This window comes from Artibeus jamaicensis, unplaced genomic scaffold (assembly GCF_021234435.1).
Source record: "Artibeus jamaicensis isolate MK-2021 breed Jamaican fruit bat unplaced genomic scaffold, CSHL_Jam_final contig_1015, whole genome shotgun sequence".
Classification (NCBI taxonomy): domain Eukaryota; kingdom Metazoa; phylum Chordata; class Mammalia; order Chiroptera; family Phyllostomidae; genus Artibeus; species Artibeus jamaicensis.
In genome coordinates this window covers 10324534-10468247 of record NW_026521194.1, presented here as the reverse complement: position 1 = coordinate 10468247, position 143714 = coordinate 10324534, and the positions used below count along the sequence as shown (strand labels likewise).

At 45.4% G+C, this 143714-nt stretch overlaps 3 protein-coding genes across 3 annotated transcripts in view; 2 read left to right on the top strand and 1 right to left on the bottom strand.

The window, feature by feature from the left end:
* MARCHF4 (membrane associated ring-CH-type finger 4) overlaps positions 1 to 46580 on the bottom strand; it is an 87614-nt gene extending 41034 nt beyond the window's left edge. Inside the window, exon 1 of the mRNA XM_053662457.1 lies at positions 46039 to 46580. Coding sequence (XP_053518432.1) covers positions 46039 to 46560 — 522 coding nt within the window. The 5' untranslated portion in view covers positions 46561 to 46580. The remainder of the gene's footprint in view (positions 1 to 46038) is intronic.
* A 31024-nt stretch (positions 46581 to 77604) lies between these two features.
* On the top strand, positions 77605 to 128405 carry SMARCAL1 (SWI/SNF related, matrix associated, actin dependent regulator of chromatin, subfamily a like 1). Its single transcript, XM_037132279.2, has 18 exons — positions 77605 to 77901; positions 78935 to 78971; positions 79587 to 80470; positions 81222 to 81272; positions 84172 to 84378; positions 86609 to 86659; positions 91260 to 91446; positions 94843 to 94993; positions 96623 to 96781; positions 99810 to 99875; positions 107513 to 107653; positions 112030 to 112248; positions 117282 to 117352; positions 120609 to 120711; positions 122183 to 122365; positions 123526 to 123626; positions 124484 to 124580; positions 127165 to 128405. The coding sequence occupies exons 3-18, from the start codon at positions 79645 to 79647 to the stop codon at positions 127402 to 127404; spliced, it is 2853 nt and encodes a 950-aa protein (XP_036988174.2). The 5' UTR covers positions 77605 to 77901; positions 78935 to 78971; positions 79587 to 79644; the 3' UTR covers positions 127405 to 128405.
* Positions 128406 to 131688: 3283 nt separating this feature from the next.
* On the top strand, positions 131689 to 134280 carry RPL37A (ribosomal protein L37a). Its single transcript, XM_037132298.2, has 4 exons — positions 131689 to 131740; positions 132131 to 132259; positions 132819 to 132901; positions 134154 to 134280. Exons 1-4 carry the CDS (start codon positions 131738 to 131740, stop codon positions 134215 to 134217), a joined length of 279 nt encoding a protein of 92 aa, XP_036988193.1. The 5' UTR covers positions 131689 to 131737; the 3' UTR covers positions 134218 to 134280.
* Positions 134281 to 143714: the final 9434 nt, after the last annotated feature.

Here is a 143714-nt window from a genome sequence, read left to right as displayed (position 1 = left end):
GGCCTCCTTAGGTTCACATCCATGTGCATCTCCCAAGTTCCAGTGGAAATGTGAGTGAAGTAGCTGTGTGAGTGTGTGTATGTGTGGACGGGAGGGTGTGAACAAGTGGGCCCCACCCAGGGTAGGGTTGCAGGCTGCTCCCCAAGAGGCAGTCCTCTCAGCCCAGCCATTCACAGTGACTCATGGGGGGCTTATCCTCCGGGGCAGGGGGATACATAAGTGTGTTGTTTTATTCAGCCAGGATGAAAACGTCTATTCAGTGGAACACAGCCAAGCAATTTCCTTTTTTTTTTACAACAAATTACAGGGGAATAGGAAGGAAAGGAAATGGAGGGAGGGGGAGAGAGACTTCTATGTTTAAACCTTGCCAGGCATTAGTTCTGTGGAAGTTTCTGTGAGAAAGGAAGCAGGGAGGATAAGATAGGAAGGAACAAGGGTAGCTAACAGAGGGGCAAGTCTAGGATAGTGGTTCTCAAACATACTGTTCTTTTTTTAAGTAGCTGGAACCTTTTCTTCAAATGTATACTATGAAGAATGCCAGTATTTAAAACAAAAGGGGAGCTGTGTTCACTGACACGAAAATGGGACAGTCCAGATTCCCACCCTCTTGGCCTTGCCCTGTGCACACAGTGGTCCTCTGAGAGCTCTGTTAAAAACAGGCTTATATCATGTGTCCAACAAGGTGTGGGAAGAGCATATTTCCATGTATTTATTCATTCACTCATTCATGAAATACTTGTTGAGCCATATTATGTGACAAGTCCCATGCAAGATGCTGGGGGACATTGTGGCACATGAAACAGCCCCTGGTCCCTGCTTATGGTCTAGTAGGGTAGACAGACATTTATGAAATAATCACACAAACAAATGTAAAACTGTGGCTTTGAAAAGTGTTATGAAAAAGAAGACATGGTGGCCCAACAGGAGGCTGCCCTGTGGGAGCCATGGATGGGCTGAGGGCTGAAAGACAGGCACTAACTAGACAGAAGAGAGGATGACGTTCTGAAAAGGGAGGATGGCAAACTCTGAGGTCCTGTGCCCAGAGAGAGCATGCAAACATTGGAGTTATTGATTTCTGCCTAGCAACCCATCCGAAACTCATTGACTTAAAACAACCACCACTTTTACTACTCTCACAATTTTGTGGGTCAGGAGTGTGGTCAGTGCTTGTCTGGGCACTCCTTCTGCTCCATGTGGCATTGACTGGCCACTGGGTGGTGTGTGATTGGCAGATTGGCTGGTCTGGAAGGTCCAAAATGGCTTCACTTGCATGTCTGGGGCCTTAGTGAGGATGACTGGAAGTTAGACTCAGCTGAGACTGTAGTCTTGCACACAGTGTTTGTGTGTCTCCAAAATTCTAACCCCCAATGCGATGGTATTTGGATGCGGGGCCTTTAGAAGGTGATTAGGCCATGAGGGTGAAGCTCTCATTGATAGGATTAGTTGTGCCCTTATAAAAGGGACCCCAGAGAGCACCTTTGCTCCTTCCACTGTGTGGGGACGCAGCAAGTAGACAGTCATCTATGAACTAAGAAGTGAGTTCTCATAGACACTGAATCTGTCAGCTTCTTAACCTTGGACTTCCCAGCCCCTAGAAATGAATTAATGTTTGTTGTTTATAAGCCAGGCAGTCTATGGTATTCTGTTATAGCAGCCCTGGTGGACTAAGGCAGAAGCTAGATATACTGCCAGAGGTCACATTTGCTCCAGTTTAAAACTAGGCATGCCTCTCTGCCCATCTATGCTCACCCCAGGCACTCTGGGCAAAGGGCTTGTCTTGTCTGAACCTCCCTATTTGGCCAATGACAAAGGCATTCTACTGTGTCTACTCTGCTGTGTCCCTCCAGCACCCGGGCCTTCCTTATCTGTCCCAATTTGTCTATCGGACAGGCCCTTTCTCACCTACTCCTGATTCCATACTGACTCTCTGAACCTCACAAGATTCTGCCTGCCAGTCTTCCCTGTCAGGCTTGATGATTGCTTTAATTCTTCCTGATGAACTTGTTTCTCTCCTGGGTTCAGAATGGCTTAGCTTTGACCCGATGCACTATTGACCAAGCCATGAAGCCTTGCCCACACTCCACCCCAGCCCTTCACAGGGACTTAGCAGGACTCGGTTACTAATGGGATTGAATTGTAACATACAGCAGTCATTTGAACTTTCTCATTTGTCATAGACTGTTGCTCTGTATGAATGTATCATAATGTATTATCCACAGAACTGTTGATGACTATTCCTATGCACAAGCAGTTCTTGTACATGTCTCGATAAGAATGGCCACTTCAGGAACAGGGACCAAAGGAAGCAAAGTCTTCCTCACTGGCTTGATGACAAAGTCCCCCAGCAGCCACCCTCTCAGTTCAGCTGCCACTCCTCCTCCAGAAGCCCCTCCATGTCCCACAAATTGTCCTTTCCAAGTTCCTTCAGGCTTGACCAAAGTCAAATTACTTCCAAATGTGGCCACAATTTTAATGATTAACTGTAGTTCTGAACCTTGTAAGAGTTTTAAGAGTTGAGACTGACCAAAGAGGGGATTACAGCCCCTTCAAAATAGGACCCATCAGGGTTTTTCCTTCTTCTCTTGCCTTAGGAATTTACTGGAACAAATATATCTGGTAACTAGGGTTACCATGCTTTGTCTTCTTATCAACTATTACTCATCTTGACTTCATATTTATCTCCGGACTTTAACCCTTGGGCATACCTGCTTTTTCTTGGCAGCTCCTGTTGTGTTGATCTACCCCTGACTCCGAACAGTGGAAAAGAACCCACTTTTATTGCATAGAGCAAGTTTGGGCCTCTTGTCCATATTATCCTGCAACCCCTTGTAATGAAGACTAGGTGATCCGAAACACAATACCCAACACATCTGAACCTTTCATTTCTCTTGTCTGCACATTGGAGCCAGTAACTAACCCCTGTCCAACTTTAGCACCATCATTAACAGCCTGATTACTGGACTCCCTGGGTTTAAATTCAAGCTCCACCCCTTACTAGCTGTCTGAGTCCATCTGGGCTGTGATAACAGAATGCCATAGACTGAATGGTTCATAAACAACAAACATCTACTTCTCATAAGAGAAATCCAAGTAGGCTGGCAAATGGCAGATCAAGTCATCAGCAGATTTAGTGTCTGGTGAAGGCCTGCTCCCTGGTTGATAGATAGCCATCTTCCTACTGTGTCCTCACATGGGAGAAGCAACAAGGGAGCTCCCAGGGGTCTCTTTTATTTTTTATAAGGGCACCGATCCCATTTATGAGAGCTCCAGTCTCATGACCTAATCAATTGCCAAAGGCCAGACCTCCTGATACGATCACACTGGGGTTAGGCTTTCCACACATGAAATGGGGTGGGAGGGACACAAACAAGCAGTCTGTAGCACTAGCTGTGTGGTGTTCTTCTGTACAACTCCCCGAACCTCTCAGTTCCTCAGCGTCTTACATGCAAATGAATAGTACCTTCCTCACTGAGTCCTGAGGAGGACTGCGTGAGTTAATGTACAGAAAGCACTTGGCACATAGCAGGACACAGATAAGCATTAGCTAATATTACCAATACTTTGGCTTACACAATATTAGCAGGATGAAAGGAGATGACTATGGCAGTGAGTCTTTGATACTGTGTGGCCTAGGCAGTGTTTCTGGAAGTCCTAAGACAGTAAGGGAATCTAAGACCTTCAGGATGGGAGTACGTAATCTTTGAAGTCTAAAGGAATTGGTTTGGATTCCACTCTTCTGCAGCAAGATGACCTTGAACAAAGTACCCAAGTGAGGATTTGTTATCTGCCTAGTAGAACTGATTGTGAAGATTAAAAGAGAAGTAGGTGGCCTGGCTGGCACACAGGAGGAACTGGGTTCATGTCAGTTTTCTGTCTTACCACATGGCCCTGCTCTGATGTAAGCAATGCCTGAGCCTGTCGTCACAGGGAGTGCTATTCATTAAGAGTGAAGTCTGGTGGTTTGCAGACAAGGCGGGGCTATAGGAACCTTCAGTCTCCAGCTTAGGATGTGAAACATGCAGGTGCAAGTGACATGCTGAGAGGGTCCCAGCTGGGGCTGCTCTGTCAAAGACTTCATGGCTGCCTCATTAGGTAACCCGTCAGTGTCTGTCTCTGAGTATAAGGCATTCAGCGTGGTTTCCAGGAAAGATGTTTGTAAGCTGTTAATAATGATTACTAATGAACTAAGTAAATCATCATTGGGGTCCAAAGATATTAGCACTCCTTGCAAAAATGGGCCAGGAATGAGAAAGAGTTGATAAATCATGGCATGACTCTGTGAGCAGATGCAAACAGGGAAACTGGGGCAACCCTGGGAGGTCCCCACCATCACAGCATCTGGGCCTGTCTTCAGTGTTTCGACCTGGCCCCTCAGAGCCTGAGGGGTCTGCAGGGTGGCCAAGGCCCCTGGGTACTCTATCTGAATCTAGACTTCATGCAATGTAGCTCTATTTTAATCTGCTTAAAATATTTGGGTTCCATGAATTTTGTTTCAAAATTAAGTTCTGCTGATAAAAAAAGTTTGAGAACTATTCAATTAGTTAAATTCAGGAATTAGGTTTTTGTTAGATGCTAATTTCATTTTTAACTCCTACTTTGGGTTTATCCACTACATAAGAGGATGATTTAAAAGTAGGCAAATGCAGAAAATAATAATGATGCTTGCCTATGTTTTCCTTTCATATTCCACTTTATACTGGGCCATTGATCTCACCTTTCGTTTAATTCTTACAATAGCCCAGTAGGCTCTTCATGGCAGGGCTTATTCCTCATTTGTAGATGAGGATAATGGGGGCTCCGGAGGTTTTCCAGGGAGAGGAAAACCTGTTTGGGAAGAGGATCTATCACGCTTTGGACGGTGATGTCCATGATGCTGCTGATCGCAGAGCAAACAGTTTTTTAATGCTTATTTTGGTCAGGTCCTGTGCTAAGAACTTTAGACAGTATGTTTCTTGGCTCTCACAATGACCATATGAGGTATGTAATATTATCAGTAAACTCAGGTTCTGCATCACTGAGTAACTTGCTAAAGGTTACACAGCTAAGAATTCACGCCCTGAACTTGATTCAAATCATGAGGAAGTGATCAGACAAATGCCAACTGAGGGACAGTCTTCAAAAACAGCTGGGCTGGAGCCCTGGCTGGCATAGCTCAGTGGATTGAGCACAGGCCTGTGAACCACACAATCGCGGTTCGATTCCCAGTCAGGGCACATGCCTGGGTTGCAGGCCGGTTCCCTGCAGGCCAGTTCCCACCAGGGGATGCATGAAAGGCAACCACACATTGATGTTTCTCTCCTCCTCTCCTTCCCTTCCTCTCTCAAAGATAAATAAAATCTTAAAAAAAAAATTAGAAAAAAAAAAACAGCTGGGCTGGACTCTTCACTCTTCACTCTTCAAAAATGTCAATGCCCTAAATGACAGAGCTAAAGAGAAAAACATCTGCTTAAAGGTGGCATGAGTGCAATAGGGGATATTTGAATATAGATTGTATATAAGCTTTTAGCATTGTATGAATATGAATTTCTGGGGGGCGATAATTATATTGTGCTTATATAGGAGAATATGCTGTTCTGAGGAGGGACATAAAAAAGTATTTAAGAGTAAAGTATTATGAAGTCTACAACTTACTTTCAAAAGCTCTAGGGGAAAATCTTTGATATCTATCCATATATACATATATATGAATGAATATATACATATACATAATATATACACACATGTGTACATATGTATAGATAAATTCTGTATAGATATTTACCTATAAATGTATAGATGATAGAGGGATAGTATACTATGTGTCAAGGTAATAAGTCTGTGTAAAAATATAGGGTATTTATTGTACTTTTCTTTTAATGTTTGAATGTTTTTTAAAATAAAACTTGGGGAAAATATTTTTAATGGAAAAGAAGTCAGGCACATGGAGCTGCTGTCCTTAACTCTAGGCCTTGCTGTCCATCAGCACAACAGACATGGAAGCCGTTTCCTGAGGGCTGGCGATGGAACCCTGGTGGCAGACTGGACAGGACAGCCCCACGGTGTGCTGGTCCTGCCTCAGGTGTGGCATGTGAGCCAGGGCTGCACCTCACTTCCTAAACCCTGTGTTCAACCCTCCCACTCAGCATTGTGCTTCCCACCATTTGTCCCCAAGAGTCCCCAGAAAGAGAGCTTGCAGGTTGACAGAGGAGCCCAGACGTTGACGTTTGCCTCCTGTCCAGACAGTTATGTATCATTCATAGCTCATTACCCCGAACTAAAAAAGGAAAGCCACTCAACAGAGCCAGCCGCTAATCTCCCTCTGGGCACTGACCCTGGTTTGGTTCAAATTACGCAATCCACTGTGGGACCCTGTTCCCAACTTCTACTCCATTCAGAGAAGGGTGTGGGCAGCCAAACCCATCCGGGTTGTGCTTCATTTTTGCTTCTCGTGAATGGCAGAGGCACAGTATTGGGAGATGTAAGAGAATAGTTAACATGGCCAAAATGAAGGCCTGGCTTTCTGATTCTTCTTCACACTCGTCTCCCATAAACACAAAAAATGAAGAGCTGATTCTAATGGCAACATAACTTTACAAAGCATCTGGTTCAGAAGATCCCATGGCACTTTACAGATGGTTTCTGGAAAACCTAATTAATCCTCACAGTGTGTCTGTGAGGGAAGAGGTTTTGATCTAAATCTACTCTGAAGATGGAACAGAGCAAGAAGGGTGGAAATTATGCAGGAGGAATTTAAGCTAGAAGAGAGGCAGAATTACCAGATGGTATGGATGTGAAATAGATTTCTATGACAGCTGGTACACCTCTTTTTCCAAAATATTTTTTTAAATAGGAGAGAACTCCTGCCCTGACCAATGTGGCTCAGTTGGTTGGGCGTCATCCCGGAAAGTGAAGTGGCCGGTTCGATTCCCTGACAAGGCACATGCCTGGGTTGTGGGTTTGGTCCCCAGTCAGAGCACATACAAGAGGCAGCCGATTGATGTTTCTCATATCATGTTTCTCTTCCTCCCTTTCTCTCTTGCTAAAAATAAATAAATAAAAAGTGAACTCCCTATAATGGGCATAAGACACTTTCCTTTCTATATGCTGTTCAACCCAGAAGGTCCATACACAGCTAACTTGCCTCCATTACACCCAGGCTTCAGGTGTGTACATATAACCCAGCCCAGCCGATCAGTGGATAACTACCCTGGGACACAGGCACTGTGATTGGTTTACGAATGGGTCACATGACACAAACCATCTAAGGCAGTCTTCCCGAAGATTCTGAGTGTCAGAGGAAGACACTGTTTTAGTCTGAGTTCGTGAGCTGTTAAGTACAACGCAAACTCAAGACTCAAAGACCATCTTGCTTCCACACAAAGAGGCTTCAGTCATGCAGCCAGACTCAGCTACATGGATCAAGGGATGGAATCTAAAATCTGAGTCTCCTGCCGTTTAAATGACTTGAAGGAACCCATAGATACAAATTGGAATTGGAAACAGGCCTTAGGTTTTGACGATTAATTGAAATATAAATTGTTGGAGATAAGCACCATTGAATCCAGCCACATTGTACCTAGTCCCATTCCCTTTGGCTTCCATGTTTCTTGGTTTAATGAACTTTCTGTTTTACTTGATACGGTTTCAGTTGGCCTTCTGTCACTTACAACCAAAACTGACACAGCCCCATTCCCATGATCTCCAAACCGCATCCCATCCCATTCACAAACACACACCACCTGTCTCAAATGGCTGTGGTCCTTTTCCGCTTGGAACTGAGAAACTAGCCAAGAGGGGGAAATGACTAAGTGATATTTCCAGGACTCTCCTCCCCATTTTAGGGGCAAAGCATAAAATCATTGGCTTCTATGACACATTGGAGGGCACCTAAGCAATACAACCACTCAAGTGAGGCCAGACCCCTCTCAATTTTGTCACCAGGTTGTCACCTAGCCATGCCCCAGCAATGAGTGTTCCTCCTCACTGAAGCTGCCCTTCCCTCTGGGGCAGGTTCAGTCATTAGACAGCATTTCCTTACAGTGAATCCAGATCTAGCTGTCTGTCATTTGCTGCTGTTGGTCTTGCTTTCTGGGTGACACAGAATAGTTTGCTCGTTTTGCTTCATAATGACCTCAGGTTACTATGCTAAGCTTCCCAATCCTGCCTATATATTCTAGCCATTTTTCACGTCCCACAGCTTCATGTCCCTTTATTATGTCATCCTCTTATTAACCCACTTCTGAAGGTGTATGCTCTTGCAGGGTTGTCCTCAGGCCACCTGCGGTCCAACATAAAATCATAAATTTACTTAAAATATTTTGAGATCCTTTTTGTTCTCATTAGTGTTTGTGTATTTAATGTGTGGCCCCAAACAACTCTTCTTCTTCCAGTGTGGCCCAAAGATGCCAAATGGTGGACACCCCTGTAGGCCTTCATCCTGCACCTGTCAGGTGTTTGGCTGGCAAGAGAGACATAAGAGGGCTCTTACTTCCCTTCTCTAGATTCCATATTTCAGTGAGTGTAGTCTAAGACCATATTAACACCACCATGGGGTGGGAATGGAGGAGAAAAGGCTCTTTTAAAGTAAAAAATAATGTATTGGAGTCTGGAGGATTTGGAAAACATTAAGAAGGAACCAAATATTATCTATAATCTTACCAGCTAGAGATAATCACTGTTAACACTCTATCCTCTCTTTTCTAATCTTTTTCCTATAAAAAAACTGAGTTTAAGAATGAAATTTGAAATCAGACTCTGTATTTTTATTTTTTAAGTTTATTTATTTTGTTTGTTTATTGTTATTCTATTACAGTTGTCCCAGTTTTTCCCTGTTTGCCCTCCTCCACCCACCCCACCCCCCGCTCCACAGTCCATCCCCACGCCGTTGTCCATGTCCATGGGTCACTCATACATGTTCTTTGTATTTCTAGATTCAGAAGCCTATCCCACCCATGTCATTAATTAATTCATGGAAACATTATTGGTAATAATTTTCTAATAGTCCATACTGTGGCTGGATCCTGAATTTTTTCATGTTCTTATTGTCAAACACCTAGGTTTTCTTACATTTTTACTTTAATGAACCATTGATGAGCCTTTTTAGTAGAAATTTCTGAAAGTAAGGTTATGAAGCATTATAGGATGGTCATTTGTCAGTTCCTTGCTTCTTCTCGGCAAATTTCATTCTAGAAATGTTGTATGCATTTATTCTCCCACCCATAATGAAGCATTTGTCTTATCACATGCTACTTAGCATTATGTATTATAATTTCTTATATTATAATGACTTTATTAGGAGTAAATGGTTTCTAATTGTGGTTTTTAATTGTATTATTGGTAAAGTGGAAATTCCTTTGGTTTAATAAAACAGTTTTTAAATGGAGTAACATTAGTTCCTCTTTTGTGATTTCTTCCATTTTTTAGAGGTAAATGGTATCTAATTGCTCCTTGAAGTTGCTTTCCCTTGATTATTAATAAATCTGAACATTTTTAGTTCATTATAATGGCTTTTAAATAGAGTAAAGTCAATTCTTTTGTGACTTCTTTCCATTATATTATGCATAGTGTATTACTTTCATAAGTTGGAAAAAAATTACTGGCATCAGATCTTAAAGACTCAAAGTTATGGTCTCCATGAGCCTGACTGTGAAGCTGCCACAGCTATTCTACTGGTGAGTTTTTTGGTTTTGTTTTTTAAAGATTTTATTTATTTTATTTTCTAGAGAGAGAGGAAGGGAAGGAGAAAGAGAGGGGAAAAAACATCAATGTGTGGTTGCCTACTGCACACCCCCAACTGGGGACCTGGCCAGGGCAATGCAGGCACGTGCCCTGACTGGGACTCAAATCTGGGACGCTTTGCTTTGTGGGCCTGTGCTCAATCCACTGAGCTATACCAGCCAGGGCTACTGGTGAGTTTTGAAGCATCAAATGGCATGTGGCATAAGGCAGCACTTGGAAACTTTAAAAGCACATGTGAGCAATCTTCTCTCCCTATTTCTGAATAACTTGCTATTTCGCTCGTCTTCATTCACAAGCATTAGATGTGGTCCCTAGATTTGGAACCATATCTAACAGTTGTGAAAGGTATAGAGAAATCCAGTTTCTGAGGGTTATAGAGGGTTATAATAGAGGGATTCTGAGGGTTATAGAGGGAGCAAAGATTTCTCACAGCTTCCAAAGGCTGCTGTGAATATTGTATGAAACACATCAAAGATATCTGATTTCCCTCCCATTTAAAAGGTTTGAACCAGCCAGTAAATACCATTAATTAAGGATCCACTCTGGGCTCAGCCCTGAAATAAGCATGGTGGGAAGCACTTAGTGCTGAAGCGATTATGAAGAAAGGGAAGTCCTGGTAGAGAAAGGAGCTGATGGGGCTGGAGAGCCATTGATTCTATGCCCCTCCTGCAACCCAGGTTCCACTTCTTTGTTCCCAGTGAAATGGAGATTATAAGAGAACTAGTCTGCATTATAGTTGTGTGTTGTAATCACAAGATATTATTTAAAAAACTTAAATTAGATCTGTAGTTAACACCTTATACCAACACAAATTCTGAAGGACTTTAGCATTCAACCACTTTTAGGAAACATCTTTTGTATATCTACTAAGTGCCCAGCACCAGGTTAGGGGCTAGAAATACAAAACAAATATGGTTTCTGCCCTCCACAGAGTTTATAGCCTAGTTGTGAATATTGAATAAGTAGGCAAGTAAAATGTGTAACTACAGTTCGTGATAAACCTTATGAAGGAGAAAAGTAAGGTGCTAAGAGAAAGACATCCAGGGCTGGGAGAACCTTTTTAGGTTCTATAACCAGAAAAGGCTTCTCCGGGGAGATGTCAGTGAAGCTTCGAGCTGAGGAATGCGAGAAAGCCCTTCTGTGCAGGAGGAAGAGCGTTCCCGACACAGGGCGCAGTGGTCAAAGACCGTGAGAGTTGAGAGAGATACAACACTCAAGAAGAAAATACAGATAAATATTTGTTTTCAACCATGGAATAGAGAAAGGCTTTCTAAGTGTGATTCCAAAAAAGCTGGAACCACAGAAATTAGACCATATCAGACCTTTTCATTCCTTCGTGGCCAAAACCACATCAAGACATGTAGCAAACTAGGCAAAATGCTTATAACTTGTATAACAATAAGTTATTCTCTTTACTGTCTAGAAACTACTTCTAACTAAATATCAGAAAGGTTAATGCCTCTAAAGGGGGGGGGGAGGGGAAGGCCCAGGCAATTCACAAGAAACAAATGGCCAATAAAGTAGGAAAAGCTCTTAAACTCCTCTAATAAAAAATGTACATAAAAACAATTGTAAAAACTATTTGTCACTCATAAAATTGGCAAAGATAGAAAATACTGTAATCCCCAGAGTCGAGAAGGGTAAACACAAGCAGGTACTCCAGGCCCTGGTGGCGGGAATGCACACTGTCACAGCTTTTCTAGAGGACAGAAAACAAAAGTCTTAAAAATGTGCACACCCTTCAACTCAGCAAACCCACTTCTCGGAATTTATCACAAGGGAATGCTCTCAGTTCTACAGCAGGATTAACTCTGAGATTGTTCATGCTAATATATTCTAGCATGACAAAAAGTCCGAGGCAACCAAGGGGTTCATTTATACAATGGACTACAGTTAAATCATTAAGAATGATTTCGTTACATTTATATTTTACTGACAAAGATGTATTCAAGATGTTAGGTGAGAGATGCAGGTTACAAAACAGTACTAATGACAGGACTGTATTTTGTTTTAAAATATTGTATACGTGCATAGAAATGTCCTTAAAATGTCAATAATATATATCTTTGAGTGATGGGCTTACATTTAATTTTTACTTTCTTCTCTGTGCCTGCATGTGCTGTATGACCTTTTCAGAAGAATGGGAAGGCATTAATTTTTAAAAAATCTTTTTTATAATCCTCACCTGGGGACATTTTTATTGCTTTTTAGAGAGAGAGAAAGAAAACAGTGATGTGAGAGAGAAGCACCAACTGGTTGCCTCCCTTATGTTGGAGATCGTATGTGCCAGGACCAGGGATCAACCCCTCAACCTTTCTGTTACTGGATGATGCTCCAACCAGCTCAGCCACACACACTGGCCAGCCCAAGAAGGCATTATTTTCTATACTGAGAAACCATAAAGCTGTGTTCATATCAAGGTGGGTAAAAAGCGAGTCATCACAGTCTCCTTGGGCCACAAGGGACTGGAAGATGGCCTTGTCTATATCATTTCCTCCAGCAGGTCTGTTTGATCAGCATCATCTAAGCCCTCAGGAACTAATTCTCCCAGGAAGTAATATCCTTCTCCAATCCCTTTCTATCCCCGGCTTAGACAGTCACGCCATCCACATAGGCCCTCTGCTCAATGTTTTTTCCCTTTTCCTGAGAAACAAAGCCCCTTGTCTGCTCTGATCCATCACCCGGTTGGGGGCCAAGTTGCTGGAGCCTCAGACACAGGTGTCTGGGTACCACAGCACAACACAACGCCTCCAGAGTAAGGGCGGCCCTTCTGCCTTCTGGGCTGTGAAATGCCAGGGGTGATTAGAAAGGTCACTTGTCCTGACAGCTGTCTGTGCTTCCCGGAGAGCAGCTTTCCTGCTGGGAACATTCTTAATTGTGCTTCCTGTTGAGGGGTCCCGCCTCTCACCCCCTTGTAATAAGGGCGGCCCTATCCTCTCCCCAGTTCTTCTTGAACATGCAAAAAAAATGCCAAGGAATGCAAAACCTTGCAAAACAGAGAGCTCTCTAATTCAAGAAAAAGATGAAGGGTGAATTTCTAGGAAAGGGTGTTACAGAGTAGACGAGAGAAACTGCATCCTTGCTGAAAAGAAACATGCAGCCCTGGGTAATGTGTGGGGCTAGGGCAGAGAGGTGTCAGAGCAACAGAGGAGGAACAAATAAACACCCTTCCCCAAGTCATAGCCTTAGGGCAATGAACTAAGAGCAGTGCAAGACACTGTAAAGCACACAGTCTCAAGACTAAGGCACAAGTTCTCACACATCTGTGTCTGAGAAATTCTGATTCTGGAAGTCAGGGGTGCTGCCAAGACATCTGCTTGCTAGAAGCAGCTGTTGTTATTCGGAGCAGGCTCTGTCCATGTACTCACCTTTGAGATTCCCAGCCTAAAGGGTAAGGATGGACATGTTTCAGGGACTGGTTGCTGGCGCATCAGAGGAATGCAAGGGGGTAGCAAGTGAAGGATGTGATGGGTAGCAGAGGAACATTGCTTGTAAGAAAGGGGAAGAGATGTGGCTACATAATCCTCTAGCTTCTTGAGCCCTAGCTAGCGCAGGGCTCAAGTAGTTGCAACGTTATTCACTATAGCCACGGTATGGAAACAACCTAATGTGTATGAATGTATAAAGAAAGTGTAGTCTTATACACAGAGTGGAATATTATCCAACCTTAAAAGAGAAGGAAATGCTGCCCTGGCTGGTGTGGCTCAGTGGATTGAGTGTTGGCCTGTAAAGCGAAAGGTCACTGGTTAGATTCCCAGTCAGGGCACATGCCTAGGTTGCCGGCCAGGTCCCCAGCTGAGGGCGTGCAAGAGGCAACTGATTGATCTACTTCTCTCACAATGTTTCTCACTTTCTCTTTCTCCCTCTCTTCCCCTCTCTCTAAAAATAAATAAATAAAATCTTAAAAAAAAAAAAAAAGAAGAAGAAGGAAATCCTGCCAGATGTGAGAACCTGGATGAACCTGGCAGACATTATGCTAGGTGAAATAAGCTATCCATAGAAGGGCAAATACTGCATGATCCTACTAATTTAAAATTCAGAACTATAGAAACTGAGTACATTGGTGGTTGTTGAGGGCCGGGAGGAGGGGGACATGGGGAATTGCCATTCATTGGGTGTAGTTTCAGTTATATAAAACTAATAGGTTCTAGAGCTCTGCTGTACAACATAGCACCTCTAGTTAACAATACTGCATTGAGCATTTAAAATTTAGGAAGGTAGATCTCATGTCTCATGTTCTAACTACAATGAAAAAAGTAAGAATGCCAGGAAAAAGAAGGGGTTCTGTCAAGCAAATGCAACAGGGCCTTCCCAGCTGACTTCAGAGGCAAGCTGTGGAAATGGTAGGGTGCTGCTCATCTGAGCATCTTCCCTTTGTGCAGCAGGAATCTCACTGCAAGTCACCCACTGAGTGCAGAGTGATCTCCACGTTTCTCATCTCCAGGCTCTGCAAGTTTACCTTTGAGGTTGCTCACCTACACACAGCTCATCCCTGAAAGAATGTTAATACCAATGGAGGCAGGCCACCTCCACTGAGCAAAATGTGAGGGGAAGGGGCGCCAAAGTAGAAGCATCAATCCAGGGTCAGGTGAATGTCTATCGGGCCAGCCACTGCTCTAGGGGCTGAGGATATAGCAGTGAACAGACCAGACACTACTCTGGCTCTTGGATGATTCAGTCCAATGAGAGGAGGAAGACCACAAACAAATACTAAATATGTATGTCATGGGGCTCACAGGTCCTGTGGAGTTAATGAAATCTGAATAAAGGAGTAGAGAGTGACAGCAGCTACTAGAGGGTGATCAAGGAAGGCCCTCTCTGGAGATAAGATCTGAGCAGCATGGGAATGAATCGAGGGAGTGAGCTGTGAGACCGTCAGGGGGAAGTCTGTTACGGGCAGGCGAGTGCAGTTCATAGGCCTTGGGGTGGGAACAGTGTGGTGGGTGCAAAGAACCACAGGAAGGCCACCATTAGCGTGGAGACCAGCAGCAGATAAAATCGGAGGAGCAGCCAGGGGTTTTATCACTCAGGGTCTTGGTGATCATGGGTGGGACTTTGGATTAGCTAATGGGAAGCATTTAGAGTTTAGGAGATTTTTTTCCCCCAAAACTTTAATGATGTGACTAAGGAAAATCATCAAAACTACTTGTTTCTAGATTGTAGAAAACAGAGATGTTAGAAAAAAGAACACAGAGAAATGAAAGTAAGTCTGTTAGGGAGATGGGATTATGGGATTTTTTTTTTCTGAAAAAATAGATTTGTGATTGCTGCAATGCTTCTAGAACATGCTTTCCTTAAGAGAAGCCTACCACCTCAGGGACAGGGTGGTACTACTTATTGTCTTTAGTACTTAGAGTTGCACCCAATGCATGTCAGACATTCATAGATGCTTGTGGACTCAGTGAGCCGAACCTCCTGACTTGGGTCACATATTCTCCCTGTAGCAGGAAAATAGGAAACTCTCCAGGCCCTATCTGAATCACATCAATATAATTCCAGCTTCTGTACTTCATCCTTGGAGTTTTGCAATTTTCTAAGTAGCCTTTCCTGTAGAGAGTATGATTTTTGAGCAAAGAAACTATAGACCTTCTGTTGGCCTTTTGGGAAATGCAAGCCAGCTGCCTGGTTGCCTCCTGACACAGCCAACCAGTCTGGAAGACCATATAAGTGTACAAGCTGACAATGGCTTGGTGAAGCTCTTCATTGCCCCAGTGTTCTAGGTGGTGGCAAAGTGTACATGAATGTTCTATTTAGAATCTTGGACCATTGTAAGACACAAAGGCAAGTTCAGAGAGCACAAAGGATTCAACATTAAACAACTCTTAAATTTTATCAGCCGTTCAGGTATTCTTCCTTTCGTATCTTCTAGGAAATAAATAAGGAAGGCAGATGTCACATGTTAACTCTTTGGGGTCCAGTTCCTGTGGGTACTTAATTCTCCACCCCTCTTAGCCTTCTCCACCCCTAAAAGCCTGAATGCTATTAAGAAAGCATTCAGCTTTCTTAACAAGTAAACGCCTACTGATTGAGCAACTGTAGGTCAGGTTCTCTGATAAACATTTCCTATAGCTAATTAACTTAGTCCTATGAGGAAGATATTATTATCCCCAGGTTATAGGTTAAAGTAACTGAAGCTAAGAGCCATTAAACAATTTGGTCAAAATCACACAGCCAGCACCTGGGGAACCCAGGTTTGAAACCTAGTTCCATCCGATTCCAAAGCCCATGTTTTAAAACTACCACACTAAATATCCTCTCAGGGCAGATAAGGATGCACAGTGTAGCTCTTTCCTTTAAGTAAGATTTTGAAAACTTTCTCTCAGGTTAGGTAAGACTGGAGAGGAAAGATTACATTGGAATACTAACACCATCATACACAGTTCAAACATAGAAGGTTGGGATAACGCAAAAGGGAGTATAGCCTAGGAAGCAGGCCTCCTGCCCATAAAGGGCTTTACTTCTTCATTCAAAACTAAGGCTTCCCATAAACTGGTCTAACTACCTCCTGTTGACTCATTCAAACAAATATTTAATTAAACACCTACCATGTTCCAAGCAATATGAATACAATGATAGATACTAACAGAATGGTTCCCATTCTCCTGAACCTTATGGCTTTCTGGGAGGTGTATATATTTAATAATATACATATTTAATTGTATATTATAATATTCAATAGTGTCCAAAATAAGTATTAAATTGCAGTGTTTGTAAGTCCAATGCAAGAGAGCTATGTGGAGCTGTAACAGTATGTAAGAGTGAATGCTTGAGTCAAGATATGAATGCTGGCTAGGAAGTAAGTGGGTAAAGAGGCAAAGGCAAATGCTGATGGAATTATCCAGCCCTTCCCATCCTCTCTCCCTCTCAACTTGCCATAGCAGAAACCTGAATCCTGTGAAATGGAGATGGGGCAGTACAGGAAATGTATCCTTCAGGTCCTATCCTTCTAAGAGAATGTAGCCCTGGGCACACTGAAAGTTTTATTCATTGAGGAGAAAGAAGAGATGGAGTGACTGGCAATACGAAACCAGGATAGGAACGTCGGTATTTTGTCCTCTGATACACGTCTTCTGGACTCCTTGGTGACCCTGCTAGTCAGGCTGGGCTGCCACAGTCCCATCTATTGCCCTGGTCTGGGCTAGAAAGGAGGCCGATTCTGCCAGGAAGATCCAGCCTTGGGCCAGGGCATCTGGCTTGAGAAGTGAAGCATGGACTAGATTTCCACCCCCAGTGACCAGGTCCCTCAACCCAAACCAGGTACTCTTGTCCAGTGACAACTGTCACGCCCAGACAGGGTGCACCTGTGAACAAACCTCTGTCATATAAGCCTCTGTAACTGAGGTAGCAGTGAAAAGAAAACTAGACTGATTCAAAGTGTTGTGCACAATGTCACATATTAAGGGGTGTATGTGCCCTGGTGAAAAATATGAATTACCAAAGGTGGCTAGAGAAGTCCAAAGGCAGTAACAGAGCCAGCCTCTCCTGGAATGTCTTTCCTTGGGCCACCTTACGAAGAAGCAAGCAGAAAGCAAGAGATGGATATGAAGTTACTAGGAGAGAAGACAACAAAAACCGTCTGATTGGTGATTGGTGATGAGATGCCAGGAAAAATCAGAGAACTTGCGGGCTGGCTTAGAGTCCCTAGAATCTGGCCCCTTCCTGGTTTAGACCAAAAATTTTTAATCCAGGGTCCATGAATAACCCCCTGAAATTGTGGTGGTATTTTGCACATGTGTATACATAAATACTTTTTCTATGGGGAGGGTTAACAACTAGATTTAAGCATCAGATGCTCAAATTACCAACTGCTGGTTTCAAGATACACCGATGATCTGTCTGGGTGGGTGGGTCAGAATGTAGTGTCTAAAGATAGAAACAGCTTGTCATGAGGTGTCCTTTCAGAAAACCAAGCTACTTATTATTAAGACCGAAAAAGTTGTAATTTTCCATGAGAAGGACCTCCCGTGACTTCAAAGTGCCCCTTCAGTCTTGTGTGGAACTTGACCACCCCGCCCACGAGAACCCCATGGGAACTCTGAGTGGCTTGAGTGTTCTGCATGAGTGCACCTAAAACTGCATAAGCAAAGTGTGTTTATCAGCAGATGTTTAAATTGGTACTCCAGTGTTACATTTACAGCACTTTTACCTACTCGGGCATATAATAATTAACTTTTCCCTTCTTTGCAATCATCTAGATGATGTTCTAATCATCTGGAGGAGAATCTTGGCCCTGGCAACCTGGACTTTAAGATTTAGATCTACCGAGTACCAGCTGGAGAAATTGGTGGGTTATGTCATCCCCCTGAGCTCCAGTTTCAGCACTTGGAAAAATGGAACAATACTATTACCTACTTTAGGAAGTATTGTGAGGATAAAAACCTCAATTAATCCATGTAAGGTACTTAGCACAGTGCATGTGCCTGATACAATTGTAATTTACCCCATGCCTCCCTGTTTAAGTTTTGTTTTTACTTTGTGCTTTTGGAAACTTCGGTGAGTTTTTACAAACACATGCATCTTTTTGATTAATAAAGGTGGTATACTTTTTCTGTTGTCTCTGTCCTGTAACTTCTTTCATTTTCCAAATGTTGAATTATATTGCAGTATATAACTTATCCGTGAAAAATCTCCACCCTTTTTTCCTCCAACATACGGATTCTCAGATAGCTCCTCCCCACCCCCAGCTCAGTTTAAAACCTGAAAGGAACTGAGTGCAGTCATTTTGCCCCTCCACTGCATCCAGGGGAGGCTGCCCCCAAACCTGTTTTATTTTCAGGTTTCCAGCGAAAGTGTTTCTACAACCTCCCTCATCACCTATTTCAGTGCTTAGCAACACTTCACACTAGAAATCTCTGTCCCTGTGTGTATCTGACTTTTAAATGACTAATAACAACTAATACTGATAAAATGCTTTAGCAAGGGCCACAGACCAAGAAGCAGTGGACAGGGATGTGTGAACTTGCCATGTGAGTGCAGGTGCATTGGTGTGGAACCGGGGAGGGTGTGACCCAGCTGAGACTGTGTACCAGCAGAGACTGAGAACTGCTCAGCCCCAGCCCATCAGCCACTGGGGTGAAGCCAGGTCTCCCGTTGCCAGATCTTTGGATTTTTTCCAGAGGGAAAGGCAGATATCTGTATTTTTATGTGAAATACGATTTTTTAAAGCATGGATTTGGTTGAAAAAAATAAGGAGGCACTTTATAGACCAAAAAAGAACAAATGCCCACTGCTTGCTTGCAGCCCATGGGTCAGTTTACAAACTCTGCTTTAGAATTTACAGTTTTCACATTTGCTGTCTCATTCCACCTTGATATACCTGTAAGACAGGTAAGGCAAGCAGCTATACAAGCTGGTTTTTAAGAGATGAAGAAACTGAGACTTGGGTTACAATCCCCAAGATAGGGAAGCTGCCCAAGTGTCCATCAATAGATGAGTGGATAAAACAACTATGGGACATTTTCACAATGGAATCCTACTCAGCCATTAAAAAAAAGAAGAAGAAAATTTTATACTTTGTGAGTATATGGATGGACCTGAAGAACATTATGTTAAGTGAAATAAGCCAGTCAGAGAAAGATAAATACCATAATTTCACTCATACACAGTATCTAATGAACAAACTGAACTAACAAGCAAAACAGAGACAGACTCATAGATGGAGAGCAGATGACAGCTTGATGGGGGGAGTTAGGGGTGGGAGGGATTGAGCAAAAAGGAAAAAGGACTCATGGACATGGACAACAGTGTGGTCATTGCTGGGGGAAAGGAGACATAAGGGGACTAATTGGTAATGGAAAAAATACAATACAGATTAAATTTGAAAAAAAAGAAACTGAGGCTCAGAAATATTGCCTGAGTTGTTTAAGCTACACCACTGGTAGAACCCAGACCTTATGGCTCTGTTTCACCGTTTCTCCTTGTGTGTCCCAGCTTTGGTTCCAGGGGACATTAGAACCTTGTTTACCTCTCAGTGGATGGGACTGTCACACATATCAGTTGTTTATGGAAAGTGCTGGAAGAAATGAGCAACAATTCAAACCAGAGAAATGTGGGTAAGTAAGACTGAATACTGACTGCACAAAACAGAAACCATGAAATTCATGGGGTTTTAAGTATTTATAGAATTTAAATTCATGATAAAAATAACAAAACATCCAGAAGTGGTTGCAATGGACTGAATGTTGATGTCCCCTCGCCCCCAAATTCATATGTTGCAATCCTAACTTCCAATGGGATGGCATTGGAGGTAATTAGGTCATGAGGGTGCAGCCCTCCTAAGTGGAATTAGTGTCCCAGAAGCTCTCTTGCACTCTTTCTGCCGAGGGAGGATACAAAGCGATGGCAGCATGCAGCCTGCGAAGGGGTTCTCACCGGAGCCTCACCATGCTGGCGCCCTCTCTCAGACTCTCAGCCTCCAGAATGGTGAGCAGTACGTTTCTGTCGTGTATAAGCTGCCTGGTCTGAGGGACTTTGTTACAGTCGCCGCAACTAAGATTGTGGTTAAGAGATTTAAACCTTCTAAGGTCTAACAAATGATGTTGTAACAGTGCCAAAGCAACCTTTGGGTCCCCTGTCTCACTATTCCAAATCTAGGCTTAAAATAAGCCTAGCCAAAGTGGTTTTTCCTCATAATCTTCACCTGAAGGGTTTTTAATTGATTTTTTTTATAGAGAGGAGAAGGATGAGAGAGAGAGAAAGACACATTGATGTGAGAGAGAAACATTGATGATTGCCTCTCATACGTACCCCAACTGGGATCAAACTCTCAACCTAGGTATGTGCCCTGACCAGGGATGGAACCCACAACCTTTCGGTGTGTCGCACAATGCTCCAACCAATTGAGCCACCCAGCCAGGGGGTGATTTTTTTAAACAATAGCTAATGTTGGCATGGTAGGCAGGATATGGCCCCTCCAAAGATATCCATATCCTAAACCACACAGCCTATGAACATATTATGCAACAAATGTAATCCAGGCCCTAGCCATTGTGGCTCAGTTGGTTGGAGCGTCATCGGATACACCAAAGGGTTTCAGGTTTGATCCTCAGTCAGGGCACATACCAAGGTTGCAGGTTCAATCCCTGGTCAGGGTGCATATAAGGGGCAACTGATCAATGTCTCCCTCTCACATCGATGTTTCTCTCTCTCCCTTCCTCTGTCTCTAAAAGCACTAGACATATTTTTCAGTGTCCTTAAGGTTCCTAATCAGCTGCTCTTGAATTAGAGAGATTATCCTATGTCATCCAGACGGGCCAAAACTAATCACATGAGCCCTTAAAAGTGGAAGAGGAAGGTAGAAGAGTGGATCAGATACAGTCAACCTGAGAAAGACTGGCCACTTGTTGCTGGCTTTGAAGATGAAGAAAGGGGTTAATTGTGGCAAGGAACATGGTGGCCTCTAGAAGCTGAGAAAGCCCTCAGTTTACAGCCAACAAGAAGACAAGGATGTCCCTCCTATAATCACAAGAAATTGACTTTTGCCAACAACCTGAAAGAATAGAAATGAATTCTCCCCTAAGGCTTCCAGAAAGGAGCACAATGTGCCAACATCTTGATTATAGCCCGGTGACCTGGTATTTACAAAACCGTAAGACAATTAGCCTGTGCTATTCCTAGCTACTATGTTTGTAGCAATTTGTTCCAGCAGCAATAGAAAACTAAGATAGCAGCAAGGATTGGAGGAGCTAGGGCTTTCACAAAGAAGCAGGCCGTTTTACGAGAAAAGGACCTGCCAAACAGTGGATTCACCAGAGAGCCAGTTAGTTCAATAAGTCAGCAAACTGACAAACTTTACTCTAAAAATAAGTTGTGGATTCTGAGTACTGTGAGGATTGGTTTGGAGATGGAAACTTTAGAACTATTCCCAGTGTTCAGATAGCTATGTGTTATTTCTAGTAATGATGTATGATTTATATGTTGGAAAAAATAAATAGTATCATCAACTTGGAAGCAATTTACAGAAAATTTATATAGTGTACGATTCAGGACAAAACTGGTCAAAACATAAGAGATATCAGACAGAGAAGAATTGCAAAGTCTACTATATCACATTAGCCATAAACATGAAATAACTAATGAAGGAGCCAAACATTATTTGGCCCCAAATCTCATAAACTGCAGAAGATGGGCCAAACAAGAAAAAGGCAGAAACAATCACATCCATTAATTTCAGAAATTCAAATTTAAAAGCTCATATGCCATTTGAGGAACTAATGAAAGAAAGCTTAAAATGACTAAAGATTGGATAAACAGAAAATAACCTGAAAAGTGTCCAAAACAATCCTATCACCAAAATGCTGAAATTTAAAAATTTAACCACTGTGCATGCATTAAGGCTAATGTGCAATTTGGGTAATTAGCAAATGAATGCTGAAGACACATATAACTGAAGAAAATGTAAAAGACATTCACCAGCATACTAAAGGAATCAGAGGATACAGTCCCATCTAATATAAAATCTTGACATTTTGGTTTCTAAAAAGGAGTAACTGAGATATGATGACTTGGGAGAAGTGAGTAAAAGACCTGACAGGAAAGAGCAAGCAGCAGGAAAAACCCTGAGAATCCAGAAGAGAAATGAGCAGCATGACGAGTATTTGCATTGACGGACATTAACCATCAATGTACAATTACTGAGGAAGGATAATAAGTAAATTGGTTACTAACACTAAAAATGCTGGGCAATTTTAAGCTAAGATAGCACCTTTATCACATAGTAAGTTTTGTTTACTAACAGCTGGAAATAAATCAAAGGGGCTATTGAGACATTAGCTAAAAACTCATAAAAATGTTGAAAGCGGGGCAACAGAAATGGATGTACAAAGGAATCCAAAAGAAATTAGTCAAAATGGAAAGATTCCCACTTAAAATGCCAACATTGTGGTTTCTAATGAGGAAATAAAGTTTTTTGATTGTTAAAGCTACTCAGGCACAAAACCTCCCCATTTCACCCGACGGGTGATTCTTCAACTGCTGCCATCAGGACAAAGTGACAGTGGGCCCACACACAACTGAGGTGCTCCTCGTGCAACAGGAATTGCTTCACGGCAATATTAGGCAGCAGATTTGTCAAATTAGGTATTCTGTTCATTGGTCATTTAGGGAATTGTCTTTGGCTTTCACCGTCTATCTATCCATCTACCTACCCACTCTCATCTCTGTCTTCCTTACTGACCATTTGGTGAGTTGGTTGTTCGATGAACTGATTTTCAGTAAAATAGCATTAGATCAATTCAGCGTTGGTAAGTATACCTGGAACCATTTTCTCTATAGCAAGTGGGGAGTGCAATTTTTTGTTTTAAAAAAGGAAATTTGCCAATCCTGGGTAAAAGCTGTGAACTGTGCATGTTCTTTGACCAATAATTTTTCTTCTAGGAAATTAAGGAAACAATGACCATGTACAAAAAGGTTAGGCTACATGGATTTCATAGTAATAAAATTTTCTGGTGCAGTAAAATATCAAAGACAAGCTAAACATTTAAATACTAGGAGGGTTATTTCAATAAATCAGTGAGTGTGTACAATGGAGCCTTATAATTTGTGTTGTAAAAGAGTATTTAATGTCTTGGAAAGTTGCACAAGTATTATTGTTAAATTTTGAAAAATAGGTTATGAAATAGACTGACACTTCTGTAGTAAGGAAAAAAATGCTGTATGTGCATGAGTGAATGGATAAACTCCAAAATATTTACTGTGGTTATTTGGGGGTTTAGCATGATGGATAGTTTTATTTTCTTCTTTCTGCTTACCTGAGTTTTCTAAAATTCCCACACTGAATATATGTATGTTTCTTTAATAAAGAAAAAAGCCCTGACTGGTGTAGCTCAGTGCATTGACTATGGGCCTGCGAGGCAAAGGGTCACCAGTTCCCAGTCAGGGCACATGCCTGGGTTGCAGGCCAGTTCCCTGGTGGGGGGCATGTGAGAGGCAACTACACCTTGATGTTTCTCTCTCCCCTTTTCTCTCCCTTACCCTCTCTCTAAAAATAAAGAAAGAAAAAAGGTTTTATTCACCCACTATCTTAGAAGCCATGAGATCTGACATTCCTTACTACGAATGTGACCTTGACTAAGCCCCTGTGTTTCTCTCCAAACCTCCATCCTTCTCATTTTCTTTGAACTTCACACCTCTCTCTCTCCTGGTCTTTCCTCTACTTCTGCTACAATCCCATTAGTGCATCCCTGCTTCTGGGAATTCGTATCTTATGAACTCTGGCATTGCCGGCAGATTGTACTGAACCATTATACGTCGTATGTTGTCCTACAGAGTTTTCACCCACTAATGTTGAGTGACAGGCACTCAGCAGCAAGGGAAGCAAGAGGAGGCCACCGCTCCTGGGAGCCCACACTCTAGTGGAAGAGACAGATGTTTGATCCCCACGGCACTGCAATGTGATCATCGTGGTACTAACAGTACGAGCCAGGTGGCGTAAGATCCCAGAGGTCAGAGGTGACTCTGTGAGGAGGTGGCACATGAGTCGGGTCCTGGAGGAAGGAAGAGCTTGAGCCAGCAGTGATGGAACAGTTACTACAACCAGGCACCTGACCTCTCATCCGCCTCATAAACGTCCCACCAGCTCAGTCATGAGGCATCTTCTCCCCATTTTTTCTGAAGCAGCTGAGAACCCTGAAGTTTAAGAGGGTAAGGAGTGTGCCCCCGGCCCCTATGTGAGTCACTCCTGGCCTTGCCCTGTTGGGCTTTATGTCACGGGGCGCTGACCCCTGAAACTATGCTTCTCAGGCTCCGCCGCCAGCTGGTTCGGCCAAGTGGGAGGTTGGAGGGTAGGAATTAGGGAGAAGCCAGGGCAGTTCTGCATCCCCTCCCAGCCTCAGGTAGCAACGTCAGCAGTAGTCACGTAGACTCCTTGGTGCCAGCCCTCCCCACGCCAGCACCCCAGCCCTCCTCTGTGGTCCCAGATCCCACAAGAAGCCTGATTCCCAGGCTGCAGTGACCCTTGTCCTCCCTCTGCCCCTCCAGCTCAGGGATGCTGCTGCCTCCCTACATGGCTTCTCTGTTCTGCCCTCACTCCCCTGTTTGGACGGACAGCTCCGCCAACACCTCCATAACCAGTTCCCCCGTGAACTACCGGGCGTGGGCTCTGCTTTCCCAAACACGCCCTCATCCATATAGTCACACATCCAGTTATCAGCTGCGTTGGGCTCTTGGACTCCAAAGTCTGCAAACATGATAGTCCACGTCCATCAGGCATCTGCTAAGTATCAAGGTCTTTAAAGGGATCATCTACGTAATCCTGGCAACAACCCCGGAAATGGGGGCTGTTTTTATCTCCCGTTGACGATTCTAGAAGCTGAGGCACATAACTGCAACTTCCCCAAAGACACAGGCAGCAATGGGAGGCAGGAAGAGGTGGGCTCAGGTGGTCTGTGCCTGTCCCTAACCTCTTTGCTGTCCTCTGCTTGCTTGGAAAGCAGAGAAGAGGGAGGGGGAGAGTCTCAAGAGAAGTGAGACTTAAGCACAAAGAAAGAACACCAGAGTAACCATGGACCAGTCTTTGACCCTCATTACAACAGTTCCTGAGCTATAGCTAAAGAGGACAGACACGACCCTCCCAGGTGGCCCCAAGCAGAAGCCCCATCATGCTGGCATCTGTAAGAGAAGAAAGTGCTTGGCTTGCAAGGGAAGAGAAGGTGCCAAGAAATCTATGCAGGAGTGTTCACCGACCCTGCCTCTCCACCTTCCCTCCTTCTCTGCTCCTCCATCTTCAACTGGGAAAAGCCCACCATCCCCTTCAGAACTTCCGCCCATTCCCCCCAGCTCTTGCTCCCTTGCCACTTGCACGTGGCGGAGAATTTAGGTTGCTCTGAGTGTAATTAGCAGGTGCTAAGCACTTTCCACATTTCATAGTAAACATGTCAAAACACAAAACCCATTCATTCTTTCACACACACATGCCCCACCCTTCTCCTTTAAGACATGCTTTTCTCCGTTAGCTGCTCAGCCAAGGAGTGTTTTTCTTCAGCAAGAGCGTAAGTGGCATGAACACAGAGGCTGGCAGTTTCACAGTCCTTTTCAAATCCTCATCTGCCCTCCTGGTCATTCATCCATCTGCTTATTTGTTCATTCATCTGCTCACTGTGGGGCAGGCACCGACAGCGGTGCTGGGTTTTACCGGGGTCTCTCAACTACAAAGCTGGCATCAGGGAGTCCCTCCAGGGGACCCCATTACCACCCAGGACTCCGCCGAGGTGAAAGGGGACCGCGGAGCTCCGGAGGAATCGTGCATTTAATTTCCACCCTTTCTCTGGGGTCCTGCTGGGGTAATTCTTAACTGCCCAAGGCGGCAGCAGCCGGCTCCGCCCCCAGCAACCGCCCGTGAAGACGCTGGATTTCCAGTGGAGCCGTCTCCCTCCTTGCACACCTCAGACCCCGAGCCCCAGACCCAGTAAACGGGAAGCCGAGAGGGTGAGGCCGGCTGTTCAGGCCGGTCGCTCCCCGGAGCATCCCGGAGCCAGATGGCTTTTTCTCCAGCCTGGGCTCTGGGAAGCGGGCTTTGTTTTCGCAGCCAAACTGAGGGGCCGCTGGGTGAGCTGGGGAGCTGGGCGTGGCGGCGGCAGGGTGGACGGTGGGGCAGAGCTTTCCCGTCCGCGTTGTTTGTTTTAATCTAGGGTAATACAGGAATATAAAACCCCAAATTATTTTGAACTGCTGGCAGTGCAGTTTCAACCAGGAACTCACACGTGATGCTCTCCTCGCCTTCGCCCCCCAGTGTGTCTTCGGTGGGGGGCGAGGCGGAGGGGCCTTCTGGGCGCGTCTCCGTGTGAACGTGAACGTAACGAGCCCCACCTGGATCCCGTCAAAGCCAGCGATGCCAGCCGGCCCCTCCCAGCCTTCCTCTGTAAGCAGCCCACCTGGCGGCTGCCTGCGCCAGGCTTGGCCATCCCTCCGCCCCTCCCTCGGTCCTTCACTCCAGCACAGACTCGGCTCCGGGATCCCCGTGGCCAAAAGAGGGAAAGAAAATTATGCTTGGCCCTCAGGAAGAGCTCCTGGCTGTAGAAGAGAGATACAGAATCCAAATAATTTCAACGGAGGAAAAGGAGGTGAGGGTGTGCATACAGGAGTGTGCGGGGGCACCAAACAGTGGGGCTGGCGCGCACTCCGGAAGCTGCGCTGTCTCCCAGACTATTCAGCGACAGGAAAACAGGCCGAGAGGGGCGAGGCGACGTGCCCAAGGTCACCGAGCCAGCAGCAGCTCAGCACTCACGTGGAGGCCTTCTGGTTTCTCACGTTGGCCGTCTGCACGTTTCTGCCCAGGCTCCCCAGTCGTCAGTTCCCTCTTCCTCTCCCCCTCCTTCTCCTGAATCACTCAGCTTCTCAGAGAATTAATGCCCTCCCTTCTGCTATTAAATCTCCAAGTTTTTGCCCTCCCCAGGTGTCAGGCCCCCCGAGTGCCTGGGGCCCAGAAAAGCAGTTGCTAGAACCATTCCAAGGAGGCGGGCAGGCAGTGAGGAGTGGCGGCAGAGTCATTTTCATTAATTTATACCATTTCACAGCTCCTCCAATCTGCCTGCTCCCCGCTGGTCCTCCCCAGTCCTGACTGAGATTGCTGTTCTGTTTGTTTCTATTGTCTGAGAAATGAAGTGGTTCTGATTACACCCGCAGTCTCTTGTGCATGATTGCGTTTGGGCTGCCCAGGAGGAGGGAGGCCCCATCTGTATTCCTCTGCCACCGGCTTCTGGAAGAGGCCTGTGTGCTGCTGAGGAGCTGGACCAGGTGCCCCACCAGGTACCAGACCTCACCCCACCCCAGTGATCAGGTGTGAGCTGACGGGTGGAGGGAGAGCTGAGTCAAAGGGCGGGTTTCAGGGTGGACCCTCTCCTGTTGGCTTCCAAAGAAGGGGAGGGTGAGGGGAAGGAGAGGAAACTAACATTTCTGAGAGTGGAAGAGCAGAGCCAGTCAACAAACAACACCTACTCTGCACCAGACCCTGCTCCTAAGGCTGGGTGGGGACTCAGAAGTGAACATGGACACGAACTCCACTACATCTGGGAATCAACGTTTTTTGAGACATTTAGCAACTGGACCTGCACAGATACCAACCAGTCAGCTGCCTTGTAGCCCTGAGAAGAGGGTCTCAGAAACCCCCTACTGTTGCTGCCTTTTGGTGAGGTCAGAGGCGGAGTCCCAAGGGCACTGGGTGGTGGAGGCCCAGATAGCAGCTGCTCACCAGCCAGCACAGAGATTGCAGTATTACAGCAATACTGAATACCCACCACACACACAGAGGGTCGTGTCAGAGGGCTGGGGAGGGACTTTAGCAAACTGCCCATAATTAGTGGCAACAGCTCACAGTTGACTTTTGGGAGAAAGGGGCCCAAAGATTCTGCCTGGATCCTCCAAATTTCAACAGTGCATTCTGGAATGCGTACATGTACTTGTGTGTGTTCTTCCCCACCCCCCCTCACCTGAGGACATTTTTTTCATTGCTTTTAGAGAGAGAGAGAAGCATTGATTGGGCGCCTCCTGTATGCACCCAGACCGGGGATCCAACCTGCAACTTTTCCATTGCAGGACTGTGCTCCAACCAACTGAGCCATACTGGCCAGGGCTGTTCTTTTGATTAAAAATAAATGATATTCCCAACCCAGGTCAAAGAAAATGTAGAAACTGTATCTTTGCCCACACAACCCCTAAGAACCCCCCAGTCTGAGCCCTCTATCCTTGGGACACCAAAAGCTGTGCTGGATTTTACATGTCAAACTATAGTTTAGTCTCACAACTGCCCATAAGGTTCAAGCTATTCCCTCTGGCTAACAGATAAGAAAAACCAGGGGGGAGTTTTCTGAGCAGGAGCTAGAAGGGCACCTGTCTGGTACAAGAGAGGGCAGCTGATTGAACGAAGGGCTGCCTGTCTTCAAGGGGAGAAAGCCGCCTTTGGATGGAACAATGTTCTGATGCTTCAGTTGCCACCTGTCCTATTGCTGGATGGACTGAGGCTAAAGGCAGATCTGCAGAGGGACCAGCACAGGAGCTGGGAGTGGCTGGGACTGGCCTGGGATGGCCATGGAGTCATGAGAAAGGGGGTATAATTATGTAGAAGTGGGAATGGGGTAGGGAATACCTACCCCATTCCCACTCTAGAGAGAGTCTGGAGCAAATCTGGGTGGGGAAGTCAGGGACCTGCAGAGAGAGCTGGGGGTAGGCTGAGGTTTTACTCTCTACATGCCTCCAGAAAAGGTCCACATGCTATTTCCTTCTCTGCACTGGATCCCAGGTGCATGCTGGTGACCATTCACAAGAGTACACCCTGCCCTTGAAGGTGCCTGCTATGTCTAGGCTTGAATACTATCTGCTTCCACAGGTCTCCTGGTGGCTGGGCTCTTGTGATCCCTTCTTCAAGGCTGTGTGGTAATGACAGTAATAAGAAGGAAGGGCCAGCCAGGCAGAAGGCACCACCAAGGAAAAGAGCAGCGACGAGAACAAGCGTGTGTGGGAAAGGAATGGCAAGTTATACCACTGTCCACAGGACAGGGAGTTGTGGAAAGTGGAGGCTTAAATGGAAGTCTGGGGCCAAGTTGAAGGACCCATAGAGCCCTAGGACCAGAGTTGGGATATTTTATTTATTAGGCAATAAGGAGCCATAGAAGGTTTGGTAGCAGGGTAGAAGGTAAATCTGAGCTCCTAACTTGTGCCAGCCTCTTTTCTATACCCTTTATTTACCTTTAAGTATATTCTCTCTATATCTTTTAGCTAATCCTGAAAACAGCCTTGTAAGAAAAGTACTATTTCTGTTTTGCAGGTAATCATATTGAAGGTCAGAGGTGTCAAACAACATTTCCAAGGTCATAGAGTTCATAAATGACAGTTCGAGATTGTCACTGACTGGGTGGTTGGGAGAGTAGCTAGAAGCCTATTGTAACATTCTGGGTATGAATAGTAAAGTTAGCAAATGAAGCAAGTGGACATGTAACGGGAATGGATACTGCAGTCCTCAGAGTGGGGCCTAAGAACCCCCCAGTCTGAGCCCTCTATCCTTGGGACACCAAAAGCTGTGCTGGATTTTACATGGCCGATTAGGTATGAATGGAGTGGGAGGGAGAAGTCACACGGGACCCGTGTGGGGGAGGGGAATGCTAGAGAAATCGTAATCTTGCAGGGAGTTGGGAAGGAGGACTCAGTTTTCAGAAGATGGTCTTAACTATGATTTTAGAAATGTCGCAGAAGTATGGGAAGTGTCCTTTTTACTTCCCAGTTTGGCAGTACAGAAAGGCAAACTAGAACAGAAGCTTCTCCATTCTTTTTTAAAAAAATAATCTGTAGCAAAAAACATACATTTCATGATGCTTAATGTTGTGACATGTAATGTGCTCACGTCTTCCCCTATTCTATTCTTGTCCATTTTATGGTAGGGCAAAGGGTGGAAAAAGAGATGGCTGGTTGCACTTCAGTGATACAGTTGATTTCATGACCCTCAAATGGGGAATGGCCCAAAATCTGGACGAGACTTCACCAGAAGCAGGTGGAATGGATGTCGAACAGCCAGTCTTTACATTCACTGCACATGGACATCCACAAGGACAGAACCAAAAGAGGAAAACATACACAAGGAGGGAAGAATCAAGAGTGTCTCGTATGCAAAGGAATCAAGAAGGGAAGGCTTCTAAAAGGCCACCTGTTCTTAAATTAGGTCATCAGGGACCTCTCAAGGATTATTTTCAGTCACTGGTGGAGGTGGAGTGGGCACAGGGATACGAAAGACAGAGCACTGTGCCTTCAAGAGGTGTTGAAGATCTGAGCATGCCTGGATGCAGAGGAGAGAGCCAGGGAAGAAGTTATGCAGGGTTCATGAAGAGTGTGTATGAGTGCAGGAGGAGAGTGGCAATGGGTGGAGTGAGGTCCCTGTGGTGATGGCAGATGCTAGGGTGGGCCAGGACAGAGAGCACTTGTGTAGTCACTTTGGGAAGGAGTCAGACGAGAGAAAGGGAGAGACTAGGTAAAGACAGACACTTGCAGAAGTGAAGAGGGAGTATGCGGATGGAGTGCTGAGAATGAGGCAGGCACTTGATGAGAATGGGAAATGTTTGGATCCGCTGCCAGGAAGCATCAATACACAAAGAAATAAGAGACATCCTCAGTAGTTGGAGGTCCAGTCTAGATGATCTGCTCTGTGAAACCTGTGATTTGCTGGTTTCGGAGACCCCTGTTCTCTCCTCTCAGATACTTCCAGAACAGTGGCTCCCTTTCCTCCATCACCCAGAGGGGTCAAGGGATATTGCTGATTCCCTACTAAACAGCCAAAGAACATAAACCATTATGTCCTGATTTTTTTAAAAAAAGAATCTTGCCTGTGGGCTTTCCAAAATAAGCTCTTTCCTTTAGGTTTCTGAATCTACTTCCAATAAAGCTCTTGACAGCACAGCCTAGCCCATCTGGACCAATCAATCAGTCCTTATCATCAAGCAGTATTTTTCTCTCCTTCCCCTCCCTATGATTCACAACCCTGTCTGCACATTGAAATTGCATGAGGACAGTTAAAAATACTGATGGCTGGTCCCACCCCTAGAGGCTGACTTAAATGGTCTGGGTTTGTGGCTGGGCAACTGTAGGATGCCCCCAGTTAATTCTAATATGCCAGCTAAGGATGAGAACCCCTGAGCCCCTTGCTACTCAGTGTGATCTATGGACCAGAAGCACCAGCAATGACCTGGGTACCTGTAGAAATGCAGAACCTCAGGCTCTAGTCCAGACCCTGCAGTTCAACAAGGAGTCCGGGCAGTTCATATGCACGTTAAAGTCTGAAAGCTCCATGCTAGAAAACTAACATTATAAGCCCCCCCTTCTGTCCTCTAGAAAATCAAAGAGGAAGGCATCAGAGATCACACCTTGTTGATTCTAAGCAGCCTGGCAAAGACTTAATGGCTGCTTTCTCCTAGAGTGTGCAAACAGGTACCTGTCAGCCAATCAGTCAAGTGCTTCCCAACTTACAGCAAGCAGACACTGAGTATTGGGGACAGTTGTCCTGTGTTTAGCAGTCTATAGTATAGCTGGTTGGAGCATTCCTGTGGGATGACCAACTGTCCTAGTTTGTCTGGGACTGTCCCAATTTTAGCACTGGATGTCCCACATCTTGAAAAATTTGCCAGCCCCCCAGCAAACTGGAATGGTTGGCCACCCTATGTTAAATAACACTTAAAACTGATTTTACCCTTCCCTCCACACACACACATATACATATACACCATCAAAATAAGATCTTCTACTTCTTTAGCACCCAACATCCCAATAAACACATATAGTTAGAAGCTACAGTGTTTTCTGTGCATATAGTTAGTGCTTAGAGATGTTGGTTCCTTCACTTAACAAAAATCCATTCAGTGTCCCCAGTGTGTGGGCCCCTGTGCAAGGTGCTGGGAAACAGCACAAAGCAGGCATGACACTTGCCATCTCTAGGATTATAGTTTTGAGGGGAACACAGGGACAATGACAATGCAGTGAGATGAGTTCTTTAATCACCTGGATGACTGTAGGGACATACAGCAACTTACAGGAGCAGTGCCCAACCCATACATGGGGCCAGGGACTTCTGAAGAATGAGAGAAGTTAATGGAGTGAGACACAAAGTGTATACATGAGCGGGCAGAGAACTTCCCAAGCAGAGAGAATGGAGTTCTACAGGCTAGGATAAAAGAGAACGTGGTTCCTTTGAACTTGAAAGAAGGTCGATATCTCTAGGAAGATACAGTGGAAGGTGAAAAGTGAGGGCAGGCAATAATCAAGTCTGGAGAGGTAAGAGCAGGCTAGCCCATCAATGGCCTTGTAAAACAAGGTAAGGAACTGGGCACAGTCTGAAAGAAGCAGACCCACAGAAGAACTGAAAGCAATTTTAAGAACCTGACTTGAGTGAAGAGTCAGGTTCTTAAACTTTCTCTGACTCTACGATTCTGCAGAGAAAAGAATGGAGAAAATAAAAGTGAAAGCAGGGAGTCAAAGTAGAGGCTTAGTGATTCAAGGGAGAAATGAGGGGAACTTAGACTGACATGGTGGCTGTTTAGCTCCTGGGAAATAGCTGGATTGGAGAGATATTTAGAAATTTAAAAAAATGGAAGAATATGTTGACTGAAATATACCCATGATGAAGAAAGGGTGAAGAGAAACAAAAAGAGGAATTGAGGATTATGTCCATGTTTCTTCTTTTTAGCTTTTTGTTTCCAACTACTTCTAGACTTACAAAAAAATTGCAAAAAATAGTAGTTTCCATATATCCCTTCTTGAGTTTCTTCCAATGTTAACATCATACATATTCACCATACAACTGTCAGAACCAGGAAACTATGCTACAATACCATAACCAAACAAAAGATCCCATTCAAACTTAGACAGTTTTCCTACTAACATCTTTTTGTTGTTGTTGTTACAGGAGCCCACATTGCATTTTGATGTTATTTCTCCCTGGTCTACAGTCTGCAACAGTCCTTCAGTCTTTCTTGTTTTGCACAACTTTGACACTCCCAAAGACTATTGATCAGTTGTTTGCTGGATGTTCCTCAATTCTGGCCTGTCTGATGTTTTCAGATTTCTGCCCCTGACATTGAGAAGGTAAGCTCCTTGAGGGCAGGGATGCTGGCTGCTCACCAACAGATTCTCCATGCCATGGTCAGTAATGGACTCACTGTGTGTAGGTGCTCAGTGTGTTGGACAAATGACTGTGGGGTGGGGTGATGTGCCAGCCACTTAGATGGTTAAAAACATAAGTTTCATAGATCTGCCCTCCCCACTGTATTAGTCTCCTTGGCTGCCATATTGGGTAGCTTAAACTACAGAGATTTCTTTCTCACAGTTATGGAAGCTACAAGTCTGAGACTAGGGTGCCAGCATGGTTGGGTTCAAGTGAGAACTCTTTCTAGTTTGCAGGTGGCCACCCTCTTACTATGTCCTCACATGGCAGTGAGAGACCTGGCAAGCTCTCTGGTGTCTTTTCTTACGAGGATATAAATCCCATCATGAAGGTTCTACCCTCCAAACCTCATTGAAACCTAATTAGCTTCCCAAAGCCCCATCTCCAAATTATCATCATGTTGAGAGTTAGAGCTTCAACACAGGGATTTGGAGGGAAACCATTCCATACATAGCACCTCCCTTAGCAGAAAGAGGGGCATGTTGGGTAGAAGGGAAAAACTGCTTTTCTTTTTAGTGGATTCATAAAAGTATTCAAATATCTAACAGATTTTTATTTCATTAACTACACTACCTTTTTGAGCCCCTACAACTGCCAGGCCTGGTGGGTAATACAAAGGTGAACTGGACACATGGGACACAACCCCTTGAGCTTGTGTCTACTGGAGAGAAGAAGATGGGGTCAATGGCCATAGCAGAGCTCGCAGCCTGGGGTGAATAAGTGCTATGGAAGCACGGCCAGGATAAGATGAGTTGTGGGACGGGGAGGTGAACTGTGAGGTCAGGCTTGGAGGAGGATAGGGTTTGGGCTGGTAAAAGATGATGGGAAGATGTCTTGGGAGGAAGAAAGTGTTTTAATAGAAATTAAAATGCAGAGGGCCAAGGGTTTTGTGGGGAGTGGCAGGCAGTGGGGATTGGCTGGATCATCTGATGGGAGGTGGGAGTGATGAGGCTGGAGGCTGGGCGGAAAGGTTAGGTCCAAGTCCCAGCGGTCCTTGATTGTACTTTAAGTATCTGTTGATTGAGAATACAGTACTTATTAATAAGATGCTACACAAGTAAAAAATGCTTTAAATTTTTTTAAAGATTTTCTTTAGTTATTTTTAGAGAGGGGAAAGGGAGGGAGAAAGAAAGGGAGACAAACAGAGATGTGCAAAAAGAACATCAATCTGTTGCCTTTCGCAGGCCCCCAACCAGGGACCTGGCCCACAACCCAGTCATGTGCCCTGACTGGAAATTGAACTGGTGACCTTTTGCCTTGTGGTACAATGCCCAACCAATTGAGACACACCAGTCACAACAGACATCTGGATGCTTTTGATTTTGTTCATCTCAATGGCTTCCCCATGCAACTGGAAAATAGTATGCAGAGCTATAAGAGAATTTGTATTTAAGCTATCAGCAATGGATGGGTACATTTAGTTTAATCTACTCCCATGATATCTTGGCAGCTCCTTCTGAGGTTAGACCACAGTTATACTCACACTGAGGCAGAAATGCTCCAAAAAAGTTTGAAAAAAATGTTTGAAGACAATAGAAAGCTGGTGAGGTCCAATAACAACATCAATTGTGAACTTATTATATATTCATATTCCACACTATGCCAAGATTTTTGCATAATTATTATATCATTTGAGCCATTTGAGTCTCACAGCAACCTCTGAGACAGGTACTATTACTATCATTCCCATTCTACAATGGAGGAAATGAGGATTCCTAGTCTTAAGTGACTTGCCCAACGTCACACATCTGTATAGCAGCAACCCTGGGACTGGAAAGCAGTTCTACTTGGCTCCCATGTTCTTATCCACTGTACTAATTTTCGCCAAAAATATTTCTGATTCTTTGCTTTCACTGTTCCTATGCCTAGAACAGTCTTTGTTTCCTGTTTTCCAAGTTCTCATCCTGATCCATCTTTAAGGCCCAGTTCTAAGTCCATTCTTTCAGGGAGACTTACTCTATCAGCAGAGGTGGGAGTGGGGCTCATACCAGCCCCAGGTGTGGCTCCTCCACCTGATGTGGTATAAAAGTGGACAGCAGAACCAGAAGGAGCTGGACATTCCTGAGTACAACCTCCCCCTTTTATAAATGAGGAAATAGTAACAAAGCTATATCTTGAATGCTTTCTGTGGGTCAGGCAGTGTGTTATCTCATTAATTCTCACAACAGCACTGTTGAGGGAGAGACTTGTAGAGTTCACTCACACCTGGATTACTCTCTGTCCAGGCACCGAAGAGGATGACCCTCCCCAGCCCTATTGCCATTAGGCAGAATTCTGTTTTAGATCCAGCCAATGAGTTTTAGGCAAAAGTGATGTCATTCCTGAGCTGAAGTGCTTCATTGTTTATTCTCAGTGAGCTGTGAGGGAGCGAGCTGTGTACTGTCCGTGGTCCTATTCCGGGACTTTGGGGCTCTGGGGCTTCCCCAGGGTGGCCCTTGATTTGACTTTGCTCAGGAATACCTTCTGAACATAATTCAGGAGTGGGAATTGATGGTTTTATTAGCCAGAGAAATTAATACAAGCAGGGCAACAGGCATACCCACAGTTTATGGTATCTAACACAAGTAAAGTTTTATCTCTTCCATGGTACAGTCCTGTGTGGGTTAGGCTTTTCCATCTTGTGGCTATCCCACCTGAAACTCGTAGCTCTCAGATCACTGAAGTGGAACAGAGAGATAAAGAGGCATTCCTTCCTACCTCTGTCCTGAGGGACACATTGCCACTTCCTTCCTAGTCACATGGACCTGTGCCCTCCCTCCTCATCCAATGCCCACACTTCTGTTCTTTTTGTGCCCAGGAACCTCAAGTCTGGCAGAAGCATTTCTTCTTCCCATTGAGCTGTCTTCTCAAACTCCCGCCCCACATACTGTATTCCTAACGTGATCACCTGCTTCAGAATTGTCAAGCTAAATTGAAAATGCAGATTCTGGAGCACCACCCTGGGACTGAGACTCTGCATTTTTCCTCTTCCTAAAGCACATCTTGGTGCCCCATGAATGTTCCAGAACTATTATTGTGAAGTGTGCATCTCAGGTCAGAGTTACACACGCTTCAGTCATGTCTGCTTTTCAGTGTATTCACGTGCCATCTATATGCTATTATTTTCTTTATACTTAACATTTTTCTCTAAGTGGCTTGCATTTCTACTTCAATAAATTTATTTATAAAGGAGATTTTTTTTGCCAGTACCATAAGTAAAAAACTGGAATCATTGAAAAAGAAAAAATAGACAAGTACTCCCATATCATAGAATATTATTCAGAGCTAAAGAAAAAATGTGCTATCAAGCCATGAAAAGACATGGAGGAAGTATAAATGTCTATTACTAAGTGAAAGAAGCCAATCTGAAAAGGCTGCGTACTGTGTGATTCTAACTACACGACAGTCTGGAAAAGCCTGGGCTGTATTGCCAAGAGTTCTAGGTCAGAGCAGAAGGATGAATGGATGGATTTTGAAGGCAGTGAAACTACTCTGTATGATACTGTATATAATGATAGACCCAGGTCATCATGCATTTGTCAAAACCCTTAGCATATACAACACCAAGAGTGAACCCCAATGTAAACTGTGGACTTTGGGTGATAATGTGTCAGTGGAGTTCACCCCTTGTGATGAATGCACCACTCTGGAGCAGGATGTTGACAGTTGGGGAGGGGGTGGGAGGAGCCAGGGGCAGGTGAGTATATGGGAACTCTGTACTTTCAGTTTAGTTTCGCTTTGATCCTAAAACTGCTCTAAAACAATAAAGTCTATTAATTTAAAAAAAGATAAACACACAAACACAAACAAAACAAGATTAACAGATTCTGGCTAGATATTACTGTGCATCCGAAGACTCCGAGCCTGATGCCTGCTCTCTTTGTTTACTAAGGAGAGTGACAAGTGTTAGAAAGGTGCTAAAGACTTATTATCACTCCGATGAAATTTATTTCCATCCTGGACATAATCATAAGGCATGAGAGCAAACTGAAAAGAACAATGTTCTCACTTGAGAACCAACGTTATTTAACATGTCTGGGGTATCCAACCCATTCCAGGCTTTCAGAAACACCCATCTAGGGATGGGCCTGAATGCAAACATCTTGCTGTCACATTGTGAGCAAGTGTTTTTTTCTGCCACTTCATCTACCTGTTCCTCCTGGTGCAGAGTCTGCTCCTGCCCTCTAGGGACTCAGAGCCCAGGAAAGTGTCTTTCTGCACAGTTCCTGCCAAGAAGAGAGTGCCACTTAATAAAGACCTGTCAAGAACATGTGGTGATGGAGATGGATAAAGACAACTAGGTATGTAGGGAATGAGGGACCTAGGCAGGAGAGGACAGAGGTTCAGCTGAGTCCTTAGTACAGACAAAAAAGTCTGCTGAATAGAGACAGTGAACCTAAATGTGCATCTCTGATGTCAGACACAAAAACAGCTAGGGCTTTACTGTGGATGAAGCACAGCCTTCCTTATAATGTCTGATTTCTTAAGGCTTTAGTAAGAGAGGGCAGTAGGAAAGGCAGGAACGGGATCTAGGGCCCACTCCAGGCCTCTAAGCCCCACTTAGACAATGGGATAAACATCAGTCCCATTGAATGAACAGCTGCCGTGCACCTAGACCTTTCACAAAGCATGTCTGTACCTTACAACAAGCGTGCAAGCTCAGGATGTTATTCCTGTTTCGTAAACAAGGCAATCTAGGACTAAGGGGTTTAAACAAGCTGCCCGAAATCACCCAGCTGGGAAGGGCCCACACTGGGATTTAAATCCATTCTTTTCTGACTTTAAAGCCTTCCCATCATCCTGCAATAGAATAAGCAAAGCTCTGCTCTTGGCCACATGGCCTCCAGTCAGGATAATGATCACTGTGATTACTAGGACAATAATCATCACTACTTGTCCTTATAGAATCAGAAAATGAGGCTGGACAGGGTAGAAGGGGTCTCAGTGATTATCCATATCTCTTTGCCTGGCACTTTAATTTACACACACACATGCACACACAAATATATCTTCTCCCGTGTGTGCACTAGAGGCTAAACATAGCACTATCAGTCTGGAGTGATCACGGGCCAGGAGGGAGGGGAAAGGATCAACAAATATTCAGCCCCTACTGTATGCAGAGCCCTGTGCTAGCTGTCAAGGTAGCTTTAAGAGGCTTCTTTTGGAGAAACCGATGTTGATTTTCTTCAACCACATCCAAAGTAACCTTTGCATAAAAAAGGAAACTGATTTGATCTATGCTCTTCAATGTCTCTGAGCATGAGTCCTGGAGAGAGCCTCATGGGAGTGATGAGCTGGATCCAAGATTGAGGCCAGTGTGTCCCCTTTGTGGGCCTGGATCACAGAGTAGGACAAAGCCCATATCTATAGATCCCCTCTTTTTTTCTGACAGTTTGCACCTACTTGAAACTCAAATTGTAACTTACTCCATTTTGCCTATCTGGTCATGAGGCAGGCATCCCGTGTGCACCCCAATTTTACTTTTTGCATACGCAGAGGGTGGCATCACATGTATACTAAACACAGTTGTACAGGTAGACTCTGTCTTGCCTCTGATACATCTCAGAGAGGAATGTTGTGCAGCTCAGGCCACACAGTATTCACTGGCCAGCTCCTTTCTAACCGGGCTCACTTCCAAGTTGGCTTCCTTCCCAGCAAACAAGAAGCAGCTCACTCATTCCCGCATTCCTTCTAGTATCTTCTCCCCCTCAAACCTACTCTCCCTCCCCCAATTCAGAGGCCACAGCTGGGCTTCTTCAACATACCAGCTGGAAAAGTGAGAAGGGCAGGGTGTGAGGAGAGAGAAAGATTGAGATTTCCAATATCTCTCCTTTCTTCTTTTGAAAATGCATATTTCACACCTGCCCTACCAGCTTTATTAAGTAACTCTGTATGGGGGACTCAGCTAGAAGCCACACCCAATAAATGAGCCAACGCACCACAAGGAGAGTCAGTCTGGTAAGTGAAGAAGGATTATTCCAAGATGCACACTGTTAGAGGATCTACAAACAACTAAGATGGGAATCATTCCACAACTGTCAAGACACCAGGTGTCTCCCCTACTCCAATCTCTGATTTGGTCTGTGGAAGTGAGACTGATGCACTCAATGTTTTATCTGTGTGTCTGCATGCATATATGTGTGCATAATAGATAGCTAAATATGGGAAATAGCCAGGAACTCAATGGCGGGGTTTGAAAATTCTTACATCATCTCCTAATAAAGAACCATAACACTGGTAAGAATTCAGAGTGAGCAACGGGTCCTCAGAGCTTCCATATTAAACAGGGACAGGACTGGCTGTAGCAGGCACAGGGAAAAACCCAGATGGGAAAATGAAAAGAGCTTGCTCATGACTCTAGGGATAGGGTCACTGGGCTTCCCCTTTTCTGGGATGTTGTGCATCGTTAGGTCCATGATGGTATCTTTTGACTATTTTTCATGAAATCCTTGCTCTTCTACTGTGGTATGTGCATGGTATAAATTCATGATTGCAGCAATCATGTCATTGCCAACAACTTGGAATTTCTATGAATACAGGATGAAGACTGTTCTTTGTGATCTTTGCTGAAGACACTGGCTCATCTCTTTCTTCTTGGATTAACATTTTCTCTGGACTTCCCAAGCCATGTCATTGTAATGAACCCCAAATCTCAAGCTCAGAAGGGATCTTGAAGGTCACTAGTTCAAGTCATTCATTTGAGCCCACTTCTAAAGCAGCCTGTACTATCTTGGGACAGCTTCATTAAAAAGCGCTTTCTAATATTAAAACCCAAGTTATATTTTCTAGAGATTCCATCGCTAGCTAAGGCACTGCTCTTGGACATCTCACAGAGCAGATCTGTCCCTTTTATGCACAGCATACATCCGGCCTTTGATACCAGTAAGTACTTTTCTCCCTTCTAGTCTTTTCTCCCCAGTCCCCCCTCCTGTGGTTTCCCCACTGGATGAGCTCTAGGCAGCAGTCTCCAACCTTTTTGGCAACAGGGAGCAGTTGCCATGGAAGGGTGGGGTAGGTGATGGTTTCAGGGTGATTCAAGCACATTACATTCAAGCTCACCTCCTGCTGTGTGGTCCAGTTCTTAACAGGCCCCAAGTGGTACTGATCTGTGGCCCGAAGGTTGGGGACCCATGCTCTAGAGGCTCATTCATTCAACAAACACTTTAGAGTATGAAACAGGTGCAAGGCAGTGGATTGGGAGCTGATGACCCAATGATGAGTAAATACACAACTCATTGCTTCCAGAGCTTTTACAGCCCCTCTGCAGTGCCTCCCTGAGGCCCAGGCAAAAGGGTCCCATGCTATAGAGGACCCTACTCTGGCCCTTTTTCAGCTGCACCCTGCCCAGAGGGTGAGGAGTCTGCAGAGTCAAGGAGATGTGCCACTCTGGAATTTCAGCCTTCTGTGCCATGAGTTTGCTCCCAGAACCCTCAGGTTTATTTTCTTTAAATCAAATGGGACAGGGACAAGGAGCAGCATGGACAGAGCTTGGACAAGCCAGCTGGAGTGTCTACATGCCTATTGACAAGGCTCCTCATGGTGCAGGATGGAGACAGCAGTGGAAAGGGAATCAGAGTGGCCAGTAGTCCAAGGGCCAGATATCCCCACTTGGCTGGCACAGAATTAAGAAGAATCTACTAATTTTTTAATTTTATTTATTTATTTTTAGAGAGAGAGAAAGGGAGGGAGAAGAGAGGAAGAGAAACATCAATGTGTGGTTGCCTTTCAAGCATGCCACACTGGGGACCTGGCCAGCAATCCAGGCATGTGCCCTGGGAATCAAACCAGCGACGCTTTGGTTCACAGGCTAACACTCAATCCACTGAGCCACACTAGTCAGGGCTACAGTTCTAAATTCAAACCTGTCTTCCAGAATGTTCTGCAGGTATATTTGCAAGAATAGAAGGATAAAATGCATTTTGTTTCACGGTTCACTTGCTGGATTTATCACTTTTAAATATCTTGGCCTGTGCCATGTGATCCTCTGTACTCTTGCCTGGGGTTCCATGCACGTTAGCGATAGATCTGATCTTTATGGAGACAGATATTAATTAAATAAGCAAGCAAAGAAATGTAAAACTGAACCACAGCGCTAAGAAAATAGTGCACTTTTGGCTCTCTTCTAAACTGCTCTGTCTCATCTCCATTCCCAAGATTCTAATTGCATCTTGGGGCCTCCAGCTTTGCTTAAGCTCTGCAAAGCCCTCCTATTACTCCCCAAGAATCCAAAACACTGACTAAAATATTCCATTCTAGCCCTGACTGGTGAGGGTCCAGTTGGTTGGGTGTTGTCCCATAGAGCAGAAGGCGATATAGGCTTGATGCTGGGCCAGGCCACATGCCTGGGTTGTGGGCTAGTCCCCTGTTGGGACACTTACAAGGGGCAACTAACTGGTCGATATTTCTTTCCCACATCAGTGTTTCTCTCCATCTCTTCCCCTTTCTTTAAGAATAAATAAATAAATGTTTTAAAAAATATTCCACACTACTCTTGCACTTTCTGAACACGGAGCTCCAGGGAAGCAGACCCCAGGAAGAATAAGAGGTAGACGAAGCCTCTTAATCTCTTTCAGACTCATTTCCTACTTTCCATTAAGTTCAGAACAGGTGCCCTGCCACTACTACTGCCATGTGGGTTTTATCTTTGTACCCACCTCCAGGTGCTCCAAAACAGTCCTACCTCTTTGTCAAGCTACCCTTGTGTCTCACCTCTTTTCTGCTTCTGGCTTCCTAAACTCAGCCCTAAGTCTATTTCATCTCACTTGGTCTTCAGCAGCCACAGAGAAGAAGCCTTGTCTGACTAATTGGAGAAAAGGTGGCAAATTCTCCCACCTGCCTCTCTGAATAGGCACCCCACACACTAGCTGCTTTTAAACATGCATCCCTTCTTGTACCCGGTATTACTGTAATTCACCTGCGACTCACTGTCTTTGTGTTCTTGATCTCTATCAGCCTCTGTGATGTCTGGGCTGGATTGTCAAACTCTCAGAGGGCAGGGCCACATCAGCCCTGTGTCTTTAGACCCTGCCCAGCAGGACAGCAGGCATAGGTGGGCACTTTGTAGACACTTTTGATGGAGGAACCAGGCCAGCACTGAGCGCATTGTGAACTCACGGAAAACAACCTCCAGACACAGACAGCGATCACAGCAGACCTCCTGCCAGACTGGGAGCCAGGGCACATTTTTCATTTTAAGTGAGGCAAGGGGAGCATCTTCATGCTACTGAGATGATAACGACGACAACAGCAACAACACACTGCGATGGCACTGTTTTAACTGTGTTGACTCATCTGATTCTCAGAATGACCTTATGAATTGGAACTATCATTGTTATCCCAATTTTACAAATGAGGTTCCCAAGTCACAGAGAGGCTATGCCATGTGTTCAGACCTCAAACTGGAGCCACCTGGCTTTAGACACGCCAGCTTACCCACCAAGGTGCATGGTCCCTCAAAGTGAACTAGAAATGGAGAATGAAGGGTTGGTGACTGGGCTCTTGTCTCAGACTCTCATGGGTCCTTGACCCCTGTCCCACCTGAATGAATGGCGGAGAGGAGGAAAGTGGGTACTCAATTGGCTTTCCAGCATTAAGCCATGCTGTCTCTCAGCATTGGTTCATACCTGTCCCTATCCATCCTCCTGTCCTCTCTTCTGTTTCTCAGACATGCTCAGCTTGTTCATACCGAGGCTTTTGAACCTTCCTCCACCTAGAATACGCTTCCCAGAACTTTGCCTCAGGGGGTCCTCCTCATGGTGTAGGTGTCTGCTCAGAGGGCACATTCGTAGGAAGACTGTTCCCGATCACTGTATCTAATGTAGCTGCATCTTTTGCAAGTCCTCCCTTTCATTCTTGTCTAACTCATTTTCCTCTTGTTCTTATCGGTTTGGTCCACTCCCGGACACTCCACACCTGGAACAGCATCTGGCAGGCTATAGACACCCAGCCCATGTGTATTAAATGCATGTATGAATGAATGACACAAAGTCCTTTAAAAATATGTGGTACTAGCTAGATCCTTCAGTTGCCCCTCATTACATACATTATAAGTCCCTGTCAAGAAGATACCACATCTTCATTCTCGGCAGTCTTTAGCCTTTAGAATGGTGGCACATGACTGGGGAGCTGTTCAGTTCCTTTGTTGGGGCAGAAAAAAAAAGACTAAAACATTCAGCCTTGAAATTACAGATGATCTGCACTCCTTTCAGGGCCACTTGTGGACAATTGCTTTCTCCCTGAACAGAAACTGAGATACCAAAATCTCAGCTTCTCTCTCCACGCTCTCTCTCTCTCTTCCTCTTTCTCTTCTCAAGAAAGTTTTTCTCATCTCTTTTCCCTTTGTCTCCCTTCCTCACTGAAATGCTGTGGAGAAAGATGAACAAGAAGTGGGAAAATGTGTTCCCCACATCTAATCCACATGACTCTTAATACTTCTTTAACACAGCCTCATTTTAATCTCCTGGTTCCTGCACAGATAAAGCAAATCCCCAAGATATAAGAATCATATGCAGGAACTACTTGATCTGATCCCATGTTAATGCCAACATGATATCCTATTTCTCCCACATAACAATAGAGCCCATTTCTTTCTTGGTGTTAGCTTTTTTAGTCAATGTTTTCTTTATGACACATGATAAACATAATAAACAAGAAAGAAAAGCTCCTAATCTCTGACCCAATCCTGCAGCACGTGAAGGTGTTTCACAATATTCTTATGATCTCATTTTTTTCTTTTCTCAACAAAATACTGCTTTTTCATGAGCAAGATACATTCTATTATCTATTAATTCCTCTCAAGGCATTTTCGTGTTTATTATCTCCTGGGTCTTCCCTACACACATAAGAAAAGGGGGGGGGGACTGAAAAAGGTATCTTCGAATCACAGAAGTTGGGAAAGGGGCCCAGAGGCATAAAGCAATATGAAGTTCACACAGCAGGTGAAATACCATTCAAAACAGGCTCCAAGTCTTGCAGTTCTCTATGGACAAGAGTGCTCTTATCAAAAGCCACACTCCCAGCAGCCCTTATGACACACAGATCTGAGCAAGCCCATATGGGAGAAGAAAGAAATAGCTTAAGAAGTTAAGAAACTAAATAATTCCTTTTTTTGGAATAGATGAGGCTCCTGACTGGGGCAAGATCCTGACCAGGTGTATCCCAAAGTGAGGCATCCCTCCTGCTCAGCCGAGCCACTCTGCCTTGTGTCTCCTGGAGTCCTAGCACTGGAAGTGAGGAGAAGGGCTGAAAGAAAGGCACTGAGCAGGAATCCTGGACCTGCTCCCTTAACAGGAGACCTCAACTCTGGGCAATACTTCATTTGGGACTTCAGGCAGTCATCATAAGAAGGCAGAATCTAGCTCTCCCAAGTCTCAGAGATATTTACTTACTCCGAGATCTACATCACCTCCTCTCATAATGCCCAGGCTGTGGCCCCAGTCATCACTTGTCCCTGAAGTGCTTTCTCCATTCAGAGCAAAGAAAAAATGAGTGAAAATGTCAGCTAAGCCTGCCTCTCAGAAGGCAAGCCCTCAACAAGAATCAGGACCACTCAGGAACACCAGCATGGCATTCTAATGCTTTGCATTTGTTCAGGGAGCACCCAGAAGTCTTCCCTCCACTTCTTGGAAATCAGTGAAGAAGCAGCCGATGTGGCCACATAATTCTGCCCTGGGTACAAGTGAGTATTCTTTCTCCAGCATGACTAACTAGATCAGATTTTCAGATCTGGGATTCTGTGGAAAATGTTGCCACAATGTGACTCTAGAGGAGTGTGCATGTGCTATCCAGCACTGCGAACACTAGATTGGAAGTGGAGTTCAAAGAGGGTGGGGTAAGTACATCTGTGAAAATATGAATGAATGGGGTAGTGAGACCCCCTCAGACTTGGGAAGACTCTGGTCCATGAGGTACTTGCCATCCCTTATCCTGGATGGGGAGAGTTGACGGGACCATCTAAGTTGATGTGCTTCAGGCCTGAGAAGAGGAATCGATATGACAAGATTTCCTACTAGCTTCTTTATTTACCTTAAACTCACTCCCACCCCATTACCCACCTGCTTTCAACCTAGGAAAAATTTGAATCTGGCAAAAAGTGTCTTAACAAGCTGTAGTCTTCTCAGACCTAGAATCCCTCTCTCATTTCTCTGCAGTGACTAAAACACACTGCTGAGAATACAATATCATATGGAAGGGGGTAGTCTCTAAATGAAAGATCAGGCACAGGCTTGTTGGGTTTTTAGACTATGAGAACAGGGAAAGAGGGCAAGATCTCTACACACTTTCATGGAGGGAAGAAGTTTGAATGTGGAACTGAAGGTAGGCCAGAGAAAATGTCACTAACAACGTATCAGATAAAAGGATATCTTCACAACATGTATGAATGGACCACCAAGTTCCTTCATTTCATTGCTTCTGATTTCTGGATCTTCTATTTTGAGGACACTTATAGAATTTTTGCATGAAACTGAAGACACTAGCATTGGAAGGAAAATGCAAAAACTGAGCTACAACTGAGCCACCAAACAGGCTGCACCAGGAACCAGACACCTTTTGGGAAAACTTAACCAGAAGAAACATCATTGAGGAGCCCTTAAAACCTACAGTCCTCACATTAGACATGACATGGTGGTTCCCCAGGGCCAGGAGGAAGCAGCAGTCTGCAAGATCTGGAGATATCACAAGGAAACAGGAAGGGGGAAAAGTGGTCTCACCTGTTCTGGCCCCTGGAAGCAGATACGGCACAGCGGGGTCCTCATGCCACTGTCCAGACTGCTGCCCAGTGAGTAGCGATCCTCAGCCTTCCCCTTACAGAAGTCATCTGAGGAGGCACTGCTGAGCAGCGAGGCAGGTGGCTCTGTGGCTGGGCCACCCCAGTCATCTTCCACAGAAGACAGTGGCAAAAGTGGTGGAGGTGGCAGAGGAGGGGTCTCCCTGCCCACCCCTTCTCGAGGACCCCTCCAGCCTGTCCACCCTCCGGCACCCAGAGCCGGAAGGGTGTTGTTGTTGGCTGTCAAACCAGGGGCCTGGGGGTCGCCGTGCATGGGCAGGGGCGCTGGAGGGGGGCGCCGCAGTAGGAAAACCTTCAGGTCATTGAAGAGCATGCGGCAGCGGCACTTGAGGAGACCCTGGTGGCGCAACATCTGGGGAGCCGGGGTGCACAGTCCACAGCGGTACCAGGCACAGCAGTAGCAGCAGCACCACCACCAGAGCAGCCCGCTCAGGGGCATCAGCATGTGCCCAGTGGAAGCAGAGAACCCGGGAGAGGCAGCTGGAGTCTTTGCAGAAGATAGAATGATTTTGAGGGGCCCACAGCGTAGCTGTGTTATGCAGGAGTCTGCTTTCTCACTGGCTCCTCTAATACCCCCTCCAAGTAGCAAATAAATTACCCTCAGGACTTATGACTGCGAGTCACTGATTCTGAACTTTACCTGGAAAATCCAACAACAAAAAAAGTTTTTCTTGCCCTCCACACCTACCTCACCCCAACCTTAGGCTTTGCTCAGGGTGCTTCCTCTGTGCTTTTGACCTGAGGGCACTGGTAGGGGCAGGGCTATAAAATATGTTGAGATAGGCTGTTAGGGCCTTGGGATAAAGGTCTAATTGTTATGAAATTCCCCAGGAGAGGATTATTAGGTTGTTTTCAAATTCCTGGGCAGTGGGAAATCTTTTTTCTTATATTTAAAAATGTGAGTATGATTTTGAATCAAATTCAGGGTGGATTGAGCTGCAACGGGGGCAAACTAGCTCAGTGAAGAATTGAGAGCCTGCATGTGGAAGAGAGAAAAGATTGTTTCTCCTCAGGTAGAAAGAGATTGGTTTGTGAGTGTGTTGGGGCGGGGGGTAGGGGGTAAGGTGAAGGAAAGAAGGAGGAAAGGAGGTTGGGACAAGTTTTAACTCTCTGGACAGAAAGCAGAGGCAATTAACCCCAGAAGCACCAGCGTTGCTTTTAAGAGAGTGGTCCCAGTGGGGGGAGGGATTGCAGGTGAACCTGGGCCAGGGGCTTGTGCTTTGCTTCTGCAGCCAAAGGACTGCACCGAAAGGGGAAAAGCCAATCAGGAGAATAGAGATGGCAAAATCAGGGGGTGGGAAAGGGGGAAGGGGGGAGAAAAGAAAAGATCTCTTAATGCTTACAGAACGCCTTCTTCCCGAGCATTAAGATCCCGGCTGGAAGAAGGGTGTGGAAAGGGAGCAGGAGGCAGTGGAGCAGAGAGAAGGAGTAGAGAGAGAGAAGGGGCGTGTAGGAAGGGACCGGAGGAAGGAGTAAGTTACATGACCTCAGCCCCCAGCCCACCCCTGAGGCAGTCTGTAAATCCAAGGCCCCCTCCCCTCGGCTCCATCAAAGGTCCCTTCCTGCGAGGGCCGAGGGCCGGGAGAAGGGCAGGTCCGGGAGGGTGAGTGGCCTCGCGTTCTGCTCCTCTTCTTTCCTGGGGCGGTGGTCACCCTCGCCCTCAGGCTCCAGGTCTGCCCGCAGCCAGCGGTGCTGCTTCTGGGGAGGCGGTGGTGACTGCTGGTCAGCGTCCGGGAGTGTCCGGGGCGGGGGCTGCTCTGGCTCGTCCTCGGGCTGCTGCTCGCCGTCCGGCGCGGCCACGACTTCAGGCTTCATGATCCTCCGCCGCCGCCTCCTCCTTCCCGGGGGGCTGGCCCTGCGCCCCCGCGCCGGGGCAGCGCGGCCATGCAACCAGAGGCGAGGCAGGCGCAGGGGTGGGGGCGGCTGAGGAGTGAGAAAGGGAGTAATAGAAAATGAAATGATACTAGTGAAAGAAGAACAATTCTGTCCTCAAATAGTCGGAAAAGAGCGCTTCTGGAGGGGTGGGGGCGCAGGAGGGCGGCTGCCGGGTCTCCACGGCAGCCCGGCCCCCCCACCCCCACCAAGGGCGGCCTCGGCCCGCTCCCCCAGACCCCCTCCACGCCGCCACCCCGGCCTCTCCACGGCCTCCGGCTGCCTGGGCGTGCTCTTGCTACCTCTTCTCGCAGACGCGACGAGGTAAGGGTTGTTTGCGGGGCCAGCTGAAGGTGGGCAGAGGGAAACGAAGCAGTGTGGCCGAGGTGAAATGCAGTCGGCACTTGGCTCCGGCTCGGTTTTCGCGACTCCCCAAAACCGTATACAAATATATCTCTTAGAAAAGGCGAGAGGAAGCAAATCCGATCCCAGGCTGCTGCCAGGTGTTGTCTCGTCTTCCACCGTTGCTCGGCACCCGCCGCCGCGAATGCTGCCCCCTTGGCTCAGTCCCCAAAGGGGTGTTGCTGGAAGGGAGGTGGCGTGGGCTGTGAGTTGCGCGTCCGAGGACTGGAAACAATGTGCTCGGAGCGAAGAGAGCTCCCAGCTATCTCGGCCGCCGCGGCCGCCGAAGCCGCCGCTGCTGCATTCAGCACCCCGGGCGAGTGGACAGCTCCCGCCCAGACCCCGCGCGTCAGGCAGGTGGGGGCCTGACGCAGCCGCCACGCCACGCGAGGGGATGGAGGAGGGAAAGGGTGTGAGAGGGAAAGAGCCTAAAGAGGGAGGGAGCCAGAGAAGAGGAGAACTGAGCGAGGGAAGGGGGTGGGGAGGGACCAAGGGAAGGGAAGAGGAGAGGGAGGGATTTAGAAAGGAAGGGAGGAGGGAGTGAAATGGATGGAGGACGAGGGGGGGAAGGCAAGTGGGGTGGAGGAGAGCACTTCAGGTATTAACGTGCATTTTCTCCCAGATGGAAAGTATCGGTGGGTAGCGTGGTTGTAGAATTTCTTCCCACTGTACACTGTCATCGCCCCCTCAACACACATACATTTGCACAGAGGTAGAGGCTTCTACATCCGAACCAGAGTCCATTTCACTGCCCATATACAAATTTTTAAGCAGATAATCAGTGTACAGGATTTGGAAGAGATAAAGTTTTTGTGACTCTCATATCGATGCTGGGACTGAATGGAGAACAAGCCGTTCATGACTAGGAACTGATGAGAAAGAAATATTTCAGACAAGGAGAGAAATGCTAGCATAATCTTTGCCAATTTCTTCTAGAATTTAATATCTAAATGGCAGAAATAGTTTAGAGGGGTCTATTTCTATCCCACATGTCTAGGTCAGTGATGACAGGCAGTAGGTGCTCAATACATATTTGTTGAGTGGAGTATGACCACTACCACCATCCCCACAGTTATCATTAATTACTCTCAGCCACAGACCTCTTTCAATGCAGTGCATAAGATTCTAAAGTAATATTACAGCTTCATCCTCACCAGCATCTCCAGCTTTTCACTGAGCCACTGACAAGTGGTCATTTGAAAAGGATTCGAATTTCTTTTCTTATTTCTGCATCTGGCCCATGTCACCCCACCTCATTCTTCTCAAAAAGTTTCTAGTGAGCAGAAAAGTACAGAGTTAGTAGAAAAATAGTCCCTGAATGTGAAGAGCAAAAGAAAGAAAGAAAACTTAAAGTGGTCTGTAAAAATACTCAATGTTTGCTATACTGCTTTCTTGCCTTTCCTCATAAACACTCTCTCTTTCTCACACACACACACACATACACACACACACACACACACACACACACACACACACACACACACACACACACACACACAGCCCTCCAGAGCCATAGACTTGGATAAACTATCCCAATGAGTCATTCACACAGCTGTGGTAATGTCTTTAGAAATAGAGGAACCATAGACAGAATAGCATTCAAAATCACTGCACCAAAATATCATTGGCATGAAGTTCAGCCCTTTGAATCAAAGAAAATTACCCCTTTGCTGCCATCTCCTTGAATGATTCGGTATTCTCAGCTCTAAGGAACAAGGACTTAAGTCTGGGTCTTGGTTAACCCAGTGTGGCTGCTTGTTTGAATCATGCCTCAGCACCCACTGAGGCTTTTGACACCTAGCCCAGAGTGAGTGATTTGAAGATGATGCCGGTACTATTAATAAGTACAAAAGTGTGTATATTATTGATATCAGCATGACTACTGTGCTGCAAATGGTAAGTTCTTTGTTTAAAGGAGTCTATATGCTCTGAAAGAAAATTCTCTGTGCTCCATATCACCCTGCACCTCCCTCTGACATTATGCAAATCTCACTCTATAATAATGGTCTCCTCATACATTCTTTCTGTACAAGACTTAGAGCTCCTTGAAGGCAAGGATCAGAGTTTATAGTTATATCATCAGCACATAATATAACACCTAAAGTCTGGTGAGCGGTCAAGAAAATGAACACTGAATGAATGAATGAATGAATGATGGCCTTATTGTTTAGTGAAGCTGTCATATTTCTTCCCTTCAAGCTAGACACATACATGTGACGGTTCTCATACATGACTGAATATCTGCTATACCTAAAATTGAGTATCTGATTTTTCTGCTGGTGAAATACTAGTTCCAAGTGTGGCATGCAAATAAATTGGAACAGAGGCTAGACAAGCCACATAAAGCTTGCATTCAGAGTTATAGAAAAGGACGATATCCATAAGAAGACTGTCTTTCCCAACCCTTCCACTAAAAGCAAAAGGATTCCTAGAAGCAGAAAGCTGCTAAGGATAACAAGCAACAACAGGTCTGTCTTCAGAAAGACTGAAAGGCTTGAGGACGCTATTTAAAATATGATGTAAATCCTGAAAAGCACTTCACCGAGTTAGAGTTTCCTTGTGCTGATGATGAAACAGCGGTTGTGAGCCCCAAGAGTAAAAGCCACAGTAAAGAAAATGTTAAATCAATGAGTCTCCATTTAAGCATTCAAAAAATATTTACTGAACACTAATCATAGGCAAGGCATTGTGTTGGAAGAGGTAGGAAACACAAAAATGAATTGGAATTGCATCCTCCGGGGTGTAGTACTCTAAATGTTTACATAATCATAAGAGAAGGTACAAAATAATAAGTACTGCAATGGCACACAAAGTTTGGGGAGTGTTTAGAATAAGATGGTAATTAATGCTTACAACTTGGCAGCAATTAGGAGAGGTGGTGGAAGGTTAAGAAGCCAGAGCTTCAGGAAAGCCCTTTTAAAGAAGTGACACCTGAACTGAGTTAAAAAATGTAGAATTCAGAGGAGGGAAGCATATTTGTGGCAGTGAGAATGCTGAGTACATTAGTTCTCCCATTTGACTCAAGTGGAAGGTACTTGAAGGTAAGTAGCTGGAAATAAAGTAAAAAATGTAGGCTGGAGCCAGATCACAGAAGGTCCTGAATGCCACTCTGGGAGAAGATTTGTATATTGACCAGGTGCTTGTTTTAATAGTTTTAAAGATTTGCAGCTGAAGGTGAAGGGAAGAAATAAACTTTATCTCTGAGCAGGTTAATTAACTGGATGGGATTTCACTGCTAACAGGTGAGAAGCAATCAATATTTTTCATTTCACGCCAGAAAGTTCTCAGCTCCTTAATAGATTTATTCTTTTAAATGAGGTTGTTTTCAGATATATTTCATTACATACAGAGATGCTGGGGTCATGTGAATTAGAAGGGTAGAGGAATGAGAGCCTCCAAGGGATAGTCTTCAGGAAGAAATATTAAGAGACACGAAGTTTCTCTTAAAGACTTCTTATGGAGGCCACTGCATTAGCTTCTCCAACCGGGAAAGCCCTAAAAGGCTCCGGTGCCAGCAGCTGTTGTCTCTCCTTCATCTAGACAGAGAGTAGTCAGGGTAGAAGGCTTTTTACAGGGGCTGGGGGAAAAGGAGGTCCAGAAAGATTAGGTGACTCTGTGCCTAAGATCCTACAGCAAAACAAGTGTCAGACAAAGGCTAAATCTTAGACATCTTCTAATCCTCAATGGAGTTTGCTCTCCATTCTATTATGGTTGACTCTCTTCAAATATAAAGTTCCTCCAAAATAATTGCAGAATTACTGTTCTCGTGGAAATTATTAACAGATACCATGTATATGTACTTAGAAATATTTGGACACTTATTAAAAATAGAAATTCTTAAGGTGTCACTCCAAGTTTACTGAATAACAATTTGGGGGGGGTGCAACCTAGACATCTGCATTTTGCATGTGCCCCACCCAAATGATTTTTTGATCCTCAAAACTACTTAGGTAGTGAGTATTTTCCACATGTTTTTGGATAAATAGAAAGTAGAGGCTCAGAGAAACTAAGTCTAAGGGTATATAGTTGGTGGCCTCTAAAGTTTATATTCTAACAGATGTCTCTCTCAAGCTGAAGCCTGTGCTGTTCTTAGGAAGCAACACCACCTTTTAAATTAAAATTTCAGGTTCCAGATATGGTATCCCATATAGCCACTATCTGTCTGCCATACTATCCCATGTCAAAAGATAATTCAAAACTCAGGCTCAGGTGTGGTGGGCAGCCTCTAAAAGAGCTCTCAAGGATGCCCACCTCCTGGTACACAGGCCCTTGAGTGTAGGCTGGACCTAGATTATTTCTGCTGGTGAAATACTAGTTCCAAGTGTGGCATGCAAATAAATTGGAACACTTAACTTTCTGATAAATAGCATCCTGTATTCTAATAAATAGAATACAGCAAAAACAATGGTATGTCCCTTCAGAGATCCGGCTACACAAGTCACTGTGCCCATGCTTGCTGTGCCTCAGTGTACTCTACTCTGGTCTCAAACTCAGTTTGGTCATTCACAAGACAATACAAGTGTGAATGTGAGTGCTCATAGGAAAAATAAATATTTTGGTAAGCTTCATTGGTGGGCTGAACTTAAGACCTTGGAGAGCTCCATTCAAGCCTGTGTGCCTTAAAGATCACCTTGGGTGCTTGTGAAGTTGTAATACAAAAAAAAAAAAAAAAGTGCAGATTCCTGGGTAGAGTCTTACCTCCAGAGATTCTGGCTTATTTATCTAGCATGGGACTTGGGACATATATTTTTTTGTCTAGTTTGTTGGGCAATTCTGAAACAGGTGGCAGTTGAACTCCACTGTGGAGAGCCCTGGCTTAGAAGGTGAATTGCAAAGCCAGGATCTTACCCTCCAGTTTTCAGGTATCACAGGACTGGGGTTGGCCACTCCCTGCTATGAGTTGATATTCTTCTCCAGACAGGAGTGAGTAAAGAGCAAGTTCCAAATCAATATCAAAAAGAAGCAAGATGGTGACATGAAAAAGGTGCAGAGAAGATATCTGTGAGTTCACCACTGGACTCTGGACCATTACTTGTGATAGAGATTCATCAGGAAGCAAGACAGACTTTGTGAGGCTTTGCTCTCACAAAGTTCAGATCATCATATGGAAAACAGATAAGAAGGCCAACAAGTAAGTTCATTTCATATGGTGACAGGTGCTACAACGAAACTAAACAAGGTGATGTGAGAGGGAGTGACCCACTAGCATGTGGGCTGGCTGGCAGAAATAAGTAGTGGGAAAAGGCAAACTAAAACTTTTATTGTGTTTCATTCCAAGAACAGAAACAGAGCCTTGGGTTATACAAATAGCTTGGGCACTAATCAGCTCTGTGACTTCACGGCTGGCTAGAATCTGGGCCTCAGTTTCTCAGTTTATCAAATGTTCTCTTGGGATCACAAGAGCAATGTGGTTTGTTCTAGCTTCATCATTTTATGAAATACACAGCAGTAACCTGAATTCAAGCCAAACTCTCAGGTGTGAGTAGAAAATAAGTCTCCGGTTTCCTTCTCATTTCATGCCCTAGTCACTTGATACCCGCTCAGCACTTCCTCTTCCTCTCTACAGCTGCTGACGGTTGCCTGAAACCACCTGCATGGCCTCCTCTGCCTGGCACAGCCTCAGCCCAGAACCATCTGTACTTTTCAGCTGAGGATGCTCCTGGAAGGGAAAGACTATCAGCTACAGCCTTATTGCCCATCTCTTGTACCAATGACTGTGCAGGCTTCTCTGAGCTCTTTCTGGGAAGGCAAATGGTATTATTAAATATTAAAAAAGCCTGCAATGAGGCAGTGGACATGAAAGACAGCAGCTGCTTCTCAATTGTGCTGAGAGGGCACTTGCCTGCTCAGAGTCAGGCTGACTCCGAGGATGAAGGGAGAGGTGGTCTCAGCCAAAGATATCCTAGGCTCCTTTGGGTGTGCCTCTGCTGTGTCCATCCCAATCTGGCCCCAGAGCATCATGGGAGGAAGCTCTCCACTGGCTTGCCTTCTTTGGTAACATGCCGTCTTGTTCCAGTGATATGTGACTAATCGTAGAATTCTAGGTGTTTACCATGCATGGGTATACATACCTACATCATTCTATATAGAAATGTAATCTGCATTTATACCACGAACTTCCCCAGTTCATGTGTGTGCATTGATGCTCATGCCCTGCAAACTTTAACCATGTAACGGGACCCATTTTTATAAAGAGCCCACTCAGTGCAGTGGGACTTTAAAAAAGAGCCTGTTTGAAATGGCTGCCCAATGTGCACATGTAGGTCAATAGCCAGACAGATAGAAATATTGATTTTTAGATACATGCATAGAAATAATAAAACCTTGAATTTATATACCCTTTTTCTCCTGGGAAATTTACAGGACATGTCAAGTCTTCCCTGTAGGGAGAACACAAAAGTGTATCTGTGCATGTGATGTGAAGCAGAACGGATGTAAACACAAAGAAAGCCCATGGCACCCCAGTTTATGCCACCTTATACCTCATACACCCTGAGCATCTGAATTCATAACCCTCTAAAATAAGGAAGATTTGAGTTCTATGAATTATAACAAGATGGCTGTAATACCATCCGTGTGCATGCTGTACCACTATGTTCTGAGTGATTTTACCTGAAGATTTTTTATTATGCCTACATTTCTGCAGTGTTTATTATTTCTGCCTTTTTAGATTTATATAGTTATGGATATAGAGAGCTGTTATAAGTGTATATAATTGTGTGAAAATCCATTAAGCTATGCACTTAAGATTTGTGCCCTGTGCTCCATATAACGAAATACCAACACAAAGTTGCCTCTTGAAATCCAAGATGCATTCTCATGAACAGAGCCCAGATAGTAAGGGGTACTTAGTACATGGGCATGTCTCGGAATTTTCTTTGTGCAGATAGGGTGGGACACTGAGTCCTGATTGGGTAGTTCATGGTTGTGTGAACTTGGCCACTTTACTCAATGTCTCTGTGCCTGTTTCCTTGTCTGCAAAATAGTAAAATAGAACCAACTTTGTACAGTGACATAAAGACTGAAGAAGAAATTGTGGACAGCCCTTCACATGGTGTCTGGCCCATAATCAACTCTCAGTCACAGTTGAGTATTATCATTGCTATGGCAGCAACCCCCAACTCCTTCTTGGGGGTCATTTATGTGACACAGCATCACTTATGTGCACAAACTCTACCCCCTCTGAGCATCTGCAAAGGCAGATATATATATATATTCATTCAGAGACCTAATTAGTAATTTTAATGTGCTGTTTGTCCTACCCAATCCACAACAGCAAAGCAAATAAATTTTGGTTTCCCAAATCCCCAGCCAGACATTGAGTTTTTCAACTGCCTCAGCAAACATGACCTCTTCCCATCACTAGTACCCCTGCCTAACATGCTACTCTCCTTTCCTAATCTCAAGCCTCTACCTCCTGGTCCTCTCCTGTCCCCCATATGTTCCCCTTTATGGATACCCCTGCAGGTGTTTTCCCCAGAAAAAAACATCCTAGCCAGCATTTCTTCTAATTCACTTATGTGGGGAACATGTGTGGGGGTCAGACTTGTGAGGGTGTTTATGTAGAATAAACAAAGTGAGGGCTTTGTCATATAAAGAAAGGCCTGGATGTGGATCTGAGGCATGTCCCTCAGTGCAAGTCGCTTGACTTCTCTGAGCCTGAGTTTCCTTATCTAGAAAATGGGACCCTTAGAGGGTTGTGGTGAAATGGACAGACAGCACGCATGCCTAGCAAGTGTCCAGCACAATGCCTGGCATTAACATTGCTAAAGAGAAGCATGGGCTAGTGGAAACCAAGAAGGAGTTTGTTGCCAATTCCTTGCGTGGGAGAATGTTTGTAGTTCTGTTGGGCAGAATAACTCTTTATTAACTGAAATAAAATCCCACGCCTTCTTGAGAATTACCTTCTCTGAACATTTTCATTGAAAGTTGGTCCTGGCTAAGGCTGGCAAGATTTGTGCAATTCACACATACTTGTGAAATTTAAGAACATTATCTCTTACTGACAGACCATAATGACTGTAATAAACAGGAAAGCTTCTGTTCTAATAAACAAATAATTATAGTTGACAATAAATGTGTAAACATGATGCTAATTAGCAAATCTTCTCATAGCTGTTCCCATTTTGGGGACCCATGTACACATGCTTGGGAATGTGGGTAAGACTGGGTGCTGTGTTCTCATCCATAGGTATGTGAATATGTGAGCAATAGGGCCACCTACTTTGTCAATCTTTTTTTGTTAGAAAATATCTTCTTCAGTCAAGAAAATAAGGTTATTTTAGCACCTAGGTTTCTGATGTAATCCCTTTAAATTTGGGTTTCCTAGTAACCTTGAGGGACGGTGATTTATTACACAAAATGTCTTCTGATATAGGGACACTGGCCTCATTACCTGAGTCCTTTCCAAACTTAGATATGAAAACATGGCCTATTGATCCTTGGGATTTGGGAGTGATGGGTGATAGAAGGCTGAAAGGAGAAGGTGGTTAAGATTAACAAATAGTCTTAAATGATTAATTTGTTTTTATTGAACCTTGAAAGAGATAAGCCATATAGGGAGACAGTGACCTGAAGGGCCATATAGAACTTTTCTTTCAATGTAGAGAGTATTTTCATGCATGCTTCCTTACAGATGGGTTGCAAAATTTTTTCTTTTTCTTTTTTTAAATTTTATTTATTTAATTTTAGAAAGGAGAAGGGAGGGCAAAAGAGAAAGAGAGAAACATCAACGTGTAGTTTCCTCTCACTCTCCCCCTACTGGGGACCTGACCTGCTCCCCAGGCATGTGCCCTGACTGGGAATTGAACCTGCAATCCTTTAGTTCACAGGCCATCGCTCAGTCCACTGAGCCACACCAGCCAGGGCAAAAAATTATTTTCAATGAACAGCAGCTATGATTAATTCCCTGGCCACGAGGAAAAAATTCTGAAGGCCCTAACTATAAATTCTCTAAAGAATTCATTTTTTAATTTTTTTCTTTCTTTTTATTGATATGATGAGCAAAGGAAAGATAGGTATGATTTTCTGCTAATCTCTTTCCTAAATCTTTTATTCCTTTAGTAAGAGTTTTCAGGAACATTCCATTTCTTTCTTGGGCCCCCTTGAGCTCATCTTTTCAAGGGCACAACCCTATCTCCAAGAAATCTTCTTGAATAATAAGCCAGAAAGAAGCAATATTGCTCAGTGCCTAAGGACAATGGCTTTTGTTTCAAAATGATTTGGTTTTGATCCCAGCTCCTCCACTATTTCAACTAGGCTAGGTTAGGTTAGGCTTCAGTAACAAACAGCACCATATTTTCTATTCTTAACACAATAGAACTTTGAGTCTGCAGGCCAGCTGCCTTCAGGTACTGACTCAGAAGTTCAGGCTGCTTACATCTTATGGGGCCCTCCACTGCCAACTCAACCCTCCACATCTATTATGTGACTCTGATGACAGAGGACACAAGCATTAGAGATCACAGGCCAGCTCTGAGATGTATCCGCCTAGGAGTACCTTGTCACTTGAAGTCACAACCCATTGGCAACATTAGTCACAACACCCTCTCAAATTACAAGAGAGATAGAGAGTATAGTTTTCCATGTATCCAGAAAGGAGAAGAGGATCAGAAATATTAGTGACCACTGGTATTAACCACCATAGCTACATACCCGTTGTTTTATGGCAGCCAAGTTACTTAATTCAGTGAGGCTCAGTTGCCTCTTCTATAAAAGGGGGAAAACAGTAGTATCGAACCCGTAAATTTCTCATGTGGATTAGAATAGATAAAGCATATAAAGTGCATGGCACAGTTTATCCATATTATAAGTACTAAGAAACGGTAGTCACCATTGTCAAATACAGTATGGTAGGCACTCTTTCCACTTGCTTAGATAATAGAGCAAAGGGGTCAACAGGAATTTGGAAGAGAAAGAGAGAATAACCCTTGAATCCATCATTTTAACTATTATGCTTCCCATGAAGTCTAAGCCCTAAGGAACAGGTATGAGCGGCTCTTCATTAGGCTTATGGAACCTTGGGTGTGATTGAGGCTCTGATACCCTGGTATGGCAGGCTGATATGAATGAATCTTGTACCTACCACCTGTCTGCTGTACCACTCAGGATTATTTGGGATACCAGACAACACATTCATAGAGTTTCTAATGAAGGTTCTATATACAGATCTATAAGTAAGATTAAGAGAACCATGGGGGAGTGTTGAGTCACTCAAAAAGGTAACACCAAGAGTTAATGCTACCCTTAGATCTAAAGAATAAAAGGGAGGAGATAGAGATATGGAACCTAAATGAAAGTGGCACCTTGGGGGTGGGGGAATCACCCAACAGAAATGCTAGGCATAGCAGGATGTAGACACTGCCAGAACCATGACAAAGCAGGGAGGAATCAGGAGGAATAAATATCTGAGTCTCTCCTCCTTCCCTTTCATCTTCTGATGATGCCAGCTATTAACTAAAGACAACCAGAAGCAAGAGGACAAGGGGGCCTGGGTGATGCAGTCCCAAGAGTTTAGCTGCAGGGCACAGAAGTCATCTAGGGTTGGGGACACATAGCATATCTGTATGTACCCCAGCTCATTCTCTCTCTCTCTCATTCTCTCTCTCTCTACTGTTCTTAGCTGCCACCTACTTCTCTTCCTTCCTCACCTCTGTTCCTCCTGATTGCACTTTGCCAGGTTGACTGAGCATCTCTTTAGGTGAAAAGTGCTGCCTGGATAGAAGTAATTAAAGCCACAGAACTTCTACTCACCATGTGGAATGAGCAATTCACAGGCGCCAGCTCAGAGTGTTCCTAGACAGTCCCATTGACCTCCCACTGCTGCTGCTGCTATTTTGAGTCCAAGTACAAACACAATTTTTGCACTGTAGTCTCTTGGGTTGGAAAGGAGTGGAATGGTAGTCATCTGCTGTTTCTGTTGCCCAGCACTATTCACCTTATCTTGACTTCCAATTCTATCTGGGATATCATCATCCCCAGTTCTCTCTGGAATATCACCTTTTCCTCCTCCACTCTCATTTCATGTCTTCAGGTAGAGTTGACTCATTCCTGTCTCGGATGTGGAAAATGTGATCTGGGCTTAAAGCAATCATTGTCTCTCATTGCCCTGTACACAGTAATTAGTTAGGGGATGGATATGTGATGCAGTCAGACCAATAAAACATAGTGAGAGTTTGCCAGAACTATTGCTATTTCCCAGATAGAACATTATAGAAGACATTATGGTTGACCCTTCACTAGTCACTCCACCCTAGGTGATGATCTGAGCAAGGGGTTTTTAACCTCAGTACTACTGACATTTTTGACCAGATAGTTCTTTGTTGTCAAGGGCTGTCCCATGCACTCTAGGATGTAGTGGGTCCCTGTAATCTACCCACTAGGTGCCATTAGCACTCCCCACTACATTTGTGACAAACAAAAATGTTTTCATATATTGTCAAATGGCCCCATGGGACAATATTTTCCTAGTTGAAAACTGCTGGTCTAAGCTAACCAGGGTAATTTTATTCCAACCAGTGGCTGGTTGAGGAATGAATAAGTGGGCAATTCTGTTCCATAAGACATAAGTAGTCTTCTAGGAAGTTTTGGGAAACATTTCCTTTTTCCAAAGAAAAAGCTGGAGGAAGAGGTAGTTTCCCCCTGCACATTACAATGTTTATACATGACACTGAAATTCAATAGCCATTATGTCACCATGAGGGAAGCCATTCGGAAAAAAAATTGATATTGAAAATGAAGGAGTAGAAAAAATTTAGGTCCTTGATGACATTGTCGAGGCACTTAATTAACCAAGTTTGATCTACATCTTTGCATTTCTTCTTATACAAGGTAAAAAGTCTCCTTATTGATTAAGCTAACTTGAGTCAGATTTTTTGTTGTTTGCAGCTTGAATCCCCTGACATAGACTTCAACATGAATGTATATAACCCTGGTAGTTTCTGGATGTTCTCTTCTGATCACAAAGGGAAATCCTACCTAACAGGAGAAAATACAGAGGATGCAAAGCTGAGAGGAGAGAGAAGAAATGTATTTTAGTGACAATGGTTCAGACATATGAGACAATACATTTTCTTTGCTTGGATTTAGTCCATTAGAGTTGGGTTTTCTGTCCCCTGCAATGAAATGTGAGCTAACTGATACAGATTGAATAGGAATAGAGCCTCCAGCATCAGAAATTTACCTCCGAACAGACAAAAGGTATAGGTGCTTTGGATGTCAGTTCACTTAAATTAATCTGCCCCTTGGGCTATGGCTACAACATCAAATAAAGTAAATGAAGCACTACTCAGCCTCTCCCAGCCACCTTACTAAATACAACAAAACACTCCTGCCTCAAATATTAATGAAATTAAGGAAAGTATGCATCTAAAATATAAATACTTGTCACAATAAAAAATTCTGCCCACTCAGTGTAGATTTAGCTATATGCTCCATATACTTATTTGGTCAAATTAGATATTAGATCTATAAGAGGAAAAAGTTAAAAAGGAAACTTAGATACATCCTATCCTACTTTCTCATTTTACAAGGGAGTGAACTGAGGCCCAGAGAGGGGAAATGATTTCCAAGATCACACAACTATGAACTCATTGTTCCTTACCTTACTTTCCCAGCCTTGGGTTCTGTTTTCTGAAACAGTCCATGCAGGAATTGAGCATTTGGCTTGACTTTCCCAGAATCAAGATCTTATTAGTGGCACCCACGACAACACACACTTTACTGTCTACTTTCTGGAAAGCTGTATCAGTGGCCCTAGGAATCTCTGGGACAGGCTGGAAGGACCCTCACCCTTGGTTGGGACAGATGGCCAGTCTGACGAGGCTGATCTGGCCACCTGCACCCCTTCAGGCTGAGTCGCAGCCAGCTGGACGCTGGAGGGTGGAATAACTGGAGACAGCAGAGTGGGAGGATGGGCCCTCCCAGTGGCAGGAGGCACAGAATCTTTTGTGCCACCAAAAAATTGAATCCAAATTTAAAGCTGACACACAGGTGGAGTGGGCAGGCCTCTGTGATTTGACGGGTTCTCTGAGGTTCTGGTTGCCTAAAAATATCTTCTCTACCCACCTGACTAGGACACCCTCCCTTCTTATCAGGCCTGCAATTCCTGCCATTAGAGTCCCGAAGGTTTTAGATGACAAAGGATGGAGCAGTTTTCCCAGCAGGTCACTGTTAAAGCAGGTTTCCTAGGAATGGAAGGGAGGCCCTTGTGTCTGCTCCTTTTAGCACAAAGACCTAAAACTGCCAGGAGCTGAGAGAAGACAAGAGTGGCCTACTTTGCAATTTTGCCTCCTACCGAGACACCAGACTCTCAATTCATTCATGCCCATATGACCAGGGCTTTGAAGATATTAGACATTGGACTTTAACAAAAATAAGACAAAGAAACCAACAAGTACAGCATCATAGTCTGCCTTCTTTGCACTCCTATTTAGATTTTTTTCCAGTGGTAATCTGGGTCCAAGTGAGATATGGTATGTGGCAAAAGGGCTGTAACTAAGAAGGGCTACAAGGACTATCAAGGGGCTCAGAATAACAACTGCCATTGGATTTACTCCTTAGAACCAGTGGAAGACCAGCTCGACCCAAGATATGACTGATTTCCCCTTGCAGTAACCCCAGCCTCATTCTGTGCTCACTGTAAAACATTAGCATCCTAAATGACATACCCCAAACCACCTTGATTAAAAAGGCAAAGTCCATATAAGGACAGGAAATAGCCACCGGGGTTCTTCAGAAAAAGTTGCTACCTGAATATTACTTCCCCTTATCGAAGACCTTAACCCCCAATTAATTGAACCTCAATAAAAGAAGTAAATCACACTAGGGAGGGCCTCCTTTGTGTGTGGAATGGCCTTCTTTCTGTCCTGCCACTTCACTGTAACCTCTCTTTCACTTTAAACTCTATGCTGGCTCATGTTTTCATTCTTTCCTGCATAATGAAGCCAAGAGCCCACAGTGGGTCACGGACCTTCAGGTCCTTGGATTCCCAGAAAGTCGGCATCACAAGTTGGAGAACTTTTTTCCTTGTGCTCGCTTCAGCCGGATATCCGAGTGCTTCCAGGGCTCTCCAGTTATTGTCATTGTTGTCTCCTAAATTATTTCCCATTTCTTTTTGCCATCACTTCCCCTCAGACAATCCCAGAAGGAAATAAAAAAACCCCGGCAGGCTCTTGAGAAGTACTGGGTTGTAATGGTGGTGTGTAGGGAGGGGCATTGGGAGATATTCACGACCCTGCTGATTGATTCTGTCCACCCCATTCCCACAGGTGTGAGCCTTCGCTGTGCTCGGTCAGAGGCTGGGCTGAGGGAGAGAGATGGACAGGAGGGTCAGAGGGAAGCACTGCTGACAGGAAGAGCCTGCCAGGCGGCAGAGTGATTAATGATCCTGGGCTTGGAGAGCACACAACAGCCAAAGGAGGGGAAGGTAGCACTCATGCAGTCGGGAGTTGTGCTAAGAATTTATAGGCTCTGGCATGAAGGGGAAGCTGTCTGAATACTTAAGATGCTCTGTGTAGGACATATTGGTTGGAATCAATGTGGGTACCCCAACTGGCTCAGATAATTTATTCATTCATTAGCAAAGTGCACATGGCTAGAACTAAAGAACCTAATTGAAGTAATGGATTCATGTTTCACCATTCTGTGATTGTCTTATCTGGGCCAGACATACCTAGCAGGGGAAGGGAAAAGGCTTGTCCTTGAAGCTAATGGATACTCCCATTGTCAATCATCCTGGCATGAATTTAATTGGATATAAGGACAGAAGGAAAAGGAATGTACAATGGGGAATAAAAAAGATCTGTTTTCCCTGGAGTAGCATATCTGTCCTATTGGTAGCCCAAAGCCAGAAATGGCCCTCGGATGTTTCCAGCACAAATGCCTGCTGGGAAACGGGGTGGGCTGCCCTTTGTCAGCCTGGGCAAGCCAAGAACCAAACAAGTAAACAGACCCAGGGGATGAGTCTGATACAGAGCATGAGTTTTTAATATTTCCGTGTTTTCATAATTTTTCCTTAATCCCAGACTTAGAGAAAAGTCTCCTTAAGATTTGCAGCCTGTCTCAGTGATGCTATTGTGGCTGAAGGAAAAAGGCTAATACTTGTTTGGTGCCCAGGAGTAGGTCAGTGACCCCAACCTCCTCCTCCAGGCCAGAGGAGTGAGTGGCCATCACTGGACAGCTGTGCCCAATAGGAATAGCATGAGGGTCCATGGCCAGGGAAGTGGCTCAGGATAAGGCAGAGTGAAATAAACTCACAGATTTGTTCCTGGATGTGGAAAGCTCTCTGAAATGGTTTGAGAGTCTTAGAAGGCAGGGTGAGAGTCTTAGAAGGCAGGGGTCTCAGCTCAGGCCACTGTGATTTGAAGCACTTCCTTTCGTAACACCAAATCATTCCGAGGGTTCCAGCATCATGCTGGGCTCTAGGGACACAGGGATGAATTAGACATGATCCCCTCGCCCAGGACCTTCTTGCCTCCATGACTTGACCCTCTCCTTCCCAGTGTCTAGACCAGAGGCCCCAGGTAGGAAAAGGCATCTGAATCCTGGACTTAGAAGGACCATTTATTTTCATTTCCATTGTCCATGTCTCCAGGACCTTGGCTCAATTTTAGGAACCACAGGCTTACAAGACCTGAAAGAGAGATTGAAGTGCGTCTAGTTAAATTATTTGATGTTATAAACTTAGAGGCATCTAAATGGTAACATCTAATGGGGACCACAGCATCCATATCTGTCCCTAGACAAAAGGATACTTTCTGCGAGTAATATCAGAGCGTGACCCTGAAAAGGAAGTGAGTCTTGTGGCCAAGCATGCAGGTCCAGACACAAGGATTCAGACACAAGGATTCGGAAACATGCCTGTGGTCACATGTTTCTTTGCGATGACAGGCATGTTTCCGAATCTCTCAAAGCCTTCATTTTCTCCTCTTTAAATGGGGACGATAATGACAGCTACCCACGTGGAGTCTGTTCAGGATTAAATGAGGAAAATCTGTGTCAAGGGCTTAGTGCTGTGCATGGTACATTAAAAATGCCCCATGGATTTCAGTTATTTAAAAAGAGCTTTTTCTCAAACTGTGCTAGTGGGATGGATTTGCCTTTTTTTTTCTGCTTCAAGTACATGTCAGCTGTAAAACTTGCTACTTAATATCATCAGTCATTACCAATTAATGAGGATATTCTTGTTGAAGCTCTTGGCTCTTTCATTTTTTCTGCAACTCTAGTGCTTTTTCCTGAATCTCACAGCTTCTATCATAATACTCTAGGCAAGAGGTAATGTTCTGGTTATTTATGGTTACATAACAAGCTACCCCACAATGCAGTGGCTTAACACAACTATACATGTTATACATCGCGAATTTATGGGTCAAGATCTTGGGCAGGGCTCCATTCATTGTCTGCCCCATTTAGTGTTGACAGGTTACTTGCTGATACTGTTTGCATGGGTGCAAATGGCCAGAATTCTGGGTTCAGCTGGGATGGTCAAGTGCTTGCATGTAACCTCCCCAACATGGTGCCTTACAGTAGTCAGACCTCTTACTTGGAGACCATATACTCCACCTGGCTCACAATTCCAGCACAGTATTTCTACCATGTTTAAGCAAGTCAGTAAAGCCAGACTAAAGAAAAGGAGAATTAGACTCTTCTTCTCAAATGTAAGAGTGGCAAAGAATTTGCAGCCATACTTAATTTACCAGAAGGAATGAGAGTATACAAAGCAACGTTTTTAATGTAGATAGAAATCTACATAGAAATCATTTGGCAGGGGGAAATAAACACAATTGTTTATTCCTTCAATGGAATGGAGAAACTCTCTAAGCATAAAAATATTGAAAAAAACACAAAAGAAGATTTTGATAGTGTTCAAACTTATGTATTTCAGAAGCATCGTAAACAAAACAAAGCTGTAGAAAAATAGCTACAACAAATATTAAGTTAATATCTCTAAGGTAGAAAATTGATATAAATCAACAGGAAAAAATAAATCTAGTAGTAAATTAAGCAAAATAAATGAATGGGCAATTCCCCCAAACAAGAAATGTTATGTGACTAATAACTGTGTGGAAAACATTCAATCTCAGTCCAAAAATAGTAATCAAAGATATTTTGTTATCTCTCTGACTTTGGCTGACCAAAAATACTCTGTTGGGTACAAGCAAAGATATTGGGAGATGGGCATCTCAACAACTTCCTGAAAATCAGCTTGATAATATGTATATATCAAAAAACTTTTAAAATGTTATATTCTTTGAACCACTAACTCTGCTTCCAGGAATTTATCGTAAAGAAATCATTATTAGTGTGCTCAAAGATTTAGAGACAAAGATATTCATTGCAGTATTGTACAAAACATTAAAAAAACAGAAAAAAATAGAACAAGGCATTGCTTAAATAAATTATAATATATTTGCATAATATAATACTATGTAGCCATTAAGAACAAAGTAAAATGTGCTACTGACGTTAGGAAAATTTCAGTCCCTGCTCTGCTAGGACTAGTCCGCCTTCCTGATCCAAGACAGAGGAAGGTGAAAACCTTGATGTCTTCTTATGGTCTGGCCTTAGAAGTCCTATTCCACACACAGTATTTCACAATATTTTATTGGTTGCACAAGTCAGCCCTAGTCAATATGGGACAGGACTAAACAAGAATGTGACTATCGAGCAGCAAGCTTCATCGGGAACCCCACAGTGATCCCACTTAAATATAATTTCCAATATGTGCAGAGACATTTTGCCCAGTTCAACCATATCCCACCTGGTAGTATTTATCTAAATACAACCACACTGAGGAACCAAATACTGTAAATCTCCAATTCTCCTTTCCGAGGGACCTCATCTACGGCAGTCAATCTTTCATCAGTAAATCCTCTCCCAACATGTTATCTGTCTCCAGAGTGAAAGCATCTTACTGAAGTTCCTTAGTTGTAAATAACAGCCCTCAACCCTAGCTGGCTTGAGCACAAAGAAATGGAAACTGGGGGGGAGGATCCTGTGGCGTCTTATAGAAACTGTGAAAGGACTGGACTGGGGAACCCGAGAAGGGCAGGAAGCAGGGTGCCTTTGCAGACCTCTGTACCTGCTCTACGGCTTCCCTAGGAGTGCTGTTTACCTGACTCAGCTCCCACACCCTGGGCCCCACGCTAAGTTCAAAATGCCCAGTGAAAGAGCACCTGACGGACTTGAGTAGGACAGGTGTGCCCCCCACTCTGCCTAGACCAATTCTCTGGGGAGAAGGGTACGTAATACACACTCCACAACTGAGGGCTTGCCCTGAGTGCTGTGTGGAGGAAGGTCCCAGAGAAGAGTGAGTCTTTGTGAGCTGAGCAGCCGGCTCAGGAAGTATTTTGTAGAAAGCTTGTAGACATATTGTACTCAGACAGTCACTATTGAGACAGTGTATTAAGATGGTCACTATTTGTTTTCTGCATTCTTGGATGCGTGTTTGTCTGTGTTTTTACATAACATTATTTTATCATGCCAAGCAAAATGAACAAAAATTATTTCATATCATTTCATATCCGTATAAAAGCTCTTGATTGTCTCAAAGAATGTTTTTACATTTAATGTTTCTTGGTTGTCTTTTAAATTTCTTACATTTAATTTAATTGGATCCACATTTTCATTTTTAGTCTAGCATGGGATCAATCCCTTAGGGAGCACTTTGGAAAGTGTGGAGTGTTATGGGTGGTCCAAACAGTGAATAGAGGTCCCATTCCCGGCGAGTAGAGGCTGGGACCTGGGCCCCTCTGTGTGACAATTCTGCAAATGCCTTCCCCTGTGCTCCACACAACTTTACCACTAGGTATTTATGGGGCCAGAAACGTGTTTATAATCCGAGCTTTAGAATGCAATTTGGTTTTGTATATAAACCGAAGGAATTTGTAAATGGTTTTTAACAAACACAAAGAAGGACAGTACCATGTCCTCTGTCGAAGATTATACTCTAGTTTGCTCACTGTCCAACCCATGGCCCATGGGCCACGTGAGGCTCAGGATGGCTGTGACTGCGGCCCAACGCAAAATCGTGAATTTATTTAAAACCTATGACATGTCACAATGTATTTAATGAGTGGCCCAAGGCAACTCTTCTTCTTCCATTGTGGCCCAGAGATGCCCAAAGGTTGGACACCCTTGCTTTCCAGGAGTCACTGACTGTTGTACACACTCACATCACTGACAGAAATGCTGCTTGTGGTACCCGAGTCTCCAATGTCCCTGTGTTCGTCTTCGTTGACAGCTGTCACATTGGTGGTGACTGTACTTCTAGGAACTAGCATCTGTTTCATTATGCCTTCCAGGACAGTCCTCCCTGAGGGCAACAGCAATACCCCCCTCCGTTCATTTCTTTGTGTCCTTCGACTCTAAGTTTCTCTCAGCCCCTCTTCTTACCATGTCCAAAGCCAACTCGGAAATCTTCAGCAGCATTTCCCTTAGAATGGCACAGGACAGCCAGGCTGGGAGTGGGGACGGCAAACGCTGAAACTGGGTTTCCTGCACTCTCCGCACATCTGTGGGGAGAAAATGAGTGAGGGCCCTGCGGTGACAACGGAAAGAGAACCAGTGGGGGCTGGGAGAAAACTTCCTGTGGTCTCACTCCTGCCCCCACTGCCACCCACCTGAGAACAAAGCTGCTAATTTACAGGCTTCGGGTTTAACTGGCACCTCCCCAGAGCCTCCCCTGTGGCAACCATTGCATCCCACATCGCACAGGCATTGAGGAAGGCAGCGTCGTCCCATTTCACGGGCAAGAAAACTGAGACTCCGTTTCTACCACATGGAAAAGCTCCTGAGAAGTCCTCCTTGAGCCAGGGGTGTCGGACTCATTTTCACCGGGGGCCACATCAGCCTCACTGTTGCCTTCAAAGGGCCAAATGGAATTTCAGGACTGTATAAACGTAACTACTTTTTAACAGTTAAGCGAGAGCTGGGTGCTGCTGCTGGGTAGAAACAAGGCGCCAGGTGGGTAAAACAAGGTGGAGGGCCTGTGTTTGCCACCTGTGTCCTAGACCCTCGCTCTGCTTCCAGGAAGGGGCGGAGCCTCCGTTCCAAGGTCAAGCAGACACCGGTCTCTTCTTTTTCCATTCTCTTTGTCCTTTTTTGTGCCTGTGCAGCCTCGGAGGAGAAGGGAGCTGGGAGGAGTTCCGGCCAGATGGCAGGGTAATAAATACATCTGATTTAATAATGTGTTGCTCTCCTCTTAATTAAACGGCTTTTCCCTAAATGACTTGCTGATCACAAAAGCAACACACACTGGCTAGGCATGGATGGCAGGGACCGAGGGGAATCTAGACTGAAAGGAAGAGTTAGATACAGAGGTCCCAGAGGGGCCAAAGCAGCCCACCCCATACGTGCTGGGTGGGCCATGTTCAGGGGCTTGGTCTTCAGATCTGAAATGTGTTCAATCTAATGAGTCTTAAGGTATTGGTTCTTTCCTGGGCCCTGTGTTTGTCTGGCAGCTAACATAAGACTTTTGAATTTCTAGGATCAAGATATAAGCTCCGCTTAATTTAATACATGGCTTGAAACTCAGTTATTTCAAAGCCCCATTTAGCCTTGGGAGCGGATACATGGCCGTGGATCATCTCGCCCATGTACTGTTACTTACATGCTGGTTATATAGGGGCGGCGGCAGAAGGGGAGTTGCGGTGCCTATTGTTCTAAGCAGTATCAAGATCTGCAGTTGCAATCAAATGATACTACTCTTCAATAAGCTGTTTCTTCTCTGCCATTCAGTGCCTGTGACTGAAATCTGCTTTGCAGCAATTATCATACAGAGGCATCTTTTCAAAGCCTCAGATGTAATTAGGACATGTTATTGATGAAGTGTTTAGCTGAAGATTTAGACTTTGAGTTTCTTTTGAGGGACTGGTTTTGTTAGTATTGATATCCCCACCTTTCATTGCACTTGAGGGTTGGATTGACATGTCAAATTCAATCCAAGTCCACATGACAACCCCACCTAGGGACTCCTGACTCCCCCCTCTGCAACCAGACTTGTCGAGAGGACCCTGAAGATCATGTTATTCAGAAAACCATCCCATCAATCTATAACTCTCTCTCTTAAAGTTTATTTTGTTTAATGAATCAAATTTTCCTTAGCATTTGTGATTCTGTCAGATCATCCTTGTAACCACCATCTCCCTTATTATTTTTGGATGCCAAATTCCCACTTACCGTCAAGGCCAGTTCAGATGCCCCCGCCTGCGGATAACTCAGCCTTCCCTCTGCTGTGCTCCTTGTGTGTCCCTGCCACGTGGGCTGGCCAGGAGCTCCCGGTCCTCACAGCGATGTTCTCCGCCTGTGCTACATTTTTGTCATGCATCTGCTTTCTTCCCCTAGACTTGAAGATCCCTGAGACAAACTTTCTTTTTAGTGTTTGTATTCCACCCATGGACACTGGCATCTTGCACATCTTGCACAGACTGAGCTGCAGAGGCTTCTTATTTTGTTTCATTCATCTGCTATTATTTATTGCTACCATGCTGTTTTCATTGCTGCAGCTTTGTAGCATATTTCAGATATTAACAATGGAATAACAACTTACATCTATCGACAATTTACTATGTTCCATGCAGTGGGCTCAGTGCCTTACATTATTTCATTGAAGTCTTTTTTTAAAAAAAGTATTTTACTTATTTATGTTTAGAGAGAGGGAAGGGTGGGAGAGAAATATCATTCGATTGCCTCTCACACACCCACAACTGCAGACCTGCCCTGGAACTTAGGCATGTGCCCTGACGGGGAATCAAACCTGTGACCTTCTGGTTCACAGGCCAGCGCCCAATCCACCGAGCCACACAAGCCAGGACAAATTTAATTCTAATAGGAAGTCTCTGGGATAGGTACTACTATTTCCATTTCATAGATGAGGAAACCAAAATATGAAGAAATCAACTTACTTCAAGACAAATGCAAACAACAAAGATTGTTCTGCAGAACAGTGTGTACAGCATGTTACCACTTATATGAAAGGATGGAGAGATAACTATACTTTCACTTAAATGTGCATGAACTACATCCAGAAATAATATGCCAAAAAACCCCAAACCCGATGGTATTGGTTGTCTGTTGGAAAGGGAGTGCAGCGACTAAGTGACAAGGATGGGGGCTGGGGCAGATTCAAGCTTTGGAGACACCAAAGCTCATTCAATTTGGGGATGGGGTACTTTTAAGGAAAAAATAATACAGAATTAGACACAGGACCTTAAAACAGGCTTATGCAAGTGAGGATCCCTAAAGTCAAAGCTTACAACCTTCGTGTTAAATCTGCTTCTGGCTGGAATAAAACATTTCAAGTGTTGTGCTCTTATGTGTATGGAGTTTGAATCATGTGAATGCATTGCCTATTCAAAAAATATGTAGTTTTTAAAATTAATATATTTATATACCATCTCTCCAACTGATGGCCTAAAACAGAATTTTAAACTTTTCCAAAAGACAAATAACTTTTTGTTCCAGCTGAGACAGATGCGCCTGCAGCAAGCTGGAGGGGGTGCTGGGAAGAAATGCTGGAGTTATCTGTTTAATGGAAGCTGAGCAGTGGAAGGCGGGTTTACTTCCATCATACGGAATTAGAGCCTCGGGCCGGAAGTCTAAAAGCCTTAAGTATGTACCACTTACTGGGCTACGCATCACTTGCTGTACAAGTAGGGTTAAGAAGAGAGTCCCTGCTCTTTCAGAAGAGAGTCCCTGCTCTTACAAGAGAAAAATAAAATAAAAACTCAAAGAATATTGAACTGATTCCTAAGAGAAAGCTGATTTCCAGGAAACAAGAACTGGAGGACCAAGGAGGTGAGCAGATTGGATGCTAATGCTCTTTCCCAAATGGAGCTGACGGCCGTGGTTTTCTATTACTGCAGGCAGGAGTAGGGGTTCCCTTACTGTAAACTACCTAGAAAGCATTCATTCTCCTAACCGCTCAATTAGGATAATTCACCCTCGTGATGAATGGGACTGGTTCTTCTCTCTGATTTAGTCAGAGCGTGCCTCCACCTAATGCTGATACAAATAGCTCTGTGCAAAGCAGATGTGTCCTCTGTGCAAAGCCCTGTGTCCTCAGCACACCAATGCCTGAAACTTCAGCTTGCAGCATGGCTCCGTGGAAGGAATTGATCACCAACCCCTCAGGTCAACAGGAACATAAAATACCTGGCAGCTCCCTCCATATATCTTTCTCCCCTGGACAGAACAAATCAGAGCTTGCAGACAGTTTGGAGTGGACACTAAGGAGAGCCTTCTGACAGCAAGAAATGTGAGATACTGGAGTCAGGGAAGGAAGCAGTGGCCTTTTCCCCTCGATCCACAGGAACCCCACACTTTGGATGGTTATTGAGACAGGATGCAGCCATCAAGGCCTCTTAAATCTTCCCCTACTCTTGAAATCCCTTAACAACTGAATGGCCCTTTGTTTGTGTAATGTTTTGGGGGGCAGGGGCAGGAGTGGATCCCCTTTCTTTTTCTGTCGAAGCAGGGAAGGCCACATAAGTAAAAATCAAACAAATGAGAGTGGGGAAGGGCTAGGGGAGAGAAATAGAAAGTATTTCGCTTATGCTTTTTCACACTGGAAAACCAGGAGCTGTTCAACACATCCAACAAGCTACTAGAAAGAGCTTTAGTTCCATGATGCAGGCAGGCTGGATATGAGGTTACAGGAGCAGAGAGAGAAAAAAAGAAGAAGAAAGTAATAAATGTAATATAAAATTTAAAAACAGCAAAAGAAGTGACGAAGCATAAATATAGAAAACTAAGGGGTAAAGAGGGGCCCAGACAGAAGGCTGGTAACAGAACCTTGACACTGGCTGGCTTTCATGGACTATTATTTGCCCCCTGGTGGCCTTCATGGATATTGCACCAAGCCAAGGACAATCCAACGTTCGGTTATCACATCTGTAGACACAAATGCGGTGTCACCACTTGGGCAATTTCCCGGGGAGGGGGTGGATAAAACTATATCAAGAGTAGAATATTGAGCAAAGTCTGGTGGCTGTCCCCTTGCAATAGGACGTATGGAGCAGCACAGGGAGGAGCAAGAAGTGTAACATCTGAAACAGAGTTTGGGCTCCAGTGTTATCTATAGTTTGCTGTATATAATGCACACCACATTACACACGGGATTATGCCCATTATTGTATCCATGGTATGTAATCACTATACCCATGTACAATGCACATTCTTGTTTTTCCCTCAAACATTTGGGCAAAAATTGAGCATTATACATGACAAAATACCTTATATCCTTGAATACTCTACTGAGCAATTCTTTCCCCCTATTTTCCATGAACAATTATGAAAGAACATAATTGGTCCAACTCATACTCCTGTAAAGAAGCTGCCTAGTGTGCAGAAAAAGATTAGTAGTTCATAAGAAAAATCAGTTTACTACCCCAACTCTCCAAGCAAACTTCAGGTCTATCGCAATGGGGCTCTGAGTGTGAGCATGCGCAGGCGCGCTGGGCTCAGACAGCTCGGCTCTCTGAGAAGGAGGTCTGGCGTCTCCCCTCCAGGCAGCTTTCCAAAGCAACCACCTAGACAGGCCACCACCCAGTTCTTCTTCAGACTCCTGTCACGGCTTCTCCCAAGGCCTTCCTATTGGTCTGCTTGCCTTTGTCCAAAGCAGGCTCCACTCAGCAACAGTAGCAGTCTTCTTAAGAAAGACACACGTGAGAGCACACTGTGTCTTTCCAGCGCAAAGCCATGCAGGGGTTCCTCACTGCTCTCGGAACAAAACCCAAACTTCTTCTCATGGCCTGCAGGGCCCTGAAATTATCTGTCCTCCTTGCTTCTCCAGTCTCACCTTATGTCCCCCTCCTCCCCTCAACCATCCTGCAGCCACACTGGCCTTCTTCCAGTTCTTCAAACACACCCAGGTCTTTCCCGCCTGGGTGCAGTGTGCTATCTTTACCTCTGGTTGAAAACCCTCCTCCGCAGGACGGCTGTGTGGCTGCCTCCTCTCCCAGTTCAGGTCTCAGTTTCAATGCTTTCCCTTCAGGAGGCCATTTCTGACCACTCTGAAATAGTTCCCTCTTTAGGCTCTATTTGGGCCCTCTATTTACGTTATTTAGCTTATCTGGCTCCAATTAGACTGTAAGCTTTATGAAGAAAGGGTAACAACATCTCTGGGTTCTTAGTTACTGTTGCAACCCCAGTGCCTTGGCACAGTATGTGGCCCACATACTGTGCCAAGCAGATCCTTGGATTGTTGTTAAATGAATATATATGTGAATGGACAAACCAAGTGGAATTGACTTATTGGAAGAATAGAAAAAGTAAAAAATTATACGCCTAAGAAAACAGGAGCAAGGCATCAAAGGGAATGCTTTTGGCAAAGGATGTACAAGCCACCTTAGCAGAAAATGTGCCAGATTTGAGAGAGCTTGTGAAGTAATCACAGCCAACAAGACCACACAGTTTGAGAAATTAAGACACTTGGGGAAACCTTACACTGATTTCTGAAATGCACCATGTAGAAATGATACTGGAGTTTCTGCCTTATAGGGGAGGAAGGCTAGACTAGGCAGATGAAGGGGGGGGGAGGAGAAAAACTGAACTGTCAGACTCAAAGCCATTAAGTCCATCAGAATGGAACAAGCACTCAGGAAGGTGAATTTCTTGGCTTATAAACCTTCTCATTGCTCCTCTGTGCTTTGGATATGCAAACGGCACTTGCCGACTGACAGTGCCAAGGAGGGAACAGCCTCCTTTTCCACCCAAAGTCTTGCATCTGCTCCCCAATCTGATCACAGTGCTCCAGGTGTAATTAACCTGAGTGATGACATGTCCTTGAAGTGACTGTCAAATCTCCCTCCTGAAAGGCCTGCCAAGCCCTCTCTGGGGAATCAGAAATGGAAAGAGGGAAGCTTCGCATCTACATCGCTCAAATGTGAGCTCCAAGGAGAAGGGCATGAAATCCCGGACATACCATCAGTCAAAGCAAGCCTGCAATAACTATTTGTCTGTTTAATCAGTGTCCAGAAGGAGCTGCTATTGGGACTGCGGTTCCCTCTTTCAGCCTGACCTCTGCCTGGTCTGTGACCTGGGGCACTGCTAACTTCTCAGGGTTTTTATAACACATAGTAGTGGTATACGGACTAGCAGCTGATTTGGCCTCTATTGCCTCACCCGTGGGACCAGATAGGCCCTAAAGTCTCTTTTTGCTTTAAAATTCGATGTATCAGTATATCTGTGAATCATCTGTCTAGCAATGTAGATTTGTTTGCTGCTCAGCTAGGTCCTGAGCCACTGATAGTAGAAGCGAACTATTTTTATGGTTGGCAGAAAAATATAGAGGACACCCAGTTAAATTTGAATTTCAGAGAAAACAACAAATACTTTTTTAGGATAAACATGTGCCATGCAATATTTGGGACATTTGCTAACTCTAACAATGTTAGCTACTTGTCTCTGTCTTCCAAATACTATGACCTTTTGAAGGAACAGGAACTGGATCTTAGCCATCTCTGGAATCCCTTGCAATTGTGTCTCCCTGATTTTTGGATTCATAGACTAAACATTATTGGATTTTTTGGAGGGAAAAACAACTTTTCATTTTGATAAATGAAGGCATTTATAACCCTCATCACTTTGCTAAAGAAAAGCCAGTTAAACATGAAAAACTATGAGATGACTTCTCAAGTCATTTTATATAATTATATATAATGATATAGTTATAATTTATATAAATTTAATAAGTTATTTTAAATTTTTACAAGACACTCATCACATTGTCGTTTTGTTTGTGTGTTTCAGAGGCAAGCAGGTGAAGCTCTGAAGCCTTTTGGCACCGCCCAGTGGACCTGTGTTCGAGAGCTTCAGCTGTGTGGTACTTATTTGAAGGCCTTGCCCGTGTTTTTTGCTTTTTTGCTTTAGCTGCCAGGAAGCTCTGAGTTAAATTGGAGCTCACATGCTCCGACTATCTTTTTCTCTCCCTGGACTCCTTGGCTCTTGTGCTTTCCTCCAGGCCTTTAAATATCTTTTAAAGATTTTATTTACTTATCTTTAGAGGGGAACGGAAGGAGAGAGGGAGAGAAATATCAATGTATGGTTGCCTCTCGTGTGTCCCCTGCTGGGAACTGGCCTGCAACCCAGGCCTGTGCCCTGACTGGGAATCGAACCAAGATCCTTTGGTTCACAGGCCAGCGTTCAATCCACTGAGCTACACCAGCCAGGGCTAAATATTTTTTAAATGTTTTATTTATTGATTTTTAGAGAGAGAGCAAGGGAGAGAGAGAAAGACCTTGGTTTGTTGTTCCACTTATTTATGCATTGGTTGTTTCTTGTAGGTGCCCTGACTAGTGATTGAACCCACAACCTTGGCATATCAAGCTGTTCTAACCAACTGGGCTACCGGGCCAGGGTATAAACCTTTTCGTAAATAAACTTTCACTGTAAGTTGCCTCAAGAACTTCAGAAGTATAGGAATTTTTTAAAAGGCTTATATGTGGTAAGACCTTAATAAAGGATGCTATTGACAAAGCAGTGATGTATATTAAGTGGTATCTAATTAGTTTAATTCTCTCAAGATGATGATAATTGAATTCTTACTTTAATTTCCCATTCTTAGAATTTTAGAATGTTATTGCTGGGAAGATAATCACATCTCTGAGAAAGTGCAATTTCACACATACCCAACTAGGATTCGAGGGATACGATCCATGAATCTATAGGAACTCTAGGGTGCCCATATGCCCTCTTACCATATATCAAAGGGTGGTATATAATTTAATAGGTGAGACGACTGAGCAAAAGCGAGTGAAGTGACTGTCATGAATTGGTGGCAGGCATGTGTGAAGTACACAGCACCAGCTTTCTCTACAAATTAACTGACTCTGTGGGAGTCGGGAGGGGCAGGGAAAGGTGTTCATCCGTTTCTGTTCACATTATACAGTAGGAAGTGGGTGACGGATGGAGACAAATGAAAAGACCTGTGATTCGCCTCAAATAATAGCAACATCCCTCTCCCATCTGTTCTGAGATTTCACAGCTCACTAAGCACTTCTCTCATATTATTGTATCTTGCTTTGATCCTCACCACAACAAAGAGATTTAGCAAGATGGTACTGTTTTCTATTTTACTTTTCAGATGAGAAAATGGAATAACAGTGACTGTGTTTGTGTGGCCAATAAAACCACAGTGCTGAGATTTGAACACTTTCTAATACTAAACATCATTCAAGACTGGTAAAACAGGTTAATATCTTTGTTTAAAAAAGATCTACTGTTTCAAAATTTACACAAGATCTATATGATTATTTTAAGAAAATTCAAAGAACTCAGAAAAATATATTAAAAAGTAGAAAAGTGTGTCTCATCCTACTCCTGGTCCCGAAGAGTGTGGTGGGTTTTTGAAATTCCTTTTTCTGATTTTACATGCATTTACAGGTACGAAAAAATTTTAATGGATCAAACTATTTACATCGCTGTGATTTTGTTCTGGACATTTCCCAAAGTTCTTAAGATCTTCCCCTTCAAGATGAGCAATGTTTGAAAACAGAACAGCAATATTCATGTGCATACTGATGCGAGGAGAATATTATATTCACCCCCAGTGTGTAAGGTGGAGTTGACTGTGTTAAGGAAAAGGGTGCCGGGGCTCAGAAACGGAGTTAACTGACTCTGATAGCGTCAGCAAATTCATTTTCTCTCAAGAGCAGGGGGCGGGGCTTCAGAACCCGCATCACAAATCCGAACAGCTCTCTCAGTCTTCTCCTCTGTAAAATGGAGATTCGAATATGTGTTCAGTAAGATTATGGTGAAGATTAAATAAGTTAATTCACATTAAAATCTCAGCACAAAGCCCCGTGATGATACGATGATGATAATGATGATGCTAATTCTCCTTTGGTCGAGGATGAGATAGTGGGTGGGGCTTAAATTGCAAGGTTATCAATACCAGGAAGAACGCCCCAGGGGATTACTTTTTATTAAGAGCTACCACACAATTTCATCTGGGATGCCCTCTGGAGACCGTTCAGACAGCGAGACTCCAGCTCTGAAAATCTCAACGTCGAACGTCTTTACGATCCAGTGCTTGGCTTAACCTTTGGAGAAGCCGAAGACTACAACTCCCAGGGTGCACCACTCCAGCCCCCCCCCCCCGCCCAGGACGTCGAGTCTCCCCCCCCACCCCCCATCCTGTAGTTTGGTAGCTTTCGTACCAAACTACAAATCCCGGAAGACCTTGCAGCACTGCTCGAGTATCGGAGTCTCGACTTTTTGAAGCTTAGCTGCGCCCCTGTTGCCTGCTGGGAAATGTGTTAAGCATCCTTCCCCTTTCAGGCCCGGGCGCAACAAGACGGGCGAACTGGTAGCCCTCGAATGCCGGGTCTTAACCGCCCATTCGGAAGCGTGATCTGGCACGAAAAGAGTTTCGAGAGCGTCTGGGCTCGGGGTCCACGGTGAACGTAGCTTGCGCACTAGGCCTTTCCGAGTGAGAAGGGAGACGGGGAAAAAAGCGGTGTTGGCGGACGAGACCAAGCGCCAGCTTCGAGGAGGGAGTTGTTCAAGGGGAAGGGTGAGTCCAAGGGAGTTAGTAGGGGTGGAAGTGGGTGAGACTCTTTACCAACGGACGAAAGTGAGGCGCGCCCCCCAAATTAGGATTTTAGAATGTCTCTGATGGAGAGGAAGAGGGGTGTTCATACGGTGTGATGGTTTTATGGTTTGGGGCTGATAGTAGGACTTAACTCTGTGGCCTTGCCAACCCTTGCTCGTGGAGAAAGTTGGCAACTAGGACCTTGGACGAGGAAGGTGCGGTAGTGCAAGAGAGCCCTAGTTGGAAAGTTAGCAGAAGTGTTGGCAAGTTACTCTGGGGGCCTGGGGGCTTCAGCTGTGTCTGCGAACGTAGCCTTGCCTAGCCCTTTCCTATTGGTGGGTGGAGGTGGAAGGTATCTGGGGATAGATGTTGTTTGGGGTTCTGGCCCAAGAGAATCCCAGCAGCAAGGAAACCTTTGAACTCTCAGAGGCTTAAACAGGGCCATCAGAGTGTCCCAGTGTAATAAGCATTACATACCATTAGATTAGGTGGGGGCTATTTAGATGAAACCAAACCAGAGAAATTGGTGTCCAGCTCCCTGGTTGCAGAATATTGTGGAAGTGGCTCAGCTCTTAGAAAAATGGCTTAATTTAAAAAAAAGTCATCAGGGTACAAAACGGACTGTACATAATGACCCTATTTTGTAATAAACACATATCTCCCATAATGTGGCATGTGTCTATGGCCGTAGATAGAAAAATATCAGAACTACGCTGTACTCTTAACTATGAACAGTAGTTATTGATAGATGGTGAAATTACAGATTAATTTTACTCTTTACATCTGAATTTGTACAATGAGCATGTGTTACTTTTTTTCCCCTTGTTTTTTCAAGAAGAGTTACTGGGTTGCTCTGAGGTGGTACATTTTGGAAGGCAGGCACTGAGGCCGTCTACTCTGTGGCTTGCATCTGGCCACCTGTAGATCGATTTGCCAAGAGTCCTAAGAGGATTGAATTCGAGGTGTGGATTTAGTGTGTAGCCTATGTGAGGCTAATGCTTTTTTTTTCTTCCAGGTTGGAAAGAGTCTGTGTTAGCAAGCATCACGCCATGGTATGTGGTTGTTTTGGTCTATGTCAGCCTAATCCATTACCCTTTCTAGTCTGGATTGTTCTTCTCATTATCTGGTAGATTTATTTTTTTTAAAAGATTGTATTTACTAATTTTAGAGAAAGGGGAAGGGAGGAAGAAAGAGGGGGAGAAATATCAAGTGTTGCCTCTCCTATGCCCCCCACTGGGGACCCAGCCCACAACCCAGGCATGTGTCCTGATTAGGGATTAAACTGGCAACACTCCAGTCCCACAGGTGGGCACTCAATCCACTGAGCCGCACCAGCCAAGGCTATCTGGTAGATTTAGGTTGCCCTGCATAACTTCCTTGGGATCTGATAACTCACGCTGGCTGGGGGATGAGAGGGAGAAAAATAATGCAGCTGAAATACCACTTCAGCTTTGGACTTGATCTGGCTTTTTGCTCGTTTGTCAGGATCATTGTTCTAGCTTCTGCTACCTAGTATTCCTGTGTGTGTGTTTTAATTATAAAAGAAACTGTTACATATTCTTTCTTGTGCTTGTGCATTTCCTGGGACTAAAGCTTGTTAAAATCAAGGTGGACACATGATAAATAAATGTATTTCATGTTTATTTCCATTTTTTTTAATTTCTCAGCTTTTGCCACGTTTCTAATTAAAGATTGACGTGCCTGCATAAGCATTTTCCTGTTAAAATGTCCTTGCCTCTTACAGAGGAGCAGAAGAAAAAGATTGAGGAGAATCGACAAAAGGCTCTGGCCCGTAGAGCTGAGAAATTAGCAGAACAGCATCAGAGTGTAGGCTTGGGCTCCTCTATCGCTTCGGGTCCTTCCGAGTGCCAGCAGGGTCCTTCTTGCCATCTCCCCAGAGACTCTTCTAAGCTGGTGAGCCATGGTGTCATTTTCAAGCAACAAAAAACTAATAATTCATCTCATGGTGACCAAAGACCTCATAATACCCACAGTTTTCATCTCAGCACTTTGGAGCAGGCAAAGGGGTCATGTAAGAGGCACGAAGAGATGCCCACCGCCTGCCTACACCACAGCCCTCCAAGTCAGATGACTCTCACTGGGATCTCCCCTCCTTTGGCACAAAGTCTTCCAGAGGTTTCCGGCCAGCAACTCTTGGGCTATGAGTCAGGTCAAGGTCGCCCTCAGATTTCACATGGGACCAAGTCAACACCTTTTGCTAACACAGCTCATGAGCCTTCAGCTAAAGCAAAGAGTTCCCAGGATACTCCAGCTTCTTCTTCTGGACATCTTCCCAGGGATCCTGAATCAGAGGCCAAGACAGCCAGACCCTCCACCTCAGAGCAGAATGTTTCTGATGTCCGTTGTAGCCCAGGGAGTGTGATGCCCAGAACAGAAGGAAGACTCCAACAGAACTCGGGGCCCTCACCCCACAAAGCAGTACACTCCCAGGAGGGAACGTGCGTAAGGGATGGAGACCGTTTCCAGGTGAAGATTGGGTACAATGCGGAGCTCGTTGCTGTGTTCAAGCGTCTGCCCAGCAGAAAATTCGGTAATGAGTCTTCATTTAGTCTAGCTCTCCAGATGTTTTTTTTTCTATTTTAGGGTCTCTTTTAATCTAGCAGTTTCTCATAAATATGAAGAGGGTACATTGGCACATTCTCTCCATACAGTTGTTAAAATTTTTCTATTTTTGCTCATGTTTCTTTTTGTCACAGACATTCCTCCAAACAGCTGCCAAAATTGGAGGCCGCCACATGGCCATATGGAGAACGGAGGAATGTTTACTGAGAGGCCGGCTCCTCTGCCAGGTGCTTTGTATGCACTGTAGCACTTGAGCCTAACAACAGTTTTTCGAGAGAACTAGATGTTATTTTAAGGGCAGTGGAGCTGGCTCCGCAGTCTGCACGTGCTCAGGGTGGTCTGTGTGCAGGGCAGAGCTGGGGTGTGGCTAGCTCTACCATGCCTCGGGGGCACACCTGAGCTTCCAGGGACTACACAGGGCTCCACCTCTGCCCTCAGCTCTGTCAGGTGAGGCCCATAACATCCCAGAGGCTGACTTGCATTTCTCAATATAGAATAAAAAGCATTATCCTTATTTATATTTGCTCTTTGTCTTTTACAAGAATTTTATAAGTCAGTGGGGGCTTGTTCAGCCAACTGTTTTGAATTTGGTGTGCATCCATTCATCCATGCATTCATTCATTCAATAAGCTTTTTATTGCATGTCCAAGAGCAAATTATAACAACAGTCTTCAGCCTCATTGTGTGTGGACAGACCAAGTATTTGTGTTTCATTTCAGATCCTAACACCAAGATGTGGAACTTCAGCATGACGGACTATAGTGCCCTGAGTAAGTAGTTATGTTGTCACCCCTCAGGCTGTAAACACTGGTGTTGAAAAGTTTCTCTGGAGCTACAGATGTGGTCTGGCTCAACCATGGTGAGCACGGCCAACCTAGCGAGGCAGCTCCTTGGGTGACAGTCACTGGTATTTTAACAAAAGCTAGCATTAATGGAGCCTGCTGTGTTCCAGGCTGTACTAAGCCCCTCACAGGTCCTAACTCTTACTCCTTATAACATCCATCTTACAGATGGGACCACCGAGGCCCAGCAAGGGTAGGTTGCACAACCAGTATGTTGTGCGACTGGGATTCAAACCCAGACTGTCTGACTTCAGGCCGCGTGTTCCCACTGGACTGCTGGCTCCAGCCATGGCAGGCAGCTGTGCTGGCCCCTGCTCCCAGGAAGGTTACAGTTCCGCAAACAACCCAAATCCTCATAGCTAACTCGAGAGTGCAGGGAGGGGCATTGCCAGGCAGGCGCCAGCCAAGGCCCGGTCTGGGGAGGCCGGGTCACGTTGTTGTCGGGGCCCTTGGGTGCATGCACCACTTTTGGGATTCTGATGACTGTCCCTGCCCAAGGTTTTTGTCACCTTCCGGCACCTGAAGTCTGCTCCTCTGCCCTGGGTGTTCTCACATCTCCCAATAGCCATTTCTGTCCCTTCTCCACTCTCCCTTCCCCCCCCAGTTCAAAAAGGGAAAAGATGAAGATGCACGGTGAGCTCACTCGTCCACAAATGTGGGGCCTGGCGCAGAATTCTCTGGTGCAGTTTCTGGGGGGTGATGGGACCGCTCCCCGCAGAAGTTCCTATTTCTCTCCTTGGCCTCCCCTGCTTTTCTCTGATAGCTGTGGTGACCTTTTGGGGGCTCATTTTACTATTCCTTTAATCTGTTTGTAGGTGTTAGGAGGGGGAGAACCGGTGCCCTAAGTTAAGGGTGCAGGTCTTGACCCTTGGTGTTGTTCTCATGGTGGCTCAGATTAAACCAGTGGCTCCCACGGTCCTGATGTCGTTTGTTTTACTGTCTTTTTAACTCTGTTCTCCGGCCACAGTACATGGTGACCTGAATGACTTCTGTGTTTCAAATTCATTTAGGTTTTCTGTGTGGTATGATTGGTTTTGGTAATGCTCCACATGTTTTTAAAAACCATTTGATGGGTACAGAAGTCTGTACATAGCTTTTATTTTTGTTGTATTTAATTTTTAAAAAAGATTTTGTTTATTTATTTTTAGGGAGAAGGGAAGAGGGGAGAAAGAGAGGGAGAGAAACATTGATTGGTTGCCTGTGGTGTGCGCCCTAACCAATTCTGCAACCCAGGCATCTGCCCTGACTGGGAATTGAACTGGCGACCCTTTGCTTTGCAGCATGTCACCCAACCACGTGAGCCACGCTGGTCAGGGCTGCACATAGCTTTTAGGTGAATTTTACTGATTCTGAGTTGTGTAGCTCTTCTGTGTCCTTACCAGTGTTTTGCACACTTGATCTGCCATCCGCCACGTTATACCTACCTTGGACACTCTTGCAACGATTATGGGTTTGTGCATTCTTATTTTTGCCTTTTGAGATAGGTTCATGATCCTGTGTCTTCGTAGCAGGACACACTTTTCGTTGATATAACGTATAGAGGCTGTCTCTGTCCGTCCTTCTGTCGCTTTGCCCTGGGTCTGCCTCGGGTTTTGCCTTTTTAACTCGACCACACACTCCTCATAGGACATATGGAAAGGACACCAGCGTGTACAGAGGAAACTATCCCCACAAACTCTGCGTTCGTTTAACCACTGGGAACATTTTGGGTTTTTTCCTTCCAGCATTTTTACAGCATTAAAGCACACAAATGTTTATATATGTAATGTAGTTTTTATCTTGCAGTTTTCACTTTAATGTTAACAGTTGACTCTGAGTGATGGAAGTGTGGGTGCCCATTGTTGGACCCCTTTGACTTCCCCCAAAATGATTCTATACTATTGAACTTAATATTCTTTTGGTTTGTTTGTCTTTTCCAAAATGTCTTCCAAAAAACAATTGTTGGTTATATGATATTCCATTTTATGAGTGTGTCATAAATTGCTTAAATGATTTACTTTTTGTCTGTTTTAATTTGCTCCCAGTTTTTTTCAGTATTAAAGCTGTAAGAAACACCTTTTCCATAAATTTTTGTATTGGGGAGAGATTCCTAGAAGTTGAATCATTTGTTTTTCAGAGGGTTTTATTCCCAACTGGCAATGTAGATACCTGTTTGTTTATTTTTTTTAATTTTGCAAGTTTTATCAGTAAAGAAATGGCCTTTTATTTCTCTGATTATTTGTGAACATTTTTTCATACATTTTGTTAGTCATTCCCCACCCTGCCCCCTTTTCAATTGATTCCATCTCTGTCATTTGTGGTCTTGGTATTTTTCAAGTGTGAGCTCTGTTCATCTTTCTTACAAGTATCTTTACTCAATAGTTTTGCCTTTGAACTTAGTTTGTGTTTTTTGACGGTTCAGTTGTACGTAGTCAAATCTGTTCATCTATAAAGTATATCACTAAGAAAAAATCAGGCTCAGAACTGCTGCCAAGCAGAGCAGGGTCCAGTGGGAGGTTCCTGGTGTGTTGGCTTCAGCAACAGAAACTAGGGAACACACTTGCTACTCTGGTGAGACCCCTCTTCCTCCTGTTAATTTCAAACATCCAAGTGTTTTAATTTGAAAATTTAAGGAGCAGAAGAGCTATGTTCAGTAAGTACTGAACTTTCCAGAGCCTCAGCGAAAGCACCGTGCAGAGCCTCCCTGGCCAGCAGTGCCTTTTCTCGCCTGCCTCCCACGCACTGTTCCCGTGACCCTTCCTCTGCCCTGCACCTCTGCCCGCCAGAGCATCCAGGGACCACAGGAGATCATCCACCTTGTGACCTCTGTTCTCTTCCTCTTTGGCAGTGAAGGCGGTGCAGCACCTCCCCACGGTCACCCTGCAGCCTCTGGAGGGGGCCGGCAGCCTGGCTCCCACCGGCCTGCCTCCGGCTCCCTCGCTCGCCTTTGTCACAGGGCAGTGCCTGCTCATCTCCCGGGCCCGCTTCGAGGTGGACATCGGCTACTCACAGGAGCTGGTTGCAGTGTTTAAACAGATGGATTCCAGAAATTATGGCAAGTGATCGGCCTCTTTCTGAGTCCCAGGATGCATGTGGTTTGCAATCTCTGCATAGGGCGTTTTTCTCGCTGTTTGAGCACTCAGAAATGACTTTCTTGTAGAGCCTTCCCGATCTGCTCCTCTTATTACAGAAAGGTGATGCCTGAGCTGTTCAGATAGTAAACACATAGGGGGCCTCTTTTATCCTCAAAGGGAAGACCCCACAATTTCCCCCAGTCACCTGGTCAGTGCTTTCTTGGTAGAAGCAGAAAAATTCCTGCTTCAGCCATTTAAACCTACTTGTTTATATTTTGTCCATAACAGAGTAGAAAACAAATGGTTACCCTAGAAATAAGTGCCTTTCTGCAGACTAAGATAGCAGTTCTCAAACCCGAGTGCTGAGCGCGCATCAGCACCACCCGGAGGGCGTGGTGAAACCGGGTTCCAGGCCCTGCCCCCAGAGTGCATGCTGGCACCTGCTTCCCACCCAGAGACCCTGAATTCATTCACTTGAGGTGGGCCAGGCATTGGTATTTTAAAAAAATCTCCACAAGAGTCTAAAAATTAGCCAGGATTGACAACCACTGGCCAAAACTGAACAGTTTTGCTTTATTTTTTGTGAGGTTCTTCTAAAGCTGCCCAGTGAGACCAAGAGGCAGAAGTTATCTTTAGAATTCTGACCTCCTGTGTTTTATTTAGCTTGGGCCATGTTGTTTTCCAAACAGTGTGGTTTTTATGGATTAATATTCCCATTGAAATGGTTTTAGCCTTTCCCTAGGCAAGTAGAGAGCAAGCTCTTAAAACCCTTCGCCTTTGAGATGTCACGGTCAGGCAACATCTGGGAAGAAGCCTCTGTGGAATCACTCTCTTGGGGAGCTTTCACCCTGGCCTGGGACTCCTTTGGGAGGAGGGGGACACTGGCTGTTTAACTGGTGAGACCCGGCCAGTGAGCAGAGTCCTGGTGAGATGGCTGGGCGCAGCCTGAGGCATGGGACGAGCCACTCACACGAAGGCCAGGGCCCTTTGCCTCTCCTGCCCCCTTCTGAAAAGCACAGCCTTTGATATTATACTTACAAATGCTCACATAGCCTGCTGTTTGGAAATATGAACAGCTGAAATACTGACACCCAGTGCCACCTACACCCCAGCCATCCAAAAACCACGGCTGGAGTTTTTGCCACAGCTCTTGTTCACGTCCTCTCCCCTTTGCTGCGCAGCCACCGTCAGGACGGGGTGCCTGGCTTCGGCCGTGTCACATCACCCCCGGGCTGCCTCGTCTTTCTCCCGCATCTGACCTGCTGTGCCCATGGTGCTTTTCCCCAGACCACCCTGCTTTCTCGGTGGCCACACGGAGGAGAAGTCACCTTTGCTGTCCCAAGAGCATTTATCAAGTTGAAGCTTTTTTTTATTTTCTCAGAAGGCAGATTGGTAGGGAAACCTCTCCTAAGTGATCAGACAGTGTGGGGTAGTGAGATGCTCCCCCTTCTTAGTTAATGCTGTGTACATTTCATGCTACATGATGCTAATCAGCAGATGGCACAATAACAATAATCATAATTTATAATTGCTTTTTTTGAGTGCTCATTGTTTGCCAGGCATACTTTCATAAGCATTTTACATTTAAATGGAAAGTAATCCTTATAAGAACCCATTGAGGCAGGGGCTGTAGTATCCTAATTTTTCAGATGGGAGAACTGAGCATGGAGAAGTTATGTGGCTTTCCCACACAGCCAGGTCACAGCGCTAGGAAGTAGCAGGACTGGGCGTTGAACACAGGCTGTGCGACCACTCCAACCATGCACAGCTTGTTCCCCGTGTGTAAAATGGAGCTACAAACAGTGCCTGACTGCGAGCTTAGTGAGGAGCAGAGGAGGCAGCATGTGTGAGCCTCACGGCACCGTGCCAGCTCAGAATGAGCACTGAATATGTGTAAGTTCCACTTACTATTCCCTGTCTTGGAAATTCAGGGTATTTTGGACCTGCTGGGCCACCGTAGGCATGCATCTCCAGAGCACAGTTTATCAGCAGCCTTACAACCCAGTATTGGCACCATGCCTGCTCTTCCTAACTTGCAAAAGCCTCATGGGCAGGTACTCTCAGTTTACTCTCTTATCCCCCACGGCAAGCACCGTGCCAGCTACCTCATCCGAGTTTACTGGAGGTTTACGAAACCAGGGAATGAGTAAGTGTGAGGATGTAGCAGAAGGCAGCGTGTCATGTTTGCTTATATGTTTTTTCTTGTTGCAGATGCCAAGACCAGGAAGTGGAACTTTCTCTTGGAAGAGCACAATAAACTCAGTGAGATGCCCACCTTGCTTGTTTCATACCATGCTATTGTTAGGCTTTAATTATCTGCCTTAAATTTAATGCATTTTAAAAGATTCTCCTCCTCCCACTGTGGTAACTTAACATGTTGGGTACAGGACCGGTAAAGGTGGAGATGTTCTCGGCAGCCCCACCCCCATCTGCCGGGATGGTGGCTTCACAGCAGCCCAGGCAAACCTGGGGTCTTTTTTTTCTGTCAGGGTGAGGCGCTGCTAGTTAAATTTCTGAGGCTGGGAAAATTTCTACCCATCAGAGAAGTATGGGGATCAGAGGTGAGCTAGGATTGTGTAACTTAGACAGAAGCTACTGTAGCTCCCTCCGAGAACAGGCTCTCAGAATACTTCTGGAAGCAGATGATCAGGGAAGGTTGGAGAGTCTCAGCAGTACTGGGCTTCCGAATGGGCTGAGTTCTGCCAGAGGTGGAAGCCGAGGCCAGGGCACATAAGCATCGAGTGAGCACTGTGGAGACAGACCAAGGGAAGGAAATATGTACAGATGTAACTATAAGAAGGAGAAGCCTGTTTGGACTCGTCATTTTCTTTGTGTCCAAGAAAGCGGGACATGGTCCCGTCGCAGCCTATCCCAAATGTCAGTCTGTCATCCATCTTCCAGGCTGTCACAGTTCTGCAGTGGGTATGCAGCTGGCCGGACTGTTCCTCCTCCTAGACTCCCTGAGGGCTCATTGGGCCTCCCAGGCAGTGTCCGTGCTGGGCAGACCAGGAGAGACGTGATGCCGCTCAAGGAGCTCTGAGACCTGGGCCATCTTGCCCCCCAGGCTGGGGCTTTGCGGAAGGGGAAACGGCTGGGTTTCTTCCCTTTGTCTCCTCCTTACGTCACTCACTATGGGACATCAGGTAGATAATTCAGCATTCTGGGTCCCATTTATCCTTTTAGTAAAAAAAGGGGAAGGGGGTCTTTAATCTGTATGTGTCCCGCTGCCAGAAATTAAATATGAGGGAGGGGCTTTGGACTCCTTGAGGAAAGAAAGACTTGTTGTAAACTGAAGGTTAAATTGAATATAATGAGATACGTAGTATTAGGGAACACCAGCTGAAGCAGAAAGGATCTGAGACCCACGGCTGCTGCTATTTGGAACTTGTGATTCAGAGCAAACTCTGTACAAAGCTGAATTCTTGATAAGCAATCAGAGTGAGTTTTTTCCTCTCACCCCTTTGTCTTTCAACCACAGAAACATATAAGTATGTTAGCTATAAAGGCTTGATTTTCATGGAATGACAAAAAAAGCAGGATACTTACAGCTTTAGCAGGTGAATGTAACATTGAACAGCATGACTTGCAACTCACATAGCATAGTGGTTCCAGATCGTTAGTGGGCCGTAGAGTCTTTGGATATCTGATAAAAACTATTCTTCATCCAGAAAGATGCACATGTAATGGCCATATGCAATATTTGCATCGGTTATTAGTAATCCCATGGGTCTGGAGTTAAGAATTCTAGATTCAGAGCTCAGATTGTTTTTTTCTTTTCTTTTACATTCCATCTTGTTGTTACAATGGCTTGTAAAAACTAAGGCCAGTTCTGCCAATTTCATAGACTGGGAAAAGCTTAGACCCGGAGACAGGAAGTCATTGTTTTCCTTACTGGGAGCATTGCAAGTCATGATAAACTCCGACTCAAACTAAAGTTGCCATCTTGAGTCTGAAGTGTGACCTATTTGGAAATTAGAAGCCAGACCCCTGAGCTAGGAGGCCGAGGAGACTGGGCCCTGCAGAAGATCGCAGGTCCCGGCCCAGCTCTTATTCCACCGTTAGCAGACGGTGCACTGGGGAATTTGCACCTCTTCTCATCCCTGGGGCTGGTTGCTTGTGTGTGAAATTAGATTATTGACCCTGAGCTGGTGAGTACGAACATGTTAAACTAACTGAAAATGATAATAAGAGCTTCTGAGTGTAAGAATGCTCGTTGATGACGTGGTGGTATTTATCTTCTTCAGATTAGGTGAATTTAAGAGTTTTCCTTTCTCTTTTCTAAGTAACGTGAGGCCTTTTGCTGACAGTGAAATTGGCATAAGGCCTTTTGTTTCTCCTGATTGTCACAGTCCAGAAGGATCCGCATCCCCCTCAGTGATCTCGTCTTGTCAGCTGCTATTTGAAAACATTCGTGTGTCTACTGGGTGGCTCCGTAGTGGTCTGCCAAAGAGCTGTTTCACAGCAGCGACTTCTAGATGACTCATGAAGCCAGACAGCACATTTCTGTCATCTCCCAGCACAGGGAAAGGACGAGAGCCACACTGGTCGACAGTGAATGTGGGCTTTAAACTCAAACATAGCCCGTTGGCTGAACTAGCAGCAGAGGGTTTGGAGACAGTAGTTAGTAGGAAACGAAGAGGAGGCCGATGTTTTCCTCGAGTGGCTGAAGGAACATGATGCTTGCAAAGCACTGCATTTCACACTGGCTGGATTATCAGCCGTGTCTTGGTTTCCATCAGGTATTTGAGTTCTGAAGATCACTAGGATTAAAATGAAAATGGTTTCTGAAAGCACATAGAGTGCTCAGTCCCCTGAAGTGTGCAGAAATCAGCATGCTCAGATTTAATTTGGAGGCATAAAATGTATTACCGCATCAGTATAGACAGTCTCTTATATTAAAGCTGTCAGCCTTACCTAATTGCTTATCCTGATGATTTTGCTCTTGCAAACTCTCCAGAAATAACCAGTGCACATATTTAATGGAGGGCAGAAACGGATTTAAATGTGTTGAAAATACAAAGTAATTTCAGGTAGCAGTAGATGGCTCAATCCTCCCAGTTCACATCAGTATTTGCAGTGGTCGCTAATTGATGGTTGTGGCAAAAAGCTTTTGTCATACCTTCTGAAGATATTAAGAATAAATATGACCATGTGGGATAGAGGACTTATAGCCTTGGAATTTTGAATAATGTTGGGCAGAAGTAAAATGTACCCCGTTTCCCTGTACCGGATCCCTGAGGACAGTGAGCCCCCCTGGAGGGTCGCCATGCCTCTCCCAGGGCGCCCCTGAATGGGTGAAGGATAAAGAGCCACCGCGGGTCTGTGCACCCCGGCCAGTCTTCTCATGTGACTTTTCAAAGGGCGGTTCTACAAGGGACGAGCATCTGGGTAGTTACAGCCGTAGGACAGCAGGCCTCGCTCGGTAGTTTAGTGGTAGTTCTGCCACCAGCGAGTTCCAGGTCTTAACCTGTGACTTCTTAACCTGTCTTCCCCTGCTCCCAAATTGCATGTTTTATTTATATCTCTGGTTTATTTTTTTTTCTGTTTCTCTGTTGAAGAAGTTCTTTTCCCTCCTAATTTTAAAATCAAATGAGTCTTAAATTCTTTCAACATGATCAATGAAATTAATTTGCCTTCGTTTCCATGTAGATCTCAAATAGTTTATTTTTCTCACTTGTGTTGATGGCTTTTGACTAGAAGGGATCTCCCGTCCATTGTACGGAGGTCTGGGACCTCGCACTTGGAAGGGAAGTAGAAACCCTGAAGATGAGCTTCGATGGGAAGAGTCAGAGTCATGGTCACATTTGGTGATAGTCCAGACTCTGAACTTACCGGGGGTTGGTAAACTTTTTCTGTAAAGAGCTAGATAGTAAATATTTTAGGTTTTGTGGGCCACACGGTATCTGTTCCCACCATGCAGCTCCACCGGCTGTAGCACAAAAGCAGCCATGACAGATTGGCACAACTGAGTCCAGTAAAACTTTACACAAACAGGCCAGTTGGACCCTCGGGCCTTCACTTGCCAATACCTGCTGTAGAGGCTGGGTAGGGAGCTAGCAGGTCACCTTCAGACCAATTAGGTGAAGGTGACCACCTTCACCGAGTTACCACCATGTGCTGTGAAGCAGCTAGAAAATCCATTCTTGGAAACACCTCCTGGCGCCTTGCATGGAGCACAGGGCTTCCTTGCCTGTTGATAGCAGGTGACTTGGGGTTCTTCGACTGCTCACACATTGAAGCCAAAATAAAACATACAAAGAATGGAAACAAGACAGGATGTTTTCATTCTAGGTCTTGCTATTTCTGGGCTGATTTTTTTTAAGAATATGAGTCCTTAGTTATTTGAATGGGAATACTAAGATAACTTTTTAAAAAATATTTTATTTATTTATCTTTAGAGGGGAAGGGAAGGAGAGAGGGAGAGAAAAATCCATGTATAGTTTGCCTTTCGTGCATCCCCTGCTGGGAACTGGCCTGCAGGGAACTGATCTGCAACCCAGGCATGTGCCCTGACTGGGAATCAAACCGCGATTGTCTGGTTTGCAGGCCCGTGCTCAATCCACTAAGCTACACCTGCCAGGGCCTAAGATAACTTTTTTAATTACTTTAGGTTAGAAAAAGACCTGTCACAGATCACATTATAATTCTTTCTGGTATCTGTGTAGTGTAGAAAATCAATTTTGCAATATCGATTGCCCTCTTATTTGCAGAAATTCAGGAATAGAGAGGGAGAATTTGTTCTCTGGCATGCATCTGTCAGCCTCTGATTTTCTCCCCAGTCACTTTTTTTGAAGCCCCTTCTCTTTCCCTGGACCTCTTGGACATAACACTCCAGTTCACATGCCTCTGTTCTTCTTTCTAGTTGAAAGGGTGCGCTGCCTTCCACAAGTTCAACTGAGTCCTCTGCCCAAGACACTGACCCTGGCTTTCGCTTCTCAGATGGCGAAGACGTCTCTTGGTCTCACGGCAGACATCCCTGAGGCAGACCTCTCCGGAGTGGACCCCAAGCTCGTGTCTAATCTGCTACCCTTTCAGAGAACTGGAGTCAAGTAGGTCCTTGATCTTCCTGCTCTCTCTTGCTCACATTTCGTCACTTACCACCAGCTGGGCTTAGATGAGCTCCTTAGAATGCTCATCTTCCACAGAAATCCACAAGCATTTAGGCACTAAACAGCCAGGTGTGCTGTTACCAAAGCCTAATTGTAACCATTCATTTCAAATTCCATGAGCCATCAGGACTCTGCATTGCAGGTGTGCAGAAACCCCTTTCAAACTAGTTAAAGAGAAGATTTCTAAGTGCATGTGATAGAAAATTCAGGGTCTCAAAAGATCTCATCAGGCCTCTGTTCCTCTCTCGGCACTTCATTCCTCTTTGCTTTATTTTTGGCCCGACGCTCAAGTGTAGCCGCTGGGGCTGCCAGGGGCTTCCAGCTCACATCCATCAGCTCTGCAATCCAGCGGAAGCACCTCTTTCCTAGCAGTCCTGCCCTCAAATGCACGAAATCTGGTGCTGACGCTGGAACCAGTCAGTGTGGCCGAGGAGCATGGAAATCTTGTTGGTGAGGCTGGGTGATGGGCCCACCCCTGGAATGACAGGATAGGGCCTGCCCCACACGAATTACGTGGACTGAGACTGGGGGGTTGTAATTGCCCAAAAGAAGGCCAGGGTGCACTTATTATAGAAAGAATAAAGATAAACCTGTGGCCCGACCTGTCCTTTTCCCAGAGTTTCTCAGGAGAAGCAAAGTGACAGGTTTGAACTTGACTTCTTAAGAAAATACAGGAGGTGGAGGAGAGGGAGGAGGAGATCTTGTAGCCCGTCCAGAAATGAGGAAGCCAGATCTGTTAGGTGGGAGAGGAGCCCTGTGCCAGGGGAGGAAGTAGCGGGTTGGTGGGACTGACAAATGAAGGCAGCCTGTCTGCACACCGCCACTGTGGTGTTTTGGTTAAAGCTGGGCTACTGTCGCAGACAGGGTTTTGCTCTGGGTGTGGTTTCAGCATGGTCACGCCTCACTGCGGTCCCGCCCCCTTGTTTTCCTTTCCCTTGCCTCTGTCTCGCAGAGGTAGCAGCAGAGGTAGCACACTTTGCCATTTCATTCCCTCATCTGTTGTCACGTCCTTTGGGTCTCGTTTTACCCGGGCTAAGCATGGTTTTTTCCTTTGCTCTTTTCTTTCTCTGGTTCCTTCACTGATGTTGCCCACTCTGCACTTAGCATCACATTCTGCGCGGCTCAAGCAGAGGCCGTTGAACTCCTGTGGTGCATGTAGGCCTTGTCAGTTAACCTCCTCACCACTGGGGGCGCTGTGTGCGTCAGGACAGAGCGTGGCCCGTGCCTCCCTTCTTGTTCTATAGGGCCCTGAGAGTGGTAGTGGTATTTACAGCCTCTCTTCAACACTTTCAAGTTAAACCCAGATTTTAACTTTCGTTCTTTGAATAGGCAGGGTTTGGTGTTGAGGGAAGAAGACTGTGAATTTCATGGGGTTGTTTTTGTTTTTGTTTTTGTATGTAAGAATTCAGTCAAAATCTCTTGGATGCCTATCAGCTTCCTCCAATGACTACAGGGTCTCTCGAGGTTGCAGCCTGAGTTGAGGCTCAGAACGTGGGCTGTCTGCCTAGTCGCTCGGCTGGTGCAAGCGAAGGCTCGTGCAAGCGAACCGGGGCTTGTGTCCGTGTTCCCTGATGAGTGCAGCGTTTTTTCTGTTATGCCAACTGCTCTGCAGAGGACAGTGTCGCCTGTGTGATTGTTTCTCTTTTAACCCAAGTGTTTGCTTCGTTCTCAGTTTTGGCTGCTTGGTTCCTTAGCTCAGCTACCTCAGTGCAGGGAAAAAGGAAAAACAAATTCAGGGGTCCATTCTGCTTTGAGAATGAACATGTGGACATTGTAAATGGTGGGGCCGGGGAGGCCGCAACACAGGGCCCTGTGGGTTTGCTGCCTCGGTGCGCCCTGTATGCCCTGGCCACCACTTCTGTAAATCAGAAAGTGAGGTAGAAATAAGTCTGCTCACGTGTGCCCTCCCTCTGTCTGTCTGTGTCGTGTGGTTGACCCCGGAAATGGTCCAGAAGAGTGAACCGCAGTAGATGTGCCAGGAGGAAGGGGATCCTGGTCAGAGAGGTCCGTTGGCATGTCACCGGGCCCCCTGCCTTTCCCATGAAGGAACCTGCGGCCACCACGTGGGGGATGCAGGAAGGGAGACTCCCTCTCACGGGCGGGCTTTGTGACTGCTGGGAGGGCAAGGAAGTGCCAGGACGGGATGCCCATCTCCATGCTGTGCCTAGGACGGTGGCCTCATGCCACCCGCAGATCTGCTCTGTTTTCTGCCCACGCCGAACACTGGCCTTTGAAGGGTAGAAACTCTATTTCCAGGCAAACCCAAAAAGCCGTGTGCAGCCTAGAATTCTTGTCGGCCATACCAGCTGCCAGTTAGAAGAGGTTTCATTCTGTCTTTTGCTGTGTGAGAAGAAAAGAAAGAAAAAGAGCTAGTTGTCTGGCTTATTATCAGGTGTCAGTTAGCAAATGATCAGTTTTTCAGGAATCAGATGAAGGATGACTGGCGTTTGGAGCAGGAGACCAGACATGTGGCACTAGGGACCCTGTCAGCTTTTCACTGAGTCGTCAGGTGACTCGATCAAGTCAGTCTCACTGTTTATGTCTTGATTACTTTTCTCCTCGTTGAACATTCCCCTGGTCCTTACAGTGCTGTCAAGCGCTCTGTTAAGTGCTTTACTTTCTAACTTTATTAATCCTCAGAACAGTCTCTGGGGTAGATCCTGTTGCTATTTCCACATCTGGCTGAGGCACGAGGCGGTGAGATAACTTGCCTCCACGTGGTAGAACGGGGATTCCAGCTCAGGCTGCCTGGGCTCTGGAAGAGCTCAGTGCAGCCTTGCTCATGGATGGTCAGTGAGCGCTGCTGCACTGGAGGCCGCTGCTCCCTCCTCCTCTCTGGCTGCCCCGCCTCCTCTGCTGCATTTCCTGCCCTTGCTGGCTCCTCCCCTCTGCCCCTGTGCACACAGCATCCCCTCTGATCTTCATCTCTAATTCCCTTCCTCCTTGTGAGGCAGACCTTTCCCGTGAGCAAGGGCCCCTTCCCCAACCCCACATTAGAGACTGTTCCCCACTGTCCTTTCTCTTACATTGGGCTGAGGGTGACTCTCATTACAGACCTCCTCCCTGGGCTTCTAAGGTAGGTAGAGCCTCTCCCTGCCTTTTGACCACCAGTTCACATTTTCCCAATTTTGACTCCTTTTTAAATTATTCTTCTTCCCCGTAACTGACTCCTGCTTTTCCCTCTTTGGGGTCAGGTCTCTTCCTATGAACAGGGCCCACGCCGGCTGGCGCAGTAGCCCACACCAAGCCGTGTGCTTTGCTTTACACGGTGGCCTGGTGGCAGGTAAGCTTATGCCCCGGGAAACGTGTTGTGTCACTGTCCTTGTCTGCTTTCAGTTTTGCCATTGCGAAAGGAGGCCGCCTGCTCCTTGCTGATGACATGGGCCTGGGGAAGACCATCCAAGCCATCTGCATCGCGGCCTTCTACCGGAAGGAGTGGCCGCTGCTGGTGGTGGTGCCGTCGTCTGTGCGCTTCACCTGGGAGCAGGTCAGTGCCCCTGGCGTTGTGGTTTTGACGAAGAGGGTTTTCCTCGGGGTCAGAGGACTCAGATGATAACTTGGGTATAGGGCCTGAGACCTTTAAAGACCGTTTCAGCTGCGGGCGGGAGTGGAGAGGAGACGGCCGCCCGAGACGGGCCGTGGGTCTCTGCACTAGCATCCGGTCACACCTTCAGAGAAGACATCCAAGGTCACACCTTCAGAGAAGACATCCAAAGAGTCACAGAGCCAGACTTCCCCCCTTCTGTCGGCAGGCACTTTCCGAGTACTTCCTGCAGCCCTGTTAATGGCACCTTTCATGTGTACCACACTTCATTTTCAAAACATTTACCTCCTTTAGTTCCCACAGTCCTGTGTGGCCATGTACAGTAGACACACTGGGTGTCAGCCCTGTTGACAGACGAGAAACCTGCATCTCAGGGAGGGAAAGCGCCACACTTCCTGCTCACGAGGAGCGGCGCAGGGCCTTGAGGTCGCCTCTCCTGTCTTCTTGGCTCAGGGTTTTTGCACTCACTCTGTAGAAGGTGGTGAGGGCAGGAGGTTCACTGTCTACCAGGTACCTTTATAGCTAAAGAATCTGATGTGAACTCAGCTTTATTATCAGTCAGCCTTGAGCTTTGTCCGCCATAAATCCAGGATCAGAGTGGTTCTGCGAAATGAATAAAAATCCAGAAAAGCAAACTTGATGAGGAAGGAAGCCCCAGTTCATCATCTGTAGCTTTTCTCGGCCTTATGTGACGGGTGGCGGCTGTCAGCCCCCCCGCACCTTGGCTTCTTCCTAAGCCCCCGTGAGCCGTGTGTGGGGAAGAGGCAGCTCTGCCCGCAGCCGCTCAGCCAGGTGCCCAGACGTGCCCTTTGGACTGAAGAGGAAACAAAACTTTTCAGTCGTTCACTTGAAACAGTACCGTGTTCTTTTCCTGACCTTGTGACCTGAATTCTGCCAGTACCTGTAGTAATGAATAATTCAACACATACTTATTTCGTGTGTGTTAGATGTCCACAGCACCCTCAGAAATTCTAGGGAAGGGTCCGATGACCCTTCTAGGAAAGGTCTGATTCTAGAGACTGGAGGAGAACTAGCACTCCCTGTGTTAGAGCGGTGGGGGCCCGGGCACGCCAGAACAGCACCCCGACGCTGACGGGGAGGTGCCTGGTGGCCTTCTGTTGACCCTGGCCACTGGCTTTGGCTAGAGACGGCAGCACTTCTGGAGAGAGCAGGTGCTTTGTAGAAAATACCACCATGAGTGCCTTCGGTGTATCAAGCTCTGCTAAAAATTCCTTTATAAAATTCTTAAAAGAGTCATGCTCTTTCTCTGCAGAGACCTGCCGTCTAGTTAGGGGTCACAGAAATGAAACTCCCAGACACCCACAGTGACTGCCGTGCGGCACTAGCCTGGGAGGGGAGGCAGTGCGCTCTGTTCGTGGGAGGTGATGGAGCAGACAGGCCAGAGGAGGGTGGAGATGGTTGCTGTGTGTGGGGACAGGGACCGAGTCGAGGTCCCAGGAGGCGCTGTCTCGGCCCACACTGAGTGAGTGCCGCTGGTGGCTGCTGGGGTCACAGCTGGTGGCTGCCGGGCCGGGTCCTCATTTTGGGTTTGCTCTCCGACGTCGTCCGCAGGCCTTCCTCCAGTGGCTGCCGTCTCTGAACCCAGAGCACATCAATGTTGTGGTGACCGGCAAGGACCGCCTGACAGCTGGCTTGGTCAACATTGTCAGCTTTGATCTCCTGAGCAAGTTGGAAAAACAGATAAAGACCCCTTTTAAAGTTGTCATCATCGTAAGTGACTTGGCAGGGTCTTCAAGCACTTTATCCTGGTGGAAACTTTCTTCTTAAAACACACAGAACTTTCTTCTCCGTACTCTCACGGAGCCCCGCTCGGTCTCTACAGGAGCAGAAATCCTCATCTTTGTGGTGACCTGACATTTCATTTCTCTCAGCGGTTCTCAGCCCTGGCTACATATTAGCATTTCTGGGGGAACTTTCTGGAAAATGGAACTTACTAGGTCTGTGCAGGGGGGTTTGTAGCCCGTCTCTGAGGTGTGAGGGCCTGTGTGGAGGCCACAGGTGGACCCCAGGCTGGCCGGGGGCTTCTGGAACTGTGGCCGTGAGCCTGCGCCTGGTGCCCTCTTATCAGACATACTATTCAGACGGTTAATACTTTTTCTTCCAACAGGTAGGAGGACACTCCCTCCCCTCTCAGGAAGGCACTTTTTATTCTAGTCATTTTTAAAAGATGGCTCTACTAGAGTCCTGCCCCTAGCTGTGAGGGCACTCCTTTCAGTCACCGGCGTTCCTTCTGGTCTCCAACCACACCGGCCCCTCTGTCAGCACTCACTGTGTGTCATGGCCCCCAGGTAGAACTCTGAGAGGGTGCAGTTTCCTCCAGCCCCGGTTCAGGGAACCCAGAGCGAGCACCCAGAGGCGAAGCCTGTGGTAGGTGATTGCCAGTGGAAGTTCACCCATGTTTTTCCTTTTGACAAAACAGCAAAACCCAGTGCCTCCAGATGAGATGGAGGGTTCTTTATTCAAATGTGTGAATTTTAAAAGCCAGTGGTGTTTTCCTTCTCTGAAAAATACGATTCTCTCCTGACCGTGGAGAATTCCATGCCCATAGTTGGAGTGCCTGTCTTATCTAGAAGGAGAGGAAGGGAAGGGCGTTTGGGGTCCCCCGGGCAGTGCAGCCTCGTAGTGGAGCAGGTCAGGAAGGGTATGAGAGAGACTTCGTGCCGTGGGTTTCCCGGCGCAGGGCTGACTCTGTGTGTGTGTGTGGGTGGTGGGGCGGGGGCGGGGAGTGCCTTCACCCATTGGTTCAACTAACAGTGGAGTGCCAGCCCCGCGCCCTGCACAGAGCAGCGCACTAGGGAAGGAGGGAGGACAGTCAGTGGGACAGACAGACGCGTGCACAGATCCTGAGAGCACATTTTAGTGTTTTCATAGACTTGTGAGCTAAGTGTTGTGGCGGCTCAGAGCAGGATCTATTTTTATGATTTGGACATGAGACTCATGCTGTGTTCATAGCATAAGCAAACTTAAATGTTTACATGTTTTCAAGGCTGAAAGGTAACACATCTTTGGGGGAGCCATTTCTGGTTCGGCACAAATCCAAGTGTAGCTTTGAAAAATGTCAGCATGCATGTGAAAATGAACACATGAAAAAAAGACTCCAGGATGATGGTAGCGGTGCCACAGTGTGTAGGAAGAATAATGCCTTCATTTCTCAAGTCTGATCCTGAATCAGGTACTTGATGTGTAATCGCTGATCTTCCCAGTGGCCCCTGGGCAGACGCTGTCCCCATTTCACAGTCGACGAAAACTGACTGTGAGAGGGTTACGCACGTCGCCCACAGGCGCGGAGCTGGCAGAGTGGAGGGTCACTGACCAAAGCTGGATCGCGTGGGGCTTCAGAGCACCCGTGTTTCTGTTTCTGACTCAACACTTCCCCTGCCCTACGACTTTCAGCAAACCGCTGACCCCACCGATGGCTTGTTCTTCATTTATGGAAGATCCCTGCCCTCCACCTATTCCAGAGAAATGTTGTAGGGAGGCAGAAAGTGACGGTTCTAAGATGTTGCACTTCTCAGATGTCAGTTCTGTGAATGTGAAGCTAGTCCTGTGGTTAGTCATAATAGTGGTATGTTGTTGCCTTTCATATCCTCTGGACGTTGTGCTATTTTCTCTATAAAACCCCTTTTCTTGGCTGTCATGCGGGCTCATCATCAGACAGGGAATGAATGTTAGTTACACCCCAGGTTTCTGGGGATAGATACAGTGACATTTGGGGATTCGTCTCGCATTCCCCTACATTACGCTTTCGAGGTCCTTTTTGGGGGGGCAGTTCATCTCAGTTGAAATAGAACCAGGGGTAGGGGACATTTGTTCTTATAGATCTTCTTTAGCAATAAGCCAGGATATTCCTGGTATCCCTGTCCTAGGGCGACTGATACCATTGAGTGGTTATTAAGTGGCAGGACTGTTTCAGGGCTTTATGTGTATCAGCCCCTTTAAGACTTATGACAACCCAATGCGTGAGGTTCTGGTATTATACCCATTTTACAGATGGAGAAACTGGCACTGTAGAAAGGTCAAGTAGTTGCTTAGAATCACATAGCAAGTAATTTGAATGTATACCAAAATAAAAACTTTTCCCCAAAATAATAAGAATGTATTAGGTACTCATTGAGCTTTAGAAAATACTACATTTTCTAGTTTGCTCATGCATAGAATACAGAGCTGTAAATACTCAAACTCCATGTTCTCAGCATGGTCATCAGCCCCTGGAGGACAGAAATCTTGTCTTCTCTCCTCCCCCAAGTTCTTGCAGTACTCTGTCACGCCTGCTGCAGCGACAGCACTCACAGTGTCGTCTGGTCAGCTCTCAGGGTGGCTGAACCCTTCCTGCCCTGCGAGTGCCTGGGCTGAGGGCTGGGCCCCGGGGCAGGGCACACAGTGGGTCTTCAGCACACTTTGCTTTAGTGCCGGGCAGAGGTCAGGCATGTCTTACGAAGCAGAGACCACCTCTCAGCAGTGTGTTCAGTACCGCCTGTGAGGTGGGCAGGGCAGGGCAGTCACCAGCTCCACTTTGTAGGTGGAACACTGTGCTAAAGGAGGAAGTGACTGGCCCGGAAGGTAGTGGAGAAACCCAGCAGAGCCGGGCTCCTCGCCCAGACCACAGCTGTCTCCTTGAATGAGAAGGTGCTGAGGGAGGATCCTCGGCGATGCCACGCCAGGGTCGAGCTTAATGAGGGTTCTGTTTCCATGCACACAGGATCTGACCTTGTTCACCTATGTGACTGCTTCTTTTCAGGATGAATCTCACTTCCTCAAAAACATTAAGACTGCCCGCTGCCGCGCAGCTATGCCCCTCCTCAAGGTGAGTCCTGCCGAGAGTGGACTTGGCACCTGAGCCTACCTGGCATTGAGATCCGCTATGGTTAGCTCTGCTGGAAGGTGGTCCAGGAAAGCAGGGGCTGCAAGGTGGAGACTGTGGGCCATGGATGCAATTTAGTGTCAACTTAGGGCATCTCTGCTCAGGGCTGTGGTGCTGGATTCTGTTTTCCTCCTACCATCTTGCCAAGGAGCGCAGGGTCAGTGCAGTTGTCTCTGCCTCTCCCAGGCCAGGTCGGGAGAGGCAGTCCACTGACTGCACTCCAGGTCATCTGGGGCTCCTGCTGGACAAGGCTGAGGGAGCGCCTCCAGCGGTGTGTCCTGAAGGCTCCCCAGAAACTGCCTGTCCTCCAAGTTGCTGCAGGGCACAGTCGTCATGGTGCTCTGAAACCGAGGGAGGTGGGTGATGCTGAGATGTGCCCTGTAAGCTGATGCCCTCTCCTTGAGCCACCCTGAGCTGTGCTGTTAACAGGAGAGGCAGCCATCCACCTGGTCCTGGGGATCTGAGTTTATGCCCCAAGCAAGTGCTTTGGCTGGTGGAGCCCCGGCAGCAGAATGGGGGTGGAGGGGATGCTGCAGCACAGCTTCTTCTAATCTGTATGTGAAAGCACTCTGTTCTGACCTGCGGCGTCAGCTCCTGTCTGGTCTGTATGCACTTCCAGACCCATGTTTTGTTTCCCAACAGAGGAACTGCCCCCTGCCCCGTATTTCCTTCTGTTAGTAGTGACCTTTTCCTAATATTGGGGGCTGGGGGAGTAGTGAAATTGGGAAAGTAGCTTTTTCTGTCATAACAAGGCAAGGATCTCAGAGGTGATGCTGGGAAAATTTTGGGGCACACTAAGCAAACAAAAGTATGTTTGCCTTGTGCTGTTTTTATTCATTTACATATTATCTCGTGTCTTTGTATTGCACCAGCTTTTTAAAGCTGCAGCGTTTATTATCTAGAAGAAGGTTCAAGTTCTACCTCAGCTAGGGAAAACCACTGTGTTAGATATTGGTGCAACTTATTAGCATTTGAAAATTAACTTACTTTTTCTACCTCCCCATACGACATACACAAGTGTCCACTCGTTTCAGGTTTTGTTTTAGGAATAACAAGTTCCGTGATAATAACAAGTAACATGCTGCATCTTCCAAAGGAGGATTATGTCGTGTGCTCCTAACTTAAAAGTCCTTCACTTAAAAACCTTGATTCTCTGCTCATATTACCCATAAACAGAGGGCCATTTATGGACACTCTTAGATGAAATGTTTTCCCAGAGTGCTGACCCTTCTTTGGGGAGGCTTTAATGTGTACTCTCTTGAAAAATGTTAACAAAGACCTTGGTACTGTGGTTCCAGTGTCACAGCTCTAACTAAAATCTGTACCCCTGATTGTTCAGACAAAGGAAACTGTACAGTGGATGGACTTTGTCATTAAAGGTATAGCAGGAAAGCCTCTCAGCAACCGTCTGGTTAATGCGGCCGTTGCCGGTCAGCACGCAGGACCACACGCCAGGCTCTGAGATGTGTGCCGCTGAGCCGGGCTGTTGAAGACGGCGTTTACATCTTTAAAGTCATGGGCGTGTTTCAGGGCAACATGTTGAAACAAATCTCTTTGACTGTCGTTATACTGCTCTGGTTCTGCTGTAGAACTTGGGTGAATTATCAATAAAACGGGAGTTGGGAGTACAGTCTGCTGTTTGTGATGGTGCCTTCCCGCCACTCCCTCCCATGAGGCTGACCTCACGTGAGGCCAGAATGCGGTCAGGGTGGAGTGGGTGTACTTCCTCCAGATGGGAGTTTCTCAGCCTCGGCACCGTTGACTTTCCGGGCTGGATGATCCCCTGTTGTGCGGAGCTGCCGTGCCCCTGGTAGGATGTCTGGCAGCTCCCTGGCCTCGACTGCCAGCGCCAGTTGTACTCCTCCATGGTGACAACCAAAATTGCCCCCGGTAACTGCCGAACATGCCTTGCGGGGCAAATCACTTGTTATCTCTGCTGAGAGCCACTGATCCAGATTCGCAAAGGAAATGAATCTAAATGTTTTTGGAATGAGGAGAGTTAAGAAGAAGTAAACTATGCCCTCAAAAATCCCTGTAGAAAAGGAGGGGTTGCCTCCCAGTTGAAGGCAGATGGACAGCAACTAGACTTCTGGGGATTATCACTTTGTAGTGTGCCCAGAGGTCAAATAATAAAGTTATACACCTAAAACTTATACAAATAAAAAAACAAAGGCCATATGAGGACATAATTTAATACCATTCGATTGTTCCTCCAACCCCTGCATGTCTTAGAACTACTATATTCTCATATTTCAAGATTTTTAATATTTATCAAGATATATACTTTTCAGTGTATATCAAGATTTTTAATGTTTCAAGATCTCTCAGCGAATGTGCATAATAATTAGTTTATATAATATAGTCTGTGAGACAGCTGAGCAAGGTCACGTCCAGAAAATGTGGGTTTCGTTAATGACGAGTAGAGGACATGTTGCCTAGATTGTAAGAAGCTAGTGTCACTGTCCCTGGGAGGTGTGACAGCTCTCATAGCCGTGTTTGCCTGGACTAAGCAACGTTCTATTTTTACATATAAGTGTGGTAGGCAAGATAGAAAACTATAAAGAACATTTTTATAGTCTTCTTTAGTCCCTCCAGCAGTGAAAACCACTGTTAACAGTTGGTTATTTTTCTAATCTGTCAGTCGGGCATGATCATCATTTTTAATGGTTGTTGAGCGTCTGTTACATACACATTTCATAATTTAACCCTTCTAAGTTGAACATTATTTTGCTATTATAAGTAATTCTGCAAATCAACATCATCTGTATATTAGTAGCTTTATTAAACTTTGCCCTCATAAGACAAATTTCTCTACTCACAATTGCTGGGCCATAATTTTACCTTCTGGTCGACGTCTGAGAGTTTGAGTCTGGCCAGGCACACCCGCCTCCTGTCCGTCTCGGCCTGGGTCACAGGGCCACGCGCTCCACTGTGTTCCCTTCGGAGCAGTGAGGTGCGTGTGGCTTTTCTTTAGCCGTGTTTTGCTTGCAGTGCTTTTTATTGTTACAACAGGATTGTAACTTTATTAACAACATCCAATTATTCCTTTAGAGGGAAAAGGGGCCCCAGAATCCCACCATTCTTTCCTAATAAACGTTTGTCTTTTTGTGAGCAGTAAAAATTTTACTATTTTTATCTACTGATTGACTAGATGAGATGAGAATACCGGTCCAACTGAAACGTATGAGCTTTTTCTTTTTCTTTTTTCGTTGAGTAGTTTAAACAGATGATATAAGCAAATAGTACAAAAGGGTATAAAGTGAAAATAACTCCTTCTCCCAGCTTGGGATCCCCAGTGCCTTGATTTCTTTCCCCAAAGGCAGCCATGCTTACCATATTTTCAGGTCTACCTCTGAAATGTAACCTGTGTCCACGTGAGCACACGCGTGTTTCCTCTCTCCCTTCTCAGAGTGTTCTACAGCCACAGTCTTGCACTTGTTCTTTTTCCCGTAACAGTGTGTGTTGGGGATTATCCCACTTCGTGCCAGGTGACTTGACCTCATTCTCACAAATAGAATCCTCTGGAATAAATCTGTCACACTCTGTTTTACCTGTTCCCTGTGATGGATTTGTAACCAGGCTTTGGCTGTTGCATACGGTGCAGCAATGACCATCGTTCCGTATAATATGCAAGCGGGGAGTGGAAAACCCAGTTTCTCTGTGTCCAGAAAGCGTGGCGACCCTGCCCCGGGGTGACCAGACTGTAGGAGGAGCCCCTGCGCCCCAGCCGTTCTGATAAATTTGTTCAATTTCATCATGGAATCAATCTTAAAGTGAAATTGTGGGACTGGTAATAGTTAAAATAGACTATTTTTTCCCCAAGAGACCCCCCCCCACTTTACGTGTGCTGTACTAATACTGTGCACGAGTGTTTCGTGTGCCTTGAAGTTCAGAACGACGTGACTTTGCTCTGCTGGACCTGCAGGGCGGGGCACGAGCAGGTTTACCGTTGTGGTCCATGAAACAGTTCACGCTCGTGTTACTGTTTCTTCGTTGTTGTGGTGTTTTTCATGTGAACAGCTGGAACCCTATCTTTGCCCAACCCCGTATACCATTTCATGCGTGCTCATAACGTTTCCGTGTTCTCGAAGAAGTACAGCTGTAGTTGCAGTCTTCATTCTGTTCGTTTTTACCCCAGAACTAGTTGCCTTATATGTGGCACCCGGGTTTCATTAACGCCAAAGCAGCGATACTCACCCAGCTTGAAAGCCTGACAGTGATCATGCAGATCAGTTAGTGAGGACGGTGCTGTCCAGACTTGTGCCTGGGACTTTGTCTCTTTGGAAAAGGCTGGAACCTACCAGGAACCATTTTTATGTGAAGTGTCTAACCAGCGACTCGGGAAGTCCACTTACCAGGTGCCACTGAGTGGTGGGTGGCGCCCTGCTGGTCCTGGGCGGCCTCTGGTCAGCAGTGGTCATGATGATAGCATCTGTCTAGGTGAGGTCTAATTTGTCACGGGAGCCGACTCTGTCAGGAGCAGTGAAGAGCAGAAGCTCAGTCTGATACCCAGTCTGCCATCCCTGGATTTCTCCTAAACTTCGAGTTTTTTTCCCTCTTGTGCTCAGGCTTTCAATTTAATTACAGATGTTGACTCTCTTGTTACTTCTTGGAGAGTGGTCACAGTCCTGCACTCGTTCTTGCTCTGCGTACTTGGGTCACTTGTACCTAAACTGTGCTTGTCACTCTCCTTCTTTCCCAAGGTTCTGTAATGACTTCTGAACTAATTAAAACACAGCTCAATGTCCCTGATGCCTCAGGACTAACGAGTGTTGGGGCCCTTGGGTGGTGTGGGCTTGGCCTCTTTGGCATCACCTGTCTTCTCATGTTCTGTTTCCAAATCATAGGGGGCTTTGCCTGTAGCATAACCTATACTGAGAACACCGTTGGGAAGAGTGTTGGCTCTAAGAATGGGACGAAGCTTTGGGGAACACGACTTTTGTCCTAACCTGGGGTTTGGTGAAGTATGTTATTTCACCAAGAATTCTGAATTATTTCAGAGTAATTCAGTAAAGCTGGTTATTGGTTCAGTTGGGGAAAAAAAAGAGGTGTCTGTGGAAAGTGATGAAGAATTCCCAGACTGCTTTTTGTATGGACTTAAAAAACAACTTCAGCTCTTATCCTACAATAGAATATTCTTTTGACTCCTGTTTTAAAGTCTGTGTGCAGGCTCTCTACTTTGAATTACTGCACTGAATTACTTTGAATCATGCATTCCAACATGTCCTGCTCTCAGCCTGCAAGGCATCCCACCCTGTACCCCTGGCCTTGAAGGTCATCTGCCCCCAACAGTGTCTGCTCATGTGAATCACATAATTTCTCAGACCAAAGAGAGATGATTTTTTACATTGTTCCATTGTGGATTTCTTGGGTGCTACTTTCTTGCCTTATAGAGGAATTAACTGTAAAGTGTTCAATGTAGTGTTGATTTATGTAGATTTATGCATTTATATTTTCCTAGAGTGGAAGTTCTCAGAGGTGGAGGGTGACATATAAATGCCGTGCAGCTGAGCACGATAAAAGCATTATGCATGACAGTGATGACAATACGAACGCGTTGGGGCTGAGCAGGGAGCAGGCTAAGTCATTTCCTAACAGATGAGACTCCATGCTGGTTTCTTTTCCAAGCTGGCCTTTTTCCATAATGCAGCCTCTGCTTCCAGACACCCACCAATGTCCATTATCAACGGTTCTGTCACCCCGAGCCTGAGCAGTGTGTGGGAGAACCGAGTCAGGATGAAGTCTGTTCTGTAAGTGTCTGATGGAGGACCCTGGGGTGAATTTCCGTCACCTGATCTCGGAGCCGCTGCCCAGGCTCCATCCCCAGGCAACAATAGCAGTGACCTGGGGAATGGGTTTGGGATGACGGGGTGATTTTCTCTTATTGATAAGACTTTTCATTTTCCCTGTTTCATTAAAATGGTCCTGAGCCAAGGCAAGCGGATGCTACAGGCATCATTCAAGAAGCTCATTGTTATTTTAATGAGCCTGCATTAAACTCTGCAGGAAATTAGAGGGCCTGGGTGATTGAGCTGGGGAAATGATGGCTGGGGAAGGTCATAGCTCTCCTGTCACAATGCACGTCGGTACTGGCGGCTGCGGAGAGGGCAAAAGTGCATCTTGAGAATTGTATATACTGCATATTTACATTTATAAGGACTCATTTCTCTTCCCTCTGTTGCACCTTTATTTATTTATTTATTTTTATGAGGCAAGTGTATCCATTAGAAAACCTAATTTCCTCCCCTAGGTGATTTACTGCGTGTGGTTGCCTTATACTACCTTATACTACTGTCATTAACTCAAGGTTTCAGTGGTTAACAAGCTATTTCTCGACAGCCAAGCTCCGCAGTAGGGTCCCTTCCCAGAGCCAAAATGAATTTCATCTCCGGTAATCTTTGACGATTACATATTCTAATACAGAGGTGGGATATTTGGGTCTGATCCTCTGGGGTCAGGTTGGTGTCGGGGGAGTGAGAAACCTGGAGTTTGTCGTTGGAATGAACCGACTTTGATTTCCGCTCTGCCCAGTGCTGCGCCGCTGCAGACCCACTCTGTGTAGGTAAACGGGTCTGGGTCCCACCTTTAAAGTCCTTATTAGCTCAAAATGGACTTCAGTCGGGGCTCTCTGGGCTCAAAGCGTTGTGCAGCTGAGTTAGCGATGGCCTTTTGTTTTCCTCTAAAGAAAACCAAATCACAGTTACACATTTCGTCCTGGGAGTGAGCTAGGGCTGGTCCTAGGTGTCATCTGCTCCGAAGTTCAACTTGGATGTCAGAATTCATGCTGGAAGTTCAGGCCTGTTGCTACTGCCCTGGCTTCCGCTTTCTCTTCCAGTGCTGGATTCTGGGAGTTTACTCCTTGGTCCCCAGGACACTAATTAGCTACCTCGTGAATATTTTTCAACATATGGTGAACATTATTAATTACTCGCTTTGTGCCAGGCACTGTGCTACAGAAACTGAAGGTGAGCAGGACCAAATCCTTGAGGTCGGGAAGCCTGCAGTCTGTTGAGGGGGACGGAAAAGAGAGTTCAGTGTCGTGTGTGAAGTGCCAGCGTGGAGATGGGCGAGGGCGCTGCGAAGGCCATTTAGGCGATGACATGCAGCTGCTTACATGGGTCACGCCACGAGGTTCTCAGAACACACATGTGCTTTTTTTTTTTTTTTTTCAATGTACAGCAGTCGCCAACCTTTTTGGCACCAGGGACCGGTTTCATGGAAGACCGTTTTCCACAGGAGGCAGAGCTCAGGCAGAAATGCAGGCAAAGCCTCACCCACCTCCTGCTGTGCAGCCCGGTTCCTAACAGGCCTTTGTCAGAACCGATCCGCAGCCCGAGGGGATGGGGACCCCAGCTCTAGAGTATGGCTGGTCATTAGTGTCTTTGGGGTCTAGATCCACCTCGGTTCTGAGATAATTAAACTCGAGAGCTGCCTGCAAGAAGAGTGCCCAGGAAGTGAAAGCTCTTTGTGCTGGTTTCCAGGGGATTTTGCCTTCCCTGGGGCTCCTGTCTCATTGGGGCATTTGGGATGGTCCCCATGTGCTCCTCTGTCCTTAGCACCTCTGGCTCTTTGTTTCCTAGGTTGCCAAGCGTGTGATCTTACTGTCCGGCACGCCAGCCATGTCACGACCTGCAGAGCTTTACACGCAGATCATCGCCGTCAAGCCCACATTCTTCCCTCAGTTTCATGCCTTTGGACTTCGCTACTGTGATGCCAAGAAGGTATTTGTTCTTGCTCTCCTCACTAGCCCACCCACCTGTCGCCCTGATTTTGACACCTGCCTTTCTGTCCGTGTCTCCTGGATGGTGGTATGATCAGAGGAGCACTGACCAGGGAGCCGAAGTGATTTTAGCTCTACTCTGACCTGGGAGTGTCCTTGGGGGAAGATGAGAACAATCCCTCCTAGTTTTAATGCTTTCGGGGATTCTAGGTCGGTGTTTCCCAGTGAAGGGACCAGTGGCTAACGCTTAGGTGTGTGGAACTCACAGAACCAGCAGCTCCTGCCGGGAAGGACGGGGACGAGCTGGAGGTGAGGGCGAGGCCCTAGGCAGGGGGAAGAGAGTCGATGAGGAGGCAGGTGAAAGTCCTTTGGCATGGCAGGAATGCGAAAACTCTTCTGGGAAAGTGAGAACAGAGGCAGAGGAAGCCTCTGGGCAGGAGGAGCGGGGAGCGTGATCTCAAGCTGCCTCGGTGGGCTCTCTCCAGTGAGCCTGACTCCTCGTAGTGAGCAGAGCCTCCGACCCACACGTCATTTCTGTGAGCCTGGCGCCAGGGCAGCAGGTACCTCCGGAGCTACAATCTGTGCAGCTTCTGTTCTCCAGAGATGGCAGGGGAAGCTTTATAAACACAAAGGCCATGGCAATGAAAATCTCGATTTCTAAAACCCCATTTCGTTTAAGTGGAAAGAAATGTGTATTTAGTGACATGGGGAGATAACGAGAGTGGACAAAAGTAGGATGCAGAACTTTTCCTCCCTCCATTTCTTCTTTCCTTCTTCTCTCTTCCTCTCTCATATACGACTGGAAGGTAATATGCACCACAATGATTCCTTGGATAAGCAGAGAAAATCAACATTTTAAACCATGTTATTCACAAGTCCTGAATTCCTCCAATGACTCTATTAGTGTTCATTGATCTGATGAAGCCTGCTGAGCCGAGCACCGTCCTCCTCACAGGTGCCTTTGTGTCTCTTCTGGAGCTGCCCACTTCAAAAGGACGGTCTTGCCGAACAGAGGATGGCTGCCATGGTCCCCCAGTTTCTCACTTTTGAATATAGGGCATAAAAATTGTAGCTACTACAAACATCCTCTCTGGTGAGCCAGAGGGAAGGAGTCGAGGAGGTTCAGAGGAGGGAAAGTTGGCTGTTTTTCTCTTTTATCACTCAATCTCTTCATCAGCCAACAGATTGCAGGCCACGTGCCTGGCATGCGTGAGCTCCGTCTTTGCACAGGTGAATTTGGCAGAGATTCCCTGTTCTGGGACTCTCCCGACATGGCCTAAGCCTCGCTGGTCCCCTGCTCACCTCTGCAGTTTGAGACTTCGGTGACCAGAGGAAATGGGCCCGCGTCGTATGCTGGGGCCTGGGCGTGGTCCCTTCGCAGCTGCAGGTTTCTAGTATGGGCTGATCCGATCTGACATCCTATCACCCTGGGCAGTAATAATGTTGCCAGCTGCCTTTTCAGAGTATACAAAAGCTAGGTTTAACCTATAGGGTAGCCAGTGAGGCCTGGGGTAGCCCCAAGCACTTGTGAGGTCTTTCTCTGAGACTGTCATCCATAAATCCCTCCCTTACGTAATTCTTGGTGCATCCAGCATGTTCTGGGGCCTGAGCTGGGAAATCCGTTAGTGTCTGACAGCCATAGACCAGGTGGCCAAAGTCTGTGTACATTTCCAGTGTCTATCCCCAAACATAACCTGAGAAAGAATGACCCAGTGAATCAGCCCCATTGTGTGGGTATTCAGTGTCCACTGAAGTGGGTATTCACTTTGTGTGGGTATTCATTTTTCCCCCTTAACCAGCTGAGACATGTAGTCTAGGGCCTTATCCTCCTGGTTGGCTTTGGTGCCTTCACTGTCTCAGACCCTCCAGTGGGATGCAACCCCCATCTGTTTGCCGGTGTGCTGGGATCTTGGTTTTCCTTGCCGGATGGAAGCACAAGTCCCAGTCAGGGTCATTGCTGACAGTGGGGTGTGGGTGCGGCTGGCTTTCATCTTCTTCCCCAGTAGCTTTCCCTAATCCGGTCTCCAGGATGTCCGTAATCTGAAAACCAGAGGAAAGATTCACTAACCTCTCTTTCTGATTGCTACTTTTCTACGGCAAGGCGCTGAATTCATCACTCATCAGTGTGTGAGGTCAGACTTCTCAAACGTCTAAACGCTGTTCCCATGAGGTTCCACATGCCCTGCATTTGAACTCCAAACTTTGACAATGCCTCTCTTTAGTGCAGATTGCCTCTCCTTTTCCCCAGTTGCTCTGCTGTGACTTTGAAAACTCTGAATCTGGCCTTTTTCTTGTGGGCAGTGTCCCTGCTGCAGAGGACAAGCTGGACTCTTAAAATCTCATGAATTCAGGCCTTAAGGATTTCTGCTCTGTAGTCACGTCACAAATATGCTGAGCCACTGTTTGCATCGAAGCCACTGACTTTGGAGAAGTGACTGCAGTGTACTCACTGCCCATGCCCTTTGTGAGGGGAGAGCTTTGCTCTGCACGATCATGATGCAAATAAGACTGTCTGCCTTATCTTTAAGTACTTTTTAAAAAAAGAACATAAAACTTTTCAAGTACTTAAAAAATATCCACTTACATTCAAACAAAGTATTTATGATGTAAATTCTAGTGCTTTGCATAGTTAATTGCCAACCATTTTTAGCTTGTTATTGAGACAGAAAATTTCTCAGTTATTAAATATACTCCTTTAACAAAATTGGTGAGCCACTTTCTCTGTGGGTCATTCCACACTGTATAATGTGTATGTGATCCCTCAAACCCTTCATGTCTGATTTGTACCTTTGTTCTATTTGCACATAATCCACTTTCTGAGAAGGATCTTCTCTCCCTTGACTCTTGGGGCCCGTGGAGTAATGGCTAGCCAGTGGTGGAAGGGGCCGAGGATGGAATTCACTGCCTTGACTCCCATACTGTCCTTGCCTGCATTCCTAGTCTCCGCCACCATCTCCCCGGTTTCTTGTGCTGTCCTCAGAGTCACCCTTCCCTGCCTTCTTGCTGTGCCCCCGCCACCCAGTAACCCAGTCAGAGACGGTGCTTTCCTCATCTTTGTGTTCTTTCCTCCACCCAGCCCAGTGCCTGGTGTGTGGTAAGTTTTCAGTAAAAGTGTGTTGGGTTGTGATTACTACAAAGTCCAATTTAAAATCTTTGGTATTGGGTTTTAACCTGCAAGATTAAGAGCTGATAATATTAGAACTTAGGAGCACGATATCCAAATTAATTATGATACCATTTGTTCCCAGCATGATTTTCATTTAAAGAAGCCGGGAGGCCGTGGCCGCGCTTTGCGTGTGTGCCCAGCTTCCTGCATGAACAGAGGCCACAGGAGAGAGTGCATCATGCCCAGCTCATTTTTGACCCTGCAGCTTAAAGGCGTTTGATGAGAACTTCCTGTGGATTTCAGAGATATTTTTTAAAGATTTAGTTTTTGATTATTTCATTTCTCTACCTTTGACTTCCTCTTTTAATTTTCAATTTAGCAAAGGTTTATAGGACATCTACCATGTCTCCACAATTGTGCGAGGTCCACTGGCCCTGGAAAATGAACAGGGCTCAGTAGTGTACAGTCCCGGCGAGGGCGAGGCAGGAGAGGAGATGAGTGGCTAACAATATAAGGCAGCAGACAGCCTGGTTCCTTGGTTTTTTATACGACTGTAGAAATCAGTTCTGTTTCCAGGAACATTGTTGGTGAAAGGTAGGATTTTTATTTTAACTGGAAACACCTGTAACTGTGAAGCAGGAAGTAGGCATTTTTGCTCGCTGCCTCCCCTGAGCTACCAAATGAGGGGCCAGGTTTATGAAGGCCTGCCTGGTCCTTTGAGACCCATGTCTGGTCAGCCAGACTGGCAAAAACTTGTGTTCCGGGCTCCTCCCCGATCCCACCACTGCCCACACTGCAGTTTTGTTGACTATGTTGCTTTTGGATGTGTTGGCGTGACTCATACTGAGGAACAACAGGTTTTTAAATTCCTATAAATCTCGTCAAATAAATGCATTACTGACATTAGCTATGACATTGTATGGTGGACTCTTTGGGATAAGCCCTAAGGAATATTATTTCTGGGTTTAGTATACAGGAATAGTCTGACAAGCTGAGTGTCTTGTTGGTTTTTTAGTGTAATGGCCACCAAACCGTTGGCATCCTGTACTTGCTGCTAGAAAGCAGGTTAATGCCAGGTGGTAGAACACCATGATGCATGGTTTTTGTCTGCCTCATCCTGACTGGCTTTGCCCTTTTCCTTCCTGTTTCTCCTGCGGAGCAAAGCTGGGGAAGAGAAAGCGGTGAGAAGAGGAAGCCACCTGGAGGTGACGGCCCTGTTCCCTTGGGCCTGGGGTTTCTGAATGGGCCGTGTCTCGGTTCTCCCTCCACAGCTTGCCTGGGGATGGGACTACTCGGGCTCCTCCAGCCTGGGAGAGCTGAAGCTGCTGCTGGAGGAAGCGATCATGCTGCGACGCCTCAAAGCGGACGTCCTTTCCCAGCTGCCAGCCAAGCAGCGCAAGATGGTGGTGGTGGCCCCAGGTCGGATCAACACCAAGGCCAGAGCATCCCTGAATGCTGCGGCCAAGGAGATGACCACCAAGGACCAATCTGTGAGTCTGGGGCTGGAGATGGGGGTTGGGACGTTGTATTCACAGGTGTTTCTTCCCAGAAGGGGTTCCGTGGACATTGCCCAGAGTTCTCTGAGCTTGCCTTCCAGTCCTCTCTTCCCACCGCCCCGGGCAAGGACAGTGAGCCCATTTCATTTCTCAGCTTGCCTAGTCTACTTCAAAAATCTATTCATTTGTGGTTTTATGCTTGTGTGGATCGCTGTTGATGGATGGCCATAAAACCAACTCCAGGGCAACTGTGTCATGATGATGTATCTTCTGAATCCCTCCAGGAAAGCTAGAATTTATGCATAGTGTATTTTGAGAATGCCTCAGCATAGGAATGGTTGTGAGAAATTAGTTCTACCTGTATTTGATGTACATATTAACTCCATAACCATCCCAAGTCATTTGCTTTAGTCAGAATAACAAGTTGGCAGTTATTTAACAATGTCGAGTTTTCAGTCCTTCCTAATCCTTTGCCTTCTTATTGCAGTCATTTATGGTTGGCAGGATTCCCATTTTACAGGCAACAGGCAAGGAAACCGAGGCTCATAGAGACTGTGATTCGCATAAGATCTCGTGGCTGCTCCGTGGCAGAGCCGAGGCTTTGTCCAAGCCTGGTACCCCTGTGTTTTTAGGCCTCTTTCCACTATGGTGGTTTTATCTTTTCAAAACACTTTCATTCATATCCGTCATTAGTGTCTCACTGTACTAAGTACTACAAGCTCACCTGCACCAGCTCCGTTTCTGCCCTCTTGGGACAAAGCCTTGTAATTTTCATTACCAAGAAAATAACAATCATTGACATTTTGGACATTATTATAAAGCATTATTTGGGCTTAATATTACCCCGTATAAAGAAACTTAGATCTAGGTGCGGTCTCAGCCTTCTGGAAGCTTATAAAATAATGTGTGATTTTTCAAAAAAATGTTACTTTACCATGTGATTGAGCAGACTAATTGGTGACTTCCGAGAACCAGAGGGTAGGGTAGGGAGGAGGATGCACGGTCAGGTGTCAAGCCGTATGTGACTTGTGCTGTATTACATTTAAAAATCTGGGTAGCCTGGGAGAAGTGACAGGCATAATCCCCTCGCCTTGGAGTTTCAAGCCAAGTTCACAGTGCTGATGCGGATGTGCAGACCAGTGGTTCTGAAACTGGACTTCAGTGGAACCATGAGCGGAACCAGTATCCCATTGCTAAAATCAGTTTTGGCGGATTTTTCCAATTTCCAGAGATAAAATTTAATGAATGGAATTTTTTTCCTCAATTTTAACTTTTTTCTTATAACTTTCTTAAACCTTTAAGGCACGGGTATCAAACTCATTTTCACTGGGGGCCACATCAGCCTCACGGTTCCCTTCAAAGGGCCAAATACAATTTTAGGACTGTGTGAGTGTAACTGCTCCTTAATGGTTAAGTGAGAGCTCAGTGCTGCTGCAGGGTAGAAACAAGATGCCGAGCCAGATAAAACAAGGTGGAGGGCAGGATTCGGCCCCTGGGCCTTGTGTTTGCCACCTGTGCTTTAAGGTATACTTTTCTCCATTCGTGAACTCTGCCAAATAAGAAAGCCAGCGAATAAGTACAGCAAATATAATGTTAATGAAAAAATTCAGATGTGTGATCATGTGAGGACCTGCATGTTTATTAAATGCTATGTTTTAGTTTATGCTTGTGTGTGTGATGGAAGTCAGTCTGTTCCTGGTCCACCTCCTGAACCAGCTTGAGAATAGCCACAACAGACAACCGAAAAGGCAATTAGTGGGCATTCGAATTGAGGATGAAAGTCCCACAACTACTATAAGTTGTGCTGTGTTGCCAAAAGAAAACGAAAGGGATGTGTGAGAATTCTGTGCTTAGAGCAGCAAGGTTTGGACGTGCTGTTTTAAGCTTCCTGCCAACTCGCACGGTTCCTGAAATTGGGTGAGTGGCTCTTTCCGTGATTTCAGATTTAACCTGGGAGTGTGGTTTTCTGAGTTTACAGGCAGTGATGTGAATTGACTAGGCTGAGCCGTGGAAGTCAGGCATGTTGGGTGCTTTATAACTCTGATAGCTGTGCAAATCCCTTAAATTATTTGGGATTTTTGATGTCTTCTTACCTAAAAAAGGAAGCCATGGCCTGCTTCCTTTTGGCAGGCCCCGATGGGCTTGTTGCTGGAAAAATATATCAGGAGAACACCAACTGCCCAGAATCCCACCTGTAGGGTGATTATCTTCTCTGCTCCTTCAGAATCCCAGAGTCTTACTGTGTTTTGCACATTATGAAAATGAAGTCTAAATTGCAGTATAATTCCTCAAAAATCCTGCAGAGAAAGAGCCTAGAGCTCTTCCCTGCCCTGTGCTTGAGAGTTGCTATCTGCTTCTGTGGGGTCCTAGGAAAATGAAGAGTTTGTCCCCAGAAGAGAGAAACTGAGTTGATACAGACTACCTTCAACATCTTGCTGAAGCCAGATACTAAAGTCTTTCTGATAATAAGCTAAATCCTAGAAAATGTGGTTCCCCTTTGTGTTCTATAATGTAAATTCATTTTTTTAATGGAAAAATCCAAGTAGAAAACAAGTGTTGAGCTTAGTGGTTTGGACCACCCGAACCTTCCTTACTCTAAAGCCACTGTTTGGCACACCTGTGAAGTGGATCCAATCGGAGCACCACCCGACAGCTCAGGAAGGGCGGCCAGTGTCAGCTGGGAGCGAGATGAGGTAGCTGCTGACGTTCCTGCCAAACCTTGACCAGCTATGGAATCCCGAGCCAGAAGAGTTGACATGGGGAATCATGGTTTTGTGGCTTTCAGTCAAGTGAGGAGGTCCTATGGATCTATAGAAAGTCACCCCCCAACACCCCACTTTATAGTTACTCTTCAGGCCCAGGTGTCCCCACAGTTTTGGACAGCATGGTGGCTCCAGCAAAGCACTGCTGACCTGTCAGAAAGTGATTTTTTTCTCGGTTCCCACACAACTTCCCATCTGGAGGAAGACATTTTTAAAAAGCTTTTAAGTCACAGAAGCCAAGGTGAAGCAGCCAATTTATAAAATATAATGTACAGCTATTAAAGCCTTTTCTCATTTTCAGCTGAAATAATAGATACCTCTTCATAGGCTAAGAAAAGCTGGCTCTAATCATCTTTCGTCTAAAGTCGTTTTTTGATCAGCAAGAGCAGGAGCAGAAAAGTGGAACAAGTCCATGCAGATTGCTGGTGACAAGACCAGTTCACCCTTCTGTCGCTTGGCAGTCCGTTCAGATGTCCAACGTAGAAAAAAAAAAAAAAAAAACTGGAAACCCCAGGGGGTCTAATTTCATAAAAGTCTAAGGGATGGGAACAGAAAATGCAGGTAATTTAAAAGTTTCTTACCCGTGGCTGGCAAAGCAAATGAGATCATTAACGGACTGGTAGTCTGCCTGCAGAGTTTGGGGGAGTTTTTTAAAAGGTAAAACTATCGATTTCTCTCACATTAAAAGTTCAGTAGGTATCTAGTGTATAAAGTCTGAAAAATAAAGAAAAGTACTTATAATTAACATTTATTAAATAGGTTTATCACTATAGTAAAAAGATTTACTTACCTTTTATATCACCTAATTTCAGCATTTATTATTTGGATTTTTAAAGAAATGTTCATATATTGCTTTAAAGTATATATTTATATATTCATGTATATATAAATGTATATATAACTTATAAGCATATATATTTTTAAAGTAGAATTGAACCATATAAACATACACATCAAGTGAGGAACAAAAGTTACTAAATCATAACATGAAAACTTTTCCATGTTGTTAAATGTTCTTTTAAAATATATTAAAACACAGTGTAATGTGTTCTCACATGGTTTAGTAAAATTTTGCCAGGCGTTTTAAGTTGGATTTTAAGTTAATTCAACCGTTCTCTAGCCTAAGTAATACTACACTGAAGAAGTAGCTTACACGCGAGTGTGCGCACTGATACCGACGTATCGTGAGGATAGATTTGAAGCAGTAAGTTGCTGGGCCGTGGGGTCGGGCCTGCTCTGAAGGCTTTGGCTGTGAGGGACCCTTCGAGGGCACACGAATGGACTCACGAAGTTTCTGAGCCCATTGGCCACAGGTGAAAGATTGCATGTGGACAGAGCTTCATCAGGGTAAACGAGGCCTACGGAAAGTTGCCCTGAGAAACAAGTTGGGGTACAATGCCAGTGCCATGGAGTGGCATCTTCAACAGCAGTTCGCAGGAAGTGCGAGCTAGCAAACTGGGCTGCTGCCACAAAACGGCCTCCGCTGCTGTGACACACATAAGTGCGAAGTGGGCCCACTACCCCGCATTGCCCCTGCGACCGTCAGTGTTCCCGGGGTGTCCTCCTCCTCCTCTCTCGTCAGGACCTAGAGGAAAGGCACTGTTCGCAGCAAGCAGCTCTTCTGAGCAGGCAGCACCTTTGCAGGTGGGAGGAGACGGCGGCCCTGCCGTGATGGTCAACATCTCTTCATCTCTGGGAGCCCAGAGTGAAACACGTGCTACCCTCTGTTATGTTGGTAATAGCGTCTCCTCTGTTCCCATTCTTTATTAGCATTTATTTAGATGCAAACTATAGAGAAAACACGGTTTCTTCTCTTTGGGAGTCATTTACTTTATGTCAGAGACAGGCCCAAAACATACAAGTAATGGTTTTGAGATGGTATTAGAATAAACCAGTGGCAGTCTACTGGAATTAATTCAGCAAGCCTTGAATGGAGGTGAGCTTTGTCAGCTGGGTGTGGACACAGCCTGGCAGAAGAAAAGGGGGAAGCAAGAGACACCGAACATGACGTGTTGTGTATAAGTTGTCCCCAGGCTGCAGTGAACAGGGATATTTAGCAAGGCTGCATTTCAGCGGGTCAGCAGAGCTCAGGCGGTTGCTGTGGTTTGGCCAAAGCGAGTGGTAAGGTAAGTGAGGGCCACTTGGCTCTGGCGGTGGGTGTTCAAGCTTTAGGAGTCCTCGAGCTCATGGTGGTGATAATTACGTCGGCTTAGCTCAGAGTCCTCAGAGTGGGAGACGTTAAACCCTCGACTTCTGTTTCCACAGAAAGGACAGCAGAGAGCAGCCCTCATTCTCTACTTCAACAGAACAGCGGAAGCCAAAGTCCCGTGTGTCATGTAAGTGGTCGCCAGCTGTTGGCTTCTCTCTCTCACCTCCCAGAAGGAGCACCTCTCGTCTCGGTCTGCCACGATGCTCGCCCTGCCCTGTGAGACGCGATCAGGGATGCCGATTACAGCCTGGAGTGTGAGGTTTAGGGCGCAAGGCCTCGTCGGCCACGGGGCACGGGGAGGCTTGTGTCTGGAGCGCTACCAGGACGGGCTTGGGGGCCCTGTGAGGTCCTGCCCCAACCCAAGTGAGCTGCAGCTGCTGTCACTTATGGGAAGGGTGGGCTGAAGCCCACACTGAAGGGAAGTTCGTTCAAAAGGTATGGGCACGTGGCCATTGTCGTAGTCACACTGAGTTCTCCTTCCACCTTCCACACTAAATTTGAACTAATCATTTCTCTTCATAAATGTATTCACTGACTTTTTAAAAAACTCAGTTGTCTGCCTTTTTTAAAGAAACCCACTCATGTTCAGACATCACCGTGGCAGAAACCTGAGGCCATTCCAGTGATGTGCAGTTTGCCTCACTTTTTATTGTTCTACATCCCGTGAGGCTCTGGCGGGATAGTGGTCCAAGTGCTTACATTGCAATGAGAGTGAACTGGCGTGGGCTGAGCAGTGGCAGATGGGCCGTGGGGACCAAGATCTGTGGGCATGTTGAGCCGCACAGCCTGCCCCACCCTCTCCGCAGCCGCCAGCCCTCCGGCCCCAGCAGCCTCTCCCTCCGTGCCCTTCTTGTGGTGAGACTTTACTGTGTTGTTCAAATCTAGGAGTCTGCGCAAGGGCTGCTGACTGTTGGCCAGCTCGCCAGCTCTGCTTCACCCCGCAGGCACAGCCCTTTTCATCTGTGACACTGCGACAGGGCTCATGAACTCTAATGAGCGTTTATGGCCTGGAAACTTCTCTCCCAGAAACAGATCTGAATTGCCCCCCACCGCCTGTTTCTCGTCTGTTGCTAAATAACAGATGGCAAGGGTGTCGGTCCTCTGCCTCCCTCGCTCAGCTTGTGACCCACGGAAGTCAGTGTGTGTTGAGTGCTGGGTTTAGAGCCAACCTTTTTCTTTAGAAATTGTAAATCTAATTATGTTGGCACCTCACACATAAACTTGGTGGTACCTTGTCTTAGGCCGTGCGGACTGCCATAACAAAAATACCACAGACTGCTGGGCTGCGGTGGCTTAAACAACAAGTATTTCTCATAGCCCCAGAGGCTGGGAAGTCCAAGTTCAAGGCACCCACAGATTCAGAGTCTGGTGAGGGTTTCCCTCCTGACTTGCAGACAGCACTCTCTGCTCTGCGTCCTCATGTGGTGGAAGGGACAAGGTGCTGTCTGGAATCTCTTACAATAGTCCTGAGTCCGTCACTTCCCGTAGGCCCTGCCTTCCAGTACCAGCTCATTTATGAATTCTGGGAGGGCACACAGAACAAACCTTCAGTCCATAACATACCTCATACGTACTTTTTAAAAATTCCATTATAAATTACAGAGTGCTTTATCATTTCCAATTTTGATATCTGTTAACTCATTTCACATTTACAGCCTCTTTGTAAAATCACTAGAATAAGTCATATTAGCCCCATTTTTTAAATGCAGAAACTGAGTACATTTCATGGGAGTCTCTGGACTTGAGAGTCACTCAGCTAATAAGTAGAAATTAGATTATATCTCTTCAAACTCAGCCTTGGCTGGGTAGCTCAGTTGTTTAGAGCATCATTCTGGTACACCAAAGTTGCAGGTTTGATTCCTAATCAGGGCACATACAAGAAACAGCCAAATACGAGAAGAAGCCACTCTTCCTCTCTTGTCTCTTTCTCTAAAATCATAGCTGGAGGGGGGAAGGAAATGGTTAAGATGGTAAATTTTTTTTAATCTTAAAACTCTAATTTTCTCTACTAGTTGTTTTTCTTTTTTTTTTTTTCTGTTGTCTGTTTTCCTTTTAATGGGCATCTTTCAATACAAAAGCCAAGGTTATCATGGTAGGCAAATATTTCCAGCCTGGCAACTTAGGGATGTGGGGAAAGAGCAGTAAAGCAATCCATGTCTGAGATTCAGAGGGGAGAGGGGCCTTAGGAATATTGGGGCCTCTGCTGATGATTAGGAGCTGGCCAGGTTGATTTTATGGCCTTGTGGCTTTTTAAGCTGTAGCAATAAACATTTTTTGCTTACATCGTGGCAAATTTTATATCTCTCAAACTAATTAAAGTTGATTATTTTTAGTACCAACAATTCACAAATTGAACTCAAATCCACACCCTGGCTAGCCATGCTGTTGTTTGAAAATGACTTTTACATGTTTAGAGGACAAGTCCACGTACCTTCCTACCACCTGCTTATAACAGGAACCTTTGAGATTTATGTGTGAGGATGGCCTCAGGCATAGCAGAGGCTCCTTCTGTCCCCAGAAGCTCACCTTCCTGCTGCCCTGCAGGAGCAGTGACCTGTGCTGGGATTGTGAACCCTCCCCTCTGCAAGACACTAGTCCTGGGGACACCTCCCGAGTATGCCGGCTGGGTGACTCTTCCCTGCCAAGCTCTCTCAGGGTAGCTGCCTTCCTCTAAGGCCACTGCTAAAGATAAGGGTGGGAAGTGGAGAAACAGTGCATAGAGAAGTAAGTTAAAGGGAAAATAAAGACCAAGCGAATAACGTCCTTCACGTTCTATCCCTTTCCCTCAGGAGAGAATTCTCTGACCACCCACTTACCCGCTGGCCCTGCAGGCAGCCACCTAATGCGGGAGGGAGCTGGAGCGCTGTCCCTGACATCCCCTTCAGTGTTATCACTTAGGTCTTAACACTACACTTCCAGAAATTTGATTACTGTCAAGAATCCCTTCATCCCCTGCCGAGGCATTTTCAGATCTACAGACACTTTAATTTGTATCGAAAGCATGTTATAATGATGGTAGCAGCCCAAGTGCTAACTGTTAATTATCTTCATGATCCCAGGTAATAAAAATGTTTCAGTAGCAGATCAGAGATCCATAAAACATAAGGATACTTTATTTGTACATGGGAGATGACTAAAAAGTATGGAAGAACTCTTTTTGCACATGGCAGAGGGTGGCTTATTTCCACAGCTCCCGATTTTGCTTCTATTCCAGTGGCCTGGCCTGAGGGAAAGGGGGTGCAGAGAGCTCCCAGAGAAGGGAGAGAATGGGCTGGGCAGGGCAGGTACCCCAAAGGTGTCTGCTGCAGGTGCAGTCACTTTTCAGTAATGGACCTCATCTGGATGAGCATATGTTTGATTTGCTTTGTCGTTGTCAAATGCAGTGAGTATATCCTGGACCTTCTGGAAAGCGGACGAGAGAAGTTCCTAGTGTTCGCACACCACAAGGTGGTTCTGGACGCAGTCACCGAGGCGCTTGAGAAAAAGGTCAGCTCCTTTGGAATCCCAGACTTTTTCTGAAAATTTTAGAGGTGGATCATTAATCCACCCAGTTTAAATTTTGTCGATGCGATACAGGAATTCGGCCAATAGAATTAAAAGCTATAATCCCTGGGAAAATCAGAGCCTTTTTATTTTCAAGAACTGCAAGACAATTCATTGGAAAACTGTTAGAATACATGAGTTTAGTAGGGTGCCTGGATTCCAAATAAATATACTAAAATCAATTTCTTTTTTATTGTACCAGCTATACCTAATTATTTAATGTAATGGGGAAAAGATAGACAGTGACAAAAGCCATAAAGTACCTAATATTAGTCTCACCAAAAAAAAAAATGTAGGAACTAAGGAGGAATTGCAGATACTTTGGCCGTGCTCCTCTGTGTAAGGCTAAAAGTGTGAAAGCGCCTGTCCTTCCCAAGTTAATTGGTAAATTTAATTCAGTTTTTAGAAAAATTCCAATTAGGTGTTTAAGAAAACTTTATACTGTTATCTCAAAGAATGTCTCAAACTATAGGCAGTAGAGAGACCGTTTAATACCATTTTCTAAAGGAGAGCGGCGCTGGCAGACTGGCCCTCCACGCAGTAAAACCTGCAGTGAAACTCAGCTGCGCCGGCCGAGAACTGGGGCCAGGCGTGTGGAGCAGAACAGGTGGCCCGTTAGTGTAAGTTAAAAACAAATATGTGATCAGGGAACAGTTACAAACCAGTTCACTCAACAAACAAAGTTTGGGTAACTTGGGGTGAGGGGGACTTGAAGGAAACTTTACTTCACTATTTATTATATATATATTTTTAAAGATTTTATTTATTTATCTTTAGAGGGGAAAGGAAGGAGAGAGGGAGAGAACTGGCCTGCAACCCAGGCATGTGCCCTGACTGGGAATCGAACCGTGGTTGCTTGGTTCCCAGGCCCGCACTCAATCCACTGAGCTACACCAGCCAGGGCCACTATTTACTATATTAAAAGCCTGGTGAATCGAAGTTCTTTGAAACCGTCAAGTATTAGAAGAAAATACAGGCAAACATACAGCTGATCACTGGGTGGCAATGCCTTTCTAAGCATGAAAATAAATTACAAAGTAAAGAACTGGTTCAAATTGTCTGAAAAATGGGTCCGTTCTGTCACACACATACACAGTGGTTAAATCATGGTTCTTTTACACATTTTTCTTGCAATTTCTTCATGCTAATTTTGCCAAACTCCTCTTCTGGGAATTTATTCTAAGGAAATAACCAGACCAGTTAGAAAGGTTTATGTACAAGAATACTAGTGCTGTTGTTATCAATATTGAATAATTAGAAACCTAGATGTTCATCAGTAGGTGTACTGATAGATAATAGTCTATTCAGCCATGAAAAATAATGATGTAGATCCATGGCTCTTAACTTGGTGGCGGTCACTGGGCCCCTGGAGAATGGGGAAGCAGCCCCACCCACTCCCTCCCTGTCCCCACAGCGGGTGCAGCACATCCGCATCGATGGCTCCACCTCCTCGGCTGATCGAGACCACCTGTGCCAGCAGTTCCAACTGTCCAAGGGGCATGCCGTGGCCGTGCTGTCCATCACCGCTGCCAACATGGGCCTCACCTTCTCCTCGGCCGACCTGGTGGTATTCGCCGAGCTGTTCTGGAATCCAGGGGTAAGGGATGCAGAAGACTTGAAGTCCCCGGGCAAGCCCACAGCTGTGGGGAGGAAGGGGCTAGGGTCGGTCGGGAAGACAAGGTGTCTGTGAGTTGTTCCCAGGGCCAGTCGCCTCTGCCTCCATTTCCCCTAGTCCCCAGAAACACGTTTACTTTCCACTTGGCAGTCTCACACATCTATTGGCTACCAGTTAGATCTTCACGACAGCCTCCTGGTAGAAGTATCGACTCCATCTTATCAATGGGAAAGTTGAAGTGTTAGAAGGCTAGAAGGAATCTTAGAAGTCATCTCTCTGTGAGGAAGTTGGGGCACAGAGAAGTGCATAGCTGTCACCACAGAGGAGCACGTGGCAGTCCCAGGCACTTCCGGGGTCTCTGGCTTTCCACCCTGCCCCTCTGATTCCCGCCACTATGAGCTGCTTCAGCCACTGGGGCCACAACAGGGCAACCGCTGGGAGTGCTCCCCGGACATGGGCATCGTACCTACTGGCCTTATCTGCTCAGCTGAGGGCTGTGACAGCAGAGGGAAGACATTTGTTTGCATTCATCAACTCTTCTCCTGGGCCCCAGGAAGAGCTGATTTACCCTCCCATGTTCTCACGTAGTGTGGCTCTCACTGGCCACACATAGGCGGTGGGCTTCAGTGTGGGATGCATTTTACAGTGGGAACAGCACCCTTGGTTTCCATTATTCCTTGTAGAGCTTCCACCCTATGAAAAGGCACACTGCCCCCTATCCCACGTGGCCTCTCCCTTTGGAGCAGATGTTGATTTAAGTAGGAGGTAACCGGGTGTTTTTTTCGGGGAGAAGAAGGGAATGTGCCAGGTCTCCTTCGTTGTCCCTTCCTCACAGCTGCCTGATGGCCGAGACGAAGTTCGCTCCCCGTTCACAGTGCCTACACCCCGAGCAGCACCAAAAGGCCGTCCACAGCTAGGCAGCTGCAGAGTCAGTTCCCCAACCAGTGTTTCGTTTGGGTCTGCCTTTTGTCAGATGACACATCATTTGTAGGCAGAGGCGTGTAGGCCATCCACCGTGAGACACAGCAGTGAAGTCCTTTGAGGAAGAGGAGTTGGGGGACCTGGGAGCCAGGGGCTGCTGGCCTGGTAGGCGGAGCTGCTTCGGCCTTGCCCACGTAGACCCTGATCCCTTGGCCTTGCAGGTGCTGATGCAGGCTGAGGACCGGGTGCACCGCATTGGACAGTCGAGCTCCGTGAGCATCCACTACCTGGTGGCGAGAGGCACAGCTGACGACTACCTTTGGTACGGCCGGTCCAGGCAGTTGGGGTTGAGCAAGGGTGGACACTGGTGATGTATTTCCTTTGCTACCTAAGGGCTTCTGCTTTTGCTATGGGCTTCCTCCCACGTTCCTCAGGACCACGTCTGGCTCCTTCGGCTCCTTCGCAGCATTCAGTGGGGCCTTTGGGGTGCACAGGGAAATCAAGCAGGAATAAGGGGGTGTGGCTTTGTCGCCACTGCCTGAGACAAAGGAAAAGAACCGATTGTGATGAAATGTAGATTGAATTTGTAAAAAAAACCTCAGTGTCCAGCTGCAGAAGCACTTGCCAAGACAGGGAACAGCCCATTTTGTGCCCTTATACAAAGGGTAGAAGGCCCCCACAAGGGGGAACAGCCCCTTTGTGATGTACTTTGGGATCCCATCTTACAGCTGTGGGACCGCTGGGGCTGAGTGGCTCACCCTGGGCCATGTGGTGCTTCATTAACACAGCTGGGGGTACACGCCGGTTACCTAAGCCAAAAAACCCCCAATGCTTGCTCCCAGTCCCATTTCCTCTTCCTGGTACTAAGTTTCTTGATTTCTTGATGAGCTCAGTGTCTACTACTCCTCTGTGTCCAGCCTTGTGACCAAGGGATCTTACCTCTGCAGTGTGTGCAGGTCATCCCTGCCTCCTTCTCTTGGTTTAGCGGGTTAATTGAGCAGCTCAGAACAGCACCACGTTTAAAATTTTGTTGCAGTGAGGCAGTACTTATTTCCTACACGTCTTCCAGTAGAAAGAATTTTGGGCCTCATGATATGAGCCCGGAATTGGCGGCCTCATTTTAATCAGTCTGCAGCTCTGTGCAGGATGGATCCACTGAAACTCATTTCTCCCCAACAGGCCCCTGATCCAAGAGAAGATCAAAGTTCTGGGTGAAGCTGGGGTTTCTGAGGCCAGTTTTTCAGAAATGACAGAAGCCACTGATTACATCTACAAGGTAACAGCAGCACAGGGCTCCTTGCCCCTGGGGCCGAAGGAGGCACTAAGCGGCCAGCCAGCCTTGGGGGCCTGAGCGGGAGGGTATGAGTCCCTCCTGGGACCTCCTCTGGCCCGGGGGGGGGGGGGGGGGGCGCGGTGAATACGATGGCCTGCAGGCCTTCTCAGGTCAGTCCATGTGTGCATCCTTTATGCACAGGTGATGGCCCCAACTCTTCCTGCTTCGGACCTTCTCTAAAGAGATTCTCATAAAACCAGGGCTTGCAAATGCTGCCCCTTTCATCAGGTCATTAGAAACCGGCAGAATTCTCCCCGTTGAGAATTCCGTTGAGTCATTGTAAAAAGTGTATAGCAATGAGCACGGGCCTGCGAACCAAAAGATTGCGGTTCGATTCCCCATCAGGGCACATGCCTGGGTTGCAGGCCAGTTCCCAGCAGGAGCCAGTTCCCAGCAGGGAATGCACCAGAGGCAACCATACACTGATATTTCTCTCCTCTCCTTCCCTTACATTCCCTTCTAAAAAGGATAAATAAATAAAAAAAATTTTTAAAAAGCATATAGCAACACCACATAGCCGGGTACCACCTGAACATCCCCAGCATGGAACAAGGAGTATTCCAAATGAAGTATTGCTTTATACACCTCATTTCCCCTCAGTCATTGCCTTTTATTCTCGGCGTCTCCCATTTTGTAGAGGGGTGAACTGAGGCACACAGGACAATGGGTCTTGCCCACAGTCACTGGCCTTGTGCAGACAGCCAAAGGCAGCCACTTCCCAGCCTGTCCCAGCATTCCTTCTGTTGCAGCCCCCTTGTCGTCTAGGAGAGTAGGAGGCCAGCGAGCGTCCTCCCTTAGCCAGGCGGGCCTCACGGGTGCTGCGAGGGCGCCATCGGCCCCCGGAGAGGATGGCTGGGCCCAGCCAGCCTGCCCTGGCCTAGCACTCCCGCCGGAGGGCTGCCTCGGCTCCGCCTCCTCCACTTCAGCACAGCTCCAAGAGGGGGCAGGAGGAGCAGGAACTAGTGCTCCACTCACTCCGGTGGTGACACGGAAGGGGAGGACTCGGGAGGTGCTGCCCGCTGGACAGCGACTCCTGAGAGAATTGTTCTAACGAGAGAACCTAGAGAGAGGTCTGAGCCTGACGTAGGCAGGCGGCCTTACAGGCCTCATCGGGAAACCGAGATGCCATCTTTTTCCTGTGGAACTGCTGAGCATCAGAAGCTGAGCTATAGCGACAAATTCTCGTAGGTGACCCTGAGGCTTAAGAGTCTGAGGACCTGATCTTTACTTCATTTCCTTAGCAACTCCTGTAAATCCTTTCTTCAAGTGTACTCATAGGATATGTATGCTCAGAGACCATATTTTAAAAATAGAGTATAAATTATCCTTTTAGATATAAATAATTAATACATCAATTTTAAAACCACCTAATTTTTAAGCTTTTTCAAGAATTCTCTAATTCAGTTAATGGTAAGTATTGTAATGGAGCCCTTGCTATTCTATTCCCTGTGAAAGAAAGCCTTATTTTTCAAGGATTCTCAGCCATTGAGAATAAGTTTGCTTATAAATATAAGCCCATGTATTCATCAGGTCTTACCCTCATTTACTCTGAATTAGTTTAGAATCGCTGCCTAAAGTACAGATGTGATCAATATTTTCACTGTCAGTGAAAATTAATTTTCATTGTCAATTAATTTTTTTTATTAAACTAGGGCTGAAAATTTCACCACTAGGCTAACAAAATGTTGCCTCCTGTGTCGGAGACAAAAGCAAAGAGTGATTTACTGAGCGGGCCTGCGCTCGCCATCCCGCAGCACCGGCCAGCATGACCCGTGAGGCCCCCACCTGTGTGTGAGCTCGCCAGCCACAGAGGCCGGGAGCCAGCCTGTCTCACTAAGAAGGGAGGGGAATTACCAATCTGACCTGGATCTTGCCTGCTCTGAGGAGCACGTAGCGTTACCATCATCACAATTGAATGCACACCAACAGGTATTTCTACCTAGAACAGGCTGCCTCATGTGTGGCTTTTCCTCGACCTTGCAGTTCAGATGTAGGGGGATGAGATCCCAGAGGGGACACATGCACAGTGTGGGGCTGACCTTAATGGTCTTTAATACCATGTCCCATTTTTTTAAAGATTTTATTTATTTATTTTTAGACAAAGGGGAGGGAAGGAGAAAGTGAGAAAAACATCAATGTGTGGTTGTCTCTCACACGCCCCCAGCTGGGGACCTGGCCTGCAACACAGGCATGTGCCCTGACTGGGAATCGAACTAGAGACCCTTTGGTTCTCAGGCTGGCACTCACTCTGCTGAACCACACCAGCCAGGGCAATATCGTGTCTCATTTGACAGGACAATCATTTCTCCTTTTTTTCTCTTTACCCAACAAGCAGAAGAGAAGATGTCAGACACTGAGGCAGAGAGGCTGCTTTAGTGATGAGTAGTTTGCTGAGTGGGTCTGCACTCCGTGACCCAGCGCCTGCCAGCCTGAAACATGAGGCCCCCACCTGTGTGTTCTCTCACCAGCAACAGTGGCCGGAGTCAGCCTGGGGTCTCTTATCTTTCCTTTTCTTTCTCTGATGCAGGACCCAACGCAGCAGAAGATCTATGACCTTTTCCAGAAGTCCTTTGAGGAGGACAGAAGTGATAAGGAGCTCCTGGAGGCAGCAGAGGCCTTTGACCCAGGAAGTGCTTCGGGAGCATCTGGAAGTGGTTCCCAGGACCTCGGAGACGCGCTGGACGAAAGCACATTGACAGACAGCCCAGTGAGGAAAAGGAGATTTGAATTTTTCGATAACTGGGACAGCTTTACCTCTCCCCTATAGAGGGGCAAAGAAGTATTTAAAAATCATGGAATTCATTAAAATAAAACGGACATTTTATTTTTAAAGCTTGTGCTCTTCTCGCCATGACAGGGGGCCGGCCTCTCTGTAATCACAGCGAGTTCCTGGGCCAAGGGTCAGCATTTCCTCTCCAACCTTACAATGCGTGGATTTGTTTGGGTCTTAATTAACCTCAGCTTCCCTGGTGGAGAAATAGAGACAGTGGGTTGTAGTAGTGGTAATTTATATTCTTTAAATGGTGAGATGCTTCCTACAAAATGCCTCAATGTGAATTTTTAAAATTGATAGAGTCAACAAATATAAAGCACCAAATATGTGCCAGGCACTGAACAGGAGAGGAAAAGTGTGCCTCTGCACAGGTTGTCGTATCATGGGAAAGGCGATTGTTATACATCCTGGGAAGAAAAGTAAAGTAAGGAGGGAAGGGATCAGAGCAGGGGTTGATGAGCTTTTCCTGGATATAGCCTGGTATTAAATATTTTTGACCTTATGGCCAAGACATCTCCATTGGAACAACTCAGCTCTGCCTCTGTACTGCAAAATAACCATAGACAACCCAGAAACAAGTGATTACAGCTCTTTTCCAATAAAACTCTGGGCCCTGAAATTTGATTTTCATGTGTCACAAATTATTACTCTTTTTTATTTTTATTTTTATCATTTTTTAATTGTTCAAATACCGTTGTCTCCATTTTCCCATCGCCACTTTCCCCCACCCAGACTTATTTTCAGTCACATAAACATGTAAAAACTGTACGGAGCTCACAGGCCCTGCAGAGTGGGTAGCGGACAGGGTTTGGCCTACAGACTGTAGTTTGCCCACCCCTGGTCCAGTGCAGCACCGTCCAGTGTAACATAAGCCACGAATGTGAGTTTCATTCTCTAAGAGTATTTCAGAAAATAAAGAGGGATCAAGTCAATATTTTATTTAACCCACTAGGTTCAAAATACTGTCGTTTAAACATAAAACCACTAAAATTTTCTTTCTCTGCCTACCTGTCTTCTTCTTGTCCCTGAGGTCCTCCAAAGCCAATTTATTTATACCATGTAGTCCTACATGTTTGCAGGTACCCCACCAGAAACGTACCTCTGAAATTTATTGGCAGCCATCCGATCATTTCTGTGTGATTTTGTAAAAGACACTTGGATTTATTTATACAGAGACCGAACACCTTTGGGTTTAAGAAAGAATTTTTGCACTAACTCCTTTTTTTTGCACTTCGCAGCTCAACCCAGACACACCCACCCCAACAGCCATGGTGTTTTCTAGAAATGTCAGCTGGAATGAAGAAACAGTGGGCCCATCTCATTCCCCTTCTGTCACGGCCGTCAATTGTCCCATTAAAGTGTTTACTAAAGGTGTCCCCCAGGTCCACTGGCACCATCTCTGCCTCCTCACAGGGGCTTTTAAGCGGAGTCTTATTCCCTGAGTGACACTGGTTAACATCTGCCTCCAGGGCGTGGTGGCAGGAAGATGCTGTTAGCCTTGATCCGCTGGTGCTTGAATTGATCACGTCTTTCCCTTCTTAGCTTTGCACAAGCCTTTTTCTAGGTCACACATTGAGCTGGGAGTCAGAGCTGGAGGTGCCGTCTTCTCGCCTCTGGCTTTGGATTTTACCTCATCTGCATTCTTGTCTACTGGAACCTTGATGCTTTATGAAGCTCTTTTTAGGCGAAAAAACTGAAACGAGGGCAGAAAGTCTAATATTTTTTACCCCACCTTCTCACTTCTTACCAAGTTCAGGATTACAAGGTAAAAAAAATTGGCCAGGGCCTTGGCTGGTGTGGCTCAGTGGATTGAGTGCCTACCTGCAAACCAGGGGGTTGCTGGTTGGATTCCTGCTCAGGGCACATGCCTGGGTTGCTGGCTGGGTCCCCAGCTGGGGGTGTACTAGAGGTAACCACACATTGGTGTTTCTCTCCCTCCCTTCCTCTCTAAAGATAAATAAATAAAACATTTTAAAAAAATGACTGGGAAGCTTCAAGGGCTTTCACTGGAGCAGTCTCATGCACGTGTTTCCTTTGGTCTTGGGTTTTCCTGTGGGGGCTCTGTGAAGGAAACGGACTCCTGATCATAGCAGAAAGCACTGAGAAGCCTGTGAGTCACAGTCTTTTGGGAATTACAACGGCCAACAGTTATGTGATTTTGCGGTACCTGCTCACACTCACCACTCCACCTCCAGTCCATTGAATAGAGTTCACTGAGTACCAGATACTCTTCCTCTGTTTTTAATCCACCTTTGGGGGGATAAAATATTGGGTTGGCCAAGAAGTTCATTTGGTTTTTTCCAAAGTTTGTTTTTTTTTTCCATAAGATGGCTCCAGTAGTGTTTAGTTGTCTTTATCTCTACTCAAAACAATTTTGTTAGATTGTATTGTGACAGTTGTCATGTCAGCATGCATTAAAAAAACAAAACTTACCAAATTGGTGAATTTTTGTGTAGCTATTTTATTATCAAAGATGGAAGAAAATGTGCAACATTTTCCACATATTATGCTTTATCATTTAAAGAAAGGTAAAAATGCAACAAACAAAAAAATGCTATTTAAAGAGAATTGTTTAGTTTTGGCAAAATCTCCCTGAACGTGAACAGTTTCCTCCCATTATAAACTATTACATTTTCAGCCACTCTACTGCATTCTTACTCTTGCAGAGGATGGGTGTGGGGAGGTGGTACATGTTCTAAATGGTGATCTGAACTAAACTCGAGAGCCAGCCCAGGAGAGTGCCCCTCCACTTGGGCTGCCCTAGTGTGAGGCTGGCTAGGCTCCCCCACTGACCAGAGCGAGTGAACTCCACTGCTTGGCCTTGGGGGCACAGACTGGAGCATTAGAGTGTTTGTATTTTAACACAACTTCTACTAGCCCATTTTTGCACCCATGTGTATACATTTTTGTTTTAATGTATAGTTTTTCTGGGAGCATGGCATAATTTGGGTGGAAAGGTTTTCAAATATTCCCTAAGTGCAATGTGTTCCTCTACTGGGGAAGGTGAGACTTGCTCCTTGGGCCCTTTGCTATTCTTCACCCTAAAGCAGAAAAGGGTCAATGAAGACTGTGATGCAACTGAGAGAACTTGAGCACATCCCACTCCCTTGGGGGACCCTCAGATAGCAATAACTGTGACTGTAATAGGTTCATTTTGTTCCCCTTAAAGAGATTAAGGGGAAAAGTGATGGGCATATTTTTAAGGGAAACCAGGAGGCAGATCTTAGTCCCCTGGGTGTGGCAGAAGAGGAAAAGGCACCAAGAGATAATGAAATCAGGTCTTATCATCATCTTAATAATAACAACCATCACTTAGAAATGCCCACTTGGCACTTCATCACAGTTATTTCATCCTCCAAAGGACCCAACAAGGGGTATGGAATGAAATCCTCACTTTGCAGCTGAAGAAACAGCTTGCATTGTGTGATGTGGTTGAAAGAGCACTTGTCTGGAAGTCATTTATTAGCTGTATGATATTGAGCAAGTCATCTGACCTCCCTGGGGGCCTCGGTTTCCAGTATGAGTTAATTATCTCATACAGGTGTTCAACCTGGGGTCCGCACAGCTGCATGCCACTCAGGATGGCTACGAATGCTACCCAACAAAATTGTAAATTTACTTAAAACCTTTTTTCCCCCCTCATCAGCTTTTAGAAGTGTTTGTGTATTTAACATCTGGCCCAAGACAACTCTTCTTCCAGTGTGGCTCAGAGACGCCAAAAGGCTGGACACCCCTGGTACAGCCTTTTTTAGTTCTGGCAGAAGTGGATTGACCCAGACAAACCCTTTACACACCCATCTCACCATCACACAACTCAAGATACCATTTCCACTTTCAACAAGCATCCATTAAAACAGACGTGCAAGGCTCTCTGCACAGTCCTGCGATGCAGAGGCAGACACATAGGCCTTGCCTCACGGAACTGACTTGCAGTGACCTTGGGTTATTGTGTTTTTCAAATAGACTCTTAACATCTTATGGTAGTATGGTGCATTGGAGTGGAGCTTTGGTGTTTAGTTACCATTGTGCCGGTTTTCCTGCACAGGTCCTGCCGCTTTTAAAAGATATGATGTAGGGGGAAAAAATACGATTTGGAGTCATAAGATTTAAGCACTATACTCTGTTGCTACGATTTGTTAATCACAGTACACCTGGAGGACAGACTCCCCGCCACACAACCCAGCCGGCCTCGCGATCGAAGAAACCACCGGACCATAGAGTTCAGAGCCTAGCTGGGCCTCATACGCACCACTTCCGTTCGTTTTTCTAAAACCGCGCTTGCGCAGAGCGCCGCTTCCTCTTCGGGTCCGACCTCCTTTGCGTCAAAATGGTGAGTGTCGGTCTCGCTGAGGCCTAGATTGTTTATCCATCTGCATCTGTCCTTCTTGTGGTTTTTTTCGTTCTAATTCACCTCTGCTGGCTAACCCTGTCCTGCGTCTTCGGCCTCCATGCCTTCGCCGCTCCTTTTGGACGCAGACTGCAGCAGAGGAGCGGAGTGGAGCGGCTGGTCTGGGCCCAGACCACTCGGGCTGGGTTAGGAGGGAGTTCTCAGAACACCGAGTGGTCCTGGCCCATGGTTGCTCTGGGGTGGAGTGGGGGCAGGTAGGGCACAGGCAGGGGCTGGGTGAGTGGAGGAGTGGTTACGGAGGCCCTGGGACTTGGGGCAGTGGGGCAAGCTCTGTCTTTCAGGGTCCTGATAACGCTGGTTCGTTCTAATCAGGCTAAACGCACCAAGAAAGTCGGAATCGTCGGTAAATACGGCACCCGTTATGGCGCCTCCCTCAGGAAGATGGTGAAGAAAATTGAGATCAGCCAGCACGCCAAGTACACTTGCTCCTTCTGTGGCAAAGTGAGAATGGGCTCGGGGCGTGGGGGGGGGGGGGGAGGGAACGCAGGGGTCCTTCCGGGCGTCTCCAAGATTATAAACTCTGCTGATTCCGAGCTGTTGCTCGGTTGGAGCCGTGCGCATCATGATGGTCAGTTATAAGGTGATGGAGAATTGTTGCATACTTTAGGTTTGGTGAAACGTTTTTCACTCGCAGAAAACCACTTGGGACTAAAGGGTTAAGAAATTAGTTCGGAGTCCCAGCCTAAGTCAAACCTCCATTGTAGAAATGATTCTGTCGGTTCTGTCTGCTGGAGTTTTTCATGTAATATCTGTATGTCTACAGGACTTGATTACCGTAGTCCTTGATTTTGTTGTTTAGGGTGGGAGAGGGTCTTCATATCTTTGGCAGTATCACCATGATGGGTGCAAATTGTGCGTTAAGGAACTTAGGCATATTAGAAACATAACTTCATAAAGTTATGGCATCTTTGGCATAAAGATGATGCCAAATTTTCGTTTCCTGGTGAAAGTCAGACTCCTGGGTGCATTTGATCCACAGAAAATTGGTTGTCTTTTACAGACCAAGATGAAGAGGCGAGCGGTGGGGATCTGGCACTGTGGCTCCTGCATGAAAACTGTCGCTGGTGGTGCCTGGACCTACAAGTGAGTCCAATTCTTTGTGGTGTTTGGAAGTGTGTGGCCCAGTATAGTCCAGGTTTAGCACTGTGGGCTCGTTTTAACTCTTTACAAGACTGAGAAAGTAAGGCTGCTTTTGTTGTCTTCACCCCCACCCCCAGGACTTTTGAGTTATGGATTGTTTTTGAGTTATTCAAAGAATAGAAAGAAAACTACAGAAACAACAAATTAAGTCAATTCACATTGAAGTCCGTAGGGTCATCATCACGAGCATGGTCACGGTACTGTAAAGGGTCGGTAGTGGAGAACTAACTTTGACTTGCACCTGCACGCTGCTGTTCTAGAAATTGAGGGGTTGCTTAGCTTTTAACTGCGTGGAGACTTGAGGCTATCTGGACCACTACACATTTGCCACTCGCAGTATTGGTTGGGCCTTTGTGAGCCTGACAAGGCCAGGTGATACTGCTGAGATTAACTCTGTACTGGTTTTGGATTGCGTGGCCTCTTTAAGGTGACTCATTTCTGGAAGTTGGGATTCTTCTGTGACTCTGAAGAGGTCTAATCTGGGAATTCATCGCTGACCCTAAAGGCTGAGGTGGTCTTCCTCTGCCCAGTGTCTTGACTTGTGCTGTTCAGTATACTAGCCATCGCTATATAAGATGTTTCGGCTAGTGTGATCGAATAATTGAATTTTAATTTAATTTTAAAACGGAAGCACTGTAAATTGGAAAATATTGGAATACTTACAGTGGTTATGTGTATAAGCGCCTTTGGGTTTTAGGAGGGCAGAAGGCAGAGTGGGGATTAGGGAGCTTTCTTGGTTGTGATAGTAAAATGAGTCAGCCTTCAGATACCCCCAATGTGAGGTCGGGTGGGGATATGTTTTTCAAATACAGTTTCTACATCTTGTAGTAATTAATAGCTGTCTTTCCAAAATGTACTTCAGTTTGTTCTACCACCTTGAACATTGTTTTCTTGGTACCTCTTATTTATTGTACCATTTTATAACTTATTTCTTATAGCATTTTGTTCATTACCTTTTTATGAATTTAGGTCAGTCTCTTGCAACCATTCTTCCATGTTAATTTGTTTATGCTGTTTGAGAAGTCAGACAAGAGATTGCCTGTCTCATTCTGCAAGAGCCCAAAGACAAGACCATAAAAGATGCTGTCTACCATCATTTAGATTGTACTCTAAAAACAAGGCAGCTCTACTCGTTTGCCAGTTCACATGTTGACATAGTTAATTATGTTGGAACCAAATTTGTTTTTCTTTCCAGCACCACTTCTGCTGTCACAGTAAAGTCTGCCATCAGAAGACTGAAGGAATTGAAAGACCAGTAGAAGCTCCACAATTTGAAACATTACTAGCCAATAATAAATGGGTTAATTTATGTGACAAAGTTACTTTGGTTTGTTGACTTTATTAAGTAGATGTTCTGGTTTACATAATATTAATATTGCTTTCGGTGGGGGGAGTGGAGGAAGACTTGCAAATTAAAATCCTGCTAATTTTTCACTAGTCAGATGATACCATATAAGCCTTACAAGTTAGGTACATTTTAGTTTTCTGTGTCTGGTTCTGCCCATTCAGCCGCCAGATACATTGGTTCAAATTGTGCAAACTTGTTTTTAGATCACAGTTAATATTTTTTTAATGTTTCTAAAGGTAGGGTGGATATATCCTTCCTCTTTGATATGTTGTCTGACCAGTGCTACCATCATCTTCAGAAAATGAAACAATTAGAATTTCAGAACAAATTTAGCAAATACCTGTATTTGTCTCCATTTTTCAGTCTGCACCCAGGGATTCCCAGGATGTAGTTATTCAGTTTGCTGGGGTGGTCACACTCATAAAAAAAAAAAAGTTCCTCTTAGGTATTTAAGAGTTGTGAATAGCCCTGGCTGGTGTACCTCAGTGGATTGAGCATGGGCCTGTGAACCAGAGGATTGCGGTTCGATTCCCTGTCAGGGCACATGCCTGGGTAGCAGGCCAGTTCCCAGCAGGGGACACACAAGAGGCAACCATGTATTGATATTCTCTCCCTCCTTCCCTTCCCTTCTAAAGATAAATAAAATCTTTAAAAAAGTTGTGAATAGTTGGGGTAATGATTAACATTTATTCAGACCATCTCTTAAATGCTGTGTAAGGCCTCTTCTCAGATATGTCCCTTCAAACTCTCAGTAAGACCCTTTGCCAACCTCATATGAAACTGATAGCAACAGTAACTACAGGCTTTTTAATTTGAGTTATTGTTGTCCCTGATGGTTTGGTCCCCTATCATAGCCCCAGTACCTAGCATAGTTCCCTGCTCACTGTGGGCTTAAATGATGAGTGTGTGTATACGGGTCTCAGTTTTGTAACAAAATAATGCTGACTGACTTGGTACTGTCAGGCATTAAGTGCTGTTAGGACCAGAATTGCCAAGTCGGGGTTGTAGAAGAGTTTGACGCAGGTCTCCAGGATCCCGGTGAAAGGCTAGGATTCCGTATCAGCATAGGGCGTTGAATAAACTGGGTGGCTGGGTAGTTGTGTGGTCTAGGTTCGGTTACTTAACCTCTACATGAACTTGAATAATGCCTGGTATTGTAGGAAGGGGTGTACGATGGGAGTTGGGATTACTAATTTGGAGCCTTATTTGAAAGCTTTCGTGTAACTGCCTAGGAATTTGGATGTGATTCTGTAAGCAGCAGACCATTAGAATTTTTTAAGTGGTCGTTTTATAGTTATCATTTGGTGAGCCCATGTATTCTAAGTGCTGAGTGTCATTTAGTTCCACAACTTAATGAAGTGTAGATAATATTCCATTCATATATGAGAAAGTTGCACAACTTGTCAAGGATGCGGCTGGGTTTTGAACCCATATATTCTTGGCTCCAGAGCTGATAATCCTGGACACTGTATATTGATTTTAACACTTTATGATAGTCGAAGAGGAGTAGGTGAGGGGCAGAGACCAGTTAGAAGACTATCGAAGTAACAAACTTTTGCGGCTAAGAAAATAATGAATGACTTTCTCAAGGTTAGAGGAGGCAGCTGTTGGGTCTGAAAATTAGGTTTTTTGCTCCCAGTCCATGTATGTTCCTTAATCTGTTTCATAGACTAAAGATCCCCATCTTGTTGCTCTTTTAAAAGCAGCCTCACCCACTTCACAGTGATTTTCTGAGCCTTTGGTTTCAAGTCATTTCATTGACTGCATGAGGACATAAAGCTGAATAGAGCATGTGGGCCTCCCTAGACTGTAAGTTACACCTCACAGTATCCTAAATACCAGTTGGAGTGGTCTGATAAGTGTGCGGGTGTCCAGAAAGCCAAAGCAGGAGCACATTTAAGTGCAGGTTTGGTTCTGGTGTGGAGATGCAGGATGGGGATATTTGAGCCTTGTTTTCAAGGATTATCAGTGAGAGGTGAGCATTAGAGACCAGGTTCTGGGGCTGATAAGGAATTTTGGGAGGACCCAACTAAGATGGAAAATAACATCTGTAGCAGCATTTTTGAGTTGAAGAGAATCTAGAGGCCTGCAGAGTTGGAAGTTGCTTTTACTGTCCTCTGGAAAGCCAAGAGCCATTTGTTGATAGCACTGGGCCAAGATTCAATGGTAAGGAAAGGAAATTTTGGGTATGTTTGGGATTTTTTAGTCAAACTGAGTTGGGGGGCCCAGTTTGTGCCACAGTCACCCTGTAGACCTGGACCTTTGAGAATGGTGTCACGAGAGTGGGTGGTATGGAGGACCCCAAAGACCCACAAGTATTTTTGTGGGTTCAGCTAGTGTAAGGGTGAGGGTAGAGACCATTCATTAGACCAGTGTCTACTGACCACCCTGAAATACAGGTGTGATGACCACTTAGCTCACTAGTAGTGTTGAAGCAGCATACCTCATTAAACTTGGTGTAGAAAACTACGGCAAAAGTGTGCAAAAGTAATGCCAATTTCAGTGAAAATGCTAGTTTCCCTTTTTCCAGAACTCTGCAAAATGTTTCTAAGATTTATTTGGAAATGGCAAAATGATGCCTGTATAACATTGATTCTAGAGTTAGAAGTGGGAGTTTGTCTCATTAGCTAGAAACTTGGGTCAAGTTTACTACTATTCTGAATCTTAGCTTCCTCATCTGCATAAATGGGTATAATAGTTTTTTCGTTAAGCAACGCATCAAGTAAATTGGGTTTGGAAACACTGTCACCAGTGGGATCCAGGAACCCAGAAAAGCGTACTAACCTTGGAGATACCGGTGCTGTCTTCAGTTGGGGTGTTACGCCAAAAGGGAAGGTCAGGAGGGAAACTGCCTGTGGCAAAGGATGGTTGAAAGTGCTGGGGAAGGGAGGTGAACCGCGAGGTTCTGGTTGTAAAGCTTCTATAAGATGGGGTTTTGGCCTAAGGGTAAAGAAGCTAAAGGAAGATTTTTGGTAATAGGAAGCCCCTACATACCCTGTATGTGTGCATGTGCACATGCATGACCACATAACCAACCCATAATATGGAGCACTGTTTCTGTGGGTTAAGATTCTGTGTTGTGATACTCTGTTAGGGCAAGGCTGATTTGCTGTCGTGCACCTGATCTTCCTATGCTATTTGTTTTGTGTATGGTGAAGACATGGCCTCTCTGTCATGGGTTAAATTCTAACTAAGGCTCAAGCAGTAGTAACTTTTCCAGATGTTTTATATAGGTATTTTAGTCTAATTGTAGAGTACTTTGCCACTGTTGGTTTACCTATGGAGAAAATAAGTGTGGGTTGGCTTCATTTACACAGAAACCATAAAAGGATTACCCCAAGTACTATGGGAAAAGGTATCAGCAGCTGGTAGAGTAAATGGAACCAATCAGTTATCTTCAGAGAACTCGAATCAAATGACATGGGAGCTGAGTTTTACCCTGAAGCAGAGCACTAAGCTTCAGGAAGAGTTAGGGACTCGTGCTGTGGATCACAGCACTGCCCGAGTCCCTACCTGTTGCAGTTAGTTTTTTGGTTGCATGCAGTAGAGACTGACTCAAGCTCATTAAAGCAGAAGCAGTATTTATTGGAGGGTAATGGACTGCTTCACAGGATACAAGAAAAAGACTAGGTTTGTAAGGGAAAGAAACCTGGGCACCTTCATGGTTATCAGTAGTAAAAGCTGAAAGTCTCCCTTAAGGGTGGATCACATCTGTTTTATATTTTTACACTGTTCAGGAGTCAGAAACGAAGAGAACATCCATTTGGCCTAATTGGGGTTACATTTCCATCTCTTGGCACCTCAGTCTCACCAAGACTACATATGAAAGGAAAAATTTCTAAAAGGAAATCAGAGATTGGCTACAATTTTAGGAGGGCAAGTGTCCTTAACATCAAAATTGAATTGTTGGATTGGACTCTTACTACTTTTTAAATAAACCATCTAGTATAAAAGTAACACTTTCTGTGTTCTGTTCCTCAAACTGACCTTGCAAATTGCAACTCATGTAGGAACACAACATGGTCAGAAGTGTACACTAAATTGTTTCCCAGCTTCATCGAGGAAACCGGGGGCCATGGAGCATGGCCGGAGTAGGAGCTTTGGAATTCAGGCCATAGGTGATGTCTTGGATTGAGTTATCAGTGAGTAATGTGGAATAATGGCTCCCATCCTTTTACCCCATTCCCACCATGGAGAATGAGATCGGACATACTCAGTAACTGGTGAAGTCACTTCGTTTGTCTTCTGGTTGGTGGAGGGAGGGCTATTAGGTTTGGAAAGGTCAGGTACAACCTCTAGAACTGTATTCTTTCTCCTCAATCCCAAACTCACAGCAAGATAGCAGAACAAAAGGAATCTGGGGAATCATAGATGAATGGTACCACCAAACAACTGAAATTGTTGTAAGCATTGGTCTCGTGATCACAGCCAGCTTCGGTTGTGATTCTGAAGGTAATTCTCTGTTGGAGTGAATCAGTGTCATAGCCTAACATGCTGTTAACCAACAAATGTTTTTTCCTGTTATCCCTGTCTACAAAGTAATGAAAATTAATATGGGGAACAGCAATATACTTGAGTTGCTTTACTTGAGGGCTGTCAGCTCATTCTCTTGTCATAATCCTGAAGGATCTTGGTCATTTTGATATCTCATGGGACAGATTGATGCATTACACTAATGACATCATAACTGGATTGAGTGCCTCAGTTCCTTTAATTCATTTGGCCTCATTGAGGAGTTCCCTATGTCGGCTAATGGGAGAGGAAAAAGTACTTTATGGATGGATCTGCACGCTATACAGGCATTAGCTGAAAGTGGACCGAGGTAACCCTGAAAGACAAAGTGAAGGGAAATCCTAGTGGGCAGAACTGAGGGTATTATCCACTTTGCATACAAGAAGAGAGGTGGCTTAAAGTATCAGTATTTTTTTTAACTGACTCATGGACAGTAGTTAATGGGTTAGCCAGCTGGTCAAAGAGTTGGAAAGAACAAGAATCTAAGGTTGTGACAAGGATGTTGCAGGAATAGATGGATAGAATTCTTAGAATGAGTTCAGAGTTGGTGATATTTATATAACCATGTACGTGTCCACCAGAAAGCATGCACTACAGATACTGCTCTCACTACCAAGGTAAATAAGATAACCTACTCTGGGTGTCAGCCAGCTGTTTTTCTCACCCACTGCAGTAGGCCCATGAACAAAACAGTCAGGATAGCGGAGATCAAGCCCGTGCATGAGGTAGTAAAGATGGGCCTCCCCTTGCCACCTCTGCAGAGTGGCAACTGCAGTGAGAGGCTAATGCTGAGCTCTAATAGGACACCATTTCCTACAGGTACCATTGAGCCAAGAGATTACATTAAATCCATCATGCAAAGGACAGCAGTTTGTCCTATAAGGGCTATTAGGCATGTATTGTGTTAATGGCTATGGATTTGTCTTCCTTCCTTATAGTATCTACCACGTGCCCCATCATCTACAGATAGCTTGCTTCTGTAGTGATTTGCTAAAGGCTGGACGAGCTGGGAGTTGTTAAACCACTATGAGGTTAGGTACTATCCTACCTGATGAGTATATACTTGAAACCTTATCAGTGCTTTGTGCTTTGTGCTTTCTCCCCTGTGGTGTTTTCTCCCTCAGAGTCAGGATGCATAGGTCAAGAAATAAGAAATGGAAGTGGGACTCGCACCACCAAGAATTATGCCACTTAACTCATTGAAGGCATTTTTTCTTCCCTTGTTTTGAGACCTTGAGTTTGGCGAGTTTGGAGGTCTTACTACCTCAGGAAGCAATAATTCTTTCAGGGAACACAACCTAGGTTCTATTTAAATCGAAACCTTGAAACAGTTCTCTGATCATTTGGGGCTCTTCATGCCACTGAACAAACAGAAAAGGGAGTCTCCAGACATAACCTTCATCACCCAGCTCTGTGCTCCAGGAGATTCCCTGCCCTCGGTGTCCTGTAACTTGTTCTCTGGCTTCTGGTTAGGTTCAGTAATCGGAAGGCACCAGCAGAAGACTTGGCAGATGAGAAGAAAGTAGAGTTATGATGTTTATTCCCCCTGCCGCTGCTTGCAGAGTTGCTTCAGGTAGAATGGTCTGTCGAGGAGTACAGCTCCGATAGGAGGCTCTTTCCTGTTCTGTGTTTACTATGAGACTCCGTGACTACTCCCTCCCCCGACTCCTGCAGGCCGAGGGCAGTAATGGCTTCCCGCCATTACCCGTCCTGGAGGACTAGACCCATTGTTGCTTTTCCTTAGCCTGACCACACTGTCGACGGTAGTCCCTTTATTCAACTTCCCTTCATTACCCTGTTTGAGTATGTTTTCTGACAGGACGGGAACAAACCGTAAGTCTCACATTAACCTGCTTTCAGATTTCTAGAGTGAAAATCATATTCTGCAATTATTTTCCTAATGTATGTCATGTTATTCCTTCCTCTTCTGTTCTGTAATAAGACATTTTTGTTTCCCCAAATCTCTTCCTTCAGGCAACATACCTCCTTCATTCCATTTGGTTGTAGTGGGGTTACCAGTAACGTGATCCTTCCCCTTGGCCACAAAAGGATGGTCACATGGCACAAATGGCTGTAACTGGTTAAATGTTATTTCTTCTAGGAATTCATAATTTGGGCAGAATTACACACAGAGGCAACTAGTTGGAATTGAGTCTTAGTGGAAGTACCTAAGAGACCATAATTTCTGCCTCCAGGATGACCTGAAGCTGCCTTGGTTCTTGCTTAGATGCAGATCAAGAGAGAATTATTGACTAGAAAGATGAGTGAAAAAAGTCCAGAAGCACACAAACCAATGGAAAGGAATGAGTAGGTGTAAGAGATGTAGGACATACAATGGAGAGTTCTCCAGAGGGAGCAGAGAGGGGGGATGATACTGATTCAGAAGTTTCCAAAATCGATTAAAAAAATACCAAGCTGCAGATTCACTGTAAGCCTTAGGTACAATAATAAAAAAAAAATCACACCTAAGAATAATGTAGTATTTTTTTAAAGATTTTATTCATTTTTTTTTTTTTTTAGAGAGGGGAAGGGAGGGAGAAAAAGAGGGAGAGAAGCATCCGTGTGTGGTTGCCTCTATTGTGGACCTGGCCCATAACTCATGTGCCCCGACTGGAAATCGAACCAGTGGCGTTTTGATTCAAAGGCCAGCACTCAACCACTGAGCCACACCAGCTAGGGCAGAATATTATAGTATTATTAAAACCAAAGAGAAAAGGAGTATCTTAGAAGTAGCTAGGAGAAAAAAAGCAGTACTAAGGCAACGTCTTAACAATAGATTTGTATTTTCAAAGCTCTTCAAATTCTATACTCAGCAACATTCTTTTGTTTTCGTTTTTAAAGGTTGTATTTGTTTCTAGATAGAGGGGAAGGGAGGGAGAAAGAAGGGGAGAGAAAGATGGATGTGAAAGAGAAACATCAGTTGATTGTCTCTCAAATGTGCCTTGACCGAGAATCAAACTGGTAACCTTTTGCTTTGTGGTTTGACACCCAACCAACTGAGCCACACCAGTCAGGACTCAGCTGTTATTCTTAAAATATGAAGGTAAAATAACAGTTTCAAAAAAAATTTATCAATATCCACCCACCTATTGGACAGAAAGTAAATAACCAAAGGAGGAGACATGAAGATGCAGGAAGAAAAGTCAACAAAAGGAAATGTGTAAGTACATACAAATGAATATAGATTGTATAAATAATAACAAATGTTGGAGTAATATTAAAATGTATTATAGCAAAAGTATATACAGGGATGGGCAAAAGTGGGTTTACAGTTCTGAGGATGCAAAAATTATTTGTGTATTATTACTTATTAATGTATATTGATTTGTCTTACAACTGTAAACCTACTTTTGCCCAAGTATGCCAATAAAGAGGGTAAATAGTGCTAAAATATTTCAAAGTTCTTATATTGCTCAGGAAGAAGTAAAATTACTAATCAAATATACAGTGTCCAGGAGAAGTAAGGCTTGCTCGAATGTGGTTGGTAGGGTCTGTGAATGTCTCACATCAGGTGGACAGCAATTTGAACATTTCACCTAAAAAGTCATATGGTGTGCTCAAGTGTGATACTGTTACATTATGGAATTACATGCTTATGATTTTGTAATAAAAGAATTATTTGTGCCAGACCCTGTATATTGTAATATCTGGTAATCATTAAAAGAATATACAATAATATTTTAACAAAGTAACTGAATGGAAATAGACATGAAAAGCACTTGATTAGAGGGGAAAGAACTAGTAAGACAAATAGGGCACAGTAACACGATAGATGCACATACATGTGTGTATATATCTGTTATAACATTACACATGGATGCTTCAGTTGTAAAGGCAGACAGTATATAAAAATTAAAGACATACTTGAAAAGTAAGGAATCAGACAAATAAAATACAAGGATACAGATACATTAAAAAAAAAAAGAAACAAAGGTTTAAAGTAAGAGGATGAGAAAAGGTATAACCTGCAAACACTAGCCCATGAAATGAGCTGTGATACCATTTGACCAAGAGAACTTTAAAGCAGAAAAGCATTGCTGGAGACGTTTATATTGTAAAAAGAAAAAATGCATACATGAATTTTCAGCATTTCTGAGTCTTTGGTGATTTGAAACACTAGGTAAGGAGGCAGTGCTGGCTGTGCACGTGCTCTTGAGGAGCAAACTGAAGAACCCAGAGGAGCACTGGTTAGAGGAGGTCCAGGAGAACCGCTGTTTGTGCAGCCACTGTAGGCACCCAGAGAGACCCAGCGGGCTAGGGTGGCAAGCTGGAGGACCGGTGAATTCATAAAGCTCTGATAGTAGATGTTTCTATAAAGCAAAAGCTCAGAGTACCAAGAAATGTTTTAATAGCTGAAGATACAGTAATGCAAATCATTATTTTATAAATTAACCTTTCAAGCTGAAGTACAGCCTCATTCTTTGCCTGTGGTCTGTTCTCTTACTGCAGCCTGCCACACTGCTTTGTTTCCTGGGTTGACACTAAGCACGGATGTGTCCCTGAAATGTCAGTGGGAAAACAGAATAATCTTTGTGTGAGTCACCATAGTCAGTTGATTTTCTTTGCTGACTTTGGAAAACAACCTTCATGGGATGTCAGATTATAGTACTAGCTCTCTTGATATTTTTGAAGGCTTAAATAGTGCATTTTGGCCTTGGAACCCAATGGATTTATATACATTCTTTGGGAGTCAAATCTATAAGTCAGGAAAGTACTTACCATTCATTTCTTCAACAAAGCAGAGAAATTTGTCAGCATGTGTTGGCTGCAAGTACCAAATGTAACGCTAGGGGGCGATGCAGCATAACTAGAAGAACAGAATTTAGCCTGACAATTGAGGATAAGGTTTGGAAGGTGCATCTTGAGGCCAGGATGGTCAAGAGCTTGTGTAAAGTT

Excerpts from the sequence above, each read along its gene's own strand:
- SMARCAL1 (XM_037132279.2), top strand. The coding sequence starts at position 79,645 with ATGTCCTTGCCTCTTACAGAGGAGCAGAAGAAAAAGATTGAGGAGAAT. Across the intron at positions 80,471-81,221 it reads TCTGCCCAGCAGAAAATTCG|ATCCTAACACCAAGATGTGG; the intron begins GTAATGAGTCTT and ends GTTTCATTTCAG. Across the intron at positions 84,379-86,608 it reads GATGGATTCCAGAAATTATG|ATGCCAAGACCAGGAAGTGG; the intron begins GCAAGTGATCGG and ends TTCTTGTTGCAG.
- RPL37A (XM_037132298.2), top strand. Across the intron at positions 132,260-132,818 it reads CTTGCTCCTTCTGTGGCAAA|ACCAAGATGAAGAGGCGAGC; the intron begins GTGAGAATGGGC and ends TGTCTTTTACAG. Across the intron at positions 132,902-134,153 it reads GGTGGTGCCTGGACCTACAA|CACCACTTCTGCTGTCACAG; the intron begins GTGAGTCCAATT and ends TTTTCTTTCCAG.